The 119,437-nt window shown below is 41.5% G+C and overlaps 1 protein-coding gene across 4 annotated transcripts; it reads left to right on the forward strand.

The window, feature by feature from the left end:
* Positions 1-4,219: 4,219 nt before the first annotated feature.
* Positions 4,220-114,621, forward strand: IGF2BP3 (insulin like growth factor 2 mRNA binding protein 3). 4 transcript variants are annotated; one of them, XM_058421998.1, is made up of 17 exons: positions 4,241-4,495; positions 4,676-4,756; positions 5,114-5,335; positions 6,598-6,658; positions 29,446-29,494; positions 74,140-74,191; positions 74,279-74,342; positions 82,294-82,578; positions 84,706-84,840; positions 85,408-85,530; positions 87,903-88,038; positions 89,879-90,010; positions 104,783-104,902; positions 108,923-108,997; positions 111,878-112,009; positions 113,117-113,230; positions 114,145-114,621. In XM_058421998.1, exons 3-17 carry the CDS (start codon positions 5,161-5,163, stop codon positions 114,244-114,246), a joined length of 1,755 nt encoding a protein of 584 aa, XP_058277981.1. In that variant the 5' UTR covers positions 4,241-4,495; positions 4,676-4,756; positions 5,114-5,160; the 3' UTR covers positions 114,247-114,621. The 4 variants fall into 4 exon arrangements, with proteins under 4 accessions (XP_039932283.1, XP_058277981.1, XP_058277980.1 ...); XM_040076349.1 differs by lacking the exon at positions 4,676-4,756 and having other exon boundaries at positions 4,220-4,553; XM_058421997.1 differs by having other exon boundaries at positions 74,140-74,342.
* The last annotated feature ends 4,816 nt before the right edge of the window (positions 114,622-119,437 follow it).

Below are 119,437 nucleotides of genomic sequence, written 5' to 3' on the forward strand. Positions count from 1 at the left end.
CGGCAAAAGAGCACAGACAGCTAACCTCTTTGTAAATTTTTTTTTTTTTTTTTATTGGAAAGAAACTCGAACAGAGCTGGCTACATTGTTTTATCTCAGGCTCTAAAACTTCCGATGCATCGTGCGGTTTATTTGTTTCATTTCCACGTCGGCACCGCCGGGCTCTCCGTCGCCGATTCATCGAGTTTTGTAGCATTTTACGATCAAAACTTCCAAGCCGGAGCGGAGCGGAGCAGACCCCGGGGCTCCCGCAGGCGCTGCGCCGAGCCCCGGCCCGCCCCGGCAGCCTCCCCGGCGTCGGGGGAGCCGAGCCGAACCGCGCCGCTCCCAGCCCCGGCAGCGGAACCGGCCGCCGGCACCGAGCCGCCGCCGCCTCCGCCGGCCGCCCGGGCGGGCTGGGGATGCGCGCCTCGGGAAGGGCGGCGGGACTCCCGGGAGCGCCGCTCCACGCCCGGGAGCGCGGATCGCCGGGGCGGCGAGGGGCCGCCGCCGCCCCCCGGCCCGGGGAGACGGCGCCGTTCCCGGCGCGGGCATCCCGCGGCTTCCCCGGCGCGGGCATCCCGCGGCGCCGGCCGCGCTCCCCGCGCCCGTACGAAGCCGCGCACCGCCGCTCCTTTGTTCGCCGGCCCTCCCGGCGCGGCTGCGGCAGGGCGGCCCCCGGAACCGGCACCTCTGCGGCGTGGCACCCACTTACCGCCTTACAAAGCCCCGGCCCACCGCCGGGAGGGAAGGAGGGAGGGCGCGGGCCGGCTCTCCCGTCCCATCCCGGCCCTGCCCTGCCCCGGCCGGTGGCGCCGCGCCCCCCGCCCGTCTCGTCTCCTCTCCCCTCCCCGCCCCCGCCGCCGCTTTCGCGCCACGCGCCCCGGGGGCCCGCGCGGGAGCCAATGGGCGGCCGCGCCGCGGCGACGGGCGGCGCTGGTAGGCGCAGGGCGCAGCCAATGGGAGGCGGCGCCGCCGCGCCGCTTTACTACGAGCGGCTATGGCCGCCCGCGGGGGCTGCGCGCCCCGGGGACGGCGGCGAGACGAGGGCGGGCAGGGGGACGGACTGACGGACGGACGGACGGACGGACGAGGGCAGGGGGCGCGGCGGGGCCGGGCCGGGCCGGGCCGGGCCGGGCGCCGGGCGGGTCAGCGCGGTTGCCCGGTCCCGTCCCGTCGGCGCGGGTGTCCGCCCCGCGAGGACCGGCGGCTCCGAGCCCGCGCCGCCGTGGCGGAGGCAGGGGCGGCGGCGTCCCCGCCCGGAGCCCCGCGGGGAGCGCCCGCCCCTGCCGCCGCCGCGCCCCGCGCCGGCTGCCCGCCCCCCGCTGCCCAGCGCGCCTCGGCCACCGGCCCACGCGGGAGCCTTCCGTGGGCGGCCGTAGTCCAAAAAAACGCCACAAAACCGAAACCCGACCCAGCCCAAAAGAAGAAATCTAATGGGAAATATTGGGGCTGCGGGCGGTCCGACGTGCTACCCACCCACCGTGCGCCGAGCCCAGCGGAGCGGGGGGGGGCTTCGGGCCTCGGGAGGGGGCACGGAGGGAGCGCCCTGCCCGCCCCTGACCGTGCGGGAGGGGGGGACGGACACGGCGAAGGCTCTTGGATTCTCACCCGGAGGTGGGGAGAAGCACATGGTTGAGTTTTAATTCTAAACGGCAGAATGTCGTAAAAGCCCTTGCAAATTAAAGATTGGCTGTGCTTCCTTGTGTGCAATATTTATGTAAGTATTTCAACTTCTTCTCGGCTTCTGTGGCAATAAACAGAAACAAATGAAATATAGAAAAAAAATTTAATTTTTTTAATAATGCTTTTTCTTGCAGAGGTAAATCGAAAAATACGTTCGTATGTGGGAATGCTCTGTTGTGTGCTCACGCATTAGATTTGTGACGGCCAAAATAAATTACATCTCGAATTTTAAAGCTATATTCTCAATAACGTTAACATTTGGGAGTGCCCAACTGGTCTGAACTATATTCATCTGTGCAGGGAAGTGGAGATTTGTCAGGCAACATGAACCAATTTTTGTTGTTCAATTGCCTTTTTTGGCATTCAAGATTTGGAATTACTCTTGAAACCACTAACCAACCCACACTTCTTAACAAACAAAGCTTTACATTATTCAGATTTACAGAAAATATTGCAGCTTATTAGCAAGATGTTTTCAGAGTATAAAAAAAAAAAAAAAAAAAAAAAAAAAAAGGAGGGGGGTTGCTAATAAGTAAGGGGTTTCCCCCCACCCAACCACTTGATTACAAAGTGGTTTATGATGTTGTTGGACATCTGATGGGTAGTGTTATCATGAACATTTAATCTTTATTTCTTAAAGAATCTTCTAACAAAACAGATTTTCCAGACTAGAATATTAAATGAAATATATGAAGTATATGCACCCTGTTTTAGGAATTTAAGAGGAAATGCCACATAATGCTACAGATCAACCATGTAGAAATGATCACATGCAGACTGCCTTATAGATGCAGTGCAAATCAAATTTATGAAGAATGCAATTAATCTGCAGGAACAGTGACTAATTCCTTTCACAAGTTTAACTAAGAATTCAGCTGTTTGGCGGGGGCTGTTTTTAACTTCGATAAGCAATTATTTATTTTAAGCAGACTATACAGAGTAGGGTTATGAAATACAAATTCATTTAGGAAAGAATTCCACGTCCAAAATCAAAAAGTCATAAACAGGTTAAATCTCTAGGAAAGAAAAAAAAAAATCTTTCTAACCTCATGATAGTTATTTGCTCATTTTCTACAAAATGGAAGTTGTGATTAAATTCTGATTAGTGAAACACAAAACACTCGATTTTCTCAATCACAACCTGACAATTAAAAGTTCATTAAAATAACCCTGAGATTAAACAATGGGTCGAAATTACAAATATTAGGTTTTTGGTCAGCCAACCGCTTGGATGCACACAACAAAAGGGCCGTGTTTCCAACTTACTGCGGCATTCCCCCCAGCCCCTGACAATTTCACAATGGTCTGGGGCTCCAGCCTCATGGTGAGCCATGTCTCCTTGCATCATCATACCACCACAAGAGAAATCTTCAGCGGCTGACTCACCCCCCGAGCGCTGGGTACCACCACCACCGCCGCCGAGCTGCGGCGGCCGCAGCGTGCGTAACAAAAGCCTGACCCCAGCACGGCTTCCAAGGAGATTTAAACCGCCCCTCTCAATTGTATACTTATTAGAAGTTAGGCACAAAGCTAGGAAGCGTTCCTCTTTACTACGGATTTCCAGACGTACTACAGGACATGTGGAATTCCAGTCACTGCTCACTAATAAAAGTATTTAACCATTTTCCATGGATATACCTATTAAAACGTACCACAAGAAGCCTACCACGGAATAAATGAAACCTTCGGCTAAAGTGCGTTGAATTATTAAACAAAACCTAGTAGATCGCTGTATTAAACACAGTGCTGGCTTTCATTTCCGTATCCTTTCTTCATCTTCAGGCAACGTTTTGTTTGCCCTGGAAAGGCTCCACACCCCCAAACCCCTCCCCCACAAGCCCACCATTGTATCTGTACGAATGTGGAGAATTATGAATGGTTCCTTAGACCGGGCAGGGGGAGGGGGGGAGGAAAAGAGGGGGGTCGCCAAATCCCTTTGTGTGCCGTTACCAGCCGAGGGCAACGGTGCCTTCGCGTTTCCCCCCACGCCGTCCACCATTGCCCAGATGGGCAGGGAGCGCGCCCCCCCCCGCCCCTCCCCGGGCCGGGCAGCTCCCTCGCCCCAGGACTCTCTTCTTCATCATCCCCCAACTCTCCTCCACCCCTTTGTCTTTTTTTTTTTTTTTTTTTTTCCCCTTTTTTTTTTTCTTTTATTTTTTTTTTTTTCCCCCTTCTCCCTCTCCTCTTTCTCCTTTCCATAAGACTCAGCGCAAGAGGCACCGCGAGTAATGCGGGATCATTACCATATGGGGCTCCTCCGGGGCTGGAGGGACCCCCCGCCCCCGCCCCCGCCCCGCAGCCCCCCAGCACGCAGCCGCGGCGGCGCTGCGCGGGAGCCGATCCCGCTCTCTCCCTGGCCACCTCCCCCCGCCATCGCACCCCTTCTTTTTCCTCTCCCTTTTCCTCCTCCCCCCAACCCATACTGCCGGGGAGCGGGATCGCCCAGGCACGACCCCGATGAATAATCCCCACCGCCTGGCACGGCGGGGGAGGAGCGGGGCGGGGGGGCGGGCATTGCGGTGCCTTTTCCCCTCCCTCCCCGGGATCACACCCCGCTCACACGGGGGGAGGTGCGGCCGCCCAGCCGTTTTTGGGCGGAGGGGGCGCGCAGAGCGGACTCCCCCGGCGGAAGGGCAGAGGCGGCGCAGACCGGAGCCCACCCAACTCCGGTTTCCATTTCCCCCGCCCTCCGGCCCTCTCTAAACTTGTCCTGTCCTGTCCAGTCTCCCCCCACCCCTCTCCCCGTCCTTCACCCCAGCCATCCTCCTCCTCCTCCGTGAGTGTGTGTGCGCCCCATCCACTCGCTAATTGAAGAGCTGGGATTCCTCACGTGAGAAGTTGATTTGTAGTTTGAACACGTGGCTCATTCAAAAAGCCGGAATATTCAAGTAATTTTTTTTTCCTCTCTCTATCCTTCCCTCCCCCCCTCCCCTTCTCTCTCTCTCTCTCTTTTTTTTTTTTTTTTTTTTTTTTTTTTTTTTTTTTTTTTTTTTTTTTTTAATACGGAGAGGCGGCGCCTGCATGCACGTAGTGTGACATTTTCATAGTCCGCCTGCTGCTGCCAAAGGGGCTTGGGGGCAAGACAAAAAAAGTAGTTTTTTTTTCCCCTCCCCTCCTCCTTTTCCTCTTCTCAGCCCGCCATCCGCGGCCCCGGCGCTGGGTGTTTCCCCCGTGCCCCCCATGCGCCCGGGTAGCACGGCAGGCACTTAGGGCTCCCGTTTGGCCACGCTTTTTTTCTTTCTTTCTCTCTCTCTCTCTCTTTTTTTTTTTTTTTTTTTTTTTTTTTTTTTTTTTTTTTTTTTACCCCTTGAGTGAGAGAGAGGGAGGGACACAAGCTGCAGATCTGATTTTTTTTTTTCCCTCTCCCTGTCCTCTCTCTCTCTCGCTCTCTCCTTCCTCCATCGCATTTTGTTTTATTTCCCCCTTCCTCCCCACCTCCTCTCGCAAGACGAGGGTTGCAGCCCGCGGTGCGCGCCTCCCCGAGCCGCCAGGAAGATGAACAAGCTCTACATCGGCAACCTCGGCGAGAACGTCAGCCCTCTCGACCTGGAAAGTCTCTTTAAGGACTCCAAGATACCCTTCTCGGGCCAGTTTCTGGTGAAGACGGGGTACGCCTTCGTGGACTGCCCCGACGAGAGCTGGGCCATGAAGGCCATCGAGGCACTTTCAGGTGAGCGGCCCCTTCCACCACCCCCTCCCTCTCCCCGCAGCCCCGACGGCTCCCGCCGCTCGCCTTCTTCCGCGGCCGCGGAGGGGCTGCGGCGCCGGCCTGGGCCGCGCCGCTGCTCTGGGGAGTACTGAGGGGCGCCGGGGGGGTCCCTGTTCCCTCCGGCCCCAGGTGAGGTGGGAACTGTTGTTTTCCGAGCGCGGCCGGAGCCGCCCGGCCTTCCCGCGGAGCCTTTACGCGGGGCTTACGCGGCGGCGGCCCCCTGGAGTGGCCGGGGAGGGGCGGGAGCCTGGGCCCAGAGACCCGCGGCGCGGCCGTTCCCATGTTTTTCCAAGCCCCGCGGCCAGCCCTGCCCGGCCGGGGGCCCTCGCTGCATTGGGGGCTGGGGGGAGGTGGGGGGGGGGGGCGGTGAGCGCAATGAGGCGGAGGCGGGCTGCGGGCGCGGAGCCCTGCGCGGGGCAGCGGCTGCACACACCCACCCCGGGCACAGCTGGACTCCCCCGCAGGGGCCGCCTCCCCCAGAGAGGGCAGAGGTTCCCTTCGACTTGCCTTAGGCCGCGGGGCTGGGGGCGAGACGGCGAATTGCTCTAAACTTGGGAGGGGGAGCCCTGCCTGCCCCCCCCCGCCCCGGGCTGCCCTGTTATTTATTTCGGTTTCTCTTCGCTGCTCTCACGCACCCATCACCGCCTCCAGCAGCGCCGGCTCCCGGCCCCGACATCCTGTTTTTGTGTGTTTAAAAAAAAAAAAATATTTTCGCGTGAAGCGGTTTTGCGGAGGTCTGCCGGGAGAGGCTGCCTCGGAGGAGATGGGCTCAGGTCTGCCGGGAGAGACTGCCTCGGAGGAGATGGGCTCGGGCTGCGCTCCGCGCCTCCCTTCGGCTCTTTTCCCGCCCGCTTCCGAGCAGAAAATCGCCCGAAGTTGGCGGCGCGGGGGGCGGCGGAGCCCCCGCTCCCCCTCCCCGAGACGGGGCCGAGCCCGGCTCCCCGCACACGACGTTTCGCGGGCTGTTTGCAGCGCGGGGCGGGGGAAGGGGCCCCGCCGAGGGCAGAGCGGCTCCCCCGCGGCAGCGGCGCGGCTCCGGGCGCCGGGCTGTGCCGCCCTCCCGGGCCGCGCCACGGCCCCGCTCCGCCGCTGCACGGGCTGCCGATGAATGGGCTAACGTGTTGCGCTCCTCTTTCCTGCTTCGCACCCCTGCGAGCCCGCTCCTGGAGACGGGGACGCACAGCCGCGCTCGAATATTTTCCCCTTTCTGTTTATCTCGGCAGGTAAAGTGGAGCTGCATGGGAAACTCATAGAAGTTGAACATTCGGTCCCGAAAAGACAAAGGTAATTTATTTTTATCCACGTACCCCAGCCCCCTCCCCCCACCCCGTCCCCCGCCCCGCACCGCCCCTTGCCCTTAGTTATCCAGTGAGAAGCAATTTGAAAAATGCTTAGGTTTGTGTTTCTCTTCCCTGTAGATAAATGGACCGCTTTCTTAAACCCACAGACGTGCACTCAGTGCAGTCCGAGAGGTTTTCTAGAATAACCCCATGTATTTCTAATAGTGTCTTGGCAAGGCAGCAGCAATTAACTACTATTTAATTTATTTTTTGAAAGGATACCTTTCTGTGGGAGAAGCAAATTATTATGGTCTGATGGCAAATGATTGTGTAGATTTTTAAAATTTAGAGTTCCGTGAGAAGAGGTAAAATCTGTGTGCTAGCAGGAAATGAAATGTGGTGTTGTGCGCTGTGTAACGGGCAAGCACGTGAGCTCTGCTTCAGCAACAAAAAGCACCTTGTAAATATACTGGTGGTTATATTTTTTTTGATCCTGCCATGTTGGAGTCTGCAGCATTTTACAGGCACATAGTAGAAGTCTCATCTGTATTTGAGAGGATTTTATCATCGCTATTTTGAGCTGCTCTATAGAAGCAGCAGGAGAAGGACTCCTTCCCTGTAAGGACAGGATTTATGCATCCTTAATTTCTAAACGTACGTTTAATTTTTGCAAGGCAATAATTTTGTTTGGCCTCGTGTAAAGCAGCAATATTTGAAATAATGCAGTAGTATTTTTATGCTGCCTATAGCAATTCAGCCTGCTTCTTTCACAAATATTTATATGGTAGAAAACCTGGCATGCACTAGAGAGTAAAAAAAAAAAAAAAAAAAGATCAAACTTTCCACGTGCTTATTCCTGCACTCCATTATTCAGTCTGGGAAGTATGTCTGTCTGTGAAACTTTATTACAAGGGGCTTCTACTATTTCAGGATTATTTTTAAAATTACAGTATTTTTAAACAGTTGATTGGAAAAGATGGTTTATCTGTCTCAATGGGCATTGTATCATGGTATTTTGAGAATTACAAGTTTGATCATCTGTTTAGTCTTAGAAGAAAGCTTCGCTTGAGAAAAAAGTATGGAGGCTTTTTTTCTCTAGTTAAGGGTAGGGGGAACCCCTCTCTGGATAAATTCATTGCATGCGAATCTTTATGGTTACATTTATTTGATACTTTTCATTGAAAATTAATATGGTGTATGTGCTCTTTTTCCTTTAATCTGCAATGAATATAGTTTTGAATTACAGTAGCCTACATTTCATATATTTTGGTAGAAAAATACTGTCATAGATGGAATGCACTTTTAGATTTAAGAAGAAAATTCAGTGAGACATAAAAATTGATGATTTCCTATTAGTCTAATAAATTAATTTACTATCATGCTTAATAATCTTAAGCTTGTACAAAGAGCATTCTATTTATGCTTTTGAAAAGAAATTCATTGCATTCATATAAAGGTAAATTTAAAATCACTGGTTCTTTCCCATTTTTTTTTTTTTAATCATTGTTTAATGTCTTTAGAAGTATTTTTCTGTTATTTCAGCTGCCAGCTGAAGTGGTGTAAAAGTCCATTCTTTGTACTGGGTACCGTGTCCTCTTTGTGAATTAGCAATTATCAAAAACATTTATCTGTGTGTAACTTGTTGAAAAGAATCCTGCACTGGACTTAAAGCACTTTTCTAGGCATGTGTTGCCTGCATATAGGCATACTGAAAAAATTGCAGATGTGATTGTATCAGCATACACATATTCCTTCTCCCAAAGCCCTTATTTGTTAAAACACTGTTTCATCGTGCATTATCATGTTGGGATGTATTAGATATAGTTCAGATTTATACTACTGTTGAACAGAAAATTAAATTGTATTTCTCATGACTGTACTTCCTTCCCCTTTGTTTCCACTCCCCCTCTCCCGAAATCTAATATAGAGTGCCACTTAAAATTCATTCGGTGGCCTCCATATGTAATAGTGACTCTCTTGTTCCTTTTATAGATGTCTTTTTGGGGGGGGGGGGGCAGGGGGAGGCCGGAGGGTGTCAAAAAGTTGGAGATTTTTTTTTTTTCCCCTTGTTTTTCTTACCATTGCTCACTAGGAGCGTACTTAGTGTTGCTAGTTCCATATAAAAACACAGTTTTCAAATGTTGAGTATTGTTGGCGGGAGTGCTTAAGGTGTTTTCAAAGTAACTTAATTGAAGTCTTTGTATCTTTTTGCACCAGAGAAGGGTGCAGGAGTGCTGGGGTGTGGTGGGTGGGGGGTTGCTGGGCAGGCCCACCCAGTGTGTTTGCACGCTGTAAGGCCGGGAAAGCCCTTTCCAAAGAGCCCTGTGCTCTCCAGCGCTCGAGATACGGCTGGAGAAGGGACGCCATCAAAAAAAAAAAAAAAAAAAAAAAGGTGGATGCATCAAGTCTTTCAGCATGAGTGTACAATTAATAGTTTGGTCAAATGATTGCTTCATAAGAGCAAAAGTTGTTTTGTAGTGCAACGAAATTATTCAATACATTGTATTGACCTCTGCTGCTTTGAGGCGGCTTCATGGAGGCTCCTAGCTCCCCTCCTCACAGCCTCCTTAAACATGATTTTTGTGGGAGTTTCTGTTGTTTTATTTATTATTTTTTAACCAGAGTGTGTACATTATCCCTCAGAAAGGTAGTTTGTGGGTATCTTTCTCCAGAGACGGCTGAGGTGCACGAGAGGAAAGGGTAAGGGTTTGGCAATCCATATCCTTGTCACATAAAGGAAGGTCAAGAGGTGGTGTCAGCTAGGATTGCCATAAAGTTGAGCTGAATCTAGAAGACATGGAGTGTGCCTGGCTTGTTATTCAGGGCAAAATTCTTGGGCCCGGTAGTCACTGCATTCCAGTCCTTGCTGGATCTTCTGATTTGAAGTGGGCACACCCAGGTTTGCAAAATTGCCTTCCTACCTGCTGTGGAAGGAAGTAAGGAGAGAGCCTGTGTGTGGCATTCTCCCCGCCACCACTTCCCTGGAAGCATTTGAAAAACAGATGAGGAGAAATGCTGTCCTTCAAAAAAGAGCCCTGGTCAAGGTTTTCTTGATGGAAGGGTGGGGAATCTTTTTGGGGGAGGTGCAAAACATTTAATAAGCTCAGGAGTAGATTCCTGACTTACTATTGAAATCTCTAGGGAATGCCAAAGGAATGCAGCACTTCTGCATTCGGACCCCTTGGTGTGGAAGAAGGCTATTGCAATATTTAAGGGTTTAGGTCACTTTGTGCAGAAGTTAGAGGAGGCACTGTAATGATTTCGACTGCGAGTCACGCTCTGCGAGGGAAGGCAGGGCACCGTTAGTCGCAGCCACTACTCAGAGGAGTTTTCTCCTCGCAAAGCAGCAGTGCGGGAGGAGGATGGCGGCTGCCCGTGGCGTGCGTGGAACTTGCGGTGCGAGGCTTTGGGTACTACCTCGCAGCAATCCAAGAGCAGCTGGTATCTCACGAGGCGATGTAGGCTGCAATCTGATTATTCAAATGGCCCTGATGTCACTTGTGCGTAATGAGGGGGGAGGGCAGGCGCCAACTCTGGGCACCTGGGGATGTGCCTGGCGCAGCCTCCCGGCCTGGCTTCCATGTCCAGGTGGGCTTCCCACCCGGACCTGATCCGCTCTGCCTGCTCCTGGGGCCCTCAGGTACCTAAAATGCTCACAAGTGCCTCAGTTGTGGTAATGATGGGGTGTTTTTCCAGTTGGAAGGTTAGTTATTTTTTTTTGCCCCCCACCTTGAGGGCTCTTTGTTGAGAAGATAAATTCACTGTCTCTTCTGGGGGATTGGTTTGGGAAGGGAGCAGAACTGAGTAACAGAGCTGCACCCTGTAGGTGATGGTGCTCTGTGGGAACAGCAATGGCCTGCCAGCTGGGCTTCACTTCTGACACTGAGGTGTCCGAAGGCTGCTTTGGGGAAAACAGGCCCCAAGTCCCCCTCATGCAACCACCTGTGTTCCACAGGAGACCGACCATTAGATGGGAATTGGATTGTGTTGCTAATTTTCAGTATAATGAGGGTTTGTGTCCTGTGTGCACAAGACGGTGGCAAATGGTTTTGTGAGGCTGAAGTATGTGTGGTAGCTGCAATGGTCATAGTTATTAAAAAAAAAAAAAAAATAATGACATTGATTTTTTGGTTTTGCTTCTGTAAATATCAAGTAGGTAGAAATATGCTCAAAGAAGACATGTTAGAAAATATGCCATTTCTTGGCTGTATTTGTTCTCTTTTCTGTTCTCTCTGTGCAAACTTAGTGGTTTTGAGAGTGAGGGGCCAAAACTTCACATGGTGATTTAAAGTTTTCATTCTGCTTCAGTATTTGTTTTTGCAGATGTGAACACAAGATTCATTTGTTTTAATCTTTGAAATTTTACAACTAGAGTGGAAACACCAGTTGTGACTATTCCTATACAGACAATGAGTTATGACAAAACCAGACAATCTTCATCAACCATGTTAACTGTTACATTGTGGGAAATTTAATTTTTATAGTTCCTCATACTGTTTGATCATTAATTAAGAAAAAAATCCCTTCCTGCTGCAGTTTTTAAAAATCAGCTGGAACGCATGAAACACAGCTGTAAATGTGTGTCCTGAAAGATTGGTCCTGTTCTCGTTTTGCTAGTTTCCCTTTACAGAAGGTACCCCGAGAAATATACTTGTAGTGGACTTCAAATTGTGCATAGATATGGCAAATTTTAAAGGGGTGGAATAAAAAATAACATTTTGGAAGTGTAATTCAAGGGTAGTAAAAATATGATCAGGAAATGTTTAAGATTTTTTTTTTATTATTTCTCCCTTTTTTTCCCTTCGAGCATGGGGTAATAACATTTTCCACATTTTTGAGACCTTGAAGGTGGTATTTTTGTAAAATGGGGCTGTGTTCATTTCAGTCGCTCTTTTAAGTGCAGAGCATAGGACTCCACAGTGCTGGAGTCCTTTTATGGCTTCTGGCTAGCTACTGGGTGGACTTCAAATGCTTAGTTTTGACCTGAAAAAATTTTAAGTGGCTTGAGATTTACCTGCCTAACAGAAGACGTGATGTTTCCCATAATGCCTGTGAGAGAGGGACCCAGACAGAATTAAAATACATCTAATGCTTGGCCATGGACAGGGCTAGTCCTTCAAGGAACCTCACAAAAAAAGATTCTTCTATCCTTAAACCTATTCCTCTCCTTAGGGTCATCTTATCTTTTAGGTTTTTTATTGTCCTGGGATTTTGGTAAAAATATATATGGTGGCATGGACCACAGCTAAAGACACTCTTTCTTCTAGTGATTTCATCCTTACGTGAGTCCAGTGAGATAGGCACAGGATGATATTGATGTAGGACCTTTTCTCCTGTAATTTAGGAGTAAAATTTATCATTGGTATTTAATTATTCAGAATCAGCAAATGGGTAGAGAGCATGTGCAAAAGTTGAATGCCCTAAAATCTAAGTGACAGCTTCATGCTTTGTGTATAGAGTGGGATGGATTGAGAAGTTGGAATAGGTTTGATACATTTAGCAATATCAAGGTGCTTTATGTAGTTCTAGAATGCTTAAAGACCATTCTCTTTTAGTGTACTTTTATTTTCAAATGCAAAAAGTCTATCTCCACACATCAGTCCATTCTTCATCTATAATGATGCAGAATATAGAATTATGTAAAGTCATATGTTAATTACTGTTGAAAGCTAAGATAAAACCATAACTCTCCCTTATTTTGTCTAGAAACATGATGGAATCAAATACTTGAGCATTATTTTATAGTTTCAGTCTAAGGCTTCCATAATTTTTCCGTTTTTTTTTTTTCCTGGGCATGTCAAATGTAGGCGCTTGAACACATTTTCACCCTGCATCTTTGCTGGGTGTGTGTTACCTCTGCTGTCTAAACAAGGAGAGTATCTGGAATATGCCATTAAAAAAATCTCCCCGTGTGTCTGTGTTGGGGGTATGCTGGGGAGACCACTGAGCCCAGTGCGTGCCTCTCTGGGCATGTCTGTCCATCTGGATACTTCAGTGACAGTTGTTCCTTGTCATCAACTGGAATATGTAATTTGGCTTTGAAAAATTTCTGTGTGGGAGCAAGAGTTCCTAGGTGTTTGTGTAAGTATCAAAAAATTGTAGTTTCGTACGACTTCCTGGTTTTGCTCTTTCCAGATCTTCAGTATTGGTTTGTGAGTGTGTTATCGAAGATGCATTTATTTAACGGAGAAGAAAATCTTGATACATGTCGTGAGATACTTAGCAAATGAAGTGCATTACCCTAATACTGACCCTGGTAAACTTTAGAATACTCTATGAGTAATGTCAGTAAAAGAGTGGTGCCAAAAATAGTGGGTTTCCATTTTTTTTCCCTGCAATTCTGCATTGAAATTTCAAAATGAAAAATTATAATATTAATTGTTATTTTGCTGACTTGTGATTATTGTGACAGCTGGCACAAGAGGAACCTACAGTATAAAAGGGTCTCCTGTTCAACATAGCCTCAGCAGCCATGAGCTTCCCCTATAGCCTGTCTCTTCATGGTGCAAGGGAATCAGCATCTATTCAAACTGTCCTTTTGCAGGGCTGAATGAAGGGAAAATGGCCACTAACCTGCAAGAGGAGGCACTCTGTGCTCTTAATTAAGTTAAAATTTGGATGAGAACACTGATAATGAGTCAAAGCAGGACCCCACTCTACCTGGGTATGGGGCTAAGTACAGAAACGAAACTGTCTTGAAATGGAAGATCTCCAGCTGGGAAGGGCTTTACTCCATTTTAAGTTTTTTAGTGTCTTGATTATCTTGTGACTGTAGCCTCTGCAGTGTTTCTCACCAATCAGTAGTTTCAAAGAGAATGCGTATGTATATATGTGTCTCTCGTGTGTGTGTATATATATCTCCAAATACGCATTTTAAAAGATTCTATTACCATAAAATAATTTGCAGTTTAAGCAAGGCATAGCTAAAAATATCTGGAGAAGTTACAAAAATAGTAAGTTTGGGGGTTTTGAGGTGGTGGTGGTGTGGTTTTTTTTGTTTTTGTTTTTTTTTTTTTTTTTTTCCCTAGTACCAATACCCTTGAACACAACTGGAGCTGAATGTTCACTTTTGAAAGATTAACTTTCATGCTCAGCTGAACTTTAGGAATGTTATTTTAAAATATGTAGTCTACACCATGTGTCTAATACATTTTCCCTCATTGAAAATAGCAGTGTTTTATTGTTTTGGTAAATTGTTTTTTAGTTTTTAAATGTAAAGTTTCTATATGTTTTTCCCTCAAAAGTGGAACCCACTTCACCTTAATGGAGCCTTAGAAATTGTAGTGCAGATATAAAAATTCCTAATAAATGGAACTTCAGTGTGTGAACAAAAATTTCTGTTGGAAAAAATAATAAGCTTAAGTTATTAGTTGGCTTTGCAGTTACTTATTTTCCTGAAATTTCATATTAAAGAGCAGTCAGAGATGGAGTAAAAAGCTAGTTGGGCTTGGATTTGGAATTACTCATTAACTATCTAGCATGCATTGATCAAGGTTGGGCTCTCATTTTCTAGGAATAACCAGGGCAGGAGGGCTGGCTGTAGAAAGGGGAGGGGGAATCCCTGCCTCGGGTGAGTTGTGCTGTGCAGGTGCTCCACTCAACTTTTATCTTAAGGCCTGATCCTGCACTCTTCCTGCCCCTTTTCCCCTGCTATCGGAGGGAATCCTGAATCCCAAGTGTGCTGTGAGGAGACTCTTGGGAAACAGTTGACAAAATGTCTCTAGCTTTGATAGGGAAAATGCATCTATCTAGTAAAGGCAAAAGACACCAGTTTTTGGGTTGGGTGTGGTGGTTTTTTTTTTTTTTTTTTTTTTTTTTAGCAGTAGTTTTAAAACAGTTATGGAACAGATAATATAGAAATTCATTTTTTGTGATAGGGTGGATTATTTGGTTTATATGCACAGGGGAAATTCCTCGTGATGGTGGCTTCCTGGTTATCATGGAAGAGTAGTTCAGTTTTTCCTCCTACATCTAAAGTAAAAATGTCAGAGAAGGGTCTCTTTTGGACAGTGCCTGGAAAACATAATTTGTGGGATGTTAGAGGAATTTAGGTAATAGTTTAATCCATGACGGTAGAATATATTTATAGAATAGAATGTAAATGTTGGGATTTTTTTAAATATGAATTCTGATATACATGCTTTAAATTATTTTCTGGTGAAAGTTTGGTGGCAAACTTATTCAGGTAATGGCTAGGGAAAAGAAATTGTCTATCTTGGACTATTGCTGCAAATTTAGAAATAATTTTTCAAATTACTTTGCTGACTGTACACCAGCTCGCACAGGCTCCCCTCACCATAGAGGTACTGGTTTGTTAGTTATTTTCTTCTGTGCTGTAGAGAGCACAAGTGTCCTTTCCCACCAAGGCAGCAGGATTCCTGAATGAAGCACATCTTTCTTTGTGGAAAACCAGTGCTCTGGTGCACAGAGGGAGCTATTCACCAGGGTCAGGCGAGCGGGGTTGGATGCTAAGTGTCCCTTCGTGGTATTGATCACAGCGGGTGCTGCTGCTGCTGATCAGCAGCAAGAGCTCTCACGGTGAGGTTTGTGTTAACAGGAGCTCAGTTATTTAGGTGAGTTCTAGGTGGTGGTGGGCAGCAGCATAACTTGGTGTGATGCTAACCAAAAGTGTTAAAAGCTGCCGTTGCTAATCAGGAGGCGCTGCTATGGACCTGAGAGAAGCGGTGCACTACCTCAATACTTGTTTATTACCTGGCTGCATGAATTTCCTACCTACACAGAAACTTTTAACATAGGATGAGAAATAAGTGAGGAATGGACAGCTCTTATTGTTTGGGTTTTTTTAAACACAGTGTACTCGTTACTAAATTTCTTTTCAGAGTTTAATTCTGGAACTCAGTAGGAGTGGTGTAAAATTGTTCTTGTACTGCTAATACAAGTTCATTTGAAGATGCATCAGAATGCCTATTCTGCTGAAATACTTGGAAAAAAAAAAATTCCATTCCTTAAAGCATTGAAACACCCCACACTGCTGTAACAGACAAAAAGCAGAGGATTTTTTTAAAATAAAATATTAAGATTTTTTCCTCAGTGGTAGTAGTGAGTCCTAATAACTAATGGTGAGTTCCTGTTCTATTTGATGCCTTGCTCTGGGTTGCTGCTCATTGTGTTTATTTAGGGTGCATTATATACCTCTGTTTAGAAATTTTCTTCTTTTTTTCCCCCTGTCATGCCTTGGAGGGAGAATTTTTATAAATAATGTAATTTCTATCTATTCTTTTGCACTAGCTACTCTTAAAGAAGAAGTGATTGTTGACATGTAAATATGTCCCAAATTCTCCATTTAACATAGATTGGTAAGCTTTAGATAAAAGTGGTGTACACTTTGTACAACTGGGCTTTATGGCAGTTGTTCAATTGAACTCAAAGCACGAGCAGAATTGTGTTTAACCTACTTATAGTTGAAGCTACCCATTTTTTCTTGAAAGTAATCTTGGGAAAACAGTTTGAAGACTTGTCATTAACTGAAGTCTTGAAATTATGAGGATTACTCTACCTTTGTGTTTGCCTAGCTTCACTAAAATTGCAGAACTGCATTCACTGGCCGGGGTTGGATTTTGCCTGCCTCTGTGGCAAATAATAAGCTTAGGCATATTGCTTTTCTTCCTGGCCCTTGTGCTGACATCACCAGATCCTTGCAGTTCACCCAGTATGACTATTATTGGTTTTGCACATGCTAAGCTCAGCATCTCAAGACGAAACTGAGATTTCTGTTCGGATCCAGCACCACGCGTGTGGTTGTGTCCGTCTCCCGCGGTACAGTGGTGCTGTGTTTTGTGCTAGAGCACTTGGAAAAAATGGTTTTTCAGATGAAAGTTGAAGTTAAGATTAGCTTTTTAAGCTAGAGACTGCTGGTGGAAATCACATGTGATTTTGTATTCCAGAAAGACTCTCTTTGACATAGTTCTTGCTTGTGTCACCGGATGTATCATTTTGGGTGGTACCTTTGGGGGAAAACAGCAGTAAAAGGAAAAATAAAAAGGGCAAAACATGGAAAAGTCTGTCCAAAACTTAGTCATGTTTTAACATGATGAAAGCCTGCAAATTCCAGGGGAACAAATGGCATTTGTGCAGTGACACTTTTCTGGAGGTGGCTCTGGTGTGTCACCTACCTGTTGAGACTGGGGCAAGATGAGGAGAGCTTGGCCTGGTTTGGGGGTGCTGAGGAGGTGTCCTGACCCCTTTTCTCTCTAACATTCAGCCCTGTGAGCTTCCCTTGCTCTCTGCATAACGTGTATGTGGTTGTGAGGTATTAAAATGTGTCTTAGAGGGGGAGGAGAGGGAGGGAGGGAGTGATCGCTTTGTTTTGGGGCTTTTGGTAGCTCCAGTTCTGGTTGTTGCTGGTGGCTTTGTGTCGCTGCACAGCCCAGCACTAGGCACAAAGCTGGTGCCAGCATAACTTGAAACAAGCTGAATTTTGGGGGGGATGATCGTGGGGAGTAAAGAAGACACACAAGCAGTAGTGTTAGCAAAAAGTGGTTAGTAACCCCCAAAGAAGGATGATTTATATCTGTGGTTAAATATCTTACAACACCATAGTCTTCCTTGAGACTTTTTTTTTTTTAATTTGCTAGTTTAACTTTCTCCAACTCTTTTAAAAAATGTTCTTAAATCCTCAGTTGCTGAGTATATCTATATGCAGGTGGAATTGCTGAATTTAGAAGCCTTGAAAGGCATATTTAAACTATACTAAACTCTACTCTAAGGTAAAAGCAACTCAATCTATTTGTGGGGGCAAGTTCCACCTAATTTAGGTGTCTCTGTTTATAAATCAGTACCATATGATTGTAAAAATAAGATAGTAATTACTGTCTTGGTGTGATAATAAGCCTGCACATCTGTATACAAACTAAATTCAAACTAATTATCTGCTAAATAATTTATTAAATGTGGTCAAAATTATCATCTTCATTCATATAAACTTTGTTCATAATCTTGATTTAAATACCCTGCAGAATGCCATGTCTTTGAAAATTGCAACTTACTAAATACAAATAATCTTGATGTTAATGATGATTAACTTATAAATTATAGTTATGATTTAACTGGTTAGCTGTATCATGATATAAGCCTTTTCTCCTCTTTAAAAATAACTAATTCAAAATTACGATTTTGCTTAGTTTAATATGAAGTGAACTAAAATAATGTCAGTGTTAAATGCTATGTAAAGAGTGTACTTTCCAGTGCAGAAATGTAAACTATTTTTTTATTCTCTGGTCATGGCAGTGTATTCAAATCTACAATGGCAGTGGAAAAGTCAGTGCTATGATATTCATCCTCAAAACCTGTGCTATATCCTGTTTTCTGTGAAAAAGAAATTAAAATTAATGAAATTATTTAAAAGTTGATAGTATTTATCTTATAATTGCTCTATATATGCTCTCTCTATATATAATTGTTCTATATATACCTAAAGTTAGAAACAGATTTTTTTTTTTAGTAGTATTACTAATGTGAGGGAAATAATTTTATATTTACTGTAAAGGTTGCTAAAGAAAATACACTTACTCCTCTTACATACAAGCAGTTTTTCAGCATACCTTCCCTTTGAAAGAAATTGTAGAATTGTAATGTTGCATAATTTAAAGTCAGTGAACAATTGAATTTTAGTTGTTGACTTTTCCAGTTGAACAGAATGAAATGATACTCTAAGGCTTTAATCAAGCCCTGGTATGAAAGCTCAGGGATTGCTTTCATATATTATACTATGTAAGCCTGCATGCACTAATCAAAGCTGCTATGACAAAAGCACAGAAGATTGTTTTGGTAATTCTTAAAAATGAAGTTTAATGCAAGATATAGTTAACAGCATTCCTATTAAGTAAAATAAGAAAATATTGCAAAAGACACTTTGCACACAATCTGTGATGCTTTAACTATGGCAATACAAATTATTTACTCTACATGGGGATTTACTTGTGTAGATATACTTATGCTGACCAATGACCAAACTTAGTGCTCAAAGAAAAAAAAACAATTGTATGGTTATTTCTGCATAAATTCAACTTCTTAAAACATGTCAATTAAGAAGATAATTTTTTTAGGTAATAAGTCTTTAGATGACACCTTAATGTAAAAAATACTGCGTATGTGTGCAAGGTGTGTCTCTAGTTCTACATGCCAGCTGAAGGGTGGTGCATTCTATACTTAAAAGGTATAAAATGTTTTGAGGGGCAAATGTGCAGGTCTTCTAAATAACATGTTACACTTTTCTGAAGGTACAGCTAAGAAATAATTTCATTTGGTGCCATTCTCTCGGCAAAATTTTTGTGTAATTGAATGGCATTACAGTTGTGGAGGAGAATACTTCAGAGAAAATTACTAAAAAAGTGAACAAGTAACAGAAATACAGAAGAAGCAATGGCATTTAAAAAAGAAATTTCTCCATCTATTGACATTCAGCATAAAAATGACAAGTCAAAGAGCAGAGTGGTCACTTCTGATGACTTTCAGGCATTGATAAAGCAAGAGGAAGGAAGAGAAGCTGTTTGGTGGTGATAGTGCAAACCCCACAGGTTCTAGCACTCCTCTGGTGAAGGTGTTATATCTCATCTGATTTAGGTCACTTAATCAGTTTAAGGCCACGTGGAATTGCCATTAGTAAGGGACAGCACTCGAGTGCTCTTCTTGCTGGCATCCTGTTAGTTCAAAAAAGTGTACTAGTGAAATAATGACTGGAGCATCAAAGTGAGAATTGGTATCTGTATCTCTGTAGTCTTGGCTACAGCATGCATCTATTTATACTTTAAAAGTTTGTTTTAAATTTGTCTTAATAAGGCTTATTGTACTGAAGCTATTGAGACAGAAGAACTTATTTTAAAGAAACAATTTCTCTTTCCAGTACTTTTAATTTTTTTTTCTTGAGTTGTCTTGAGATTGAAAGGTAGGAAATTTTTTAATTTAAAAGAGAGAGAAAAAAAAAAGGTGTTTTGTCATGTGAGCAAATTAACTGCAGGTCGTTGTTAGGCTTTGCTGAAACATGAGATGATGAGCATAGTATCTTTCAAATGCTCAATTATCATGTCAGTGTAAGCTGTCCTCTTGCAGAGTTGATTAGTATATGTATTTTTGAAAAATAGTAATAAAAATGGAAGTTTCAGTCAGTACAGATGCAGAGTGAAAGCCATGTGTGCATGTACACACACACACCCTAAATACTTTGAGTGACTCCAAACAGTGGAGAGACCCTGTGGCTGTACATTTCGGAGCATTGGTTTTCTCTCTGCATTTGTTAACTTTAATTTTAGTTTATTTTCCTCTTTTAAGATCTGTGACTATTAATATTTTTAGGTATTATTATATATACAGTTGCCTAAATGAAGTGGTTTGCCCTTGTTGCTGTCTTTTTATATCATGGAAGAGACTTAAAGATGTCAGGGAGCCAGTATGGCAGCTGAAGTTCACATATACACTTAAAACCAGACTAAGAATATATTTCGCTTACTCTAGTTACAGCATATGAGCTTTTTGAAATTAGATGTTGTTTTCAGCAGCATGAGTGTTTGTGCTTCCATTTTCTAGACCCCACAGGAATCTTCATTAACTGAGATCCTTTTAGGAGCTGGGCATTAATGTCTGTCAGTTCTTGTAAAGTAGCCCAAGAGAGGCAGCGAAGAGGCTTTTCTTTAAAAATTGCGCCTGTGGGGTGGAACAACGAAGCGGTGGTGAAGCGGGATGAGCGCCTGAACTGCCCAAATGCCATGCTCTGTTTGAGTTCTGAAGTAGCTTGTTCTCAACCTGAATGCTTTAAATCTGCTATTTGATAGGAGAAAAAAAAAAAAAAAGTAGATCTGAGATTGTGTAACAGAGTTCTTGCAACTAAATGTTACAAGTGTATATATAGGAGGAGCAAGAGGAGCAATTTGTACTGTTTTGTTCCCCTTCCAGTCCTGTTCCCCCCTCCCCCCCCACCAGAACTGAATTTGTTTAATCTGGAGCGTACAGTGAACTCAAATTGAATATGAACAACTGTAGTTTCACTTGAGTGTGACCTGAAAGAGACTAAAATAGGTTGGACTCCCTGTCTATCGCTGTGGCGTAAGGAATCTGGGAAGCATTTCCTATGTTCTCTGCACACACAGGCTCGTGGTGGAGCAGTTGGTCTCAGCAGCATGGTGGCTACTGAATTCCTCTACGAGTGCTGCTAATTTTATTTGGATATTTCAGTCTGAGAAGGGTGAATCACTGAGTTATTGTTAGATGAGATCTAATCTGGTGCCATACCTCCCATACCAAAAAAAGTTGCCAAAATTTTGCATAGTATGTGCTATGTGTCACTTATTTCCATTGGATTTCTAACTGGTTTGCAAACTCCTGCTGAGTAAGAGATGGTAGTAGGGAAGATGTGCAAAATGAAAACACTGTGAGGCTTTATCAAGCAGCTGCTTAAAACAAAGTATCTTGTTGGCTTTTGAATTATTGCAGTCCTGGTACCTTTTTTTTTTCCTTCAGAAATTACTCTGAATTATCCTTTACCATTCCTTTCTGCAGCTTGGGCTCTTTAAAGGGATCTGGATTCACTGGAAAGTCCAAAAAAAAAAAAAAAAAGAAAGAAAGAACAGAAAAGGAATTTTTTTGGTAATCTACTGTTCCCTAGCCCCTTACATGGCCACATACTGCAGGGGAACCCTGTGTGAATTTCAGTCTGGAGCTGCTTCTTACAGCTGATGTAGATTTTCATAGCTAGCTCGTAATGGAAATAGTGACTGCTCCAAGTAGCAGGGCCCTGTGGGCACTAGGAGAACAGGTGATGGGAGAGAAGTAGTCTTTGGCTATTTTGGTGGCTGAAGAAAATGAGGGGTGGGGAGAAGAAAGATAAAAGCTGAGTGCTGTGTCCCATTAAGGATATTAAGTAAACTAAGCATTTTTGCATGCTTAGAAGTCCTTTTGCTTTTAAAGGTGTTTATTTTCAATCTTTCGTGCACCTCATGAGCGTTTTCACTTTTATCCACGTCCCAGTTAGTTGCAAGTTAGTTGTGTGGTGAGAGAATAAATGACAAGTGACCATAGCTTGAAAAAGTTTGGCCAAAAAAATCAGCTCCATAGTACAGTTGTTTAAGGAATAGAGACTCCTGCTCAGAGGAGGAGGGAAAGAGAAAATGCAGCATTTAGAAAAAGCTTCATATACTCCCACCCCAAAAAGAGAGGGAGAAACCAAAGATAAAACCAACCCAATCATAAAAGTCACAACCCACAAAGATAGGCCCACTTTTCTAAACGACAATAAAACTTCCCATTAGATTTAAAGCAGTGTTTAATTCTTTATTAAAAAAAAATCTTAACAACCTTTTCTATTAATAACACCTGAAAAAATGAAAGTTTTATTTATTATTTTTAAAATTAGAAATTCAACATTAATATGGTAATGGCAGAATTTTCCTTTAAGATGAATTTATGGGCCACTCAAGGGAATTCACAAATAATGAATATAAATTTTTAGTCTAATTAGTGGCGTGTAGAATTGTCGGGCTAAATCCTAAAGCAAATGATAACAGGTGAGAGAGAGCCTGCTGTTGGGGTGATCCACGTAAACACAAGAACTACGGCTGGCCTCATGCCGCTCGATTTGCCTGTTTCGCACGATGTGACTCAGATGTGCCCGTATGAATCTTCTGGCTGTACTTGTTGAGCTCTCAGCCCGTTCACAAAGGTGCGGACCCTTGCGGGGTGTTGGGGCCGGTCCTGCCGGGAGAGCGCAGCCCGGGGGCTTTGGGGCAGAGCTGCGCGGCCGGGCCGGTGCAGTGCGCGGCTTTCCGACCGCTCGCCCCACGGAGAGCCAGCGCGCAAACACCACGCTCTGCAGGCAGTGGTAGGAAATCTGATCATCAGCATACATAGAGGGGTCTCTGAGGTAATCCCAGAGTCGTATTTTCACTCTGAATGCCGAGGTAATGCACCTCTCCAAAGCGGCTGCTTTTCTGGGTTGTATGTGCAAGATGAAAGGGGGAAAGTGTAGTTAGGAGCCAACTATTATGTCTTGCGTGAGCTTTGAGAAAAAAATTTCTTTGTCTAAATTTTATGGAAAATCCTTATTCTGAATGGTAGTACAGACTGCTTTTAAATCTGGGTCTGGGACTAAATGAGTCAACACAAAGAGAAGTATTGCTGCAGTTTGCCTGTGGCTTAGCCAAGTTTTGTCTGCTTGAATTGCTGAATTGGGTCTGAAATTAGAGCAATAACATTTCCTCTTCGAGTATTGTGCTGACCAGATCAGTGTGCAGAAATAAAAAGTGGTGATGTTTCTTAACCAGTCGGTATTTGAAAACCTTCTCCTTTCTTTTGTTAGGTAAGTTCAAGATGAACTGGCTGTTTCACAAGCCAATGGCTTGCTTTGTAAAAATGTAGTAACTGTGTCATCAGCCTGCCTTGTGATAGAGAGTAGAAATTAAATACCTTTTATTATAACTGATATAAACATCTGTTTGTCCGTTAACTGAACCTGAGTTTATTTTTGAAAGAAGTTCAGAATACCTTCATTTTAGGTAGGAAGTGTGACCCTTTGGTTTTGTATTTATCTGAATGACTTTTTAGGAAAAAGTACATTGAGACATGTGCATGAGTACATGCATCCACAATTTTATAGAAAGGGATGGCTTAGAATGTCCATTTAACAAGTTGTATTTTGAATGGACTTACTGGTGTTTGTGAGGTAGTTTTAGGAATCAAATCTGAACAACTTAGAGTGAAAAGATTTCTTAAGTCCATGAAATCTCAGTGTGAAGAGGGGGGCAGGCAGACACTACAGAACCTCTTGTGGGGTAAGCCACTCCAGTGGCTTGGTCTGTATCGTTACCTGCATTTACCATGAAGAAAGTAATGACAATTCCCCCTCCCTCACTCCTTAACTAGAAAACTACTGCTTTTCCCCCCATCCACACCAATCTGAATTGAGAGTTAAGGATTATTTATTTTGTCCTGTAAACTTGGCTTCTTTTTTTCTTCCCACTAGAAGAGCATTAAAAACACTGATTCACTCTGTTGTGCCCAAGCATCAGCTACTTTAAGCAAACCGAAGGGGAGAAATTAATGAACTCTGTGTGGGGGTAGCTTTTGTGTGGGATTTTCCTTGCCTGTTTTTATTTTGCTGGCTGCAGAGTAAACAATAAGACACCTCTTTCTCTTCCTCTATAAATTCAGTTGATAACCAGTTTTCCATTTGGCCGTAAGAGTTGCTAACTTTGTTTCTACGGCTGTTCCTGTCAAGGACTTTCGTACAGAACTCATTTCTTGCCGTATGGTGTTACCCACACTCCATAGAAGGGTTTTTTGCTGTGTGGTGTTTTGATTCTTTTTTTTAACATTTCATCTCCAGCTGTCTATGTTCAGTTTGGGTTATCAGTGAAGTAACCCTGAGAACTGACAATTCTTGCCTTGGTGCTGCTCTTTGGAGCTCGGGGAGAAGAAGGGTTGTTTTGGTGGGTGGGTTTGCGGTGGTGTCACGTGTAGCTGTCAGAGCCAGGGCACCACAAGCTGGGAGACGGTGCTGGGGGCACCAGCACTTGGTGCTGGTGGGTATGGGCATACTCTGCACCTTGGTGTGACGTGCCAAGGCTTTTTCCAGGTAACCAGCATTGGCAGTACAGCCCCAGAACAGAGGAAATGGACGAGCATTTGCTCTTTGCGTGTTCTTAAGAGTGGAAAAGGTAGACCATTTGCTTTCTATCCCATAGGTATTGAGTTCAAACAGTTGAATGGACTAACATTGTAGATGTTCACTTGATCTCCTTTCAAACACGTTTAAGTCTTTTTCCATAGGCTCTTGTTTAAAAGGAGTACGTTTGTACTCTGTGGGTTTTAGGCATTAATGTTGTGTGTAGTTCATATGGCTGCTGAAATAAGAGACTATTAAGTGGTGTTATTGTTGAGAAACGGGAATTAAGGAGTAGGAGGCACCATGTTTCGGGGGGAGGGAGGATGGTGAGAAGGGTCTGGTAAGAGTGCGGGTGCAATTGTGTGGAAGTGCACTCACTTTGATACTTGCATTTTTTTTTCCCCCTCTGAAACAGTAAAATTTTGACACATCTGTGAGGAAAAAAATTGGGACTGAGCAAAAGCATGATACTTTATTGTTCTTTGCTTTATAATTGTCTATCTTCTCTTATTTAAAATTATTTTCCCCTAAGGGGAGGTGCAATCTGATGTGATTTGCATTTACTAACTGTCATATAAAGCATAGAGTGAGATTGTATTAGTGAAAGTGTACAGTGAGAGTTAATACAGGGATGCAAAAATAGACAATTTTGACACCCTCTTAACTGAAGGGGAACTTGATATATTGAAGGAAAAAATCCTGGTGTATATATTGAGGGCAGAGAGAGAATGAAAGAGTATACATAAAAGAAATTAAGAAGGAAAGCCACAATTTCAGCATTTTCTTTCTCCCACTACCTTTTTCTTAAGACAGGTTTAGTATTGTTTCATGTGTGTGGAGAGTTCTTGTGGTTTGGGAGCACTGGGTGCCCCTGTGCCTGTTTGTTCTGTGTATTGATTTAAGAGAGTTTACCCCTTCAGGGATCGCTAAAATGGCTTTTAGTAAATTATCCATCTTTGTGGTACTTTGCCCTTTCTGTCTCTGCACACACGTGTAGCACAAATATGCTGTTTGCCTAGTGAAGGAGCACAGTGGTGGCTGCTTGTTTTACTTGCTTTCAGTGTGGCAGAGATATTTATGTCCCCCAAATACAAGGATCTGGTTCTCAACATCCCCAGAATAAATATGTTGGCATATGGTCGTCAGCAGTGGCTTAAAGTAACGGAATCCTGTTACGTGGATAGTACCTGAGAAGAAGAACCAAAATGTGTGCAGTTTCTTTTAAGAAAAGTAAATTATTGCCAAACAATTTCTTCTGGACTAACCTTGTACAGAAACCAGAGAAGTCTCTTTTCTTCTTACCCAAAACACTTTTTATTGTGTGTCTTTGAAAAAGAGAAATGAGTGAGGATACCTAGTCACATGCTGTGACCATGAGTAGCTTTCCAAAACCTTAGTATGATACAGAGCACAAACCCAATTTGCCCAGAGTTGTTTTTTTTTTTTTTTCAGTTGACATCTATTTGCAATGCCTGTTTAGAATGGGAAAAATGAACTAAGAAATCTGCTTAAACTGGAAAAAGTGTATACAAAAAGCTTACGTGAGTCACATTGATGAGAAATGCTGGCAGGGTTTACTAAGGATTTAAGACTAGGTGGGCTAAATATGAAATGAGACTACTGTAATAAAATACCATCATGGGACTAGAAAGGACTATTTCTTGTTTTACCCGCTTGGTGTGAGAACAAGTAGTCATAAAGTAACGAAACTTGAGATTATTCAATGCAGAACATTACAAAACTATAGGATAAAAATGCTATAGGATCTTTGCATATTTCTACTTTGCTGAAGGAAGCAGGGTCATGAGGAAGATGGCAAGTATCCTGAAAGAGCTAACTGCCTGAGATGGGAGTGTATTTCCAGGAAGATACTCTACGCTTTTCTCTTTCCTTTCCCCACCTATTGTGTGGAGTTTTGACCCGGTGCAAAGGAGCGCTTGCTGAAGTCAGAACGCAGCCTCGTGGAAGCTGCTGCTCTGTTGAGTCTGTTCAGTCAGGACCCAGCTTTGTCCCTTGCCCTTTGCTACATTTTGCATTTGGTTTGGGATTTTTCTTGAGGAGTTTTAGAGCTGGTTTTCTGCGGGCTGGCATGCAGGCGGTAGGGAGAGCGCCTGTGAAATCGCCCGTACAGCGAGGAGGAGCTGCGCGGGGCTGCCCGAGCGCGGGAGGAAACGGGAGGAGCCGTCTCCGAGCAGGAGCCGCATCCGCAGGCTCTGGCAGCACGTGGGAGATGGTCGCTCTGCTCGCTGCTTGTTCTGCTCCTGTGGACACGGAGGCAACTGGGTCATTTCTAGCTATCCTTCCTGTGTGTAGAGGGGGAAAGAGGTACAAGCTTGGTGTGCTTTTAGGCATTCTTATGTTAGGACTTATTAGACAGGGGTTAATAGAAAATGAAATTGGAAAATCTCATATGTGTCCATGATCTCTTATGCTGATTCTGTGTGATTCCTCTCTTGGCCACGCAAAGCTTTATTAACTTATATTTTTTCCTTATGGATAATTGGTATACAGAAAAAAAAAATAATTAAATTTTCACATGCAGCAGTATGCACCAGATTTCAGACTTGTGCACTAGGTGACAAGTTAAAATTACTTGCAGCCAAGAAACTGATGAAGGTACAAATAGTTCCAAATTAAATGGTGCGTTTATAGCTATTCTTGTACTTTTGAAGTGACCTTTCAGTTTTGTACAATAGGTGTCTCACTATTGCCATAAATTGAGTGCACAACAGGACCGTACCTGTTTTGTACTTAGCTTGCCTTTTTTCTTTTGCTGTGTATGAATGTGGCAGGGGAATTAGTAAATTTAAGGTGGCATCTCTTCCTTGCTCATCTCCTTTTCAGAACATTCAAGTTATTTCTGTGCTACAAATGATGGCTGGCTAAAGTTTTAAATTGTATGAAACTTTTTCAGTCCCTTGAAGTCACAGAGGAAGAGGAAAAAAAAAAACCAACAAAAACCAACTCCAAACCTTGTGCTAGTCCTCAGCACTAGAGGATTAAAAGCAGAGATTGCTTTTTTCTTTTTTTTTTTGGTCCATCTTTTGGGTGTTGAGCAGTAGAGAAGATGTGTAGGTTTTTCTTCTAAAGTGAAATGTAATGTGGTAGTTTTGTGAAACTTGTATAAGTGTTTCAGGAAAGGAGTTCCCTCTCACCCCCCCCCCCTTCTCCTCAGTGGATATACCTTGTTCTGTGCGAGCATTGGTGGCCAAACTTGGGCGTGGGGCTGGGGTGAGACCTGCTGATGGTATAGTGGCAAGGCTGTTGGGCTCGGATCCTTCTGTGAATGGCACTCCTTGCTATGAAACTCATGAAATTTAATTTGAATCTACAAGTGTGAGAGAGTAATGGCACAACACAATTTGAAGCACATTGAATAGTGTATTGGCCGCCAATTTTGTGGTTTGGGGTTTTGCTGTATGAAAATTTCCCAGTATTTTTAGTAATGAATGAACATCCCCTTTTATGTTCTACTTCAGGACCCAGCTTCCAAGTTTCAGGTTGCAGTTTGAGATTATTTTGATACCTTAGAGCAATATATTGCTACTTTAGGGTGACTGTTTTGTAGCAGTATCACTAGCTGAGACCACGGTCTAAGGAAAATTTTGCAGCCTTCAAGGAAATTTTCTGCCCTCCCTATTGCAGTGAGGCAGCTCCTGACTTTCCCTGCTTTATTGAAAATGAAACCTTAACTGGGTTGTGTGTGGTTTGGGGTTTCGTTCTCTCTTCCTTGCCTATTTATATGATCAAATGCTGAAATCTGCTCCTACTTGCTTGAGAGGGAGTGAAAGCAACTGAGAAATGCTACAAAACTAAGACCTGTTTCTATTTTCTGGCCAAATCACGTTTGTTGCTTGATCTCATGGTCGCCGTAGTGTTGGGGGTGTCACCTCCACATGAGGAGCAGCTTGGGCAAGGCGGCTTTGTTCTGTAACCTGTGCCTGTGCCTTGAACAAAGCCTCTTGGGAAGAGCATTTCAAGATGTAAAACACTCACTGCAGGCCTGGGTAGGTGGTGGTGTTAGGGAAAGGAGCGTATTTTAAAAGGATTTGGGGGCGAAAAGGAAAGCTTTTGATTTTATTGCTAGACAGGAACATCTCTAATACTTGTTTTGCTTCAAGACTTCACTGGCTTGTATAAATTTAACTGTTATAAAAAGTCCTTAAAAAGTTAAGATTTTTTTTTTTTTTCTGAGGCCAGTATTGAGCAATTAAAAAGGGAGGTAGAACAAAGTGTTTGAACACAAGACACTTACTTTAGCTGCTTTGGTGTACCAAAATGCAGTTGAGACCTTCTAAGTCTCTCTTGTCCTCTCTCCCTTCCCCAGAGCTCCCCAGGATGATCAGGCTGACCCTACTAGCCCAACATACCTGAGCCTAGCCGAAACTGTGTTAATCTACACATTCTTGTAAATCCCAAGGGGTTTGTGGCATCTCTGGCATTTATTTGTTCTCTCACTTTGGGGGAAGGGAGGAGACAAAGGACTTGGCTGTGAAGGCAGCCAGCACACTGCCAGGCTTTGCAGTAGCACTTCAAAGTGAATGTTTTGTTTACTAGATAAGTGAAAACCGATGTAAATTTGGGGTGAAAATACAATAAATTTACTGATTCTAACCCTCTCCTCCCCATAAGGAATGAGGAATGTTAGTCATCTAAATATTAGAAAATAGTCCATCATTAGATTAATTAAAAGCTTAATATTGAAACAAGTGTATTTATTCAAATTTATATTCCTTACCTTGAAGAAATGTAACGTCCTGATGTATAATCTTGGTGAATTTAAAAAAAACAAAATAACAACAAAAAAACTATTAAAATGTGTGAAGGAGAACCTAGTACAAATACCTGGGATTATCACACCCATTTATAATACAGAATTAAATACTGAAGGCCTTAAAGCTAAAATAGAAATACTCTTCAAGAAAAGTGGAGGCTTCATGAAATGTAACAGCTGTCAAATGTGTAACAAGTATTTTTGTAACAGTTCTTTGGACTTGAAATGGTTTTGACCTGACATTCCCCCCTCAGCGATCTGTTGGTTTTTTTGAATTCTGTATTTGGTTTTACCCCTTTTAGTATGACAGATGCTTAAATGTATGACACTGCTATGTATAGTCTATCTTGCAATAATGTTTTCTCTGGATTTTTTTTAAAAACTATTTTCTTTAATTTATCTGCAGGAGTCGGAAGCTTCAGATCAGGAATATCCCGCCTCACTTGCAGTGGGAGGTAGGAAGTTACTTTAAAAAATTATATCTTTGCTTAAAAACTATGTTTCTGTTTCTCTCTTTATCCACAGGACTTTTCCCCTTCCCCCACCTTTCACTTGCTTTGCACACACCACCCATTCTCTTCTGGGGAAAAATCCTTTGGAAGAGGGAACAATAGAGCCTTCTAAGCAATTCAGATAACTGCCTTCATTTCTGTTTTCCAAGTTAACCATAAAAAATGTTGAAATGGATTCCTTGGTGAATGCTGACTTCCTGATGCAGTCACTCTTTGAAAGCTCATCCCTTTTGGACCTTGCTGGGGTTTGGTGTATGAGTTCAGCAAACTTAAAAGTTCTTATTTAAATACTTAGAAACCTTTACAAAATCAGAAATTCAGTTCTGGTCCTTTTTTTTTTTTTGGTGTGGGTATGGGGTTTTTTTGGGACTCTTGCTCTTTGTTTTCCCTTCTCCTCTGTACTGGTGGCATTATGGCAAATTGTTCATTCACAGTACTCTGGTTACTGGCTCTCCCCAGTATAATACATACTTGTTGTTTACACTCCACAAATAATCTCTGATTTTTGCAGTAGAAGGCCAACTGTGAGAACAGATAGAACTGTTTTCTTTACTGTTTTTCTGCCATGTATATGTTTAAAATGTTTTTTCATTAGTGGTAAGTCATCCTCTTGCCTGAGGGAATTTAGAGGGTGGTGGGTTTGGGGATAAAGCTCCAGTGGCATTGTTCTCCAGCAGGTTTGGTCTGTCGCCTTCATCTGACTTTCCATCTGCAGCTACTTCTTTGTTTGCACTCCCTGATTGCCTCCCAGCTTTGAAGGAAAATGGAGGCATTGGGCTGTTGAATCAAGGCTGTTAAGCAGCGGGTCTCTGTAAGGTATCACACCACCTCTCATTGCTCCAGCCTGCCTTTCTGCTGCCTGCTGCCCATGTGAGCTTTTCCTCTGCACTTCCCAAGCCTTGCGTACCCCTCAGCTTAACAGTATCCGCTTGATAGCTCTTATCTCAATTTCATAACTGCTTTTTTATGTCAAACTTCTGGGAAGCATAGTAATAGAAATGTTTGAGGCTGACTAATTTGAAGATTATCTTATTTTTTGGTACAAAATTCCTCTGAGGATTTTGTGTAGGAATAGTAAGTATCAGAGCAGAGAAATACAACTCAGAGTTGTGAATAAACAGATGTTTAACAGAAGTGTTGTTGAGCAGAGTACTTTGAAATGCTTTTACCTGCTCATGACTCTTTACGGACGTAGCTAATACTGCTTGTATGTTACAGGTATCTACCCAGTTTCTCATCTGTTTTCTGACTTTTAAATGGTCCTTCTTCTCCATTGTTGCGATTTCTGTGGTAACATCTGGTCTCAGACAGATGTTTTCTCTTCCCATCTTTTTAAAACCACTTTGTCTTACTAAAGTTCCCAAAGAAGAGTTAAAATTGTCCCTATTAAAGTAATGTCATCCTTGCCTACATGTCCTCAAGTTACTTTTACAGACTTGACCCTCTAAGCACAGAAATTATAGACCCTAAAATTCCTACAATACTTTTTTTGCATTCTCTTGCAACATCAGGGTTGCCTACCAAGTACCGTTTGTCCACTAATTTCCTAAAATTTTTGTTTGTAAGTGCTGGTGGTCTGGCACCTCTGCACTTAAGCAGGTAAGCTTTGTATGTCCCTAGAACAGTGCTGATAAAGTACAGCAATGGGTGATTAAATTCATCAGGGAATTATCTTATGTCAGTTTACCTTGGGTTCTGTTATCTTTTTTTGTCTTTAAAATCCTTGAAAAAATTCCTTTGAACTCTGTAAGAAGGTTTTTGTTGATTTCCCCCTTAAAACAAGTCTTTCTTAGTGAGGAGAGTAGAAATGTATACATTCAGAGAGGTACTTATATTGAAGCAAAGTTCTTGCAGAATATTTTCTGAGGGGATGGTATGTAAGTGTGCACATGTAGCAGCTGGAGTGATTCTCCTTAGATGTGTCTTATAGTCCCTCTGTGCCAATTTGCTTGCCTCATCACCCCTTTGTTAATTACTTGAATCAGGACTGACTTCTAATAGTTGTGAAATCCTTAAAACCAGACCAAAACAACTGATGAAAGAGGTCTCTAGGTTAGTTAGTCTACCGGCCCTCATGTATGCTCCATATTGAAATACAAAACACACTTTGTACTCTGCAACACCTTTCCTTTTACTGTGACAGAGGATATGTGAAAATAACAGCAGATCAATGTTTTCCAAACTGTTTTTCCCCAGTATAGCCACTATTAGGAAGGTTAGAGTGCCATTCTTTGCAAAAGCTGTAGAGACTGTCTTGTTTTAATTTTTTTCTTTTATAAGAACAAACTCTTTATAAAGCCTGTGGTAGTGCCCCTAGAAGTCAGTGTGCTTACCTCTAGTTTAGTGCTTCACAGCTGTCTGTGTTGCCAGGCTGTCACACAGTGGTACCTGCATGCCTTTGGCCATGTGGAGCCGGGACCCATCGAGAATCCCTGAGCACAGAGATGGCCCTTGGCCTACAGCAAAACACCCATAGGGCCCTCTTATAAAGAAGACATCCGTAATGTTCTCAAATACAGCTCATCTGCAGCAGAGTTTGGTAGTAGCTTCTGCTTCTGAGCACCACAGACGAGTTTTGTCTCCTGGTTTCCAAAACCAGAAAAAATTCCAGGCAATAGTGAAGGTTAATTTGGACTGCGAATGTTTTGAGATCCATCACCTGAGGAAGGTGCCCCACTGTTGATACAGGTCCTTTGTTCTCCATGTGGGTAGAAGTTGGCTTTTGAGATTTGTGGAATGATAGGTTAAATCCATTTCTGGTGCAAAACCTAGAAATTGTTCCACTGGTGTGCCCTCTTACCTTTCTGAGATATATGCTTGTCTATTTAGTAAAATCTAGTGCCTTTCCTAGAAGAGAAGAAAGAAAACATTGAGCTTTAGTGATAAGGAAATTTTGATTTCCCCTTGGGTGTAACTGGGTATCCTGAAAACTCGTGGGAAGACACTTGGCCCACAGTTATTCCATATAGATTGGGAACCAGTGGGTACAAATGGCCACAGAGTAACGGGCATTTATTAGCAAGACTTTTCAGGAACCAAGTACAGAAATTTGGATTAACTATTTGCTTTTCTGGTTGCCCCTTTTGACAAAAATATTCCAGCTAGTGTTCTCCTTCCTGTAGGTTGACAGTATTGATTAAAATACTGACTCTTAAAACCAGCCATAGCAATAGGGCTTTGTAGTTGTTTCCTCTGTGATATGTAAGACCTCACTATGCACTTATCAGGCCATCATGGTATAAGCAGAAAAGGTAAGATAACCCTTTTAGGCCATATTCAGAGTTAAGTGGTGGAGAAAAAGGCAGATAATGAACTGCTATAATGTGCTGAGTTACCGCTTTGAAACAAAACCCTAAGGTTGCTATCCTGAAGAGCTCACTTGAAAAGTGCAGCTGTAAAAGATAAAATTCTAATTTATTCCAAGGCATTCAAGGTTAAGTTTGTACAAAACTTGCCTGGTAATTAATTTGAACTTCACAAGATTTTTGGCAAGGTTCTGCAGGTTTCTCTATGTGTGGGTTGGGTACTCTTGTGCTCCTTGCCCAGCCAGGAGAAACTGGAGGTGGAGGGAAGACAGCGTCTCTGTATGAACTAAGAAAATTTAGAAGTTGCCTCAGACTGCAGCTGGAGTCTGGACTGGTAGAGGATTAGCCAGGATAATGTTTTCTATTTACCCATGAGTTGTATCTTGCCCCTACCCTCACTGGATTGTGTCTGAGGATTCTGGACCAGTGACCCATTCCATAGAAACATTGTGACTTCTGCATGCATGATCTTCCTTTTCTGCTGCTCGCATATAATTTGCCTATAGAGGTTATTGTATCCATGATTTGTAATTTGGAGAAGTCGTGCATGATCAAATTTTATTGTCCAAATGAGTAATCTTGTTACAAAATCTGTTTTGTGGAGCAAACTCTCAGTGCATCATTTTAAGTGGTAGTAGTAGCGTAGCATGTAATAGTAGTGCTCTTCCCCTTTTCTGTCCTCACTCTTGAAATACATGCTAAGAATCATGGCTAGTGAAGGATTTGGAGCACCCTTGTTTCCCATTCTCCACATACACCAGTCTCATCTCTTACTCATTGGAAGCAAGTACCCTTGTTCTATGGTCACTGCAGAAAAGCAAACAGAACCCTTCTTACTCCTTCCTGAACTGCAGTGTGTAACACACTGATTTGACTCCTAATTTGTAATGGCAACTGCTCTCTCTCTTAGCTTGTGTGTATTCAACACTGGAGGTGTGTCTGCAAGACAATTATAGGCCCTCTAGAAGAAGATCTAGTTATGGTCATCTAAAACTGAAGTACCTAGACTTGCTTCTGGTGTAACACAATGGGGATTTGAGTAGAGTTCTGAGAAGGAACTGTGCAATGTCAACCCCTTTTATTTCTCTTTCTTTTAAAACATTTTAAAACCAGCATCTATGGGTGTAGAAGATGCTTCAAGAGATTTTTCTTTCCAAATATTTTTTTTTCACGTTTAGTGAATAAACCACTAGAGAACAGACTTTCAGGACACAGATGGTGCCAGAAATGGCACTTGCTGGCTCAGCAGGAAGGTAGCTGTTGAAGAGTTCCCACTTATCTTCTGTGGGCTTATTTCCTTATCAGTTTGGATGGAGCAGATAAACAGATAGTGTTGATGAACTTGGTAACAAAAAAGGTAGACTAAAAGCTGAGCCTGTGAAGTGTGAACCTGTTGAGTGAGCAAAGAAAGCAAGAAAAATGCTGTGAATGTGTATTCCTAGCTTTGCTGTGAGACTTGCAGGTTTCTTTTGGGGACAGAAATGTGTGGGAGGGAAGGTCTGATTTAGCTCTTCTGAAGGCAAAAGCATGTTACTAAAGAGGGTTTGCTTTTCCTCACATTTTCATGGAAATGAAAAATGAAGCCTCATAATTATGTTGAGACCTCCAATGTTTCATATTCCTTGAGCAGGAGTAGTAATGGAAAAGGATTTCTAGAGCTGCAATGTGAGCGTGGGTTCCACATTGAGATTTCTGACAGTGCAAGGAAGGTGGAGATGGCTCAAACCTACTTGCATATTTTGTAAGACAACTTTCAGTGTCATAAAAAGAATAGAGACTGATTCTCTCTGGGCAAAGGTTTGTAAGTCTTACATTGCACTGAATGACTGTCCTGAGGATCTGTAGTAGCTTGTATCACTGCTTTGAATAAAGCAGCTAAGCTCTGTGGGCTGGATTGTTTGTTCTTCAGAGATGCAGTGTAAAAACCAATCTTGATGAATGGTACCTGCTTAAGAGGCAGCCTATTTTAGAACACCAAGGATATGCAGAGGACAGGTGGGGATCTTGTGGGTTTTAGGGAAAAAAAGCCAATGAAACTATAGCAATGGAGAATAAGTTACAATTATATAAAGTTGATATTTCTCATAAAACCAAGATGTAAAGAGGAGATGCAGAAATGAGCTGTAAGTACAATGAAAAGAAATCTAGAAGTAAGGTGACTCAACAGATGTATAAAATATATTGAAATATGGTCTCTCACCTCAAGCTTCCTCCAAGAATCCTAACTTAATGTAGTGCTATAAAAATAATGTTGAGCTGTAAAAATGCTAGCAGAATGTTAAGCATGCACAAATCTGCTGCTAGGTCTGGGAATCTCTGGTAGAGATCTTTGAGACGGAAACAGAAAACAGTGTGCTACATCAGGCACTAAGCTGTATTTCTTGTCAATTACTACTTGTCCTACTCAGCAGGTAAATGGAGAACATGTTATTCTGCTCTCTGCAGCAGTCTTTTACATATTGAAAGACCTCTGATTCTTTGAGAGGGTTAAGGAGGGAGTTTAAGTTCTTTCAATCTGTTCTCAAGAGTCTTATTTCTAGGCTATTGATTGTTGTGAAGTCTCTTACCTGGGAATGTCCCATGAGGCTTCTCCAGAGTAATTTCTATAGTTTAGGATTGCTTTGAGCTCTTGTCCATAGGTATATTGTCACTCCATTTCAGCTTCGTGCCATCTTCAAATTTAGTGAACAGAAACCTGCTGCAACACTCGATGGTGTAGTCCCTGCAAGCCCTGTGAAACTGAGCCTTTTAGTTTGACAGTAGGCTGGTAATAAAGACTGTTACCTGACAGGGGTCCCGAGGTCAGCTTCTCGCCTGCTGTTGTACTGTTGTCAGTGTTTGACTTTGGAAGGGAGACTCCCTCCCTTGCTTCCTTCCCCAGTTAATTCTGTTATAATGAGAAACTGGAAAGGTTTATCAAGAATTATGTACATCAAACAAAATTTGAATCTTGATCACATGCTTCATTTGATTCCTATCTACAGGATAGAGGGCAGAATAATCACTCACTTCTGGAGTGATGCAGAACCTCAGAAGGGTGCTGCTTCCTCCGGGGCTTGGTCCTATACCAAGTGGGGGGACATGGGGGGCTGCCTTTGCTCCTCTTCTGACAAAAAAAAAAAAAAAAAAAAAAAAAGATAGGGTGATCATCTTTCGTTTGTTATCTGACCTGGAACACACACTCTGAATTAACTTCTCCTGATCTGCATATATTTCCCATTATCTGGCTGGGCTTAGCTGCAGGTGAGGCAATCTGATAGATAAGTGACCATGGCAGACCACCCAGTTTTGCACTTTAGGTGACGTACTGGCTTATGTGTTGGGATTTTAATTGCCTGGCTTAATTATAGGGGGTGATATTTACAGGTGTAGGTGAGGTAATCAACACCACTTGCAGGTGTTAAAAATACAATGTGTGAGTGGAGGTCCTTGGATAAATATGCAATAAGCATGTTTCTCACTTAGACTGATTTATTCATACAAATGTGTTGGTTATAGTGTTGCTGATAATTGTCATACAATTATTATAAGCCAGGGGAAAAATCCAATGAAGAAAGTTAATTTTCTTTGAGATTTGGGCTGCTGCATTTTTTCATTTAAATCAGTCATACTAAAAACTGTTGATGGTGATACTTTTATCAAGCATCTGCCCCTCTGTAAGACTTAATATCCTAGAAGTCCCTAATGAAGGTATTTTGTTGTTCTTCTATTATAGCTGCAGGCTCAGAAAAGTTGCATTGCATTAGTTAACACAAAGGTTCCTCTAGGAAACTTATATTGTAATGAGTAGGGAAATTAGAGGTGAGGTAAGGGCTCTGTTGCACTAAACACGTAGAAGATACAGAAGGTGGTCTTCTGACCAGAGGAACTAGACACAGTGTTAAAACCCTGTTTCAGAGAAAGCAAAAGACTCACAGGATCAGAGTTGACTGACCCGGTTCAGAGGTATGAAAGTTGTTCCTCTTACTCCAGGTGGCCCAGGTAATTAAGCCAAAAGAAGAGGAAGTAGAAGATTTTGGGCTGTGCTGGAGGAAATGTGGTGTTGGGCGGATGTTCAGGTAGCCACAGGACTCATGGCCAGAGGCAAGAGATTTGGCTGAGCAAGTTTTCAACTGTGCTGTGAGGTGTCTCAGCTTTTTGACCATGATCTTAAGCAAGCTGAGTAGTGAGCTGCAGTGACTTCAAGGCAAGGTTTTCTGAGGTGCTGTGGAGGGGACAAGGAGCAGAGAAAAGTTTCCACTTGGACCTGAGACTTTTAATCTCTTGCCTTGTCTGAGCCACACAGCTTTGTGATTCAGTGAGTTGTCTACATATCTGTGTTAGAGTGTAAGCTGCTTTTGGCTAAGATGGGCTCTAATGGTCAAAACATAGCAAACTTGTGAGTTTTAAGTGTTAAATGTGGCCATTCCAGCTAGTATGTGCGTAACACTTGTCTTTTGAGACTGCATTTATAGCCCCATGTCTTACTTCCCTTTCAGAATTCAATGGTAGAAATAGCCAAGTGAAGGGTGTAGAAATAGCCAAGTGAAGGGTATAGAAAAAGGAAGAAATGCTTCAGTGCAACTGTTTGACCAAAAACTCTCCCCCATCCAAATTTGCTCCATTGTCCTGTGACTGCGATGAGAAAAAGTCTGTTTTCAATACTGTATTTTAGTCTTCTGTGATAAAGGAAATCACAACCTGTAATATCTTTTCAGAAAAGTTCTAATACCTGAAACAGCTGTTAGTGTGTGAGAATTTTGGCACTGTCACCACAGGATTGCTTGGCACTCTTAAAACAATGTGCTGCTTACAAGCCTAGAATAATAGTTACTTGTTTATCCTATCACTAACAGTAACTCCAAAACTTGAGAAACCTTAACAGACATACAAGATTTTCTTGGTTCAAAATTTTTTGGGAAACCAGCCACTAATCCTTACTTTTTATTTGCAGCTCTACGAAGGTGTTGAAGACCTTTGTTCAAGGACTCAGTTTGTCAAGGTGTTGCACTCCTTAGCTATAATTTCTACTTAAGGAGTCACTTTTATCATGATGCAATCACTTTTTCCAGCATTGTGACATGTTTGTTCTGAGAATTACAAAACCATTCAGGTTGGAAGGGGTCTCAGGGAGGTCTATAACCCAACTTTCTGCTCAAATCAGCACTTTGTATTAAATTCAAGCCACATTGCTTAAGGTTTTGTCCCGTCTGGGAGATCTCTAGAAATGCAGTTCATGCAACCTTTCTGGGTGACGAGTTCTAAGGACTAACTGTCCTATTGGTGACAATTTTTTTCCTTATACCTGGTGAAAACATCTGTTATGTCAACTTAAGCCTGGTGTCTCCTGTTCTCCCACCCTCCACCTCTGAAGAGCTTGGGGCAGGCTGCTGCTATGCTCCCTCCAAAGCTGTCCATTTTTTGGGCTCAACGTGCCCATTTTCCTTAGCTTTTCCTCACTGCAGAGGTCTTCCGGTCTCCAGTCATCTTGGTGGCTATTCACTGAATTCATTCCAGGTTCTCAACAGGTGTCTTGTACTGGAGGTCCCAAAACTGGATGAAGTATTTGTGTGTGATTGGTTATCCCCTTTTACTCAATATTCATTAACTTTCCTCCATCCGTTGTCTGTGTTCCTGCTAATACAGGCTGTTGTTGACCTTCTTTGCTGGCAGGTTGCAGACACTTCGTTCTGCCCTCCATGCAGAAAGTGGCCAGGTAGGGTACCGTTGTCTGAGCCCAAATGTTATTCAGTATAGCATCATTACTGGAACTTAGGCTGGATGTGGAACTTCTGCAAGTCTGTATATATAGCAGGGAAACCTGCCTGGGAATGGTGTTGCATCTCTGCAGACAGATCTTAGAGGCTGTATGCCATTGCTGGATAGATTTCCTTAAAAACAATGATAAATTAAGCCATTGTTCAAATCACCCTTAAGTGGGACAGCCCGGAAACCAAGTAAGTAGCACCACCACACTGCTGGGAAGAGCTTCATTTCGTATGTAATCGCATGAGCTTGTTTACCACTGGTGCTCCATTAGCATTAACCCTAAACTGCTGAGGGACTACTTGGTGGAAATTGTAGATTCTGAAGCTTGCAAGCTCATAGCAAAAGTCCCAAATTATGTTTTTAGTCACAAAGTAATATACTTTTTTAAAGGGATAAAAATGTACTTATCCCTGTCAAAGCTATTGATGTAGTTTTTCCTTGTCTTTCTCACGGAAATTTACTGTATCCTAATTAATGATTCATGCTGCCTGATATCCAAATCTTACTCAGGTTTCTTGCTGTCAAATAAGGACCCAGAAGTTCCTACTGGTGTTAGAACTTCTGCTGAGGTGCTGGTTTTAGATGCTGAGAGTGCAGCCCAAAAACTCCTGAAGAAATTAGACATCTGTAACTTTTCTGTGGGCATGTATGAAGCTGCTGGTAAAGCTACATGCTTTTATAAACAAAGATACCCTTCAAATGTTGTAAAATTGGTGTGATTAAGAAAATAGTTATTCCTGTCCTGCTCTTACAGAAGTTCTGAACTAATTTCAGATACCTGCCTTGAAAGAAAAAATTGCTTCAGACTTACCTATTGTATAATTTGAAAAAGAATTGAAGGAAACGTATAGAAGAGTTGTTCCTCAGGCAATAGTAAGAGAAACTTTGAGCTCTTGTTCACAGGAGCCAAAGGAATAGAAAAATGTTAACTTCAAGTGGCCTCAATGATTCTTAATCCACTCTACTCAGTTTGTGCATAAAGAACATGAAATCAGCAACACTGGGTCAGAAGAGAGGTTAATGTACAGTCATGTAACCCACCTTTGCTGTGCCTTGGGAGGGGTACAGGAATAAGGGCAAGGATACAGTGATAGCTCACCAGAGCAGTCTACTGGCTTTTGGCATTTTGCAGCCCTGAAACCTACTGACCTAAAACCAGTGAGTTTGTACTTGAGAAATTAATCTAGAGTTTCTGGTAAGCATGTTATTGAACCATGCAAACTCCTGACATCCACAATACGCTGCAGTGAAGTGGCATGGTCTTAGGGCGAGTTGAAGGAAGAACCAGCCCATTTCACATGTTTTGAACTTCCATCTATCTCCCAGCTCCTGTATTGGAAAGAAGAGTAGATAGGAAAAAAGAGTGGGAGAAAAGGCTAACAGACCTATTTCTTATTGTTTTAATGACCTTTATTCCTCAGCCCTTTCTTTTTCGTGCTGAAGAGGTAGAACCTGCTTAGCTATTTTTGGAAGCTGTTTCCCATTCTTTGATTATCTTTGTCCATTCTTGGAAATTTTTATTGATTTGGAATTGAGAAACCAGCACATTATTCATTTCAGATTGCTTCACTTTCTGAAGGTAGTGGCTGTCAGACGCCTCTGTGTATGTATTGGGCTTTTCTCCTTTAAGTAACAACTCCCCTTCCACCAACCAACCAAAAAAAATCCTGCAGTAAAATCACTGGAAAGCTAAGTGGAATAGGGCTTGCTTCTTATATCTCAAGAGATTAGCAGACTTTTCTTTTTTATGATGGCCATGGCAAAAAAACGACATTATCAGTAGTGCAGATCCTCCTCTGGGCATGCTGCTGGTTGCCAGGAAATGTTACATTTGAATCATATGTGTACCACATGTTGACCTAACTTTATGCAACTGACTCTTTTGCGGATGGAGGGAAACAAAATGTGATTATCTCCAAGGGTCTGTCTAGTTCCTATGGCTGCTATAACGCAATGGTATTCAGCACATCTCTGCTCACAGTTGTGCTTTGGCACGTGGGATTTTTGTCTTGTTTGCAAGCCAAGTAGAAACTGGCTCTTGGGCTATCTCTCCAATGAACAAGTCTTTTGTGGGGCTGCTTCTGACACAAACTTACTTCATTGTTTCTTGTACAAGTACTCTGCTGGATTGCCTCTGTGCTCCCCCCCAGTCACTGCTTTGGTTGTGGCCTTGCATTTTACCATTCAAGACTGAGGCCCCATCTGTGCCCCTTCTTGATGCTCCTACTTGCCTTCATCCAATGCTACGGAAAAATCATGAGTTATTTCTTGGATGAGGGGGATAAAGGAAGAAAATGAGCTCAGCTGCAGGATCTCCCATGGGAAAAGGGAGACATACAATCGAGGCAAGCAGTGAAGCTGTTGTATCAAGCATGAGGGAATGCCACAGTCTTATGGGAAGGCAAGAGATACCAACACAATCTGCAGATGCACAACGCTATTTCATCCAGCAGCTAGCGCTCACTCCAGGCAGGAGCTGCATGCTGCAGGGATTTGGGTACTGGCAGCTGGGCTGAGGCCTTCAAAACCTGCAATGAGGATGTGAAGAATAGGTAGGAGGTCTCTAAGATGTAGGTGAACACCAACAGAGCCAAATGTGCTGAGCTAGGGGGAAGAGAGGTGAAGGTCTATTAATTTTGTGTTATTCTAAAGCCTGAAGCTCCCTCTGATCCTATGTCCCAAACTGGTAGCCAAGTACATGTGGGTAGGGAGGGAAGGGAATGTAACCTGAAATAGCTCCCTTATTTTCAGACATTGAGTGTTGTGGCAATCAAAAAGGGGGGATGTGACTAAAAGCCATCAAAACCACTTCCAAGCACATGCCTTTTAGTGAAGCAAGTGAGCAGGATTTTTAGAACATAATGCGAACAGGAAATCACTCTGAAAACTGTAGCCCACCATTAACTTGCAGGGGGAGGGGAAGACAAATTAAAACTATCCTCGCAAACAGCTGCTTTGTTATAAAACCTAATAGGGGATTGAATGCATGTGTAAGAAATGAATCCAAATCAACATCTTTTATTGGGTGCTGGGTTTTCTGTTGTTGTTGTTGCCTTTAGTAATAAAATCAGGCTGTTGTTATATGAGTAGTAGATAGCAAATAAGTGAAATTGTTGCATGAACAGCTCACCTAGTTCCTTTACTGAACTCTTTGTTACCCAGCGTGAGCAGCAGCTAGGAGGCCAACCTCCACTATGCACTTTGAAGTGGAGGGGTTATAATGATGTGCTAGTGGCTTCTAGAAAGGTGCTGCTCGGCCCTTTGTTGCATTGGATTTACAATTAAACCTGGAGCCTTCGAAATTGCATATAGCAGCTGTTGGCCTTTTGGATGTGGTTATCAATCTGCTGCCCACTAGCATGTGCTAGTGTTGTGGAGATTGGGGAAAGTTCTGGTCTGGGCAAATCTTACATCCTACCTTCTCAGCACTTGTTTCCTTCTCTTGGCGTGTTGTTTTCTGGTATCTCTGCTTTTCTGTCCAAATCTATAGAGATTTACAGGAACCATCCATGCAAGCTGACAGTGAAGTGATGTGTATTACATCCCAGCTACAGGAATTGTTCTCTTTTGTTTCTTCTTGGGGACAGGACTCATGTGGACCTGCAGCATTCTTGCAGGCAGTGTGGGATCAGCTCATTATCCCTAACTTTATGATTTGTGGGTCTTGGTTATTGCAGCCCTATGGTTACTGGTTTAGGTTGCTGTTACAAGCTGGGACAACTTAAGTACTTTAGTTACTGCAGCCTTATAGATTTGCTTGTTGCCATTTTATTTCAGCTTCTTGCTAGTCTTCATTAATTAGCATGTGTGTAATTCATCAGCAGGTTTGCGTTTCATACCCAGGACGTAATCCGTTCCTGGTGACATCCCATTTTTTTCAAACATGTAGCAGAAGAAACAGTGTGGTGATGGGAATACTCAAAAACCTGGCTTTGTGTCTGGGACTGAAGATGGAGCGTGCAGAGGGGATTCATGGTAGATCAGTGACTGGGACTCTCCCAGCTGTGCAATCTCCTGTGAATTGTGATTGACTCTGAACACCTTTAGCATATGCAGATGGCTGTATAAAAGGTATGAATTTTTTAGCTATGCCTTTTTTTTTTGATATGTAGTATGCACACTAAAACTGGCTTTCAGGTATCTGAGCTCACTGGCTGTGAAATTCATTGTGGGATCTAGGAGGAGGGTGGAAGGACAATGAAATATATCAGAAGAGAGCATGAACTTTTGCCAGCTCAGAGGAGGAAAATATCAGGTGCTCCTAACAAATGTTAGAGGCAAGTGCCCATGACTTCCACCACTTTGCTACAAGAGAGCTTCTAGGCCAATGTCTGGTGGTAGCACTGGACCCTATGGAAGTACACATTGTGACTGTTTTTGTGTGGCCATATGTTCTAAAAGTAACTTCTGCCTTTGTAAAACAAATAGGAGAACTCTCAAAGCGGTGTCCTCAGCTGACTAATGAAATATCTTAACCTGCTTCAACATGGAAGTGTGGGTTTGTTTCCAAAATAGATATAAGCTATGCCATGCTTTGTTTCAGCTTGTCAAAGACTGATCTTTCAGCTTCCTTGGGATGCATGAGGCATTGATGTGCTTGCAACTGCCCTTTGTGCCTTCCTGTTTAATTTCTGCAGGCAATCACCTCCTCCATCCTTTTGGAAAGTTACTGTCTTCAAAGCAAAGACAGGAACAACTTATTTTGCTCTTGCAGTAGGAAGGAATACTCGATTTTCTGAGCTTGTGCATGTCAGCAGTTCCAACTAATTTGCCATAACCAACCTGTTTTGTGGCCACCCTTGTGTTCCATTGTTCATGCTTCTGTTGTGGAGTGGATGTTAATTTTACCACTATTTAGACAGTGAAGTAATGCAGTCTCACAGAGGTGAGGCAAGGAATGGGTCATTGAGACTGCTGTGTGAAAGGGGTGTTAGAGTAGTAGCCTCCAGTATCCTTGGATGACATTGTCTACTCTGCATTGCTCCCAATTCTTCTGCATGGTATAGTCTTCTGAGCCTTGTGGGACTAAAAGCATTGCCTCCTACATGTAATTTGTAAGATGTCTTTCTGCTTGGCAAGGAAGGTACAATGCTGTCTTTCGCTTGCATTTTTGATGCAGTGAGACTAGTTGTTTTAGTAGCTGGTGGGAGCTTCACAAATGCAGGGGAGATCTTCTGACCCTGAGATTAAGGAGCAAGCCCACGAGGTCTGTTTGGTCATATGACCTTCCCTGGGCTGGGGTGATGGCAAACTTGAAAATCTGTTCCTGGCCATGCCAGGTTGCTGATGCAAAGCTGCTTGGAGCTGACGCCAGGATTCAGCAAGGCATGAGGTGTTTGTGCTGGGCTGAGGGCAGCAGGTTTTTGGTGGCAGAGCACAGGAGGGTCTGTTGGATATCCCTACTGCTGCTCCCGAAGGCCATCCCTTGCAGTGCTTGGCACCAGGAAGGGTGCCCACATGCGCTACCCTGCTAGCGCGGTCACAGGCATGAACACTGCGGTGTTATGTACGTATTTTTGAGGCCTTTAGAAATATTTTTAATCAACATGGACATCACTGGATCAAATGTTTAAGGGAAAAGACCACAGAGCTTCTGACTTGCAGCAGAATTTGCACCTTTCAGAGAAGCAGGTGTTACAGGTTGTGTAAAAAGATGGAGCAGAAGTAAAGTAATATGCTGTTTTCTGTACTGACTAAAAAAAAATCATAGTTGAGGAGTAAGCAGGCTGTAGACTGCCCTGTAACTAATGGAATGAAAAATCTTCCTGGTGCAGTGGCGTTTGACGTTTTTCTCTTTAGATTTCTAGTTTTATTGCAAGTAAGTACAACCAGAAATGATCAACAACTGCTCCAGCAGAACTTTGACTATTTTCTACTCCATATGTGGTAGAAAATATGATCTCTCCTACCTTCTCCTATCTAACCAGGTTCATGTGATCAGGTTTGGGACAGAAGAAATTTCCATTTCGCAAGTAAGGGAAAAAGTTGCCTTCAGTTTCAATGGGAAATTTTCAATGAATAATGATAAAGCTAGTGTCTAAAGCATAAGAGTGGGCACTGCTGACTTTTTCTGCCAGTGAGAGCTGTGTGTGTGGGGAAGCCCCTAAAAAGCCCTGACTTCTTCAGTGTGTTGGCTTGGTTCACTGTCACTCCTTTGGGTCATGGCAAAAGCTTCTTAGTTGTAAAAGTTAAGAGTTTGAAGTTTTTTGAAGTTGGTTTTTTTTTTTTTTCTTTTTGAAAATGTGGAAAAAGAAATACTTCTCAAGAGTGTTTATCTTTTGTCATCTAATTAGGGCAGATAAAGGTATGCACTTCCTTTCACAAGAGTTTTCTCTCATTCAGGCGATGGTAAATTTATAATCAAGTGAGGGATCATTTGAATACTAGGTTTCATGACATTGATATCATCACATTCAATTTGTGTCTAAGAAGTTAATTATAGATACTGAATATTAGTTCTGCTTTTCTTTTTGACATCTTAAACTTGGCAAAAGAAAAATGTAGATTATAAAAAGATTGAAAATTAAAGTCTCTAGCTGAGTTCTAACATCTCATGCACAGTTACTTAAACTTTAAAAGATGCTTTTAAATAGATCTTCCCAGACTGTTAGTCTGATGCCAGATGAAGAGTTCAGGGGTATTTCTATAAATCAGCAAAGGAAAATTTTACCATGAGCTGTATCCCAATTTTTGTCTGCAAAAAAGAAAAGTTAAAAAATAAACCCCAAATAATCCAACAACTCCAAACCCAAATCTTTCTCTGTTTGTTAAGCCTGCTAATAAGCATTTTCATAACCTTACCTGAAAAAAACAACCCACTGTGGTTGTCCATATTTCTCTCACTTGAAGTCCCTGTCTTTCTCCTTGCCAAGTATTTGCTTTTCACCAGTTTGGTTTCTTTTTCACAGTTGAGCAAAAAATGAGCTAAATAATGACCTTCCATTATCTTACCTGCTTGGTAGCCTTTCTGATGTCGGTGTTATCAGAAAAGTGTAGGTGCTGCGACCCAGCCTGGTGCACACTGGGGTGTGTTTTTTCAGCAGGCAGTTTACCTGGTGGCTTTCTAGGCTTGAAACTATTGGGTGAAGTTTCATATCTGGAGACTTACTGCCCCAAAAGGAAATTCCTAGCCTGTGAGCCAAGGGTCCTGTCCTTTTTGGCAGATGAGAATGCTTTGCAACTCCCTTTTTCTTTCATTTCTACTAACTGTAGGAGGAAGACGCTTTTATTGACTCCCACCACAGCATCTTCTATGCTCTAACCACAGCAGCTACATGGTAACATCATTGTGCTGTGTTCCCCGGGTGCTGGAGGGCCTCCTGGGATTTGTAGGACACAACAGCTTTCCTGGACCTTTTGCTTCCCTCAAAGATCAGGACAGGGATGGGGACAGAGGGCATCTTCTCCTCCTTGTCAGGGACCAGTGCCTGGTTACGTCAGTATGGAAAAGATTTGTTATGAGCTTGAACTAACAAGTTTTGAATCTCTGTGCGTGGATTTTTTCCTGTTTTTGTTTAGTCCTGGTGCTGAAGATGTCATTCTTTCCAAGTCATTTGATAGCCAAATTTTGGCTAATGCAGAGTAAGTTAGCATTCCTGCAATGCTTGAAGATTCACAGAGTGAAGGGGTGGGAAATCTTAAACCTATTTTTTTGTTGTTGAGTATGAGGAATAAGTAGTTGAAATTATATAATCATGAATATTTGTTTCACCAAAATAAGTAGGTTTTCAGATCCTTTTTTTTTTTTTCCTGGTTCTAGTGAGGAAATTACTTAAAATTGTAGAAACACTATAGTTGTTTGTAGGCATAAGAAATACCTGGTGGGTGATGTGGCAAACATTACTCTAGAACCAATAGATTACTTCATGACTTGCAACTTCATGGATGCTTTCTATGAATTCTGTCTAAGATCTCTACTTCTATTTAATTTTAAGGAAAATTGAAATTATTTTCTAATTTTTTTTTTTTAAATTTAAAATCTGTACAACCAGAACTGCCAGGAAGTTTTATATTATGCTAGCTCAAGGAGGTCTTCTTAATGTAAAGTCTTCATATTCTGTGGTAACTCATAACAGGAATCTTTGCACCTTTGATGAATGCCAGCACGTGTAACAGATGCACACAAGATCCTAAAGTAAGACTTTATGTTGTGGCTAGTTTGTGTATAAAGGTATATAACCTGTAGGACACTCAGCTTCCGTCAGTTGTTCGTGGTCATTATGAATGCAAAAATCTACCAAATGCAAAATACAGAAGGGAAATGACCATAAGAAAGCTTAGACCTCCTAATTCCCTATCCATTGCTATTAAGTCATACTCTTGCTAGAGTTTTAGAAAAATGTTAGTTGAATTTGGGAGAGACAGATGTAAAACTTTATCGACACGATAAATGTTTCACACAGAACTGATTGTGGATTATGTTGTCCTGCAAGCCAATTCTGGAATCAAGTTCTAGAGGTATTAGTTTGCAGTTCTGCAGACTGATTTTTCAGTTCAAAAATGTCTGAATAACACTTTGCTTGTTCGCAGTTTTTAAGGTCTCCTGTACCACGTTGAGTTCCTGAAACTGGTTTGTTTTTTTTTTTTCACTCCACTTGTGTTGCTTAACCACCCATCATCTGATTGTAACTAGTTTCTAGTGATCATTGTTATGTGATGCTTGTGTTTTTTCCTTGCCAAGGTATGATGGTCACCTGACACAGAGCTAACTATTGTGCTGGGGTGCATTGACTTCTCCTTTATTTTTACTAGCATTTCAATTCATATCATCATTGCCTCTTGCATGCTTCTGTGGCTTTGGCATATCTGGCAGAATATCTTGCAGAAGCGCTGCTTTTCATTTCCCTGGGAGAACGATCCAGATGTAGCAATGCTGTCTAAGGAAATCCTGCTGCTTGACTCCAGCTGCAGTCATAAGGGGGTCATTAACATGGTCTTTGCTCTTTCCTGTAGTCCCATGCTATTGTAGCTGTTGTCTTCTCTGCTGTGTATCTGTCAAATTTATTAACCAGCCCAGCCTTTCACAATCTATCAGTGAGAAGATCTTTATTCCAGAAAGCAAGAAAAAAGATTAGAGAGAAATGTGGGAAGCTAAAAGGCATACCTTCTTCCTTTCTGTTCTCTTGTGACATAAGATATACACAATAACTTTGGAATATATCAGAATGTTAAGTTTCTTATTTCTAATAGCTACTTCATCAAGCGGATTACTGTGTAATGTGAGAACACAGAACATGTACTATCACTCAAAATGCACAGCCCACAGCAGCACTCTGTTGGATGCAGGTACCATGATGCACACCACTTGCACTGGAAGCACTGTACTCCATATTAAAGTCTGTTTTGGGATCATCAGAGGCATTTGAATGAGCAGGGCACTTGTTCTTTAATGTGTGAACTGCATATTTCACTGATTTAGTGGAATCTGGGGTTTTTTGTAGATGGAAATCCATGCAAAGGTATTTGTAGTTTGGATTTTCTAGTTTTGTTTAGGTGAAGAACAGGTTTTTTTTTTTTAAATAATCCCGCCTGAAGTGTGTTGGGCACTGTTTCCTCTTGCTCATGATGAATCTGCTTTGTGTTGTTCAGTTCTCCATAGCTGCCTCTTACCGTACCTGGGGGATATCTGTGCTCCTCACTTTGTAACCCATGGTACAAAGTTTGCCCGCACCACCCTCTCCTGCTTTCTCTGGGCTGTGCTTCAGTTGGTTGGGGCTTGCCAGGGTGTGGAGATGCAGTTTCCATTTTGCAGGAGTCCTCTGGGTGGGTCCTGCCGGGCGCAACCCTTCCCGACACAGGCGGGCTCCCTGGGTTTGGCTGAGGCGGAGATGTTCCTAGAGTGCGAGTGCTGGAGTTTGTGTGATCTGCCTTGGGACACTGCCCATTTGGCTACACCCCTCCCTCAGTGACGGCCCAAAATAAACATTGCGCAAATCGCCGGTCCCTCAAACAAGCAATCAGCGAAAATCGCTGCGCTTCCACCAAGATTAAGACTAATCAAAGTGGGCAGTGATTGCAGGAGTCAGTTTTTGCTTGGAGTGTGTTCTTATGAAGCCTTTGCTGCCCCGTGAAGGCACGGAAAGAATATGAAATGACACAACCTACAAAAACGTTACCACTAATTGCATTTTATGTTGTTCAGCTGCACCGCGATCTTTCTTGGTCTCATTTTTGGTGGAAAACCCTTCTCTTTACTTACCAGAAGTAAAGAGGAAAATTTTGTGTAGGCTAAGTAAGTAGGAGATGTTGAGCTTTTGCCATGAGGCAAAACACAACTTCTGTGGTAAATACACTTCAAAATGCTAGTCTAAAAAAAAAAAAAAACCACCGTCACCCCCTCCTGCAAATCAGTGAATTCCTGTGTCTCTAATTAGTTTAAAGAAGAAAAAAAAAAGGTATATGGAATGTATACAGTTACCTTTTATGAATTCTAGTTTACTGTGTGAATAATTCTTTATAAACATAGCTAGTGATTTAAGTGATGACTCATTAATGGTTTAAAAGAAGTATAGTAAAAATGAAACTTGGTTGTTTGTGTGAGAGTTATTTTTGTGTGTGTGGTTTGTTGGTTTGGGTTTTTTAAAGTTATTTTGGGAGTTACTTTCAGTGGAATCCTAGGAGCTCTCTACAGTGTAACTGTGATTTCCTACCTTGCTGGTTTTGCCTTTAATACAGTGGCAACAAACTGGGAAATGTTGGTGCCAGGAAAGCTAACTCAAGGTACAGCTTTAAAGAAGGCCTTCAATGAAGGTGATGTTAAAATGATGGTAAATTTTGTTACTTGTTACACTACCAGATCATATCCTCTTACTTTATTGAAATTATGATTAAAATCCCGTATAATTCTAACTTTTTAATCACCTCAGTGATTCTTGGCTGGCCAATTCCATTATATGCAAGAAAATTCCTCTTCTTGTGCACTGGTAGTAATCCTAAGAAGGAAAAATCAGCAGTCATTAAGCTTTAGAAAACTTAAAGCAATGTATCTTTTCTTACATACTAGTTCTTCAGAGCGAGGCTTCTTTTTATGATTCATTATATAAATCACTGTGTTTTATTTAGCACTTTACTAAGAGTATTGGACTTAAAAACAGTATGCATGCCTCTGAAAATGTGCATAAATATAAGAACTAAGTTACACCGATAAAAAATTAACCTATTTAAATTTCAGAGAAGTGTAATTTCCTGTCCATTTCACTACAAAAACTTGTCTATGCATGGAGTTGCAGGAATAGAGGTGTGTTCTGCACTTGAGCAATGTGTCTCTTAGTAATATTGTTGCCTTTACATATTCCAATTAGCAGAACTTAATTCTAAAGATAGGCTGGGCTTAAAGTAACGGGAACTCCAAATCCAGTCACTCGTGGGAGGTTCTAAACCAGTCTGCTTTCCTCAGTCTTGCCTCTTCCTGTGTGAATAATCAGGTCTTGAAAACCATAGTTCTTCATTATCTAAAAGATGTACATGATTTTGGATGATCCTTCTGTCAGACCCTCTGCTCATCTGAAAAAAAAAAAAAAAAGAGGCAACCACACTTTCAGAACACTTCCAATAAAGAGTTAGAATAAAGTTATAAAATAAAACACTTGCCTTGAATAACACTGTAGTATATTAGTGTTAGATTAGAAACACTGACCTATGATTTATAAGCGAGGTATTGACTTGGCATGACACATTCACATAACAGGTGTCAGTGAAAGGTTGTTGCCTTTTGTATTAAGATGGTGTTTTTAAAAAAGTATTCCTTTCATTTTAGGTAAATTAATTCAGAATGAAGGATTTCACTTACTTAATGGTTTGAGGCAAAGTGATAAACAACCCTGAGCATAACCTTGATGCCTTAAGATTTATGCAATTATATACCTATTTCACCTCTTTTTTTCCTCTTTTTTTTTGTCTTTTTACTTTCCTGAGGCTTTTCCACTTTGCTGCTGCTTCTCTTCCCTGAGTCTCACCTGCTCTCCCTGCTCCCCTTCCCAACAGAGTGCTGCCCTGAGTGACCAGTTTGGAGCCCATGTGCAAAGCCCTGTCTGGGTGAGGCAGTCCAAAGGGCCAGAGCTGGAGGGCTGATGGTACAGGCAGACTTTGGTTGGAACCGAGGGTTCAAGGTAGCCTGGGGTGACACAATTTGTGCTTTGCATGGCTGGGAGAGTGGGGGAAGGACAAAGGTAGCCACATGCCATACCTGAGATCAAAGTTTTGAGGTCAGTGTGCAGCAACCCAGTAATTGCTTGGGCTTGGAAGGCAGATTACCTGCGCCCTTCACCCCTGGGCTGTAGGGTTTAGCTGGGTAATTTTTCAGCAGTAGACACCTACAAATCTTTAGAGTTGAGCTCTCTAAACTTCAGCAGTGTGGATGCTCACAAAGCGCTCATACTGAGCTAGTTTATGAAAATGTCGCTGTGGTTTACACAGATCACCTGAGCACAGGAGTATGTATATTTAGGAGAGAAGCTGCAATATGGGGATTAGGTCTGCGTCCTGCTTTGCTTATCCTGACACAGTAACTTGGAACTGTCTTTGGTTTTATTCTGTTTTCCTTTATTTTTTTAGCAGCATGTTTTGTGTGATGTATTCTCTATGAGCAAGTGTTGAAAGTGAGGTAGTGTTATGCAAACATCTGTTCCTATGGAAAATTAGTGGGATTTGTTTCTCAACACCTTATTTACTAATGCAGCCAAAAGAGATGTAAATATCTCTCCACTCTGTTTCCCTACCCGCCTCCCCGTCCCAACTTGTACTTGTTTTCTTGCTTTGTTGCCAACAGGAATTTTACACAGTGGTCCCGTGCTGTCCCTATTTACTGTCCTAAGAACAGCACAGTTTGCCCATCAGTCTTGGCAGCCAAGGCCATATGAAGCTGTTAGGGCAACACTGTCGTTCTGTTAACCCTTCAGAGCAATGTCTGACCACATCTTGTGCCATCTGCTCCTGTCTTCAGGCCTGTTTGCTAGTTGACCTCGTCTTCTTTCCCAAACTCTGTATGGATGATGCTGGATGTATCTCTCGTGTGTACTTGCTGTTGGAGAATCTGTATTCTGTGGAGCCTGCTGGTCAGCACACAACACTGAAGTGCTTCATTATCTATGAGAGTTTGAAAAACTCTTGAAAGTTCTGTTAACTTTTCTAAAACAGAACTTAAGGTAGTTTCTCAAACTAGTGAAAATGGATGTTTAAGTCAGTGTAGTTGTGAAGATTTTTCTATGCCGTTAGAAAACTCAAGTAAACTGAGGTCGTTTTTCTTCCAGTTTCTGACTTCAGTCCTGTAACAGCTAAATGGCTTTTTCCACTAGAACTCTGGAGAGCATGTAGCAGACAATTTTCATCTTTGCATTCAGAATGAGCAGAGCATATCATGGGCTGTTAATTAGTACCTGCTCTAGTATTTCTGTTCCTTGCGCACCTGTTGAGGATGCTGCAGACCACATACAGAGTTGTAAGGTTTTTTGGTGGGATAGGCATGCACATAACTCTAAACAATAAAACTCTTGGGTACGGAAACCCTTCTGTAGTCTTAGGTAGAATGCTGCTTGTCTTGCGTATACCTTTGTTCTATTAAAATCTTATTTTATTTGTTTATTGCCATGTTTTCAGGCGATGCAGCACTTCATAGTTGTTCTGTTTACACATGGTTGTGTTAGCCTTCTGACGCAGCTGGTGGAGGTTTGGAGATCTGACTCTGCTGCTGACCAAAGATTTGTTTAATTACTTGTAGATGGCTTAAGCACAGCTCTTGTGATGCCCCCATGCCACTGGAGTAGAGAAAGAAGGAATTTATATTCCATTTTCCAGAACTGTGCATCTTAGTCCTAGTTGTCTTCCCCAATGCAAAGCTTATCAGCTAAGTGTAAAGATGCTTAGTGAGTGTGCTGGAGCCTCACAGTAAAGAATTTGCTTGAAACTACTCAGATATTTCAAATAAAGGACACTTGATAGTGGAAAATGCAACAGACTTGTCTATGATAATGGCTAGAGACAGTAATAGGTATATAGGTATTAATTGAAAGCAGAGGGTCGAGCATTATATGTATTGGTAAAACCTTCGTTGTTTGATAATTTTTTTCTGTTAACAAGTGAGAGCTACAAGGTAAAGCATGACTTTATGGTGTTATGCACTGTGTTTTGAGTTTTGGAAGAAGGAATGGTGGTCGGGATTGAAGCTTCTTGCATCCTTTAAATGGCTGTACAGACTTTCATCCAGCAATGAAATGTTTTTCTGGGGTTTTTTTGAACAGCTGATTCTAGAGGTACTGAAAAGTTTGAAGATTAGTCATATGCAGAACCTAAAATAGAAAACCAGTCGGGAATGTAAGGTCTTTGACAACGGTTTACTTTTTGTTTTTTTTTTTTTGTGCAGACCCTTTATCATTCTTGCCAATCAGAAAGATTTACTTTTCATTTGAAAAAAAATAATGAAGTCCATTAGCTTTCAGTTTACTGTCCAGCCCCTCTTGTGCTGCTTCAGGATTTTTGAGTGCTATGCAGCCATTTCCTTCCGCTAGCGCTGAGCTCGGGGGCTGTGTCAGGAGCACTGATGCTGCCCTGGTGAGTCACCCTGTAAAACTGAAGCGGTCCCATGTGATTATTCACACACAAGATTTGGACTCATCTGTCTGTAAATAAGCATGTGCTTGTCTACCTTGTTTTTCCTGTAAACTGCTGAAGCAGTGAAAGCGCTTTCTAGGCATGTGCCCTTGACACACAATGCTAAAAATAGGGCAGTTTGACATTGCTACAAACTCACAGGCTTCCTAGTTGTCTGAAGAGTTGCTCCTCTATTTAAGTAATCATTTGAATAGGCACGTTTTCACTCAGAGGTGTTCTGGGATGGTTTTTCTTGTGTCCTAATCTAATACACAGAGCTTCCAATTTTATTTCTTCTGTGTACGAGCAAAGTTAGGCAGCATATCTGTAATGCTCCCAGTAACTTTTTATAATGTCACTGAAAGAGAGCAGAGGTGGGTTTCGGCCTCTTTAAGACATCTGCGCCCTTTATGATATTTGTGCTTTATTGAGTATTTTAAGCACTGGTTTCACTTGTGAAGTCATATTGCTGTCTTTTGTCCTGGTTGTTGTCACCATTACTGAAACTGCTTCAGATGTGGTTGAGACCTTGTTAAAAGAAAAATCAGTTATATTAGCTAAAGCTGGTCTATTTTTGACTGTGCTTTTGTCATATCTTTCTTCCAAAAAAGCTGAACTGGTTAAGCCCCTGAAAGCATTTCATGCTGTTTTACCGGCGTGACACTGGGTGCACCATGTGAAGGTTGCTGCACTTCCCTCAGGTGTGTTCCACAAAACTTGTACTTTGGACCCGTGTGCTGTGACTCCGTGTGATGTTTCCCACCGGTCATTCAGGAAGCAATTCCTCAGAGCACAGCCTTGTTGAAACACAAAGCCTACATTTGGAGCCTGATCCTGAGAGACAACTCTCTGTGCTGGGAGTGGGAAGGGGGATGTTTAGAGCCGGTATGCGAGGCCAGGGGGAAGGGGAGGGGAAGAGAGATGTATTTTAACTAACTGAAAGCTTAAAGTAGCTTCCTTCCTTCTCTGCTTCCTTTGCCCCCTGCTTTACCTTTACAGTAAGAGCATACAATAATCTGTAATATCTTTATACCTGCTGCCCAAAAGAAATGGGTGGGTTTGCCCCAGACGGTCCTCCCGGCGTGCCTGTGCCCTGTGGTGTGGCAGAGGTGTGAGGATGGCACAGGCAAAGCAGGCTCTGAGCAGGGGAGGGTGCTGGGGGTGGTTGCTGTGTGAGCAAGGACTCTGTTCACCCCCAGCCCAGGCAGTGGAAAGATGTTGGTCTGGCAGCCCTGGAAACTCCGTAGCAGCGGAAATGTGGTGTGTAGGGAGCGGGGCTGGCCGAGCAAGCAGCATCCGTGGGCAGGGACAGGCTGTGAAAGTGTTAGAGATGGGAGCAAGCACTGATTTTGGTAGGGTGTAGGGCTGTGCTTTGCTAGGTTGGTGCTGATGAGAGAGCAATAATCTATCTCATGGCCTCCTCATATGGCCTTGCTAATCAGCCTCCTGTTCTCTTGGTGTGGTTGTAGCCAGCTTACAGCTCATCAGATCTGCTGCTCTATGTGGAGAAATTCCCTGTGCCCCCCCCTCTCTTTCCACTCCCTCATATACATCCACAGGCTTGAGACTTCCCTTGGGCCTTTCTTTTGTAGCTGGTATGTTCACGAGTCTTTCAGCTCTTCCTTGGAGGTCATCTTTTGTGGGCTTTGGAGGGCTCTCGCTCCTGTGCTGCAGATGCCTTCAAAGCAGTTTGTTTTTTCAAGCGGTGGCACATGGAGTGTGACTGGTGCTATGGGGAGAAACCTGATGGGACTAGCCAGGTAGAGGGAAGACGCAGAGGTTCAGTGCTGGGAAGCTGCATTTGCAGGGAGCTTGGCCATGCAAATACAATTTGGCTTATGCCAAAACGATTATCCTTTCAAGCAATAGCTCTGAGGACATGCAACCTATCCTGCCTTAGACCAACACTTATTGTTGCATGGAATTTCTTGGCACTTATATCCACGAAACTCTTGAGTGACTTTCACTTTAAAATAATCTGAGATCCTTGAGAAAATGAATGTTTAGACTCTGTACTTCATCATTCTCTATTGCTTTAGAAGCAGAACTGAGGAGTCTGCAAGCTGCGTTTAGTTTCTTTCCCAGCTTGAGCCACTATAAAGAACAAGTTACATGGCATTAAAAGACAGAGACCAGGCTGTAAAGCAGTACAAATTAAGCTGTGCATTTCTAAATCATGAATAATTCTGAAAACCCTGTTGTAGGAAAGAAATGCATGTCCCTGCATTTTTGAATCTGTGGCAGAAATGGCGTATGGTTGGGACAAAGAAAAGGGGAGGAACGTGACTCATGATGCATGAAAATATATAATTCACTGCAGTCTTTCACAGCTAATAAGCAACAATCTAAAAGAAGAAGAAACACAGCTTTAAAAAAAAAAAATCTAAGCATGAAAGGGTTTCTTCCTCTGTTGGCATCCAACAGGTTGACACCCTTGGTGGGGTGGCTGCACAGCTTTGTAAACAGTGCCCGGACTCAGCTGTTGAGATTTGTGGCCAGCCACTCTCTCCAGCCTCTCACCCTATTGTTGCCATCTGCAATGGCTCTTGGCATTTGGTGCCCCTGGCTTGGCTGGAGCTTGGTGCAGGAGAGCATGGGCTGCTGCTGGTGAAGCTGCAGGTGCACATTTGGCTCCCACCTTAGGCTTTCTCCCTCCTCTCTCTCGGTTTACAAGGCAGCCTCTCTGTTCTTGCTGCTCACGTGCTCACTCCACTCAGAGGTGCAGGGCAAAAAGCAGCCCTGCCCACTGCAGCTGCTCCCAGATGTTCCTGCCAGGGAAGCCCTGGGGTCTGCTCCTGCTCCTGGGTGCTGGGAGTGCAGCCTCCCCGGCAGGGACGAGCATTGCAGAGCATGAGCTCATCTTCATGACACTTCACACAGCTGTGTGAGGCTGAACTGCACTATCTTGTCGCCAGCTTTGCAGTCTTTGAGCTTTTCTTGGGAAGTTATTGTAAACAGGCATGTGCTTCACGTGTATGGTTTTGTGCTGGTGTTTCTAATGAGGGAGGAGCATTACACGCCACACCAGTAACGTGCGGTGCAGTCATTACACAGATGGCCGTATCCTCACATGGTCTGGTTCATACCAGATTTACAACTGCATGTTCATTATTAGATTTGGAGCTGTGTGTGAGTGCTGTTTGTAGAGTTGCCTGCATATTAAAATTTGCACAGATACAATTCTTCTCGGTGGTGCCTGGTAGAGAACCATGCTGCTTTCTTTACTTAGCAGCTGACACTGGGGAAAAAAATAAACCCCAATATATTTGTTGTGAGGGTTTGATCTTACTAAAGCCAAATAAGCAAGATTGGACATACTTTTGAGGATCTAGAATATTTGCTATCTCTGCAGGGAAAGGCAGGGGTGCTGAGCTGTTCTGCTGGCTGGCTTGTTCTGGATTATGGAATTTCAGTTTTGACATCCAAGTTAGAAAACGGCGTGCTTTTTTGGAACTGATTGATGGTTTGTAACCACTGCGACAGCACAACTTATACTTGCACGGGGTAGTTTAGAGGTATATACAATGGAGCATTTATTCAGTTTTTATTATTATTGGCCAGTGTGAAGAGGTGATTGTATTTTACACAAAAACCCTGAATATTTCAGCCTCTCCATACATAATTTACCATTTGGAATTTTGTAATTATGGTTCTAGTTAAGCTTGCAGTTGTTAACTCCAGAACTTGAACCGTTTGCCTTCTCTCTAATGGTTAGAAAATGAGTGTTTAATTGAAAGGTTTAGAGTGACCGATGGCTGCTCTTTCTTCGTGGTGTAACAAATGAAGGACAGGCATACAGAGTTTCCTGCCTGGTATGCTCACAGCACTTCTTGGGGGTCATGTGCTGGTGATGTGTACTTACATATTGCAGTTAAAACTTTTCGGAGCTTTGAAGCTGGAATTGCAAGTTTTTCCTCAAACTTTTTAAAGGAAATTAATTAACAACTTTATTTTCCAAAGCCAATTATGGCTAAGAATTAAGAGATTTTTTTAGTTTGTGTTATTGCATCATGATATGCCTCCATTACAGACTCAGGTTGTTGCCTGTTGTGTTCAGGGGACTGCCGTAAGTGGTAAGGAGTTCTAGCATTGTCACTTGTCACTTTTTCTGCGTTACTCTAAATGCTTTCCGTGGTCAGTTCCCGTTGCCATATTTAGAGGAGTTTTTTCCTTCAAAAATCATATGTAAAAAATGTCAGCCTCCAAACCCCCAAACCAAACCTTTGCTATCTTTTTCTATTTACAACTGCAATGAGCATCAGGTAACCTTAGCATCCACCAGCTCTAGAGCTCTGTTTTCCCCTTTTTTTCAAATCACTGCACACCTATTTGATACTTCTACAATGCTTTTAGTTTCCATTTAAGAACACAATAGAAAGTAGATTTGGAAAAACTAAAGGGAAGAAAAAATAAATCCTTGTAATTCTGCTTTTTTCCTTACATATTTTGTATTAAAGTGTGAATGTGTTTACACAGCTGTACTTATTTGCTCCCCCAGTATGTGAACTGTATAAAAGATGGATGATAATGTTTTGTGCCTATGCACTCATGTACAGATTTATATTAACAAATGATGTTTTGCTTTATGACTCAATTTCTGTCTTTTAATGCCGCATATCTTGCACTTCATAGTTGGCTCAAACTGAGAACAAAACTAAAGAGCTTGCAAACACCTTGGTAGTGTTTCTAAAGCAATAGAGAATGATGAAGTGCAGAACCTAAGCATTCATTTTCTGCCATATCTTGGATGATTTAAAAGTGAAATTTATTCAAGGATTTGATGAATATAGGCTTACTCTATACCAGTTACTGATATATCAAATTATATTTGTAGAGACAAGAGTTTTAACAGATGATATTTTCCCATTGCTGAGTGGAAGAGCTGTAGGTATTTCCCTTTAGTCCTGTTGGTCTCTTTACCCAAGTGTCTCTCTGGAGGCCTGGGTTTGCTCCTTGGGTCCTCCCGTGAGATTTATGTGGACAACTTTGAGGGTATCTCCAGCAGGAAAAGTAAAACCTGACCAAGAAAGACCTAAGACCGTTAAGTTTTTCCACTACCTTTCAAGAATACGAGAGTCTTAAAGTGCATAAAATGTTCCAGTACCTGTTGTGAAATGGTAGAAGTCTTAATAAGTATAAAATCCATGGTGATATGGGAAGGATATCTGCAGTGGTGAGCGTCTAAGAGTCATCCATACTCCACAGTTTTACAGATTCAAAGGCTGACGTGAAATCACTGAGTTTGCTCAGTGGCTTATGCTGGGTGAAATGACCTGGTGTTTAGACCTTGAATAGCTCTAGTGATGGCATTTCTTATACCTGTTTACAGAATTTGGGAGCCCCACCAGAAGTCAAAATCTACTTCAGTCTAATGTATCAGACTAGTCTTGGTTCTGACACCAGGTAGCTGCGGTTGTCATGGGGCAAAGTCTAGATTTGGTCCTTAGCTGCAGTCCTACAGTGGCATGAACACTGGTGGTTGGATTGACTATACTTCAGCAGTTACTGAAGGCCAGTAGAAGCGTTTGACCTTTAAGCCAATGCTCTCTGCATGCAACTTTGTGTGTGTCCATGTTGGCATTGTCCTCTTTAAAAATAGTGTGTGTAGGGAAAACACCGCAGGTGCTTCAATATTGAGATAAGGGAACACGAGTGCAGAGTGTGTACATGTCCAAAGTACAGTATCCAGGTCTCAGAGTATCAAGTTTCTGTCTTATAAAAAGATGTGCACGAAGCCTACTGTATAATGTTAAGCTGTTGTACATCTTTTCCTAAATTAGTAATTTTTGGTGTTGTAAAACTGTCCCTGGTAGACCTGCTCTCAGCTGCTGATGTGAGTTCTAGCCATATTTTTTCTGTTTTGCCTGAGGAATATTTAGCTATGAATACCTTTAGGAGGCCAGCTTGAGCTGTATTTATAATAATAAACAAAATGCAATGACAAGATGCTGAATTCAGTAAACAATATTCCGTGTGTCCTACCAGACTTCGAGATGTCACTTTTCAAATGAACCAGTTGTGAGTGAAGTGACCAATATTCATTCCATGCTAATGCTGTGCAGAGTTCTTTGAGATGTGTGTGCTGTGAACACATCCCACAACCTGTATTTTTATGCCTGAAGCAGCTTCTCAAGCTGCTCTTCCATGCTGAGTCCTGCTATCCTGCAAGTAGGAGGGGTATGAATTGAATATGTGCAGTATGTTGTGTGTGTAGATATGCATTTATACATGGTAGCAGGACGCTATTTTAACTTCTAGAAAAAGTATGTAGTCAGCTGCATGCATTCAAACACAAGCAGCTGCCATCCACATCTGCAGCAGCAGCAGTGAAGACCTGTGCAGGAGTATGGGGAGAAATTGGAGGACCGGACCACTTCTGTGAACAAATTTAAGTTATCCCAAGGATAGATTTGCTTAGACTTATATCTGCCAACTGCCAAAACTAGTTTGAATGTTTTTCTAAAAGGTTTCTAGGAGAACAATATTCCATATGTCCTACTTAGCAGAATGTACTAACACGGTTAATATGACAAGTCTCTTCACTAGCTTCATGTTTTTCTTGTTAAAGCTTGCTTTTAGTGTTTCTCCTGAGATGAAAAGCCAGCTGAAGGTGTTACCTGTACCATAACAAGAAACAGATGAGATGAAGTGGGTAATGGTTATTTGTTGGCTTTCTAAAAAATTAGACCAAGTATTTATGTAACGTGTAGTCACAGATGTAGTCAAGAATGCAGATAAATCAGGCTTTCTTTTCCCAGAATTTGGACAGAGATCTCTTGAGTTATTATTTCCTCATTTCTTGTCTGAAGATATAAAAATACCACAAGCACTGAAGATTTTAACAGGAGTTTTAATGCAGTCAAAAAGTAAGGAACATTATCTCATACAGGCATTGTTGTTCAGAGACTTAGGTTCTCTATTGTGTCATGTTAGAATTTATTTGTTAGCTAGATATTGGTAATAAAATGACTTACAAAGGTAACTTTTCTACTTAAAAAACCCAAAATGGGTAGGGGTGAGGTGGAGGACAAGAGGAGTAAGTGATTTCTCATTCCCCAGAAAGCCTACTTCTTGGTTATCTCATGTTAGATCCCTTCACATACAATGCCGTTTTTATAAATGTACTGAGGTGAAATTCTAGTTTTAGTCAAGATTCACAGAAGAAAAAAATCCCCATAAAGAAAAGCACTGTGAGTTAGCATTGAGATGACTTCAAGAGAAAGATTGAGAGTGGAGAAGTTGGTCCATCAATCCAGAAGGCCTGTTTTTTTTCCCATCTAGAAATAGGTTGCTGACGTTTTTGTGAATGTCTGTTCTTGTGAGGATTCTTCTGAAAGGGTCAAAGAAAAGAATACCAGGCAAACTGAAAGTGAAATCTGTCTTGTCTGCCTCTGAGCATGCAGAAATGAACATTAAATTAACCCGTTTATAAATTTAACCTTAGAAGACTCCAGTTGACTGAAATTGGATACCTAAGGCTGTGTATTGAACTGGCTGCCAGAAAAAGGAGGGTCCAAGGTAATTTCTCAGAGTTAAGTCTATCTGGGATAATGCCTGGTGTGCACTTCAGGAGCTGTTTCATGATAGCCATTGCTGATGGAGGTTAATGGGTGCCCTGCATTGTCCTGGTGGGAGACAATGCAAGGAATAAAATGCATGGTTCCTTGTCACCATCTATTCATATTTTCAGAGCGTTAACCCTGAGGTGATTCCTTTATCATATTGGAAGGCATGAGAACCTTTATTAACCACAAAGAGGGCACACCCTGTGCATGTTGTAGTGTGCAGAGGCAAAGTGTGTCTGCCTGAATTGTGCTTTTGTTCCTGAACACCCCAGAACTGGGCTGGAGGATGACAAGGGGAAAATCTGGGTTGGGTTTTCCCCTGCTTCTTCAACAAAAAACTAATACGGTCATCAAAATGTATTGAACTATCTGCCTTTTTCTGGTGCAATCTCACTGTTGCAGATAAGGTTACATGCAGAAATTTTCCTGCACGCTAGCTGGGAGTAAGAGCAGATAAGTTGGAGCCCGCAGCTAAGATGAGCATGTTGGAGTGTCTGTTTACAAATCAAATATCTGCCTGGCATGGCCTGCCCTGGCAGCAGAGCTGTGTGTGCACTAAAATTAAAGAGGAGGTTGGAAAGGGAGACATTCCTCGTGTTCTGGGCTGGTCTCATTGGTTCTGCAGCGTGTACCACTACTGTGCTGCTGGCATGGTAGCCAGTACAGCCACAGCAGCACATTGTGCACTGGTGGGTAAGGGCTCAACAACAAGGGGCTGGAAAAGACCACTTTCCAAGGAGAGGTTTTTAGAAGGCTGAATATTACCAAAATAATTTCACAAAGCTATATAATCTGAAAAGCAACTGAAGTGACTGCTCTTGATCTGCTGCCAGACCTCATGGGGTATTGCTTTCCACAGGCTGCTGCAGTACACTCAGCCATGTTACCCCATCCCATAATTTTTTCCTGCCATAACCGAGCTTACTATTTGTGCTGATTTGAAAGTTAACCATGCTCTCAAGTAAGCAGAGGGAAAAGCGATTTTACTGTTGCTATGTGGCAGAATGGCCAAATGCTTGCATGTATTTTTGGGATGGTATGAGGTGTTTAGGCTTTAAATCCTAGCCGAGGGTGTTCAGGTTTCTGTGCTTGCCTCTGCGCCTGGCAGCAGCTCCTCTAGTGTCGTCAGCCCTGCTGCCAGGGATGTTGTGATGTCCTGGAGGGGACAATACGGCAGCCTGTTAGTCTGAAACTCTCAGAATCATTTAAAGTCAAAGATCTTCAATGTTTGTAAAAGGTCCCCAATGCATGGAGCATTTTCTCTTTTTCAAGTAAAAATCCCTGTGATGGCCTTGCAGTTTGGAGCAGTAAGTCAGCAGAAAGGTGCCATGTGTAGTGCCTCCAGGAGCTGTGCTGGTGCAGAAGCCTGCTCTCCACATTCAGTGTCCATGTTTTGTTTAGAATTTCTGACGCATTCATATTGGGAAGTTTGCTTCTAGTTTCACAGGGAAAGAGGGTCTTCAGGGCATTTGCACGTATTTCCTTGACATTTAAATATTTCTCGTCTCCTCTGGGATGCTGTGCACTGTGTCTTGTGGTCTTTATTCATAATTTAAGAACCTGTTTTTATAGTAAAATATGTGCAACCAGGCCCACCTTTATTCAGTTGACTCATGTCTGAAGACCATCTTGGAGTACCTCTGTGCTGAGCACAGCTCTGCTGTGTTTATTAGAGGGTCCTGTCTGTCATGGTTCTGTTTCTCCACCCTGCTCCCCTGCTTTCAAGTGTCTGGGTGATGAAAATTGTGTTGTCAGTGTTGTCTTGTGTTTTTTTGCTTTAAGGTTTCTGGTATATGACTGCTTAAGCATGCTGAGATTTCCATCTCCCTGAAACCAAGCATTAGGGGGTGGGCTATGTGCAAGGGTATGTGGTTATAAGGGAGCGTGTATTACTTGACTTCTAAGGTTTCTGCTACTGCATTTCTCCACCTTTTTCATTTGTGTTCATCCTATGTTCCCTTGCACTGAGAAGCTGCTCTTGTGTGGATTCCACTAAACTGGGGTCCTGATCTTCCTATTTGCTCCCTTTTCTCACGTGGTTGTGATGCCGCTTGTCCCTAAAGGCTGTCATTGAGATTTTTTTTGGATGGCTTTCATTATGCCCCTCATTTTGCAAGCACTTCTAGAACCCTTAACTTCCACAATAGCTGGAGAGTTCATCAATATCCCTTCCTGCAAGGCACAGACCAAGTTCCCTCAGAAGTCTCTCCTGACCACTCCTGCCTCACTCTTCACCTCCATCCCCAGAGGACCTGGCTGTGGCTGGCCACTGGTCCTTGTGTCCATCCATCCTCCCCAGCCTCCCAGCTAGGCTACACTTCCTTCAGCTGCTTGTTCTTCACTTTGATGTCTGGGCAGCTCTTGGCTGCACCTGCAGGCTCTCTGGGCTGCCCTGGTTTGGTGCTGCTTGTCATGCACAGCTGCTGATCTCATGCTAGAGGTGAGTGCTCCTTTTCCTTCAAAATAAAGTTTTCCCCTGTTCTAGCAGTCTTCTACTACTGCTCTCTGCATCTTCTTGCTATCCTTAGCTCTGAATAGAATGTTCATTCTTATCCAGATGCCATGAGCAAGGATTTCACAATCTGTGGCTCCCTAAATATTCAACAGGCGAATAACCAAGATTCCTTAGTTCCTCTTACACCGCCTCTTCTTTCTTTCCATGTCAATAGCAAAGCACTGAAGTACTCTTTCCCTCAGTGCCTAAAAATCTAATTCCCCTTCTGTTGAGCAGAGTATTTAGCTATGAATCAGTGAAAAATCATAATGAAGTGTGCATTCATACAGGCGTATGCTGGGATTTACACTCCTACTTCCCTTATTTTAAACAGTGCTGGCTTTTTAAATGTCAAAAAATTTAAATTTAAGGTTTTTTTATAGAGAAGGAGTTGTTTTGACAGGGGAACATAGTTTATTGTACAGTAAATGTGAAAGTGGTAAATGGCATACAACTTCGCCATGCTCCGCAGTATTCTTCACCTTTACTCTTAAATTTTATTGCTACAGATTGTTTTTATTAATGTTCAGGGAAACGTTGCTGTAGAGAGTTATAGTACTTTCAGCAGAGGATGGCTTGTGCAGCTACTTATGGAGCAACAATGAAACACAACTTGAGCCACTTCTTCAAATATTTGCAGTGCCTGTTCAGAGCATAAGAAAGAGGTTGCATCAAAACTGAGTCCAGGCTTCTGGAAAATAGCAGGTTTGTGTTGATGGGTTTTTCTTAGAACCATTTGAATCAGTCTAGCACCTGGTGTAACCAAACTGCTCAGATCCTTGCACAAGGATGACTTTTAGAAAGGACAGCTCTGCTGAATAAAAGAACATCGAACACCCCCAAACCATCTATCATCCACATTATTTAATATTTCCTCTTTCCTCTAGGAATCCCAATGCTTGTAAGGAATGAGGGTAGGTGGTTTTTTTTCAGATCTGTACAACTATGGAGTAATAATAACTGCAGAGCAAGTGCAACAGTGTCAACTTGCCTCCTTTGTGATAGCATTTCTTTTGTTTTCCCTTTAAATTTAGGGAAAACATTATAATTTTATTAATAATGTAGTTGAACAATAAACTTCAACGTTTGAGAGCTTGCTGGAGACTGAATACATTCTGCATGGCTCCAAATGGAAAACTCACTACTTTGTAGAAGGCCCTGAATGCAAGCAGATGGAAGCGAAGCTCCATCTTACACCCAAGGTGTAATTAACTCATTTAATTGTGGCCCTTCTCCTTGAATTGTTCCAGTCATCTTACTTCATCTTACTCTTCATTTGACTGCTCCTTCAAAAATGGCTCCTAAAAGTAATCCATAGTCCATAAGCTGTCAGCCAATACACAGCATTCACACTCTGAATTGTTTTGTTTTGGTATATATAGCTCAAATGGTATCAACTTAGTGTATCTCTTGAAATTCTTATTTCTAGTTTAGATAATTGTATTCAAAAGTTTGTGGCTATTTGTAAACATCCTCTTAAACCTTACCTGTCAGATTAGTGCATGAGTTGGTCTTAATCCTGGAATTCTTTAAGGTAGACTTGAAAATTTCATATATCTTGGTAAATTTGTGTTTTACAGGATTTCATCATAGTATTTTTTTAACTTTAAGGGGGATTTTAGTAACTTGGTTTTGAGTGTTTAAAATATGTATGCCTTAATTTTTATGACTGAGTAATTAGGTAGCTACTAGAATGTTTTACTAGAGAAATTTTCTGCACTCAAAAATCCAATGTTTCCCCTTTGCTCCAAGGTTCATGTTTTTGAAGTCTGAAGGCTTTGACAGCATGTAATTGTTGTTGTTTGCAAAGCTTTCATCTGTGTTAGCGCTGTGGAGACCTTTACTGTGGATTTTATTTCAGTTTAGTTCTGCAGCTCAAGTAACTCAAGCACTTGAAGGTGGTGTACTTGTTCTACCAGGATCACTTCTCCTTGCTATGAAGTGTATATAATTTTTGTTTTTGTTTGATCCCAGGCTTAAGTTCTTGAGTCTTGCTACAACCCCTCTCCACTAATATTTTTCATGCCCAGTCCTCACAGTAGGGATTAGGTAAGGTGGTTTTTTTTCCTCCCCTCTCCCTGGAAATAGCCCTACAAACGAGGAGAGGTGGGTTTAAAACAAAGGGAGAAGTCTTCTCTAGCTGTGGGGGAGTGACTTGTGTAATTTCAGGTATAGCTGTTCCAGCTGCTTGGGTAACTGGGCTGTCCTGTGAGTTCTAGGACAGCTACTGATGGTCCGCACAGGGGCAGGAGTTTTGTCATGCCAGCATATCTAGGGAGGGGAAGGTGTGATGTGTACTGACTGCTCCAGGGAAAGTTTTGGATGAGGCTATCCAGCAGCGCAGCCCCATGTGCCTGTAAGTCTCTGTAAACCCAAATAACTGTTCCCTCCCTTCAGTGGTCTCTTGTATTTCAGAGCCTCATTTTTTATAGAGGGCAAACCTGAAATGTGTGGTCCATGGCCGAGCTGTCCCTTAGCAGAACTGCTGGGAAGACAAAGGCATGGCATGCATCCTATGGATGACCATTTTCAAAAGGGAGAAGGGAAATTTTATCACTCCAGAAAAATGTTTTAATCTTTTTATAGTTTTTCCTGGTTATAAAGTGATTTGAGATATTCATGAAGTGCTTGTTAAGAACTTATCTTTTTCCTGAAAGCTTGTCATTTTGCATCTTCTGCACAATAGAGGGAATGTCTCAGATGTGATCTCCATCTGAGTTATGTATAATATACTTCCTTTTTTATCTGCACTAATCTGTGAACTAAATCCATTTTACAGGATTTTCCTCTGTGATTCCCTCTATCATTTTTTGGTAGTTACAAGAAGATCTTAGAAGAAATTCTTAATGTTAAAGTATGAGACAATCTTCCCAGGAAAAGATTTTCCTGGTATCTAGCCCTGACTTGGCTCTGTTTCTACAAACCACAGTCATACCTGTACCAGAGGGAGCACTTTTCATGTATGTGTCCCCTTCTTGAAATTATGCCTGTGCCCGTGTGGGGAGATTTCTTGGAACTTGTAGCTGTTGATAGGTTCCAATAGATGATTTAAAAATTGATTTTTTTTTTTAAAAGTCTGACAGATATTTTTTATAATTACAGGATACCAGCTTTACAGACGGCATTTTTTTGAATGCACAAACTATTATTGTGCTGAAACTAAAAATATCAGGCTAACACCAGCCTTGTAGAGCAGTAATGAAGTGGCATCAAGACTTTTAAATAGCTACAGAAAATAGCTTTTAAAAGTGCTATTTTTGCACACACAGACAAAAGAGAGTAAAGTGTATAAGAGAAATATAATTTTCCCTGATAAAGCTTGCAATTAGAAAGAACGCATTTTCTGTAATGACATGGAGGTAGCAAAATTGAGAGGACTGAAAGGTTGAAGAAGAAAATAAAAACATAAATGTTTCTGTTCTAGTTTTTATGGCCTGGAGTAGGACACGGCAGCTTGCTCTGTCAGCCTGAGCCACAACCTTTCTGATGGAGACCAGTGCTTGGTGCCTCCACAGGAAAGTGTCGAAACTGCCAATGAGGCAGTGATTGTGTCTTGGTATAGTGCTGTGAGTGAAGCAGAAAAATCATCCTTTATCCCCGTGCCTTTTCCAAACATTCTTTTAAAATGTGCTGGTTCTCTTGCTTATGTGCAGCCTATCATTTAATCAGAGCTGGGTAATGAGTGTTCACTGGATAGTAATGCTTTTATAACTTTTTTCCCCCTTTCCCTTTGGCAAAGTACAAATGACATCGTAGAAGTAGCGAAGAGTGTTTCCACTTAAGCTGGCCGCCTCAGTTCGAGAGGAGGCAGATGAACACGAGCTAGTGTTGCTGCTGCAACCTACTACGTTTCACAACACCCATCTGCCAGCCTGGCATGTGATCCTTCCCTCACGCCGAGCCACAGAAATGTCCTGGTAGCCCATCTGCCTGAGGAGAAGGGGGCCCCAACACTGCCCCCAAGGAGCTACCGGGAATGGGGATCAACTCCGTAAAACAGCACTTCCTGCCCTTAAGGACCAATCAGTGTGACAGTGCGTTTTAATTTTCTGGAAGTAAGGATGGGTACCGAGCCAGGAGCATTAGCATTAGTCTTAACCTGGTTCATAAATGCCAATGTTATCTGAAACTGCTCTTGAAGTTATACCTTTAGTGTGAAAAGAGGGGATATTAATGAAGAATTGTAGCAGATATTGTGAGGTGCTTAATTGCATTCAGATAATGTTACATAAATACTTATTCTCTGTGTTTTCAAGTTGTTTTCATTTAATTTAGACGAAGGGTAAATAGAAGCTGCCAATTTGGCCATCTCTACATGATTCGTTATTTCATAATACCTGTATCATATTCCCTCTCACTCCTTTCCAAACTGAATTATCCTGCTCCCTTTAATCTCTTTGTGAAGGAGGCCACCCATGCATCTAATAAGTGGAGGGGTTTTTTTTCTTTTCTCCTAAACATTTCTTAAGTACTTTTTTTAGCCTTGTAGACCATTTAATGCCATTTGTCAGCCTTGATACTATGATTTTTCTTTTTCCATCTCATATATCCTTAGCATAATGTACACTAATCTTTCTCCCTTATCAGACATTAAAGAGACTATTTCCAGCTTAGGATATAATGTGGGAACATGAAAGCACATGAGAATTTTTTGTGTGCTGAGTTCAGTATCTGGGCTAATTTTGTAGCCCAAAAATTTCTTTTGAAATTTCTTCTATTTTCAGAGCTTCATTAGAATATTCTCTCCGTGAATTTTCCTATTGTTTGAGTTATATATAAAAAAAAAAGAGCAATGGAGTTTTGATGCTGATGTTATCTGTAATGATTTATCATGCTGCTTATACTTGTTGGATTCCATTTTTTTTTTAAGAAGCCAACCTTCTATTGGTAAATCATAGTAATTATACTTTAAGCAATTTCTGAGTTAGCAGATACAAGGCAGGTCCTTTTAAATGTTGTTATTTAATAATAGTGTGGTTTTACAGCATCTAATCCTCTCTTTCCATTACCTTTTTAAAAATATACACAGGCTTGTGTGTGTATATGTAAAAAAATTGAAATGGTCCAGTGGTATTATCTGGAAGTACTTAAACAGATGTGGTATGTGGAGTTAGTTATAATAGTTACACTCACAGCTGCATGTGATGCTCTACCTGAGACTTATTTTAAGTTGCTTTCTGTCTTTTGCTTAATTCTAAGCACTGAAATTGAAAGAGTTCACAACCTCTCTTTACCTCCTTATTTTTCTTAACTGAGCTTTTCGGAAGTCCCGTAGCGGCAGCAAGGTAAATCAGGACCTGCTGTTTGCTCTCAGCCCTGTAGGGAGGGCTGGGGCCAGAGGGTGGCTCTGCTGTCACTCACAAGGCCAGCCCGTGCCGTGGAGACGGCTGGTCCCTAAGAGTTGTGACCCAGTTATTCACCACACACTTTCTTAATTTAGTAGCAAGTCGAGGACTTTGAGGAAGACAAACCCTTTTGGTTAGGGGAATTGAATGCTGCCACGGCAAACCGAATCCTGCACGTTCTGGTCTCTGGTGCTGGGCTGACCTCCCTAAGCAGAAGTTGGTACTAGCTGCTAACAGTGTCTTCAGCTTGTCTTGTGATGAGCCTGAGGTCTTTCTTGCAGAAGTGCCATGTTCCCCTTGCTACCAAAAGTGGCTTTGAAGCTGCCCTTTGAACATGCAGACGTGCTGAGCGCTATGGAAAATCAAGCCCTTGGTGTCCAAATTGGTCACTCAATTAGTAGTTCCTTTGACAATTTTGTCTTTGTTCTCTGTGGTTCAGCATTACATTCTTAAAACCCTGGTAATGCCACCTAAACAGAATTGTATTATAGGGTAAACTTATTATTAGTTTTGAACATTTGGATATAACTGTAAGTTCCCAGGAGAAGAATTCACTCCAGGGTTTGTATGGGATGTGGTAAATAAGCCAGAGTTATTGTTTTCAGGCGCTGCCTTTCTGGTGTGTGCAAACAATGACTTCAGCAGCTTCCAGGCTTATTTTTCTGATTCTTCAAGACTATGGTCATGGTTTCATGAGACAGTAAACTGGGTTTTGGAGGGCCTACAAGATGAAAAACACCATCACCACACACTGCAGTGCATTGAACCATTGCAGAATGGCTTTGCCTATTCAAATGCCTTCATGGGGTTTTGGAAAAATAACTGTCCTGGCAAACCGTGTACGGGTTTGGGTATCCCATGTCCATGCTGCTTTGTCTTTACAAGAAACCAGCACGCTCTGACCTTTTTGGTGAAAATGGGCAAAGTTGCCATGTTTGGGCTGTGGAGGGGTGGCAGTGATGCAGAGAGACTGCCCAGGCTGGGAGGTGCGCTTGATGACCTGCAGATGAGTTCACCTGCCCACCACAGTTGCCATTCAGGCAATGCAGTGTTATCCAGTTATTACACCTTTCAAAAATAACCTTCAGGAATTTATTAGGGGCTTCTTCAGTTTAATTTTCCTTGCAAAGCCATACTAGCTGGGATGCTTGTTGGGGATACTGTTTCTTTTTACCAAAAATAACACCAAACTGAAACTGAAGGTGCTTCGAAGAACCTTTTAGCCATGGTCAGTTGTTGGCAGCTGGTGTAGCTGTGAGAGGAATAGCACCTCTGCCAAGATGATGTCACGCCTCCAGGTCACAAAATATCAGGTATGCTCCAGCTGCACTGCAAATTCTAGTACACCAGGGCCTCATGGGGGCCACATCAGACTAGTTAGGCTCAATTAATATAATTAATGGAAAATAGTATTGTGGTGGTTTTTTTGGGTGGTTTTTTTTTTTTTTTTTTTGGTGGTGGTGGCCTTAGGTATATCAAGAAAGTACTTGAAATATGCAGAAATATGCATTTGTGTGGTTCAGCCAGGCTCAGTATCAGTGATATCAGCACTGTTCTTTGCCCACCCACATATTCCTTTCCTTACCTAGCTCTTTTGTTTTCTTTCACCCCTACCTCTCTCCTCTGTTAAATCAAAATTGTTTGTTTGCTTGTTTGTTAAATTAGATTGTACACTCAAAGCTTTTGCAGCCAAAAATTTCTATGTGGTTTTTCTACTGAATGACCCTAATACTTCTGTCTCTTTTAGCCCCTGCTATTTATGGATTCAGTTGTGTTGTCTAATTTTAATTCCTTGTCAACATGACACAGGTGTCATGGAAACAAGGGAGGGGTGGTGGTCTAATGGATTTGGTCTAGATGAGTGGAGAAAATAACTTTGGGCCCTACAGCAGCACTGTGACGTTCCTGTCGCTGAGTGCATGTGTGAGAGAGAAACAGTATGGATAACTGTGCTTACAGACCAGATGTCCTGAGACTAATTTCCTTACAGTGTACTGCAGAAGTCCTACAGCAGTGTAAGATGATGTGTATAAAATAGTCTGCTCTGAAAGTGCAGAAAGCAACTGCTCTGATTTGTTCAAAAGTGCTGCTTCCAAACCTGTGAAATCTGTACGAGGACTGCGGCATTTTAACATGTGCATCAAGCTCTCGGTTTCACTGAAGAGTAATGTTTCCTTCTTTCTTTCTTCTATGTAAAGCAGCCTCGATTTGTGGGACTTGGTGTAGGGTAATGCTGTTTATAATGAAGTCAGAATTGGCTTTTAGAGCCTGATGAATGAAAGTCCACAGTATAAGACTGCAGCTTTTTATGAGAGAGACATCTGTGCTATAACAAGAGCAGGAGACCCAATTTAGACAACTGCTAGAAGGAGAGCTCAAGAAAAGGAAAGACCTTTTTTTTCTAGCTTAGATTAAATATTTGTACAAATAAACTTTTCAGCTGCTCATCAGAATTGCTGCTGCACCACCAACTTGGCTTTGGATTTTGTTCTGATTGCCCAACAAGGCTGTACGCGAAGAGTGTTACGGAAGTGCAGCTCGAACAAAACATGTTTGTTTTGCATAAGAACTATAGGCTTTGGGCTAGAGAAAAAAAATTTGGGGAGAGGGAAAAGATAGTGAGAGACATATGAAGAAATGAAAGATGTGAATAGAAACTGACTGTTTCAGTAAATGCATGTGAAGCAAAAAACACATGCAGAAATTGAATTCTGTGTTCTCAAAGTGAGTTGTGATAGAGGATCGGAGAACAAGTGTCTTTGACTGAAGAGGATTGTTTCTCATTTTGGTTAAAGCAAGCTCCAATCCTTCGAGGAAACTTCTCATAAATCTGATCAGTAAAGCAACTTTTTAAGGAACATAGGCGCCCAAATCACTTGGATTAAAGCCCAGATGGACACTGTCTCTGGCTGAAATGGATCAGAAGAGGATTAAGGTGCAGCTAAGTGGAGAATTCCTGCTGGAGAGGGGCGTGATGCTGAATATGCCATTCTGGGCTGCTCCTCAGCATTAACAGCAAAGCAGCCTTTGGGTTCTTAGGCTCCTGGGAGCAGATGCAAGGAATAGTGTGTTGAGAAGTTTCTGATGGCTGATCACAAACGTGCTAAAAGTACCTTTTCAGAGAAAAACTGTCTTTTAAAAGTTGAGTGGATTCAGCTTTAAAGCATTCCTTTTCTTAGTGAAGATGGTGGATCTCAATGTAAAGGTGTGCTTAGCCCAGAATATAAATTTAATATAGAAATAGCTTACAAAATATTGATTACCAAGCAAACTGTTGTAGTACCTCTGGCATTCTAGCACTACTCTTTGCTTGTATGAATAAGGATGAAAATTAAATTCTGTTTTGGAATGATGCAGTTTTGGAGCAGAGTGGCCATGAGCTGGTGTTCTGCACAGTTCAAACACGATAACAACTAAACACGTTTGCTCATATTGTGGCACGATCTGGCGTGTAGAACAGCACAGGTGTTCACATACTGTAGGGACAAAGGAATTGCTTTATCAGACCAATGAACTCTTTGGTATCCTGTTTCAACTAAACATCTCAGAAAGGATCTCTAAGCTAAGAAAAGCTTTTCTTTTCTTTTTTTAAACCCCTGACACCACCTGAGATTCTGTTTACCCACTGGTTTCAGTGGATCCCTTAAGCACTCTGTGGAAGAAGGTTTTCCTCTAATCGCATGCTGTGGCTCTCCTGGCTTGTGTGAGGTACAGCTGCAGACCTGTAAGGCCTCACAACTCTCCCACTCATCTGTGGCGCTGTTTGAATTGTCTTAAAAAGCTCTTCCACAACCTTTTAATTTATTTAATGCCCTGGAGCATCTCTGCTTCAGTAATATTTGGCAAATTTCAAGCAAACATTTACTTAAATTCCAATTGTTGGATCCGAGGGGCAGCAGAAAAAAATTTTAGGGGATTGAGAAACCAAACTCTCAGAGTAGGCTAATCTCTACTTGTAGAATGAGAGGACAATTAACAACTTGTCTGTGAAAACAAAACAGTTGCCAAGAAAACTTACTAGAGTCTCTACAAGAAGGATGGGGGAATTCTGCAGTTAGAAGAAGAAATGCGTTGCTCAAACTTGGCGAGTGCTGCATTGCCTTTTAAATATCTGGTTTGAAACGTTACCTTTGAAACATCTATGTGCAGTTTAAATTTTAGTAGGTGGCAAAGAGTGGAAATTGCACTGATATAAGCTGTCTTCAGGTTTGGGTGTATAAACTGCAGTCTATCTTGGAAATGTCTTTTGCATTGCAGTAGAAGTATGTGGTAGATTGATAGATTATAATTTAGGACTCTTAATCTCATGAAGATGTAGACCAAATTTTACATTTTTAGGGACTGGGGTTTTGTGCGCACTCGATATAGCAAAGGGAAGTGTACTGCAGCAGGAAGCAGCACAGATGCTTTTTTATGCCTACTGCCTTCCTTCTATCTTTGCTTCCTTGTTTCCTTCCTTTCCCACAGGGGTTTCCTCCCTTTCTTACATTTCCCCTTAAGATACTAGCTGAAGAAATGTCACTTTGGTTACAGAATGGGTTGCAAGCTTACTTTTCACTTCTTGTAAATTGTGAACATTTCCAGCATCAGTTAAATTTCTGAGACAAAGCGTTAGGATGCAGTACACCACAATGATACACTTGTCTGTGCTAGTTACTGCCAGAGTCACCATTTTCTGCAACATTATTTCTCGCCAGGAAGAAAATAAACTCTCTACCATGTGAATTTTAGATGTGGTACAACTGTGGGTGTGCTAATGCTTTTACTGGAATACTCTGACACCCTGACTTTTCCCTAGAAGTTTGTGTACTTCCCCCTTTATCCTCCATTTGACTAGAATAAAACAAACCATGCAAGATAAAACTACTTAATTTAGATTTATTTTTGCCCCTTGTCACATACATTCACCTGCTTCTTCCTAGCTTTCTACTGAAGGAAAAATGGTGACTTTCAAATAATGGTGAAGATACTGTTGTATGTGGTTCCTCTGGAATGGTGATCTTTGAGGAATCTGTCAAAATAATTGTGAAACAGCTCTTCATGTGCTGGTTATTCTTGTTACCTTCTCTACACGGACAATTCAACTCCCCGTTAAGGGAGAGTAACACTTTTATGTACAACCTAAGTGTGTCGGGAGGAAAAACCCCAACAACTCCAAACAGGGACAAAGTTAGATACATGTTCTTGGAATACATGGAGAAAGCTTTATTTCAGATTTGCTGTTCTCTAATTCTTTCTGCCTCTGCTTTAGCTCACTCTGAGAACAGGTGACTTAGAGGTTTATTTTCAAAGTTTGGAATTCCTGAAGTTATACTTTGTATTTTCACAGTTATGGGATTTTAAATGCAGATTTTCTGATATGAGAAAGAAAACAAGAAATTTATGCTTGCTCTTCCTGGAATATTATTTTCTTCTTTGTTAGAATGGCTGTCTTAAATGATCTATACTCTCCTAAAATTTTTAAAATTCTGGTGGTTTTTAGAGTTTTTAAATTTTTTTAAAAATCTGCTTTGAAATTTAAATCTGTGATTTCTTTTACCTCTTATAGGTGCTGGATAGTTTGTTAGCTCAGTATGGAACTGTGGAGAACTGTGAGCAAGGTACTGTTTCTCAATTTGCTTTTAAATTTGGAGTGGGGAGGGGGTGCACACTGAACTTACCCTGTTCTGTTGCATTTCCCTTTCTAGTGAACACTGACACGGAGACTGCAGTTGTAAATGTAACATATGGCAATAAGGACCAGGCTAGACAGTAAGTATCTTCTTTAGTTGTTTCTGTCACCTAACGCCGATTTTCAAGTTCATGTTGTTGTGACTTTATATGACTTTGTTTCTGATCACATCACCATTTTAACACTAAATTAAGCCTTGACTTTTAAGAAAGCCTGGTGTAATTAACCTTCATGAACAATTTTTTATCATCTTTTCTTGCACTTTGACAAAAAGTAAATTAATAATTTCAAAAAATGGAAAAATTGAAGGGATTCATTGGGGAGAGCAGAAAGTTAATTTGCCAGTGAGGGAGGATGGGAGTTACTGTTTAATGATTTTTTTTTTTTAAATCATGTTTTACTGATACCCTCTTGCAACATGCATTGTTTTGTGTATGTTTCTTAACAATAATACTAAAAATAACAGAAAAAAAGTAGCTGCTAACCAGAACACAGGTTGTTGGTTTTTTTTTTTATCAGAAAATTTAATGCTGCTTTCAAAAACACAAAAGGTGTAGTCTGTACACCTAAAATAATTTATTTGGTATTTTTGAAATTTAAGCCACCTATTTTATGCTTGCTTCTATCTTCAGTAATTGAGAACTTTTAATCTAGATATTAAAATTTGAAAATGTTTTACTTACTCATTCTTTGTGCATACTTTTCCTTTAAAAATCTGCATTATGTACTATGCTAAAGGTTTAATTTAGCTTCTCTACCACAAAAAAACCCCAAAAAATGCTTGTGTGGTCCTTAAATTTTAACCTGGTGACATAAACATACTTCCTCTCTTTCTAGTCATAGCAGGTCAAACAAAACCAAACTCATAGAACAGCCTACATCGATCTTTCTGTTTTAACTTTGAAATTTCTGCCACCTTGTGGCAAACTAAGACCAGCAGTTAAGATGCAGTGTGTGCTTATGGTATGCATTAATTCAAAATTACAAATGAAATAATATTTGTACATATAATTAAGTAATTATGATCTGTGCTTAACTTGAATGCAACACATGTATTTAATCTTTCAAAGCATTAGGTTACTTGTAAGTGTATTATAAACAAATGTGATGGGAAACTCGTGTCAGTGGTATCTCCTGTGTACTCTGAGCTGAAGGAAGCAGCATTTTCCTTGAATTCACTATTTAACTTTCCTCAAAACCTGAGTTGTTGTAACAAGTTCTTCAGGTTCTTCTGTTGTTTTTGACTCTGTTGCACGGCAATTAAGAAAGGTTGTATTTCTAGTTCTGAAGAAACTTATGGTGCAATGTTACAGATTAATACTGCGTGTGCCAGTTTCTCCTTTGAAAATATAAGAGGGAAGTACTAAAAATACCATAAAGATGTATGATATATTTTTTTGAGCTGTCATCTGTGATGTGGGTTCCTGGGCTTGTGCACTCCCTTCTGAAGTTGAAAGCAACAGTTTCTCCCCCAACTCTACTGGCTAAACTTTAAGATCAGTCCCAGGGAAATGCTGGGATTAGCGAAGACTGAAGAAGTGCGCAAGATAATTTTTTCTTTTTTATAAGAAACCATGTGACAGTAACTGAGAATCTCTTGAGTTTGAAGCAGGCAAATTGGCATGCAGCATAGATGTTGTAGGGGAGCTGGAATAATACAGGTTGAATGATGGCAGTTTAGTTCCTTGGAAAAGGTAGGGCAAGTGGAGGAGCATTGATTTGCATTTGAGAATGGGTTCTCATGGACACAGCATTTCTAAGCAGATGAGTCCATGTTATGTACAAAAAATGTTAACTCAGGTTGTCTGAGTTTGGGAGGTGACCTTGCAACTGTTTAGAAACCTCTAGGAGAAGTGGCGAGATCAAGGTGTATTTTAAGGGGAAAAAAAAACCTGTGAGGAATTGGAAGGAAGGCTCCCTCTGGGACCTGCATGTATGTGGGTTTTCCAGAGTGACTGCAGTGCTGCTTCAGTGAAATGGTTTTCCCAGACACGACCTAGCTCTGCTCCTTGGAACCGGCTGTGGGGGACAGCAGTGGCAGTGGAGAGAGGGAGCAGTGTGCAAGTGCTGATAGCTGATAAAGGCAGTGCTGGTCATCCCGTGAAGGATGTGCAGTAACAAGAACAGACTTTATCAAAAGCTGTTTAGGGCTGTGAAGAGTCAGCAGCTGGTGACAAGCTTTGTAGCTTGGAATTTAGCTCTTTAGGGTAAATGGTGCTCTTTGCCATGACTTTTGGATCAAAACCCATGACATGAAGTTTTCTGTGCTGCCCCATAGAGTGGGTCCCTAGTTCTAGCTGCATCTCTCCTGTACTTTCTGCAATGCACACACCAACCTCACAGTAGCGTTGGCTGACAGAACATGCAAAGTTGCCTAATTCCCTGCTGGATATCACTATGGCAATGCCATGACTTTTGGAATGAGTACTGGCAGTGTGTGGTGTGAGGGTTCTGTAACACAATCTGGAGATACTTTTGATAAGCAGTTCTAAGCAAGTGCTTGGAGGACAGTATTTTTGAATAAAACTTGTGGTTCCACCCAGCTGGGAAACTGAGCTGCCTTCTGTCTTGAAAATCCAAGTAGTTGTGACAGAGGTTTTTTTCCTCTAGGCTGGTACTATAGTTGTGGCATGCTCAATTCAGGTCTGCATCCAAAATTAACTTGCAAAGTGAAAACAATGAAGATCGCTGCATTCTTTTTGAGAAAGAAGTTGTAGAGCACCCAAAATCTGAGATGTGCACAATTCCTGACTTCTAGCTGGGACAGAGGTCTATGTCTTTGACCTGTTATAGTGGTTGCCTCTTTCCTAGCTGGAGAGACATAGCCAGTCTTGTCAGAAAAAGCAGATTCTGCTTCTGGCCAATGTGGCCAGTGCAAGGCAGCCAGCATGGCAGATCAGGTACTTTTTGGCAGCCCAGGGGCATTCTGGAGGGGTGTGCAGAGCAATGTGTGGGCCTTGGAAAACCACCCTTTGCCCTCTAGGACTGTGAGCAGCAAAGAGAAGGCTGGCACTACCAGGTTTGACACCAGACCCCTCCTCTCCTGCTGCTCTCCTTCCCAGAAACTGGAGAGAGCTTTACTAAGCATGTGCACTGCTGTGGCATAGACAATTACTGAACGTTGTGGTGGGTTGTGGAATATTTGGAAGAGAGGAGAGGGTGAGGGACAGAACCTGGAGCCTGTGGTTCACCCTGCACAACCCAACCAGCTGCATGCAGGTGCTGAGGCAGCTTGGGACACGCTTGCCAAAAGACAACCCCCCTTCTCCTGATATCAGTCCCTGACTGCAACCAGCAGCACATGCTGACTGTGTCCTTGTGACCTGCTGCCACCTAAATTACAGCTGCTGCCTTCAAAAGTTATACCACCTTCTCTTTCCCTCCCCAAAAGGTTCCAGTGTGTAGGAGTCGAGGACATGCTAAAAGACTTAGCTCTACCCAGGATTTTGAAAGTTCACTAGTGATTACCTCTTAACCAGAATACTTAAAAAAAGAAAAAAATTATTACCCTTTCAATGAAGCACACATCTGTGTGTGTGCACAATACATATCCTTGAAGAAATGAAGGTTCACGTCACTAATATTTTTACATGCCTTTGTGGGTCAGGGCTAATGTTGCCATATGAATGATAATACTGAAAATTCAGTGGTGTATTATAAGCTTAGATTTTGTTTTGGTTTTGTTTTCAGAAGCATTGATGAAACCTATATTTTTTTTAATGTAAAAACATTATTATGTCAAAGAAAATTTGCCATGTATGTCCGTCTTCTCGTATGTAATTGTATTTGTTCAGGGAAGAAAAAAGAAAAGCAGTGTACGTAAAAGCTGCATGTGGGAGTGAAATATGTTCTCCTTCTAGTGCTTAGTGTCATCGTGCTATCAGTGGAAGAATGATTTCCAGCACAAGACTCGGTGCTTTTACTGTAATCGTTTATCTAAGGTGTTTAACCTCCACTGGCGTCAAAAGGGAGAAGGCTTGGCAAGTATCTCCTTGTAGGGAGCTTATGAGAGGACAGTGGTGAGATGCCATTTTGATGGGGAAAAACTCAGGTGACTAATTTACAGAATACTTGTTTAAAGGTTTCATTTTTATGTAGGAGTTCTTGCTTCTGAGCACGTGTCACATGAACACAAGCCAGGCCGCTATCCATCTTATCAGTGCATGGAGAGTAGTTGCTGCAGTCTCTTAATGAATTCATTTTATTAAAAAATTCTGAACTATGCTAAGAGATTTCTGTATACCAGCTCTTGCTGGTATGTGAAATGGAAATATTTTCTATTCCTACTAAATATAAATTTTAAAGGATGACTTCAGGGAGGAGGGCACCTCTTAATGGGGCAGTTAATGGAATTTTTCTCCATCTTTGTCCTCATTAAGTGACTCCTTAGGCTTTTAGACTCTGTGTAAAAAATGGTTTGTGCGTTGTTTCAGCAGTGCTCCCTGACAGATGCAGTGTGCATGGCCTTTATGAAGTTGTGGTCATGGAGGAGCCCCTCCCAGCACTTGGGAGGGCAGAGGTGGTGTTGCTGAGCTCTGGAGTTCTCAAGATGGTCAGTCAATGAGAGGATGTGCTCTACAGAAGCAGCTCCATGTAACCTGTACTTGGTGGACTGCAGCAATGACAATAGCTTTGCCTGAAACAGAGTCCCTAGTGCTGGGGAGAACTGGTCACTTGCTTTTAGCTGAGGCCCAGACTTCCCCTGAGAACATGGCTGCCCCTCCTGAGAGCAAGTGCTGTCCTAGTAGCTGTTTTACAGGAATTTTGCATGCATCCAGGAGACAATTCTTAACCATTTGTCTCTTCATGGACTTTCTTCACGTCTGTCTCTCCAGCAGTGCCTAGATGTCTCTAAAGTTGCACTTGTTATGGTGCTGAAGGGCTGCTGAATCATCACATTGACTAATTCTAGCTCTGTTTTGTGCCACAAAATTGATTAAAATGAGTCCAAAACTGCTGAAGAAAAGTGTATGACCATACTTTAATAACCTAGTGAAATTTGTCAAATATTGGAATGTGAAGGACAAAATCAACAGCCAAAGGGACCTTTCAAAAGGTGGGGTTTATTTTTACACTGTAAGAAATCCACTAGAACTGTGTATGTGCTACATCCACTGCAAATCAGCTATCTTGGCATTCTGCTGAGTGTACCCAAATCAGTGCAGAATATGGGACCACACAGCCAGGAAATATCGGTTCCACAAAAGGCTTGAGACATCAGCACTTAGTTACTGATTCTTCTTCTGACTTCCCATCACTTGAACAAGTCAAATTATAAAACAAGTCAGGCTATAAAATATGGAGAGCTCAGTGACTCACAGTGTGAATTAGTGTGTTGTTTTTCCACGTCATCATATGGCTTTGGTGGCCAGAGATTGTTCACTGCCGACATAATTAATTTTCCACAATGGCAAATGAACTTTTCTCAGTTTGCTTTGAATTTAAGGTACTTATAGACATATGGAATCACTTAGCAATTTATAAATTGCTATGAAGAAGAAAAATTTCAACCTTCTTTCCAGGAAAATATGGTGCATATATATGTATACTATATTATATATACAATGCATATATATTTTTTTGTGTATATATATATGTGTGTGCGCATTTGTTGCTGTAAATTGTTTGTTGTGAAACCATGATCGGTATGAAGCCTGGTTGCAAATGATAAGCCTAGTCTTTCCTTTCCCAACCACTTCTAAGGAAGAGTGAGAAGTCTGGTGCACTGATATTCTGTCAGGTTTGATGTTAATGCTGGGATTCTGGTCTAAGTTGTTTTACTGACAGAGGAGGCTGACGCATTTTGGGAAAGAAGCAATGTCTGAACTTGTCAAATGCATGGAGGGAAATGAGTAGGGATGGATGTTAATCTGGAGCCTATCAGCACATCTGATAAATTGTTTGTGTTCATGGCTCCAACATCTTGATGCTTGATTCCAAAAGAGACAGGGCTTGTGCAACTGGACGGTCTGGCAGTGCTGATTCCCTTCCTGGTAGCAATATAGCTTTCTGGTTGGTTTCAGTGAAACTCAACCCAGAAAGGGAGGTCTTGGATATGCAACCAACAAGAAATTAGCATGTTCAGGGTGTATAGAAAGGAAAGGTCTCAAACCTCTTTTCCAAATAGGATACCCAGAGAGAGAGAGAGACCTCAGCAAAGTGCCTTTCAGACAATGGAAATTTATGCAGAAACTAAAAATTGAGATAAATCCATAGAAACACAAGTCTCACTACTCTGCTCTCTGCTCTTACTGTTTTGTAAACATCTTTTATTGTGTTATAAAATGCTCTTCAGAGTCCACGGAGTAAAAGTTTAAAAATGTCAGTTCTGAAATAACCTCACCAAATTTTAATCCAGCTCTTTACCTACTTGCTGTAAAGGATTCTTCTGTTATGGGAGTAATTACACTCTTGCCCAGTTCCCAAAGGATCTGTGTCTCATTTGGTTAACAGAAGTATTTAATGAACAGTGATCAGTTATTCGATATTTTGCTTTCTTTGTTCATTGTCATTGCCTTGGGCCTTATTTATTATCAGACCTTATTAAACATTGTTCCAAAGACACAACTTACTTGTTTTCTCATAAGCTCTTTGCTGTCCGACTGGAGTATTTTGAGGATGCTGGCTCATCCCCTGGGAGATGAGGGACTTGTCCTCAGTACCCAAATACCACTTCTTATCTGGGCTTCAACAGCTGCTTGTGACCCAGACTGTCAAATGGGATACCCGGGAGACAAATAGAATTTTTTACCGGCTGCCCTTGAAAATGTAGGCAATTGGCTATCATCATCTTTTATCTCTGCAGTAGAGGCAGGAGTAAAAGTGTTGCTGAGGCTAATATTTGATAAACTGGCAGCGATGCCCTGCAGATATGCGTGAATTGAGGGGCTGGGTTAAATTTCTAAATTCAGAGGTCTTGCTCTAGAGCATATGATTGTTGGAGCTTTTCAATGAAAATATCGGTGAGTTCTTTAATAAAAGATGAGACTCCCTCCATCCCACTACTGCCTTGAATTTAAATTTTGTTTTAAAGAAAATCTGCCAGTAATCTTTATTCCAAATCAGTGCATATTTCAGTGACCAGTATATTACTGATAATCTGAATAGTAATACCTCTTGTAGCAAAACTTGAAATGCCTTTTTTGGGCAAATGTCGGCCTGCAGACTTGTCCTGGGTTAGGAAGAAGGACTGAACAGAGGGAATGCTGAGTGACCAGGCGGTTTTCAGTATGAGGGACCACGGTACTAGGGGGTATTGAACATTTGGGCAGTGTCCCTCTGTGATGCTTAAGAACAACAGAAGTTGAAACAACATTTAAAATGCCTTCTAACAACTTTGCATTTATGGAGAGTTTAACACAGACATGGGGCTTTAATTTTTTTGTTAACTTTTAAACCTACCTACCACATGACTATTTAGTAAGCTACAAGGTGCTGTTGCAATCTAAGGGGCATTTCGGATGCCATTGACTGGCTTTGAGTGCTTCCTTTCCTGCTGAGGTGAAGGTGCTCTCTTCTTTCATAGAAATGTTTTTTTGTTTTTTTTTTTTCATTCCTGTCACAGCTGTATCAGTTATTGCAAAAACTCCAGCCAAATAGCTGTGCTGGCAAAAACCCTAATGAAGGTGCTGTGACAGCAGCTAAAAAGTTTTCCCTCTGGTGCAGCTTTAATTCTATTTGGGAAATTGATTTAAATTAAATCAGGCAAAAGAATGCTTTTGAGAGTATAAGCTCTATCTCCTGTGAGGTTTTGCTGATAGGATTGGACCAGCAAAACCTTTAAAGTGCGTAGAAGCCCAGAACAAGCAAGAGCTAACTTGTAATTCTTAATATGATGACTTTGTGTAATCAAAATCTTGGCTGAAGGATTTCAAATGTAACTTTTCCTCTTGGAATGAGTTTTCAGTTTCACCACGCAAGTCAGAAAGGACAGAACTCCACATCTGAATAACTTGTCATTTCATAAGGTCCTGACTGTGCTCGTGGGGTATTTTTTTAATCTCCTCTCTCCTCCCCTTTCCAAATAAACAGAGCAATAGAAAAACTGAACGGGTTTCAGCTTGAAAACTATTCCTTGAAAGTTGCATACATCCCTGATGAGATGGCAGCCCAGCAACCTCCGCAACAACACCCCCAGGGAAGACGTGGATTTGGCCAGAGGGGTCCTCCCAGGCAAGGGTCACCTGGCGCAACCACACGGCAGAAACCACAGTCGGACGTTCCTCTACGGATGCTGGTTCCCACGCAGTTTGTAGGAGCCATTATCGGGAAAGAAGGAGCAACAATCAGAAATATTACCAAGCAGACTCAGTCCAAGTAAGTCCTTTTACAAAACTGTAATTAATCGCTTTAATGTTGTGTCATCGCTGCTTGCGTGAAGAGGAATTTGTAACACTTCATAATTAATCTGCATGGTCAAAGAGCAAATGAAGACAACAGAGAACAGGATATATTTTGCAAGATTTCGTTAAGGACTGGATTCTCTCCCTGACACACGTTCAATTGCTAGCTGACTTTTTTTTATCCCTCTTGAAAAGAGGAGAGCTAGCAGGATGGTACTCCGTTGGAGAGTTTTGCTTACAGATGTACTAATACGGTTCAGGGACAAAAAGTGAAACTGAAAGAGCTATAATATGTTGTTCTGGGGCACATACAGTCAGCGCGGTGATGTACCCAAGCCTTCAGGTGTTTTTTCTAGTTTTAGTTTGATTAGGGCATTTTTAGGTTTTGTAAATGTTGTCAGTTGAAGATGTGGGGGGAAAAAACCCCAAAGAAAGAACCTTTTTATCCCTCCTCACTACTTCTTACACCTTACCCCCCTCTGTTTCTGGAGAATACATTTGTTGCCATCAAGTTGCAGACCACACCAAAACACAGATTAAGGAAATGCATGGGAGGCAAAAAGCAAGCTGCTAAGTGACCTAAGAAGCTTAGAGCACTGGGGTCTAGAGACACTGGAAGAGATTGTTTCCAGTGTGTGTTAAATCCCTACCCACCAGGAAGAGCTCAGCACAGATGCAGAGGGCAGTGGGGTTCTTATTCCAAGAGTTTTTCTAGGATACCCCTAAAAGCAGAGCATTTAAATGCCACCCCCAGCTCTGCAGTTGCAGCGGTCAGGACCTGGGAATGAGCGGAGTGTGAGGGGAATGAGGGTGGCTGGGAGCCTCAGTTTTGAGAGTAGTTAATGAGGATAAGGGGCTCCTCTTTAATTAAACCACAACCCCCAACAAACAGGCTTCCCCCCACCCCAAACACAGGATTATCATGATGCTCCTTCCAAACTCTCATTAGCACGATGTAACCCAGGAGACTATTTAGTGTGTTTAACAGCACAGGTTTAAGAGATTTGTGGTATCCTGCCAATGCTTGGTTGTAATTTTCCTATGGGTAACCAATTTTTCAGGTGATATATAAAATATCTGATTCTTGGAGTATAAAAATCCTGGAAGATTGGCATAAGGAAAGATTTTATATCTAAAAGAAGAGTGGGTATAGCAGAAATAATTGCAAGCTGCTAACTTTACAGATACGTTACATTGAGAATAATGTTTTCATTGGTTTGGGGATTAAAAAAAAAAAAAGGAAATTTCATCCAAGGACTGCCATGGGTTTCGTGGAAAATGCTGCATTGTGAAACAAAATGAGTTTTCAATACCTGAAAGAACTGCAAAAATAAAGGGGCTTCTTAAAAAGCACCATGATTGTTTCAGTTAGGAAATAGCCGTTACATGTGGAAGAGGGGCAAAAACAAAAAGCAGAGATGGAAAGAGTATGTGAGCTGCAGTTATTGGCAGGGAAAATAATATCCAAGGCATTGTCTTTATGCAGGTCATAATTAATTATTGTTAAATTCTTAGCACTACATAAACTTGTAGAACAAGGCTAGTAGTTTCAGGGTGGCAGAGGGTAGAGTAAAGGTAATATCAGGACAAAATCAGGCTGGAAAAGTATAAGAAACTCATCTTGTGGATGGATGCAAAAACTACCATGTTACTTGCTGGGAGAGGAGTGCTGGGAAACTCTGCTGCTGGGGTATTTAAAATAAGATGGGACAAAGCCTGACTGTCCTATAGCTGCACAGTCATTCTAAATGGAGCAATGGGGCTGGAGATGGAGCACTGGGAAAGCTTGATGAGTTGTTGTCTTCAGGGGTTTGCCACGTTGTCTAACAACTCCCCTGAATATCCTGATGGGAGTTTACCAAGAAAAGGGGATCCAAGTGTCCACAAAGGTGGGGTTTAGCCGGTAAAATCAGGACAGGAGAAACTCTTCATACACACATTTGTATTTAGGATATGTTTAAGAAGTTATAAAGTTTTCAAAATTAAACTACTAGTAAATAGTCACTGCTAGCTTAAAATAAATTAGTTTTATGAGAGTTGGAAATACACAAGGCTTACCACAGAGTATGTGGTTACAGTTAATGTTTTTCTTTCTTTCAAGAATTGATATTCATCGTAAAGAGAATGCAGGTGCTGCTGAGAAACCAATTACCATCCACTCAACTCCTGAAGGCTGCTCAACAGCTTGTAAAATTATTATGGAGATCATGCAAAAGGAAGCTCAAGATACTAAATTGTGAGTAAAGAGCATTTCATTGTGGAAGCATTAAAAATTCTGAGTTCTCACTGGCTCCATTTAAAGAAGTAGTCTTTAAAGCTGTTAACAAGTGAGTATTTGCTGTTATCAGTATCTAAGAAGGTAAAGGAACTGAGAAATTTTACTTGTCAGGACAGTCTACTTGCTTAATTAGCCCCAGCATGCCCCTATGGTTTCAGTTGTTGTCTGGCTGTGATTTTGAGGTGAACTGGAGCAAATATGGAAGTTCCTTAAGTAACTGACAGCTTTTAGTCAGACTGAACATAACAAGTTGTGAGCCCTCACTAAAAGCTTTAAGACACATTTCTTCCCTCCCAACAGCTCTTGCTACTTCAGTCTGAGCTTTATTTAGCTCAAGGTATGTCACAATTAAGCTATAGGTGATAGTGCTGAAAAACCCATTGCACCTGGGCTTATTCTGCACCCGGTGAAAATGTGTGAATGGGAGTTGTGGATATTTCTAGGAAAATAAAATTCATCCATAACACACGTAAAAGCTTGTACTCTGGTCTCCAAGAGTCTCACTAGGTATAAATTCCATTACAGTACAGAAGAAATTCCCTTGAAGATCCTGGCACATAACAACTTTGTTGGCCGACTTATTGGCAAAGAAGGAAGAAACCTGAAGAAAATTGAGCAGGACACAGATACTAAAATCACGATATCACCGTAAGTTTTTGGGGGCCTACTCTTTCGGTGAGATGTCAAATGGCAGCAGTGCTGCTGTGGGACATTCAGGTGCAGAGTTCTTAGGAGAATATCCCGTGTGTTGAAGGCTGAGATAACAGCCCTTCAGAGGCCTTTCCATCATATGGATTAAACTGTTACTTAAGCTCAGTTAAATTTTACGTAAACAGTGAGTCTTCATTGTAAACTCAGTCAAGAGCAAGCCTAAAAATAACATAGGCTATGTGGAGCCTGTGTTAGACTATATTTTAAGTGTCAGTTGTTTTTAACATATACCATATGTAACGATGAGTGTTTGAAACTATAAGTCTGGATCAGTTCTGAGCTATGTGTGAAAATGAGTGAAATTAGTGGTATTTTAGTTTATGGTGTATATTAAATTTTTGGACTAGGGGAAAGAAATAGAGCAAGTGAATGCAGAAAAGGGTATCTTTAGTATCAGTTCTGTCCCTCTTGACCACTAACAGCCAAATTACAATGCATTGGCTCGTTGGCTGCAAAGTAATAGTTTTTGGTCTGAGTTTGTGAGGGTAACCAAGGCCTGTTCAAGTTTAGCTGAGATTAAACAGGAGTTTTCACCTTTACTGGAAATCTGTAAATCACTGATTAGATTAACATCTCTGTAGAAGCCTGGCAGCCAATAGTAGTTTTACCCTGGAGTAATATCTTCAGAGAACCTCCTGTTCTGAATAATGAATGCTCTGGCATGAACTTTCAAGCATTTGAAGGCATCCAGGGTTTGGCTTTAGCCAGGAAGGGTGAGAATTAGGCTTACAGGCTGTAGGAAAGGGAGAAGGTTTGGAAGACACATGAAGATGTATGAAGAGGTGTGAATATGCGCAGGAGACAAAAAAAAGTACTGTAGGAAATAGCTCAAATGAGGACAAGGAAGCTGGGAGTAAATGTGGCTCTTCAAAAAGAGGAAAACGAATTTAGATGAAAGCATCTGAGGCCTTCCTTAAAGGTGTGTAAGTGTTTATGGAATTAGTCTGAGGAAAAAGAAACAAATCAAATAGAGAAAAATCACCTAAATAAGCGTGCTTCAAGAATAGATTTTGTCAGGCCCGCATGCTCTCTTGAATGTGTTCACGTAAACATTTTGTCTGCCAACGGTACACAGATTATGAATGCTAAAAGGGGAAAAAATGTGTACAGAGTACATGAAAAATGGTCTTTATTCCATTAAATCCACTCGTCTTTGTTGATGATGACACAAATAACACATTGTCTGTAAACAGCTACAGAGTATTTTTTAATTTAACGAGTTAATGGTTTATTTGCATTAAAATCTTGGCCTCAAGATGGTATTTGTCATACTACGCCTAAAATGGCCCCCTGAAGTCATCTGGTGTAATCAATATAAAAATGAGAGCATATATGCCCATTGATTTTGCTATACCTAATTAATCTTTCTCACAATCTCTTCATTCAGGCTTTTTGGTAAGCTTGTCCATAAATTAAAACTAAGGCAGCTGGTCTGGGGAAGTGTTCCCTCTCCTTTCTGGGACGTTTTCCCACAGCTTTCCACTGAGGCAGTGCTCCAGTGCTCGAGCACTGGGAAGCCAAGGGCTGCTTGCTGGGTGTGTTTTGTGCCCGCTGTGCAGGAAGGCAAGGCCTCGTATGCTGCTTCCCCTCTCCTCCCTGCCGTGGGCTCCCTCGCTCCTGCACCTCGCTCTGGACTTTGTCGCCACCCGTGCGGCTTTTCTCAGTAACGAGGGTACGCCGTGTCTTCCCAGCGCGCTTAAAGCGTGTTATCACAGCGGGTCAGCATTTTTTTGCCAAATAAAGCACCGGTTTAATGCTGTCACCCTTTTATCTTCCTAAGGAGTCACTAGCATCGAGCAGCAAATGATGACTTGCACACAGATTTTCTTTCTCCCATTTTGAGGGTTTGGAGGCTCTCCTGCAGCCTCACCGAGGCTGGGTTTTTCTCCCGTTTTTTTAAGGAATGCACTGTAGCTCTTAAGGAAAGAATGCTTCTTACAGCGTATTTCTGGGGTGCCCAACCCGGGTGCCTGAAGCCCTCTCGCTGTTGGCGGTGCTGTGTGGAGCGTGAAGCGGGACCTTGCTGCGCCGCCCTGCGCTCATCCACGGCGCGCTGGCTCCCTTCTGGGCAGCACCTGAGCACGTCTCAACCATCCCACGGCAAACCTCGCTGTCAGGGGTTTTGTTGTGTTTCCTCTAGGGACAGGTTTCCCCAGATTATCTGAGAAGTGTATTTGAGCCCTGTTATGAATGGATGCTCCACTCTTTGGAGGGCAGACTTGACGTGCCTGGATGTTGTCGCACTCAAATGATAAATCTGGGTTATCTTCTTTGTTTGCTGATTAACTGTGCTTCTGTGTCATTTGCAGATTGCAGGACTTGACACTCTATAATCCGGAAAGGACCATTACAGTTAAAGGCAGTATTGAAACTTGTGCCAAGGCCGAGGAAGAAATTATGAAGAAAATCAGGGAGTCCTATGAAAATGATATTGCTGCTATGAATGTGAGTTTTCTCAGGGTGTGGGTGCTTTCTGCGGTAAAAAACACAGAAGGATTTTGAGTGTGAGGGACCCCTGGAGGCCACCTGGCCCAGCAGTGGGTTTGCTCAATGTAGGCCCCACTTCAAAGTTAAACGAGGTTGTGTAGGGACTTGTCTTCTCCTTAACATTTCCATGGATAGAAAACTCAGTGTCTTTGGATAAAAAACTCAGTGTCTCTGGGTGGCCTGTGCCCTGTCTCACTGCTCTCATGATGATTTTTTTCCCCTAATATCACATCAGAATTTTCTGTTACAGCTTCTCTTGCCTCACTTACTTTTTTTGTGGGAGTGTGGGCTAGAATTTTTGTTATTTATTTGTGTGTGTTATTTCAATGGAGGCTTTTTCTGGTTTTTTTTTTTTTTGAGTGGGGGAACTGAGAACTTTATTTAGACTGAGGAAATTACAGAGCATTCAAATTTTTCTTGTTGCAAGAACCTGAAGGAGGGTGTGTTTGTGCTGTTGTGGCTTATGTGCTCTGGCTTGCATGTGTTTTAGTGATTCAGTCTCTTCACATAAATAGCATAATAATATATGGAAGAAGGATCTCTCTGGTTTTTAATTATTTAATTTAAGAAGGCTTTATTAAGGTTTTTTTCTTGATATAGATGATAAAGGCATTTAGCTATTTGAAGATGATTGGCGATTGTATAATGAAAGCAACATACCTCATTAGTTTGCCAAAGTGTTACTAATGCATATTGAGAAACGACTGAGATTTTTGATAGTTAAGAAAAGCTTTGTATGCAAGTGTGTATCCAAATCTGGTCTAGAGTTAGAATGGAAATATTTTTTCAGTTTACAGTAGTCCTGACTTTCTAGAAATGTCTGTCCTTCACGATTGTCCTACCAAGCAGAGAGAATATCCTCCCCACATTTCCCCCCTGCTTCCCCCACACAAAGCAAATTGCAGTACACCAGCTACACAAGAGGAACAAAGTATTCAATAGTGGTGCATTTTTGTTTCATATCACAAGCAGGAGCACGGAGTGAGTTAGAGACTGCATTGCTATTTGACAAAGGTATGGAAAGTCGAAAACTACCTCTGTTAGTGTACAGATTTCAAGTTTAGTTTGTAGTGATTATTAAGGCAGTTTGAGGCAGTGAAGTCTTGAGGCATTTTGATGTCTTCTGATTGACTTATCTTAATGGCCCAAGGTAGTGTCTGTCACTCTAGCTGAGATATTTCTAAAGCATATTCATGTTTTTGAGTAATAATCTGCGAAAGGGAAAAGGGTGCTGACAAGTTTTGTATCAGACAACAAATGCTTCTTACCACAGGATAATGTCACTTTTCTCAGGTGTGGTCGAGCAAAGGACACTGAATTTTAGAGTCAATCCTTTCCCAGCAAATGCTGGAGGTATCTCGCTTCATCTTTTGCAAAGGAGGGAGGGATAGCGTCGCATATATTTTCCCCCAGTGTAAGAAAACGGGGGCTTTGTGCATGATCTTTCTCTGTTTTTACAGGGTTCTCCTTTTATATAAGGACAAAACTATTATTTTTCCAAGAAATTTGTTTACTTTGAAAGTAAATAGTACTGTTATCCAAATATCTCGCTGTAAAATCTTAACTGTGTTTTGGTGATTAAGTTGTAACAAGTGATCCCCATCTGCTTTTCCTACTACGTGTTTTTCATGTTATTGGTCTGTACCTCTCTCCAGGAAACAGGTTTGAAGGAGAATCCTTTAGGTAACGGAGATGAATTTTTTTAATAACATCCCAAAAGGTTAATAGCTTATGCCAACTAGAATTTTATTAAAGTTAATAACCAGGACTCTAAATCTTAACTCTTGTGCCATTGCAGCTTCAAGCACATTTAATTCCTGGATTAAATCTGAATGCCTTGGGTCTGTTCCCACCTTCTTCTTCAGGGATACCACCTCCCGCAGTGAGTGTTGCCTCTGCTGCTGCTGCTGCTTCATATCCACCATTTGGGGTAAGGGAAGCTCTGATTTTGGATGGTGATGCTAATCTGGGTAATGCTGCTGTTCAAAACTAAGAAGAATGCTGCATTTTATGCCAAGTTACTTGGAAAAATCTCTGAAGGGTGTTTTGCTTGCTGTATTCTGTCATTTTTCTAGATGTCTCTCTTCCTGCTCGCACACTGAAAACTATTTCATGTGGCTGCAGCTGGGAGCAGGCATTAATTGCTTTTATAGTGAAATAATCAGTGAAACCGGAAAATATTGCTGCTTAGAAAAGTCTTAGATTTTATTTTATATAGAATTTGAATTATTGCAGAAAGAAATCTCACATAAAATAGCATTTCAAAATTGCTGGAATTGGCAATTAATAATGCTAGTCTGCAGTTTTATTCCTTGTGATATGGAAGGAAAAGAAATTATCTCCTTTCATGAAGTGGGGATCTATATGTAGCTAAAATGTTTGTTGGAATGTAGCAGTTTTTTACATGCCCTGTTGAAATGCAGTACTGCTAAATATATAGGATGTAAATTGCATGGATTAATCTCCAGAAAGCTGTGATTTACTTGCCACTTTGCTCTCTAAAAAACATCTGAAAAAGTTTAATAGAATCCTACTCAAATTCTGTGCTGACTAGTAAACATAAATGAGATATTTTGCTATGGAGCAGAAGGTCATTTGTTGTACCAGAAAGCTCCAGAGTCTGTGTGGAACTGAGATGGTGTTTTGGTTTCAAGAAACGACAACCTCATTACAAGGAGGTGATTTTTTTTTTTCATCTCATCCCTGTTTGTCGTGCTGGTGGTTGTTGGCAACTCAATGCAAGGTGAATTTTCTAAACAATTCTAATAAGTCTCTTAAGAAGTAGCTGACAAAGCTTTACAAACTCTGTTGTGTTTGACTCCTTCCCCTTCTTTGCCCAACAGTGACATCTAGAGAGCTAAGACTCAGACTTACTCTTCATGAACTAGAAAAGTGAAAATGCAGCACAGCACACTCAACTTTATCAAATAACTCAAATTATATTGTACCAAAGGGTAGTTGTGGTCTAAATATAGTTGTGGTCTAAATATTTTTCCCAGAGGAAGAAGCCAAGAGAGAGTCACTGCAAGGAGCAGGAAAAATTCCACTCTTGTAGCACTCTTTCTGAGAATGAACAACTTTGGTATTATGAATGTAATATGAACCATATTAAGTATAGTAGTGGCTTTATCAGAAAAACGTGCTTCAATGAAAGCTCCAGTAGAAATATGTTTATACTCATTTTACTGTCAATAACAGAGCCTTCATTTATGACAAGCATTCTCTTCCTCACAGTCCTTCTGCACTTCAATTAGATTGGCAGTCTAAACTAAATGTCTCTGGTAATGAATTGCCTCAATTTTTTTTTTTCTTTCTTAAGACTACTAAATGTGGTTTGTTGAAAGTATATAACTTTCTTTATTGGGAATTAAAAGTGTGGCTTTTCCTTTCTTTTTACTCCAGATTTGCAGACTACTTTGCTATTCTTGAGATTCATACTCTAAGCCCACAGTTCTGTTCATCACTTGGTTTATTTTCATTTCTTTCCCACTTCCCCCCCGTTGTGGTTCTTTTTGCTTTTGCTTTAAATATACACCCAAACAGTGCTGAATTTGGTGGTTTCTCCTGTCTGTCCCTCTCTTGCTAGTGCAGCTTTACCTCCAAATGCACTTTTTTTTTTTTGCCTGCTAAGATCTCTGGCTGTTTCCAGGTTTCTGGAAATAGGATAATGATAACATCTGGAAAAAAACACCAAGAAACAAATGTCATTTTGTAAAAGTGTAGAAGCTGTGCAGCTGGAAGGACCACTGTCTGAACTCTCTTGCTTCTGTTTGTGCTCAGCCCTCTGAAATGGCTCTCATTCCATGCAGTCTAGACGTGTGACAAGCTAACATGCAGAAAGAAGGGATAAACTCAGATTTGGAGGATGAACTCCAACAGATTTAGTGGAGGTTGGGGGTGGTACCAATACAGCCCTTGAGGCAGGTACTGGGGGCTTCTAAAGCAAATGTATGAACAGGGGGAACTATCTTACCTGTTTGTACTTAGATGTGTCAGTGTCTGGAAAAGAGCAGGTGGTTCTGTGGGCTTCAGATGAGTCTCAGGATACATGGAGTGCTTGTTGTTCTCTGAGGAGAGAAAACAAGGAAAAGTACGAGTCTCTTCCTTTAATGGATTCATTAGTTTTCATTGTGAAGACTTTTAAGTCTTGCTTGTGTATGAATTAATTTTCTGTAACTTTTGAGTTTTTCTCTCCTCTAATTTTTTTCCTCTAGTAGAACAGTTTTTCAGACACTGATTAAGTAGGTTATCAGGGAATCCGGAAGTACAAAGAAAAAAAAAAGTCTGGCTATATTTTGAAGGAGAAATTGATACAATATCAAAGGCTAAAGGTAACCACGGGGGAGATCTAGGAGAGCTCATGAGGGATTTAAAACCTGAAATGAAATCTGTGTAGCAAAAGGAGGCTTTGAGGAAAGAAGGTCTTAGAAGAAAAATTATTGAAGATCTCCCAGGGAGACTTTGTCCATTTACCTATGAGCTATTTGTTACTAAGTTCCTTATTTTGACAAAAGCATTTGGGCAACCCAAGTCCCTTAACTTTGTTTTCAGTGCATGTCCTCTTATGCTTGGGGGCAGGGATTAGTGCACACTGAGGAAATCCTTTCTGAAAACACTGCTGGCATCAGGGTGTAAAGTGTATCCTGCTGCTGTCCTGCTTATTTTTGTGTAGTGCAAATTTTGCCTTCTGCTCAGGGCTGCACAGGGCAGGCTCCTGTCTCCTGCTTGTTTGACTGAGCAAAGGTGTGTTCCTCAGCAGTTTCAGCCACACCATCACAGGGGCCCTCCTGGCAACCACGTGTCTGAAGTCTGTGCTTGCGAGCCATACAGTGAGCCTTGGGACACCCCTGTGCCACATGTGCCTGAGGGTGGGTTTGAAGCTCTTGTATCATCTCTGTATGGACATTTTCTTCACCTTGTTTTGGGGATGGACTTGCCTGGGGGCTCCCCCTTGGGTCACAAGAATTAGGTGGGTGAGTTTGGGCAGTTGCAGCACGATTTCCATACGGAGCTGGTACTTTATATATACTACTTTCTTGTGACAAGGTGTGGCTGTAACCTTGTGTAGGACTTGTTCCCAAAGAAACTGAAGTGTCCTCTTAATTATTGAAACAATTATCTGTCACATTCCTGCTGCTGCTTTTTTTACTTGGGTATAAAGTGAAAAAACCTGCGTAATGGACAGATCTAGGATTTTGTTACAGTGCCAGAGCTTAGTGACAGGTCTGAATGCTCATAAATGCAGCTGGAGCCAAGTGTTCCTAAAACATTCTGTACTCAGGAGCTTGGGACTGAGTAGTTAAATAGGTTTAACTGTGTTAACATGTGTGTGACGCTTCATCCTATCCTTCTTCATGCAAACCTTTAAGACAAGAGCATCAACATTGTTCTCCAGCTGCTTCAGGTACACTCTGGTATCACAAACTTAGGAAATTGTGATGTTACCAAACATCAGTTTGCATTTAGTTCCTTGGACATTCAGGAGAATGATTTCCATGTGACTCAGGGATCACCTTATTCCATGATGGCTCCCACTGATGTACAACACCAAAGCCTCATCTAATTTAATCTAATGAGATGCAGGTTGTGTCTCACTAATAATCTGGGTGCTGCTTTACTCCTTGTCCTGGCAGTGGAGCCCCAACAGGAAGGCACAAGCTGTCCTTGGTACTTGTCTGGTGACAGATAAACACACACGTGGGCACATGGCCATTGCACATAGCTAACAGTGTCTGAGCACCACAACCAGTGCAGGTCAACCATCCATATTTTGTATCTTTACCTACTGCTAGCAACAATTCGTGATATTGCAATTGTATAATTTATTTACAGAGTCCAAGTTCTGTTTGCTGTTCTAAGCACTCATTTTGTGAAGTTGCTGAAAAGGAATGCAATGGAATTGCACATTGTGTTTCAGTTTTTGAATTTTCCTCTCTTTTCTTGCAAAAATCCAAGATCCACTTGGTTTTTCTCTGGGCTCCTAAAAGACAAACAAATTAGAACATGCGAGAATCATTGAAATGTTTTATGCTTTGAGGAAAAAGTAGGACTTAAATGTCTCAGTTGAAAGTATTAGGGGCTTAAAATTCTTTTTACTGTCAAACGGGCATGATTTTGCTCATATGATCCTGGTGATATGATCAAACTAATGGTCTTTTTCTGACCGATCTGTGCCCTTGTGTGACCATACTAAGGACCAGTAGCCTTTCTGTGCCTATTTGTACCCAATGTCTTGTCCAGCTGCTTTTGGGCCTGGAAAAACCACCACTTTCTGTTCATCCATAAATCTTTCTCCTTAGCTGTGCACTTAAATGCTTGTGTGTGTTGCAGTTCTGACACGATTGCAAAGAGCTATGTTAGTCTGCCCGCTGTCACTTGTACCAAATGTCCTGACCTGAGCACCTGCACAAATGCTGGGATTTCTATGAGGAGGAGAGTAAGGTTCTGCAAAAGGAAATATCACCCGTGCTTATATTTTTCCAGAAGATATGTTGCCACCAAAAAAAAAAAAAGTTTTAACAAGTATCCCAGCCAAACTGCTTCAGATGTGGTGTTGTACTGCTCAAAGCTGGTTTGGTGGAGTTGTTGCTTCTGTCTTCTGAACTGTGGGGAGAATATGCACATACTTGTCTCTCAAGAATAGAAGTTTGCTCTCATGCAACACTGAAGGTTTTAAAGCTCCAAACAAATCCTTATCTTACAGTCCAACTGTGTACAGTCATGCAATTAATATACCTGGCCCACCTACTGGGGTTAAGTGGGTTGCACCCTTCCTTTTATTATTATTGGCAGTTGGCATGTTTAATTTTACAACCAACTGCATTTCTTTCATAGCCTCTGGGTCTGAAATTTGACATCCCAAGGGCATGGGGGAAGAAGGGCTGACCTGTGGAGACCTCATCCTGCCCTTGAATGCCCTGAAACAGGGTAGCAGAATTAATTCTGCCTCATGGCAGGTAAACTCAATCATGAAGTAAGGTGAGAAGTAGATGGCTTTTCTCCGTAAGCGGAGTTCACACCAGCTGCTCTCCTTCATCTGTAAGGTCATGGAAGAGATACATGAACTTCTGCCCTGTGAAACTTAGCTAAGGTGAAGAGCTGCTCCTCTGCTTGCAGTGGGACTGCTTTCTCTGCTGGACTTTTTGGACACCCATTATAGCTTCTTGAAGCTCTGCCTTCAAAAAAAGCACTCTTTCTAACCTCTTCTTTACCCTCACAGTAACTTTTCAGGTTATGTGATATGCATACAGACTTCTAGAAAGAGGGGGGTGGGGAAGGAAAATTAAAAAAACAAACAAACAAACAAAACCCACAAAGAAAAGGTAGTTTCATACAGTTAGGCTGAGAGGTTGCTTTCCTTTATTCTTTTTTGCCATCTCTTGAAGCTTTTTGTTGCAGGTGAGGAACATGCCAATGGAAAACTTTCTCCTTAGAAGATGTTGTGGTCAAGAGAAAGATTCCTTCTTTATTCTCCAGTCATTTTCTTAAATAATAATAGTAAAGAAGACATCTTCTATATTGCATAGAAGTAAGAGAAAAAATAACTGTATTGTGCTTTTGGCAGGAAAGAAAAGTAATTTAAAATGAAAAATTGCTTCATTGAGGGCCTTCATTTGATGCCCTGAGCATAGATGAGAAAGACAAGGAAGAGGAAAAACTGTCCTATGTTTCCAGGTACTTTGACTCTTACTTGGTGAAGTTGGGCTCCTTTGGATGTCTGGGTTTGGTAGGATTAGCTCGTGCAACTGTTACGTCTGATCTACCCAGAGGTAGTAATGTCTGTACATCTATAATGTGTGTAGTTGCAAGTGGTTTTGCCCCAATTTGCCCGGCTTGTTAAGAAGTAGATGATTTTTGAGAAGCTATCCTGCAGCCAAAAGAGGATGTGTTTTCGGGGGGTGAAGAAGGATTTGCCAGTGTTTTTACAAAATGGTTTTATACCAGTGAAATTAGAACCATGCTTGTGCAGCACATACGAACTTGAGGAGGGCACTGTAGGAACAACAACATTGTCTGAAAATCTACCGGCTAATTAGACTTCTTTTGAAGATTGTAACCTCAGTGCCTTAAAATACACCTTTACTGATGCTTAATTTCTTAATGATTCATTAATGATGCATTTTTTGACAACTAGAAAACTTACTTCATGGTGTGTAACATTGTGGGATTGTTTCACCCTGTGGAGAAGAAAATGGTTGGTCTTCCTACTGTGTTGAAAGCCTCCTGCTTCTGCCGTGCTGTGTTGGCAGGGACACGTGTCCAGAGCAGTCAAATTCTGCCTCTGGAGACGGACCAACCCCTCACTGAGGGAAGAAAAAATGCAATGTACAAAGATCTGGCAAGTCAGTGGTAGTTTTTTGAGGTGTTGAAGTCTCCCGTTATTCTTAATAGCTTCTTTTACTGTTCTAAGGTCGTCATAATTCAAATAGCATCACTTGCTAGTAATAGCATCATAAGTAATCCATGCTTTTTAAAATAAAAAAGGTTTCTTCTTCACTGCAGGTTTGAATATTTGTAGAGGTATTTGTAGTTTTTTTGGAACAAGAGAATTAGAATTTATATTGGTTCCCTGCTTTTTAGATTCTTATAGGAAGATTTAATTGGAGTTCCCTTGACCATCTCAGGCTCTAAGTACCAGGCTCCACACCTTCTGAATATTAAACTAAATGGGAAATTTAATTCCTTAATGTGCCAGTTATTTCCTTACTAGAGTGTACTGAAATCCTTCAGGCCAGAAACAAAAGTAGGTCAAGTCCTCATTCTGTTGTATCTGGCTCCATCTCTGGTTTGTTTGTTAGTTAAACATGATGGAAAAATAAGTGATCTTTGTGTTTACACAACCTGTTTTTCTGGCAGCTGTCATGGGATCTGAGAGTAGTGCCTTTATAAACCAGAGCTGATGAGCACCTGCATCTTCCAAAGCCACTGATTTCATGGGCAACTTCTATGGGTTTTGAGTACCCATGTGGCTGCTGTGTCACAGCAATGATTTTTGATGTGGAAGTGTTTCTATATGTATACTTTTTGATGGTCACACAGTGTTGCAACACTGAATACCTATGCTTGCTGCTTGTGAATGACCAGCAAAATTCCTGCTTACATAGTTTCACAATCTGTTCCTTATGTTGATTTCTGATTTTGGCTGTCTGTTCTGAATAAAAGGTGACAGATTGCTTTTTTTGGCATTGTGGCCAGTCAGATTTTGCAAAAACAAAAAGTTCATGCCACGTTCAGAAATATGACAAACCAGTTCCTGCTTGTGAAATGCCTTGTAACCAGCCTGCCAGAAAATGTTCCTTCTCTGCTTCTGTGATTTCTACTCCCTTGTTGCTAGCTATGATCTCATGTTACAAAAACTTCTGATATATGTGTTCCTTTCAGTGACTTCTAGTAGTCTAGGAAGGTTCCCAGTTAGAAGACAATTGTGATGAAAAGTACTAAATTCCTCATTCCATTCCAAGAAGTGGAATGAGTAGTACTAAGTGAAATGATTTTAGTAGCATCTCACTGAAGGTACTGGCCATTGTGCAGGAACCAGGTGTCTTTGAGTTTCAGGTATTGAAATGCAATAGTCCCCAAATTGGAAATGTAAATGAGGTGGGTCGTTCTTAGATTTTCAACCAAGAGGAGAGGATCAGCTCAGCTAGATGGACAGAGGGCACCTATACAATTTCTGGGGCTGATTGTGGGGAAAAGAGGTAGAGCTGCATGGCCTTGCCGTGGGCTGTGTGTTCCCAGAAGGGGTCATGCCCTTGGTTCTTCTAGTGACACCAGTGTTTCTCACATAATGCAGCGGTTACACTAAAGAGAAGCATCTTGGATTAACCTGGGGCTCATGGGAAGGTGAAACCCTGGCTGGATGGTGGCTGTACAGTTCATACGTGGTAATATGAGCAATGATTTAGCATGCAGATCAAAGTTAAAAATCTGCATTGTGCCTTTTAAATTGTTTTGCTGCTACTTGACTGACTGAATTCAGTACTGCAGAATTCTTCTGAGTGTGGTCCTGGCTTTTCAGGCAGTGAATACGGCAGAAAGCTTTAGACTTGCAGCATGGACCTAAACCTGTTTGAAGTAAACCTAAAAATCTTAGAGGATGCAGGGCGTTCAGGCTGCAGTTTGTTAATTTACACTGGCAGCACCACTTCAGCTCAGTGATTGTACAAGATGGTGACACGAGGTAACTGCAAGGATGTTGTGAAACTGTGGATTATGTTAGACCTATCTACTAGACCTATCTGTTTTCATTAATAAGCCCCTTGTTTCCAATGAAGGCTTAAACTTTTAGCATCGGTATTGCAAAAGGAATACACTAGGATTTCTTTCACCATCATCTCAAGTTTGTTTCTTATCAATGCATTGAATCCAACCAGAATGTCTTCAAGGATAGTTGACCTAATGTTCATTTCCCCTTGCTGCAAATTTTTATTACTAAATAAATAAATAAGAGCATTTAATACAGCTGTGGGCCAGGATAATTCTTCACAGTACATTGCAAAAACGTGGTTTAAATTTTGGCTTTGGATCTGGTACAGGGTTTGAATAATATGATACCTCACTTCCTGACAAACTCAGGGTATTCTGAAGACCAAATGGTAATCATGGTTGTTGGGAAGGGGGGAGAATGGCAAAAAAAGGAACTTTTTAATGCAGTCACCTACTGTCTGTATTCATTTACTTTTACAAAGTGGATTTGTTTACAATGTAAAAAAAACAAACCAAAACCCAGTATTTCACTAAGCTAGATGATAGCTCCATGCAGTCTTAAAACAGTTCTTAATTATTTTCCTCACAAGTAAAAAACCTGATGCTGACTCAAAATGGATAACATGACTTTGTGACTTAAAATAAATGTCTCATGCTTAGGTAATTAATTTGCAACACGAAATGTAACAGGCTTAGAAACCAGGAAAGATCTGATTTTTCTTTCATTCGTGTCTGGCTTAAAAGCCTGTTTGCTTCAGTGGGTACAATATTTTTAAAGATTTACAGCCTTATCCCAAATGTTGCCAAGGATTTACCAACCACATGCATTTGATGGAGCAAGGGGTCTGTGGAGACACTTACGCACAAGACTGGAAAAAATTTTGTGCTGTTGGCAGGCTTGCAGAAAAAGACTGAGATTAATGCTCACATTAACTTGAGGGACATAAATAACAAACATGCCCCCTTATGAGCCCTGCCACGGGTAAGATCACACCACACACACTGGTGCTGACTGAGGGAGCTGCAGAGTGACCTAGCAGCAGCATCAGCCAAAATCAGGAGAGGAGATGTTGTCTTGGGGAAGAACTGAGGAGCCAAGCCTTTGTTGGCTTTTCTGTGTATTGCTTGTTGTCCTGTGTTGTTCCTTGGGTTTTTTTGGTTTTTTTTTTTCCAAATACCATTCTCTAAATAGGATGTCCATTCCTCCAGCTGTAGTGGCTTGGGACTTGCTTTTTCATCTACCACCCTCTACCTGCAGGGTCATAGCTTTCTTTTTCTGAGTTTTCATTCTTGCTTGGCCATGCTAAGGCTGTTACTCAAGTGTGAGATGAGGAGCAGTGCTTTTCCCTCTGACAATCTAAGAGGTAAGGGAATAGCTCTCCTCCTGTGTGGCTTTCTGCAGTTTGCAGGACTGATGCACCAGGAGTTGGCAGAAAAAAGTTATAACAACCTTATCTTAAGGGCAGATGGTCTCTACAAATCTTTTTAACTCTGCAAGCAAGGATTGCAGAAAGAAGAGTGAATCTGCACATTTTCTTGGCTGGGAGTCCTCAGCTTCTAGCTCTGGTGCGGAGCAGTAGCCCTCATGCTGAAGGACTAGTGGCAATATCCCAAGGAGGGGAAGAACCTCACTCCTGCTGAGGCTCTGGAAACCAGGAAATGATGGCTGTGCTGAACCAGTTTCTAAGAGTTTCTGATGTGGTAGGGTTGGCAGCAGAAGGGAAAATCTCCTGTAGGGCTGCAGTGTCTGGCTGGAGTGAAAGGGATGATCCTGATGCTACCTGCAGTGCAGGGGCTCCAGATGAGCCCAGTGCAATGGGGAAGCAGCCATGGGTTACAGGATTTACCAACAGATGAGTTTGTCTTGGATGGAGGTGGTGGGAATCGAAAAGAGAAATATTAAAAAAATAAAATAAATAGTTGGTATGGACAGTTAGGCCGGGGACTGATGGCTGGGGCTCAGGGACTTGCAAGAGGTATGGAAGGAGGGGTATCCAAGCTGTTCCAGGAAAGAGTTGTGTTAGTGTAAAAAGTCAGAGCTAATAGTGTGCTGCAGCCATTGCTTGGTGTCATCCAGTAAGGTAGATTAATTTCCATCTCCCTCTTAGATCACCATTTCCAATCATGATTTAAATGAGGAAGCAAGAGAGCTGATTTAAGTTGACTTATAAAATTTTACATGTGTAGTTTAGTTACCTTTCTGAAAGCCTTAGAGTGGTCTGTACCCTTGCTTACAGTGAATATATCTTTCTATTTATACAAGTGTGGAGTTTGCCATTTGCTTTGGGTAATGTATTTTTTCCATTTTCTGTTTTAAAATGATGTATGCTGCTTTTGTTATTTGCTTGATTAATTTTAACTTCTGATTTTCATCAGGCAACATTTGGATGGAAATTGGAATCTAATTAATGAACAATATCAGCATTTAAAATTGTTTTCATTAGTTCAATGTGCTGGCTATAGACAAAAATTTCTTATCAACTCAGTTTTGTGGCTAAAACAGACTGATTTTTGCAAGTATTTTCAGCTGTTTATGAACTGAATTAATTGTTTCTGGTCCCCATGCTTTTGAAGAATCTGTTTCTTATATCTAAGAAATCCTGGTTTCTGGAGCTCTTTTCTTAAAACACAAAACTCCTGAAAAATAACACAGAAACCCAAAACAATCTAGATTCTCCATTGAAGTGAATGTCTCAGTGGTATCTGTGTGCCACAGCTACACAAGACAAACTTCTCTTACTCAGGTGGACCAGCCATGAGCCCATACTGCAAATATTGCTGGGGTAGAAGAGGTGGTCTGTGCATCACAGATACTGGAGGGGGTTACTTGCAAATTAGGGTGGATGTATGGACTATAAAGCTTGGTGAACCTAGACTGCTACTTTAAAAGATTTTTCTTTCTGCATTCCTGTCAGCTCCCAGGTCTGGGCTGACTTTGAATAACATATTTTCTTATGTGGGGAAAAAAAATAAACTGAATGGGAAAGAGAAGAAAATTGTCCAGGAGACCTTACTCTTGTCAAAAAATATATACACATACATATTTTGGCTTTTAAATTATAAATATGTATTTAAGAAGAATTGTCTATAAGGGAGTGAACACTGAAGCTCAGATTTCACAGAGTGGGAAATCAATTCCCTAAATTTAGTGCTTCTAACATATGTTTAAGATCTAGGAATCTATTTCTGATATAACTCATGTTAGGAGTTCCTGGAAAGCTCTATGACTTATGTGGCATGGCATGGGTAAGATTAAATTATGGGTGATTTTCTCCCATCCCGAGATCCCCAGAAGCATCTGTAAGATTGATGTGTGTAGTCATTGCATTATGTTTTGACGTGTTTCTTTTGCAGGCTAGGTTTCCAGTAAATACAAAAGGATTTAAAAATTATTGTGGGTAAAGAGGTGGACAGATAGTAATTTGAACTTGGTGTTGTGATGCTCTCAATAGCCTTAGTTACACTTGATTTCTGCCAGAAGAAAAAAGAAGACCAGTATGGTTTTTGAGGGGTTAAAAATCAGCGTGCATAACATAATTTCTCCAAATCTTGTGTAATGTTATACAGGAGATGAATTTGGTTATATATATATATATGCCAATGTCCTACTCCAGACAAGAGTTTTAAAAATTCCAATGTATGAATAGTTGAATATTGACAGATTCTCCACTATTCCTTAATAAACTTGTATCACTATTACACCAAAGTGCAAGTTTAATACTAAAGAACCTCATTCACTCACATAAGAAATAGCTTTTAAAAAATCTTTTAGGAAACAGGAAGCTGAAATGTATCAAAAAGTCAAAACTATGAGGAGGGATGGGAGGAAGATGCTACAGTGAGCTGATGGTATAGTTAGGCACATGCGCATCTTCTCTCTTGTGTTGCCTTTGCTGCCCATGTTTCATATTTAAGGGTGAGGCAGCAAAAAGGAATTTCAGTGGGGAATTGAATCCAGCCAAGAAAGCGACTTGAAATCAAGCTTTGGGAAGGAGAGGGGAAAGCTGCTCAGCAGGCAGATGGGCAACAGAGGGAAGGCAGGAAATATATGCAAACAAAAATAATGAAGTTTGATTTGTTTCTACAGTACGGAAATGTGTCTGGAGGTGGGTTTAGGTAGAAGTTGCGTAAATTCTTGAAAACCAAGTCAAGTTTGATTTGCAGAAGTGTTGTAGTTATTAGTTGGAAGAGGCTGGCTGGAGAAGCATGTGGAAGGGGAAACTTCAGCAGTGGATTTTTGCAGGAGCATGTGTGGACAGTTGAATGTAGGGGTCAAGAAGAGGAGCAAGTAAAGGATAAGCCGTCAGGATTGGAAGTAGGGGTTGCCTCTACACCTAGTGCAATGGGTCCTTTCAACAAAACTGGAAAAACCCACATGCTTCAAGAACTTGTTACCATCTAGAAACAGTTTTTTGGTATGTTAAGGTCAAGTGAGTATGTACAGTAGCATTTCTAAATTACTGGACATCTTGCTGGATTCACAGTGAACATGTAAAAGGACTTACTATGACAACACTCAGGATGTTTGTAGTAATAGGAGGAGAATGAGTAATCTTCTGGAAAGTGGTTTAACATATATACTGAAGTGACTGGTATCTTTCATTACAATTATGTAGTTTTAGGGCATAGTTTTGAGATCATTTTAAGCTGATCTGTAGGCAGATAAAAAGGGGTGCTCCCACCTTTTCCCCATTCCCTAATTGTTACTTCTTCCCTTCGTCACAGACTGCCACTTGTGTGTTGCTCTGGTTATTTGGATCAGGAACTTACTGCCTGCCTTAAAAATCAGCTGGATCTGCAAACCTGCTTGGCCTCAAAGCACACAAGGCAGTGGGGAGGCTGGGTGTGGAGGGCTGCATCCATGTGGACTTAAACCAGCATGAAATGCCAACGAATCCTAATGCTTGTATGTGTGAAAACACAGGGTAAACTGTGCAGCTGTTGCAATTGCCTTAAGTGTTTCTGTTCCCAATATCCTATTTTGGGGTTTCTTCACCTGGTACGTGGAGCTGTGCCCGGAATTCGCATCCCCTGAGGTTACAGTTGACTTGTGTTTACCGAAAATGAAGTGGTAAAACTTGGAAACAAACGTTTTGTTCTGATTTGTTTATGGTTAATGCAGTGGGACTTTGCCTTGAAAGACTTAACCTTGAAAGAACTTCCTGAAATTTAAAAATAAGTGGGGATGTTGTTTTTAGGGTTGCATGTGCGTTTTGTGTTGTGTTACAGATAGCGGTGTGGGGGGCTTTCTGAAAATATCGTAGAAAAAGCTGTTTTGGTGAGCTTCTGAATGTGTTTGTGTCCCTTCCAAAATATACAGCTGAGCAAAGCTAAATGAGCTTGGTTGGTCCCACGTGCTCTGCTTGCTGGTGCTCAGTGCTGGTCTGCATGGTGGGTACTGAGAAAGCAAGGGTGAGGATGTCTGCATTGTCTCAAAAGACCTTTGCATGAAAAGGGCTTGTTGGCTTGTCTTATTGAGGATGAGCAAAACAAATTTCAAAAATACATGAGGGGGGTATATAGAGGAAGAAAAACTTCAGGACAGGTCTGTATTGTCTTAAATACCTCCTAGTGCAAAGAAAGGCTTGTGTGAAATGCTCTTTAGAGGTAACCCTGACGGGAGTGGATGACCACTGGTCCAGCAGTGTAGTGCGTACCCGACGGTGCTCCATTCATCTCAGACAGGCTCTTCTGAGGCTGCTAACACCGCTGTGACTTACTGTGGCATATGCAACCCTGCAGCTTGATCACTGCTACGCAGCACGTACAGAGGATCTCGAGTACTGGGTCATGCTCTCCAGCTGGGGTGTCTGCTTGAAAGCAGTAGGAAGATGCAGCGACGCCTGATATCCAGTGGGTGCAATGCTGGGGTCCTCTCACTTTTAAGAAACATGGTATTTAATTGACTAGCCTGTGCGAGGACTGCTGCCAGGGCTCCAACTGTTGCATAATGTTACACAGGAGGAATCACTGGCAGATTTCAAGCTGGCTATCATTCCAGATCCCTCCCACACAAAGGAAATTGTAACGTGTATGTAACTCTGAGGCTTTCTGTACTGCTCTCAGCACAATCTAAAATTAAAAATATAACTAGGAAACTAGAAAGAGTTTGCCTGCTCAGGCTGTAGTAGCCTCTCTCTGCTTGTAGTAGCTTCACCTGCAGGGTCTTGCCTGCGGAAGAGAATCCAGACAGCGACAGGTAAGAGTGAAAGCCTCACAAAGAAGCAACACGTCAATTGCTTTTTAAAGCTCTAAGCATTAAAATTGTGAGTATTTTATACAAAATGAAAGAATCCTCTTTTGGCTCAAACTGATTTTCTTGTTCTGTGGATTTTGTGATTCCCCAAAAAAAGCCAGACCCTTAATGCTCAGACATCACAGGGGGAAATCTTATTTCCCCCTCATTTCCATGCATGCCTGTTCTGTACCCATTTTCCCGTCAGTCTGATTTATAATGTTCAAAAACATTCACTGCATTTTTCCTTCTTCCCCACAGCAACAGCCCGAGTCTGAAACTGTTCATCTGTTCATCCCAGCCTTGGCAGTTGGAGCTATTATTGGCAAGCAGGGACAGCACATCAAACAACTTTCTCGTTTTGCAGGCGCATCTATTAAGGTATTATTACACCAACTATAACTTTCTGCCTGTTCTACGTGACACTTGGAGCAAGTTTGCACAAGCCATGCTTTCCTCCCCCTCTTCATGCTTAGAATGTGATGTGATAAATAGTACATTTGTTTATAAATCATCTTTTAATCTTCCTTGAGACAAGATAATTAGAAGCATGTTTTCAAACGTCTCCTGAGGTGTGAAATGTAAGCTGCAAAGAAAACTACTTTGGTGGTCTTAGAAACAGACTTGTGCCTTAATGATGCAGCGCTTAAAGGCTTTCTCCTTGCTTTAGGTAAAGTGAAAATTGGTGGGGTAAATTCCCCTTCTAAACACACCAGAACAGTTGAAGTTTCCTACTCTCCTGGCTGCCCTTGCTCTGTTCCAGATGGATTGGTCTGGGCTGTCATGCTCAAAAGGCTCCACGCTGAATTGTTCGTGTTGGAACTTCACCCATGTGCTGCTCCTGGGGCCAGTCAGCACTTAAACAGCACATTTACCTTGTTACCAGATTTAACATCCAGCTGTTTGTGAATTGACCACCTCAGTGTAGCTAAGAACACAATGGTTTGCAGAGGCTGACCTCTAGTAGAAGCTTGAGTTTTAGTCAATTTGGTGAACTCTTTCTTGGCTGTGTACAGGGGTTAGTACCAGTCACAGTTGTAGGGAGGCCTTGGCTTTTGGTCACTGATGTAACCAGAAGTATCTTCTCTAGATGCTTGAGCAATTTTTTCCTTACAAATAACATTTTCTGCTGTTTTATGCTGTAAAGATAATGTTTTGGCCTAAATTAAAAAAAAAAAAAATTAAAGGACACTGCATTTAAAGTACAGTGTGTAGGTTTAGTATGCTGTTAGATGGACATTTTACTGCACAGACAAAACAAATGTTTTCTTCTCAGCCCTCTTAATTTTTTGTTTCAGAGAAGTGATGTGTTTAGTGAGTGCTATGGCAAGGATCTGCCAAAAGTCTGGGGCACAGGGCAGGAGCTGGCTATGCTGAGTTGTGCTTGGTGAAGCTGAGCTTGGCTTGGAAGTTGTTCATCTAAGTATGCAGAGCAAAATAATTGGGGAGCCCTGATGAATGAGTCTTGTGTGAGTTTGCCTAGTGCTGATCTGTTTACTGGCCAGTCAACCAATGACACACTGCCCAACTCCATCCTTTTTTGAGGAGAATGTTAAATATTTATACTACCCAGATCATTTATATTAATTGAGCACTAATAACCATATTTTTTAGAGGGGAAAATGAAACAGAAGAAAGTGAGAGGTGTCAATATTTCTTTATTAAATCTGTCTTGCATGGGGCTGTGGTGTATCACATGTGTTTCCTCTTCCCCTCTCTGTTTCCTACAGCTTGTATCTAAGGTTTAAGCAGTGTATGGAAGGTACTGCTAGGTGGAGAGCGAAATGTGAAACAACCTGGACCTCCAAGAACCCGTCCAAACTAGTTCTTCAGTTGGTCCTTGGAAGAGAGTTTAGTGGAAAGGGAGTTTCCAGTGTTTCTCATGCATCTGGCTAACAGTGGCCTCAGGCTTCCTCTACTGGTTGGCACCCCTCTACCCCATGCAGTTAACTATTCTGTATTAATTTAAATTAATACAGGTAAAAGTTTTCACAAGCTCTGGTCTTTTGTTCCTTCAGTAGGAATAAAGTAAAGACTTTTTTTGTGAAAATAAGATTAAATCTTAACAAAAGTATACCAATAGAGTGCATGCTTGCAAAATTGGGAAGATGCATGGGTACTTATCTATTAAAATAATGCAACTTCACCTGTAATCTGGCAGAACAATGTGGAGCATCAGGCTTGCTTCTGCGTGAAAGTATTAAATATGGCAGCTGGTAAATTATTCAAAGCTTCTAAACTTCCCTCATGTTGACCACCTGCCCTCTGTCATAACTTTAGAGCAAAATAATAAACTGTGAATCAAGGAATCTTTGCTTTTAGTTGAAAATTAGAGGCAGTGCTGCCTTGAGTAACTTCTAACTTGCCAAACTGCCGTAACCATACATTGTGGAGGAAGTAAATGTGTGCATAATGCTTGTTTTGAGTTGTGCTGTAGCTTGTTACAGCTGAAAGTGTTTTACATCCTTCTGGATCTCTGTGCTCATGCTGAGCTTTGTAGATCTGGTGAAACTCATCACCCACGATATAAGACTAAACTGCAGATGCACTGGGGTTCTGTATGAGGCTGCAGTGTTCAGGCTGTCACCTCACAGGTGAGGTGCACGTGGCTCTTGCTGAGCTCAGGTTGGGTCCAGTACTGGGGCTCACTGCTTGGCAATGCAGGCTCGATGTAGGACTCCAGAGACTCAATTATTCAGCAAAAGAGCCAGGCAGAGATTTGAGTTTTCTGTTGCCAACCCTGTGCTATACTGCTGGAACCTGTTGAGAGTGATTGTCGTCTCCTCGGTTATAAATTCCTTCCAGAGCAGCCCTTCCTGATGAAAGCTGAACCTTGTGGGGTTTGGGTGTATAAAGTTTGTGGCTTAGCACGTAGAAGATTGGTTGTTTTCTCATTAGGAATGTTGAGTTGTTTAATCTCAGAAGTTAAATTCACTGCTTGTATACTATTTGTATGTATATAACTACTTTTTCCAAGGGCAGACAGACAAAATTAACGCAGTATTCTTAGGTTACTCCTTCAGACATTGAAATGTTAGTTGGTATATATTTCTTTTGCGGCCCTCAGCCATGTTTTACCCCAGCTTCTGAGAGCAGAATATTCTAGGATAAAATCAAAGCAAGATACCTCCCAGAACATTTAGACACACATAAGATGTAATGAAGGCTTGATGGAAAATATTTTTCCTAAAATTTTAATGAAGGTGCTGGTGTTTGCTAAGAAAACTAGAGGTGACTGAGAGACAAAACTGTCCACTTCACATGAATGACAATTGTCAGGCTGAACTCTGTTCAGTCAGCTGCCTCTAAACACGCCCTGAAATTCTGCCCCTCTAAAATACTTGTTCCAAAGAATGAATGGATTTAGTCTGTGCTTGTTCTTACCACAACGTCATGTCATATAAATGTACTGCTGTAAAATTAATGTGTATTTTTAGATATATCCAGTTGGAATTCATAAGTAATAAAAAATAGATATGCAAACCAGATAACTAGTATGTAATGCCTTCTCCATCTTCGGGTACAATATGAATAATATTATAAACTTTCCTTAGCAAAATTCTTTAGTGAAAATGATGCCTGGTGACTGGTAATTTGTCTGAAATAAACTACAGCTGTTAAATATGAGTAACATCCCTATACCAACAGCTGAGATGAAATTCTGTGGTGTTTAATATATTGCTCATTCAACAGCAGCTATGTAATACTAGATGCAACAATGGAAATGTCAGTTATGATAAAAAAAAGATTCATTCGGAATGTCAGAGGCTAGTTTGAATTATTCAATGCCACTGGAGTCTGAGAACAACACCCACAGAAATCTTACTGTTGTGGTGACATGAACTGCTAAAGACCCTACAGGCATCTCTGTCTCAGCTCTGGTGGAGCTTAATTTTTATTTGGGTCACACACTGTCCAGTATAGAGGAATGTTTTGGATCTAATTAGTTATAACAGTAAAGCGATCTTCTGTTCTCAGGGGAATGGATGCAAGCTTTTGCTAATGAGCAAAACTTGTTAGAAAGACTATTCAAGCTAGTGGGTAGGGATGAGGATCTCAGTTTATTAACCAGTTTTGTCTTTTTGAAGGCTACAAGTCTTACATCACTCATAGCCACATGAAAATGCCGTGTGGGATTCTGCCATGTGTGGATGAGTAGCTGTGTCTTTAATTTTCAGAAGTAAATTTGTTCATGGTGGTTTAGCCAGTTTCTCCATATTTCATTACAGCTAATTAATGCACTTTAAAGAGAACAAACCCGTCATGACTGAAGTGTGATGCTGCTGCTGTAACGAATAATTTTTCACTCCTGAACAGAATGTGAGACTGAAATGGGGAGGAGGTGGCTTTAAACTATTCCTTCAAAAGACAGCTACCAATAGCTATGTTTATCCATTCCAGATTGCCCCTGCTGAAGGACCAGATGCTAAGCTGAGAATGGTTATCATCACTGGACCTCCAGAAGCTCAGTTCAAGGTACAACATACAAAAACTTGTCAGTATGTAGTGGCCTTTGCATCCTAAGGGAAAATATTGAAAACTCCTGGTTCCAAGCACACTTTATTCAGAATTTTAGTAAACAATTGGGTTTTGCTTTCCTTTTGCTGCAAGGTGTCTTATAGGAATATGAGTAATACAGTACTATTAGAGGCCACTTTCTGGTCACCTGAAAACTCTTGGGTGTTTCATGTAAGTAGGAATCAAGTCTAGCATAAAAATATGGCCATATTACATTCCTAAATGTCTCTCCTATCTATAAGCATGTTTGACTTGAGCCTTTCAATCTGTTTTGGTATGTGCAACAGTTTTCTGTGTTTAGTTAAAAGAACAAAGCTGACAAGACAAAATTGAGTCTTCCCAGGTTGCTGTATTGTGCCAAATGGAAAATGCTTTTTGGGTAGCTCTAAGACAAATGCAAGATTTCTAATTATATTTCCACTACAACTACAAGGAGATACTCAACATGACCATCCCATCTGTGTTCAAATTAAGTTCCAGAGTGGTCTTCTGCCTTAAATGTCAAGGGATAAATCTAGTTACCCCAAAAGGAGTTGGCTGTTCTAGGAGTGATGCAGGCAGCTCAGTGCAGCAGCCTGGCATCATCACAGATGTGGCCTGGAGCATGTAGAAAGTCACTGGAGAGTTTGCATCTTGGCATCATTTTCTTGCCTGTTCTCAGTTTTGACTTTGTATTTTCACTTCAGGGCATCTTGCAAGAAGGAGGTGCACATGCTTCAGGGATATCTTTTTCATTAATGCCTTTAGGATTTTTGGAAAATTATCAGGGCAGGTATTTTGCAGTGATAACAACAAACCTAGATGCATTTGGGATTGTTGCTCAGTTACCATATGCATTTGAGGTGCCATTTGAAGGCGCAAAGCATGACTTTCAAGCTCTGTCTCCTTGATATTTTCTGTGTGCATGTGGGCTTGGCCACATGGGTTCTTTCACATATTGAGTACTCCTACGGTCTGGGATCAGCACAAGGTCATATACTGGCTACTCTTCCTTTTCATCAGATATCAGTGGACTTACCCTTAAGGTAAGGGTAACTAACTAACTTTTTATATAGGCAAAGGCTTGTCCTCAGGTTTCCTCCCCAAGATAAACTGGGAGTCCCACAGAGTTCTTCTGGCAGCTCCTCTCTCCAGCCTGAGTCATGTGAGGAGGGAAGTGTTCCTTTTCTGTACTCCACAGATAGGTTAAGACCACATCAATCAGTCACTACTCTACACTTGAGCTCTGCTTGCGAAGGTACATCAGTGTAGTAGCACAGTCAATGCTTCTGCAGTATGCTGATTTTATGAAGGAAAGGGATTATCCCTTGGGGCTTTATTCAGCTCCAGACCTTGTAGTCTTTTAGCTGCTCTTTGAGCAATGCCCTCTTGACTGGGATAAGCAGAGGCAGAGCTCAGTCCTTCCTTTTATCACTACTGCTAACCTGAACCTGGCCTTATGGCCAGGTCCACACTTCATTAGCGCTCTCCTTAAACTCTGAGTAAGAGGGGTCTCCTCTCTTGGGACAGTGGTTGTTGGGGCACCAAGAATGTAAACTGGTTCTCAACAACTTGAAGAGGAAATGGCTGCTGCTCAGATGAGTAATGAGCTCTTGGAGAGGCAGCGTTATCCCAGAGCCGGTGACTTCAGCATCCCTTCCTTACTCCGTTGTGCTCTGCTCTCTGTGATTCATGTTGCTGGTAGCTGCATCCCTTTCTTTCCCAGCTGCTGCAGCCCAAGGATGTTGCAGTGTGCAGGGCTGGTTGTTAGCAAGACAATGGAAAGGGAATATGCCGCTGTTCAGAGCTTTTGCTGCAGTGCTCCCTGGAGTTCAGGCATCCCTGTGACACAACTATCCATGCATGGATCTGGGATATATGGAAGTGAAGTGGAATCTAGTGTAGGCAATACATTTCAGCCACCATTTTACTGTGCAGGGGCTTGCAGCCCAGTTAGGTTGTTTCCTTTCCTAAAGACCTTTCCAAGGACTGAAAGACTGGAGATGTTGGAAGACCATCTACCATCTCTTTTTAAAGAGGTCCACATCCTATCTTTCTTTATAATTTGGCAGTAATGTTCTTTTGAATCATCTAGGAGCCATAGTGTAGATGAGTTGGTTACCATTTCTCACAAATTCACTGATAATTGGCTGTGAATAAGGAGATAAATGTGCTCAAAAATCAGCAAATTTACAACCTTGTAAATGTCTTAGCAGACGTTCTTCTTGCTATCTGGCACTTGTGTGTTTCCCAGAAAAAGGGAACTATGTGTTAGTTGGAATAATACTGTTCCCATGGTACTATTTAGATCTGGGCAGTTTAATTCTTTATTTTGGAAATTTGAGCAAGTGTAAATTTATTTATTTTTAAACAATATGTTGTAATGGATTGTAAAAGCAAGCTCTTTGCTCCAATTGGAGTCTTTATCCCATGACTTGTTGGGGTTGTTGTGGCTTTTTTAGTTTAGCATCCTTAAAAGAATGGGTTTATGAATCAATTAGTTGCATTTTGTCCTTCTGGGTGTAATAAAAAACTTCTGCCTGACTGTTCTTCTCTCCACTGCTCTTCACCTCTGTAGAAATGTGATAGCTTCTTTTAAAAGCAATGTATTTACTGAAAAGCAGAATAATAATGATTTCTGTTAAATTGCTGTGTGGTTCTCTGGTTTGTCAAGCAATCTTTAAAGTTGGACACTGGTACTTCCTAGTTTGGTACGAAGACTTGTTTTATAAAAATAGTGTATTTATTAGGGAAAATACTTTGTCAGGATTGCGTACCAAGAATTCTCCTTTCTGTGGAATTTCTTGATGTTAACTAGATTCCAAGAAGAACATTCTCTAACTGAAAGCAATTTTTCAGGCTCAAGGGAGAATCTATGGGAAACTTAAAGAAGAAAATTTCTTTGGACCTAAAGAAGAAGTGAAACTTGAGGCTCATATAAAAGTGCCATCCTATGCTGCTGGTAGAGTTATTGGTAAAGGAGGCAAAACAGTAAGTAGCTGAAATAAAACCCTTAGTGTTGCTTAGTTATGTTTCATATTCAGTGTGTAAATACACATAAAGCTTAAATTTTTAGCTAGACTAATTCTTTGATGTTACATTAAAGCAGGACCTATTTTCTTAGCTGTGCTTGTTACATTTTCTTTTCTTCTACTGTGCAGTTGAAGCCAATCTTAGAATGATTTATTTCATTTCTAAATAAGTGGTAGGAATTTAAGACATGTTCAGACTTCAATATTACAAAAAAAGTGTACCTGTCTTCATTTCAGTTAAATTGATGGCATTTCTTAGGCTCAGTTTGTTGTATAGAAGAACATCACTGAGATTTTTCAGTCCTCAAAAGGTGCTAGTGCTCTGCTGGTGCTCAGGTATTCTCATATGGTGTTAAGTCAGGAGTTAGATGATATTTGCAAAGACATGGTTCAGTCTTGGGTGTCCATCCTGAGTGCAACAGAGCCTTTAGATCAAGTGTCAGGAGGCAATGTGCCCTCCTCCATTACTTGCAGTGGTAAGAGGTTTAAGGCCAAATGTGTCTGAGAAGCTGTTAATCTAAAACCTTAATTACACAATGATAAGCATTTATAAAGTAAAGTTAGTTTTAAGGGGACAAAGATTCTAACCGTACCTCTACTTAACACTATGGAAGCCTGATACGCTGCTGAAAATAACTTGAACAAAGAGAACTTCTCTACTGTTCAGTCTCAAGTTCTCAATCTTGTGTAGGTTTTAGAAGGAAAAGTGTACGAATACTGTCATTTTTCTTCCCTATATGATTTTTCTGACCTTACACTTATAAACTCAACTGTAAATACTGTGGCATCTATTTGCTTAAGTCATGTATTTAACACCTCCTGTGTGTTGTGCTTGATCCTTAAAACACTTCTACAAACCCAGAGGACTTGGTGCTAATTTATGTTGAGACACAAGAGGCTCAGCTTGCAGGGTGCACACTACTGCATAAAGATTCTTTCTGTTAGTGAGGGGTTTTAAAAAACGTAGCTTAGAGGATGATGTTTCCATAGTTGGCATCTTTGAGGATTGGTGGTTGTATAACGTTGGTTAGTTTAAAGTTTTCTGACTTCTACTATCTGTTCATAGGTAAATGAGCTTCAAAACTTGACAAGTGCAGAAGTTGTAGTCCCTCGTGACCAGACACCTGATGAAAATGATCAGGTGGTTGTGAAAATAACTGGTCATTTCTATGCATGCCAGGTAGGAGGACTGCAATGATTTTCTGTATTACCTCGATGTTTCCATGGTCTCTCTTTTATAGCCCTGTGCAGGAGCCAAGGGATGGAAGACTCTTGCTCAGGATACAGAAAGCACTGCTTGCCAGGCCTCTCTGGTTGTCTTGCTGCAATAAACTTTTCCTCATGCCTGTGGGAGAGGTTCCTAACAATACTGCATGTTTACATATGCAAAACAGTCTTCTTAAATTCTGTCAATTTATGCAGGCTCTGGCGCTGCTAAAACTTCCAAATCAAAAGAAAGCCCAAGTTGTGATTGGGCTGAAATTCAGAAGGAGCAGAGACATAAGCCATACCATAGTATCTGGAAAGAATACACCCAGATATGTAATTCATCCACACTGCCCACCCTGTTGATTTAATATCATAAAGAAAAGGATCACAAGATTCCTTCCTTCACTTAACTCAGACTAATTCCTTTTGATCCTTTGGTGCAGGTGACTTGTAGTTCAGAAAGGAGATGGGAAGCCCTGTAAGTCTGACCATCTGGTTGCCCTAGTGTATAAAAGATTTGTACCCTCTCTATTAAAACAGTGATTCTTATAAAACATTATTAATTCCAGAGGAGTAAAATGAAGGCTGTACCTTCAATAATCTCAGCATTGGTAGTCATCTTCCTACTCTCATGCTTTTGGTATCACAGGTGAGAAACTGACCAAGCAAGTAGTTGTGACAGGTGGAAAAGAGAAGAAAAATTAAAATTTAAGTTGTACATCATGATTAACCTCAAGTGTATTTTAATTAACAAGTAGTCTTGTCAGTACCAGAAATTTAGTCATTCCAGATTTTCTTAATCCCAGTAGCATCTTTTGTTGGTTGAAAACAGCAGTCACTGCAGCATGGCATCATTACGGGTTGTTTCTTCTTTGTGTCCTTCAGCTTGCTCAGAGAAAAATTCAGGAAATACTGGCTCAGGTAAGAAGGCAGCAGCAACAGCAAAAAACATTGCAAAGCGGACAGCCTCAGCCAAGACGAAAATAAAGGTTTAGGAAATGGCCCATCAGAGACAGATGCCAGACCAAAGACAGACTGTGTGACAGAGAGACAGGTGGTGAGCACCTGTTGAAGTTTTATGCAGAAGATCCACCAAGCCAATCACCTGTTCGAGGACCAGGCAACCGTTGAACGCTGTCTCTGAGAATGTATTCTTTAGGCTCTCTCAAACTTTTGAAACCCAGCTTTAAAATAAGGACCCCTTCACTTCCCTTTTGTTCTATTCTCACAATTTAACATAAACTCGTTAGTCTTTTTTATTGTTCTTATTATTCCCCAACAACTTTAGAACTTGGTTTAATGAAGCTTTCTCTTCTGAGTTCACTGGTTAAAAAAAAAAAAAAAAAAAGAAAAAAAAACCAACAAAAAAAAAAAAAAGAAAAGGCATTGCTCTTATAGGTCCAGTTGTAAAAGAAGAAACACATTTGGAGGGTGGGATTGCGGGTGGGCTAGGGTTAGAGCAAAGGGTATTGACAAGAGTTTAAGTGTTAGTCCCAATGTTGAAACAAGTGGCATTTTTTAAAAAGAATTTGGTTGCATTTTTACATAACACTGCCATGAATAACCTAAGGGAAGTGTTGAATGGTGTTGGCCAGGGCATAAAAAGATAAATATGCATTTTACTAAACTACCTCAGGCATTTAGTACCTCAATGAGAAATTGTTCCTTTTTTGCTTTTTTTTTTGGTATTTTGTATACTTTATAAAGCTAATAGTTCTTGAGCATTTTATTTTTTTAAAAAAAATTAAAATTTGATCAGCCACCAGCCAGGAGTACTACAGACTTATCGGGGAAAAATATAGTAGAGCACTTCTAGCTGCTGGCTGATGGGAGTAAGGTGGGTAAAAAAAACACAGCCTCAGATTTCCTGAGGGCTTCAACACCATCATTTGTTTAAAAAAAAAATTAATGAATGTTCAAAAGATAGTGAATGATGCCAACATTCTGATAGCAGCAATGCCGTTTAGTTTTCTTTTAAGATGGGATGAAAAAGTTTGTGACGGTACTTTTTTGGGAACAGGACAAGGAAGTGATGGCAAGAGGCTGGGGTTGGGGGAAAAATTTAGAAGGCTGCAAGAGGCTGAATTTTTTTTTTTGTGCTACTTGATTGAATGCATGAACCCTTTGTGCCTTTGACCATCACTACCTAATAATGCTACATTTAACCATCTGCAGCCCATTTGGACTTTGCCATTTTGTTCAAAGAGCAAGCTTCATCTTCAGTTTGATAGAACACTTGATCTGCTGGAGCATATTTGAGGCCAGGAGGGTCTCTGCTGTCTGCAGATCACATCATACTGCTTTCAGTTACCACGATGGGGGAAGGTCAAACAGTGTTTGATCACATTGAAAGATAATGAAAGGCTAAGTTTACATATCCAGCCGCTGTTATGGGCCACACTAAGCCACTTTGAAGGTTTGAAAATGATTACAAGAAAAAAACAAACAAACAAAACAACAACCTCTCTAGCCTGGCTTATAATAGATGCAGCAGGATTTATGCACGTTCTGCAACCAACCATTAGAGGAGAACAAAAAAATGTCAAAAGGCAGGGATAACAGGAAAGTTACCAAATTTTTTAATTTCCAAATGTAATTTGAATGATGATTGTGGTAATAGTGACACATTCAAGTTTCTACAATAAACTTCAGTCTACCTCAGTTTAAGAAAAAAAAAATGTGGCAACACATGGTGCATAAAGACTGCTGTGTGTGTGTGTGCGCGTGCGCGCCTGTGTGTGTGTGGTCGACAGAGCCATGCTATTACCTCTGAACCTTTTTTTGTGATGTTTTTTGTGCATGAGATGATCAGAATCACCATGCTGCACTGATTTGAGGGGCACAGCGAGCAAAAACATTTGTTTCATCATTTTGTTATCTACCTCTTAGGTTCATGTTGAAATAGAGGCATTACTACATAGACTAGATAATTTTCCCAAAGATCATTGTTGTACAGATTAGATAATTTTGAAAATGGTCTGAAGTGTTTTTCCTGCATCTCTTCTTTACTAATTGGTTTAAAAACCACAAACTTATGTTGTAGTTTTAGCAAAGAAAAATGAGTTTCTTTTCCTTTTTTGACAGTGACCTTCATTCTAGCCTTTAGGATAATTTTTTTTTCTTACAATGAATTTAAAATTACTGAAGTATGGAAAGTACATAGCATTTTAATTTTTGTTGAGGCTTAAGTCAGTCGGACGTTCCTTTCTTAACATTTGAGAAGGATTTGACTTCATTATTTTCCATTAAAAATTACTTTACAGATAGGCGCTGCATTTACATCTGCTGATTTAAATACTGTCATCTCTTTTAAATTTCTAGACTTAATATGGTATCTCATGTTTTTTCTTTTCAATTGAGACTTGGTAATTTGGAGTATTTGGGAATAGCTAGAAAGTAAATACTGTAAATGATTTCAATATCCAGAAAGTATGGATCATTTTTCATCTGTAATGTGCCCCCCAATGCAGCTCTACTTGCCAGATGCCTCTGAATGGAATAAAGAGTTTAACTCCTATCATCAGATAAAGTCGTGTGGTGTTTTTTTAAATAATGAGGCATAGGGACAGACTGTCCTGAGTATTTGCTCAAGTGCTTTGATCAAGTTGGTTTTCTGTCCTTAATAACTGGATAAGGATGAGCAGTAACCTACAGGTATTTCATAGCTGCTAGGACAGCCAGGTCACAAAGTTTGCGCTTCCCAAAACAAGCAGTGACTTCTGTGGCGTGTAATTCACCTCCCTCCCATCTAACAATGCCATATACAATAACCTATGGTTCATGGTTTGCCTTGCACCATTCACTCAGGCTCATTTGCTGTGTAAAGAATGGACTTGACAGTCCTGACTGTCAGGGCAAACATGGAGATCAGGAATGCAGTAAATTTTTTTTGGGGGGGGTGGGAGTGGGGGAGGGGAGGGCAGTTTTTTTACCCAGTCTTTACTGTGGTGATCTTGGAGTGCTGAAGCTTTGTCACCAATGTGGCCCCAGAAGCTTGGGCAGGCAGAACCAGTCACACTGGCAAACAAATGTGCTCCTCACCCCAACCATGACCACCCAAACACACCACTTGCCAGTGAGGTGGTATCACCTCTCCACTTAGCTCCTTCTTAACATTATTTGGAGTAGAAATGAGACCAGATGTTTAACTGGATGCTTACAGGTGAGGAGGAGGAGTTGGGGAATGAAGGAGCATCATGAATTACAGAGTTCTCTATCTTTTCAGAGAAAACTGGGAAGCCCAACTGGTTTTCTTAATTCATTCACCTTCCTACTTCACAGCTCATTTCCTGGGACTAACCCAGCAGAAAAGAGGGAATTGAAGAAATGATGTTTGTAGAAGGCACTGCATAGAGCATTGCATTTCACAGTGCACCCAAAGCTCATTTCTCCATGTCAATATCAAGCTTTCTCCTCCGAACCAGCACCCTGTCATTTGAGCAACAGAAAAAGTCAAGACTTGCTCTGTACTGCTGGTCCATTTGTGATAGCTCAACCCTTGACTGTTTTAAGCATTTGCTTAATCATGACATTTTCATTTGCTTCTAACCTTCCAGAGCTTTTATTTGCAAGCTGCAATTTCCAAGGCATGTGCTCTTTGTAAAAGGTTCCATTAAATGGAGCATGTGTGCTGCACAAGACAGCCTGGGCTTGATATGGTGCTAGGGTGCAGGATTCTTAAACACAAAAAACTGTTGAGAAAGGACTCAAGCTGGGCTCTAACAGAGATGTTAACTCAAGTGATGGACACAAACACTGCTTGAAAATGAATTCACTCAGATACAGTGAAGGAAATTGGAGAAATGATGACAAAAATTTCACTTAGTGGCTTCTGCTCATCTCATCCAAGGGATCCTTCACAGACCAAAACTTACAGGTACCTGTCCAGGACTGAATGCTGAATCTACAGCCTCATTGCACAAGCTGTTTGCATTTTTATTTTACCCAGAAATCACCTGGTCTATCCAACTGAAATCATTCCCAAATGTTTTCTTTCCAAAAGGGGCTTTAGTGTCGCACAGTACTGATCATCCAAGACTGTCTGGGTTAACTCCTATGTCCCAGCTTCTAGGACTATCAAGCCACAGCCTCACCAAGGCTGGTAGGTAACGTGGCTGGGGCTTTGCAGTAGCTCAGCAGAGATCAGAAATTCTTCTTTCAAATAAATGAGGATCAGGTTCATTCCCTGGGCTGGCAATTCTGATTAATAGCAACCAGTGGACATGCATAGAACTCCTTTTCACAATATGCTTTGGCAGTTAAGTCTGCTATATTTGTTTACTTTACTGGTTTTAGTCTCCTGTTATTTTCATTTTTTGTCTTGCCTTACAAATTAGTAACCTTTTTCACCTCTCAGGGTCCTAGCCACAGGATACTGTATGTGGTTCTGGTTACTAAATTGGGTTCATATGATGGTGTAATATTTGCTGAACCTACCTCTATTCATCACATGTTACTTAGGCACAGCAGCAGCAAAAGGCAAATGTTTCAGGGAATGACTCAAAGTTACTCCTACGCATCCCTCCTAGGAGGAAATGCCCGATTTAGAACCCATCATGCTGTAAGACAGCCAAGGTTATCTTTCTCCCATGTGATTACTTTCAAGAAATATCAAAAAGCATTTTGAAGACCTTTCTCTGCAGTTATATTTCCCAACAACATATTTGTTTTGTGGGCAAAGACGTTTTATCTACAAGTTTAACTACACTTCAAAAAATACCCTTTGCTTAATTGCAGAACTCTCTGCTGTGTTGTATGAAAGAGCAGGTGAACTTGTGGGCAGTCATGACCTGAAATAGAGGGAGAAGTGGGTTTTGGTTTGTTAGGACTTATTTAAACTAACACATTTCCTCCTGAACAACACAGCTACGGGCACAAACCCCAGCATTATGAACAGAAGCTGCTGTGCAGGGCAGAGATGCTCGCAGTAATTTGTGAGGCTATGGGGAGAAAAAGGATCCCTCAGGATCTCCCATTTCAGCTTTCTGATACATTGCAGGGCAAACTTCTCCAGGAGGAAGAGATCCTAATCCAGTAATGAAACCCCTGTACACTAATGCAGAAAAACACTTGTCTTGCACAGTGCATCTTGTCTTACACAGACAAATTTGTTACCACCTTGAAGTTCTTTAACTAGTTATCAGACCGTGCACCAGTCATGCTAAGAGCACACTGAACA

This window comes from Hirundo rustica, chromosome 1 (genome assembly GCF_015227805.2).
Source record: "Hirundo rustica isolate bHirRus1 chromosome 1, bHirRus1.pri.v3, whole genome shotgun sequence".
Lineage (NCBI taxonomy): Eukaryota > Metazoa > Chordata > Aves > Passeriformes > Hirundinidae > Hirundo > Hirundo rustica.

Coding starts and splice junctions, on each gene's coding strand:
- IGF2BP3 (XM_040076341.1), top strand. CDS start 5,161: ATGAACAAGCTCTACATCGGCAACCTCGGCGAGAACGTCAGCCCTCTC. Junction 74,343..82,293: donor AATAAGGACCAGGCTAGACA/GTAAGTATCTTC, acceptor CCAAATAAACAG/AGCAATAGAAAAACTGAACG. Junction 84,841..85,407: donor GAAGCTCAAGATACTAAATT/GTGAGTAAAGAG, acceptor ATTCCATTACAG/TACAGAAGAAATTCCCTTGA.